The 131722-nt window shown below is 35.5% G+C and overlaps 2 protein-coding genes across 2 annotated transcripts; one reads left to right on the top strand and one right to left on the bottom strand.

Moving 5' to 3' along the window:
- Window positions 1-13488: 13488 nt before the first annotated feature.
- AVEN (apoptosis, caspase activation inhibitor) lies at window positions 13489-19320 on the top strand (the record flags this gene model as incomplete). Its single annotated transcript, XM_008935759.1, has 4 exons — window positions 13489-13575; window positions 16139-16234; window positions 17716-18076; window positions 19217-19320. Coding segments are annotated over 4 exons (648 nt in total), but the record flags the coding sequence as incomplete, so codon positions are not given.
- A 1241-nt stretch (window positions 19321-20561) lies between these two features.
- On the bottom strand, window positions 20562-131588 carry RYR3 (ryanodine receptor 3; the record flags this gene model as incomplete). The annotated part of the gene is made up of 68 exons (XM_008935761.1): window positions 20562-20657; window positions 21117-21168; window positions 22740-22840; window positions 22963-23027; window positions 24151-24307; window positions 26343-26477; window positions 27862-28008; window positions 29049-29109; window positions 29970-30097; window positions 30635-30677; window positions 33647-33777; window positions 34254-34451; window positions 35841-35927; window positions 36553-36721; window positions 37876-37931; window positions 40235-41559; window positions 41880-41961; window positions 43094-43198; window positions 43560-43688; window positions 44085-44173; window positions 44579-44659; window positions 45166-45183; window positions 45427-45500; window positions 47125-47201; window positions 47470-47549; window positions 47790-47889; window positions 48169-48222; window positions 48907-48958; window positions 49824-49933; window positions 51546-51642; window positions 55331-55443; window positions 56295-56426; window positions 57172-57231; window positions 57696-57866; window positions 60630-60644; window positions 65442-65534; window positions 65645-65732; window positions 67325-67565; window positions 67792-68112; window positions 69268-69398; window positions 74107-74188; window positions 75116-75354; window positions 78355-78415; window positions 78895-78944; window positions 80914-81035; window positions 81889-81956; window positions 82237-82352; window positions 86596-86719; window positions 86898-86973; window positions 87401-87463; window positions 89048-89197; window positions 90607-90696; window positions 92025-92103; window positions 92960-93123; window positions 95399-95539; window positions 96982-97072; window positions 98300-98520; window positions 99191-99360; window positions 102992-103112; window positions 104290-104398; window positions 104858-105038; window positions 109432-109567; window positions 112528-112631; window positions 113622-113751; window positions 117990-118104; window positions 119953-120226; window positions 128623-128760; window positions 131486-131588. Coding segments are annotated over 68 exons (8982 nt in total), but the record flags the coding sequence as incomplete, so codon positions are not given.
- Between the last annotated feature and the right edge of the window lie 134 nt (window positions 131589-131722).

Genomic DNA, 131722 nt, shown 5'->3' with positions numbered 1-131722 from the left:
CAGGAAGGTGTTATTTTATTGGTAGTAGGACTGGCAACAAATAGTAGTGTTAGATCTTAGCACTTGAGTGTAGATCTTTAGGTACTTTACAAAGAATGGTTAAAGTCTGTAAATGGGCTGTATTTTTTAAATGTGAGAACTGGCACTGTAGTACCATATATTGTTTCTGGATGACAGCAGAGAAGGTTTTTTCCCTTCCATCCTCTCCCCAGTACATTCCTTTCCAGTTGAGAAGATTGTTCCCATTTTTGGGTTGCCCTTCAGCTGTCTGAGAAAAATGCTTGGTAACTGAAGCCTGTGGAAAAAAATCCTTTGGGCCCAGAAAAAGAGAAGGTATCTCTGAGGTTGTATATTAGGTTATTAGTAGAGTCATGAGTGATCTTCTTGTCACCTAAAACTTTTATTAGACTCAGAATCTTTTCTAGTCTCTGAAGCTTAAAAACAAAACAAAGAAAGGTAGTTTTACAGACATTAATATCTAGGGAAAAATTGCTCACCAAAATCAGAAGAGCTATTAAACCCCCCCTGAATGTGTGTTTAGAGGAAAAGTCATTTTTCATCTGTAGAGAAATGTGTGAGAGCAGCATCTTGGTGAAAGTTTTTTTTCTCTTATGCTATGAAGAGTATTTTTCTTTTTACATATATATGCCCAAGGTTTGTAACTGTTAATCATCTTTTACTTCTTCTGAGCACATTTTTATTGTCTGCTAATTGTTATTCTCAGGTTGCTGAATGAGCTTTGGCTCTGTGTTACTGCGGGTTTGTGGGAAAGATGTGTTGTGAAACCTTCCTTACAGTGATTGCTGAAGGAATGAAAGAGTATTGATTAATTTGTGGAAGAAACTAATGATAATCCAAAGACATGTTATGAATCTCAGTGTAGCAAATACTGTGTTTTAAAATAAATTTTCATTAGATTAAGAACTAGAGAATCTGAGCTGCTTAGAAAAATTCTGCATGAATTATTTTTTCCAAGGAAGAATGCAGTTTCTGAAAAATTGGAATTTTTTTACAAAGTGCAGTGCCTTCATTGCTTAAATACTAACCTTTACTCAAGTTCTATACTGACTTGGTATGTACTACACAGTGACTTAACTGTTGACATGCTAAATGAGAATTAAAATTAAGATGTCCATTAAAGCAAGGCTGACTGAAAGCATTTCCTTAAGATTGTTAAATAAAATAAAAATATACTTGATAGAGACCTCACTGATGTTTTCTAAAATATTTTTTTAAAAATTAAAATTCCTGTATATAAAAGAAAAATGTCATATTTTCCTGTTTTGAAGTAGTGTTTTCTCACCATATTTAAGATAAAAACAAGCAATGAGAATAATATTTGATAGGTGCCTTGCATATTTCTGTGCACTGTGAAGTGTTTACCAAAGATCAGTGCCTTTTGAAACAGAGAGAGTGCTTAGTACTTCCTGCATGATTCACAGGTCATTTCCTGCTAAATTAAAGAATTAATCGATCAGTGCCTGATTATTATATTCCAAGTAGGCTAGAGAGACTTAAAGTACCATAATCATGGCCAGAAATCTGGAAGAATTGATTTAAACAAGATTAAAAGCTAAAATAAACCTAATAAACAGGGCTATAGATAACCATAGATATAGATTAGCCATAGATATAGATTAGGTATTAGAAAAAATTCTTCACTGAATATGGTGGTGAGACACTGAAACAGATTGCCCAGAGAAGCTGTGGATGCCTGGTCCCTCAAGGTGTTCAAGGCCGGGTTAGATGTGGCTTTGAGCAACCTGATCTAGTGGAAGGTGTCCCTGCCTGTGGCAGGGGGATTGGAAGTAATGTTCTTAGGGAGTGAAGTTGTGCAAGCTTTTTTTGTAAGTAGAACTAGATAATAGAAAAATCTACAAGTAAACAGGAACAGACAAATATGCCTAGTGAACGCTTATGATACAGATGATTTTTCATTTTACCCTTATTATCATTACCAGACATGTTACTACTTTCAGGATCTTAAAACCCAATTTTTGATATTGCTGTGATGCTATTTAATAGTATGCCAATACTGTGATGGAAAATAAATTCTCCAAATGAATATTTAAAAATGAACACTAGAGTGCACATTTCAATTCTGTGCTGTTTGAATACAGAAGAAAATTATATAAAAAATCAATACTTCAGCATTATTCAGACCTGCAAAACACTGTGTATCAGTGGTAAATACATAGCCCAGATGGTGTTTGCTATCCATAAAACTCTAATTCTCCCGTCTGTATCCCCTCTTCATGTTTTTTAATTTCTGGGAGAGCTGTGGTTCTTGTCACTGCCATGCAAGCAGAACTTGTGCAAAGGGCTACAGGCTGTGTTGCTGTGAGCTATTGTAAGCTATAGAACGTGGAATGCTGTGGTTTGTCCAGCACAAAGGAGCATGCACAGGTGTCAACACAGGGGATACTGCTGGATTCACTTGGGCAAACCCAAGCTTTATTTACTTACAATAAATTTGTTGGAAAAACCCTCAAGGTACCTGATACAAGAGAGAACAGAAGCTTGTATGTGGCTATAAGCTGCTTTTTAACGTGAAGCAAAGAATTGGAGGTAATAAGTAATTATTTTTCTCCTTTTCACTGTACAGAAGAACTCTTAGTTTCTCTTAGTATTTTTGCTTTGCAAATGGCAAAACTGCTATAGGAAAAAAAAAGCACATTTCTTGAAAACTAAATATGAGCTTCTAGCTCATGTATCCTTTTCCTTACAAATGCAAGCCAGACAGAGAACGCAGTGGCTTTCCAAGCCTTTGGTAAGACAAATCCAGTATGCTGCTGGCTTGTATTTTTTATCTGAAGCAAATGCTTACCAACCTGCTGTTAATTTTAAGTTGAAGTTGACAACTCTCTGATAAGCCTCTACACAGCGACTTGCAGAGGCCAATTGTGTGAGCTTCAGCAAGGCCAGTTGCTGGGACCTGCACTTGACCCACAACAGCCCCAGGCAATGCTACAGGCTTGGGGTAGAGTGGCTGGGAAGTTGCCGTGCAGAAAGGGACATGAGGGTACTACAACTGGCTGAATCATAGGATGTTTGGGTTGGAAGAGACCTCCAAAGGTGATCTAGTCCAACCCCCCTGCTATAAGCAGGGACATCTCCAACTAGATCAAGCTACTCGGAGCCTCAGTGTGCCCAAGTGGCCAAGAAGGACGACAGCATCCTGGCTTGTATCAAAAATAGTGAGTCCAGCAGGAGCAGGGGAGGAATTGTTCCCTTTTATTTGGCTCTGGTGAGGCCACAGCTTAAGTACTGTCTGCAGTTTTGGTCACCTCAATACAAGGAAGGCATCAAGCTGTTGGAACAGGTCCACAGAAGGGCATTGAAACTGGTGAAGGATCTAGAGCACAAGTCTTATGAAAAGTAGCTGAGGGAACTGGGACTATTTAGTCTGAAGATAAGCAGGCTGAGGGCAGATCTTATAGCTCTGTACACCTACCTGAAAAGAGGTTGCAGAGAGCTGGGTGTTGGTCTCTTCTCAGAAGTAACAAGTGATAGGACAAGAGGAAATCACCTCAAGTTTTGCCAGGGGGCATTTAAGTTGGATATTAGGAAAAAATTCTTCACTGGAAGGGTTGTCAAGTACTGGAACAGGCTGCCCAGGGAAGTGGTTGAATCATCATCACTGGACATGTTTAAAAGTCATGTAGTTTTGATGCTTAGGGACACAGTTTAGCAGTGGACTTGGTAGAGTTGGGTTAATGGTTATCTTGAAGGACTTTTCCCAACTTAAGTGATTCTATGACTCTGTAGGAAGTCTATAGGATTAAACTACGACCTTTGGAGACTTATGAGTAACTTGCTTATGCAAAGAAATAAATTCTGAGCTTTTGCATGCTCATAGAACAGGAGCTTTATTAGATTTACTCTTTACTAATTGTAATCCTTGTCATTTTATTAACGTATCAGAAGGAAATCCTCCTGTCTTGTTTTCTGTAGGTACTTCTCTTGTTTCACTAGATCACTAGATTAAACAACAACAACAAAAAACAAACAAACAAACAAACAAACAAACAAAAAAACCCAAAAAAAAAACCACCACCTTGGAAGCTTGTGTTAGCACTATGACTTGTCATATCTTCCAGGACACCTCATAAATGCAAGAAAGCCAAGCCTTGTACTCACTATATCAAACTGCTTTTTTAGGAGTATTTTTAGGTCTGCACCTTTATGTATAATTTATGAATACTTTTGAAAGATAGTCTCATAGACACAGCATACTGTACCACTTGGATGAATAGTGAATCCTGCTTTAGGGAAGAATGTTGCTAATTTTGATGTGATGATATTAAAAATATCCAGCAGCATAAGTAATACTTATTGATGCTACAATTCCATTCTTTGCTGTGTCCTATCAAATAGAGTAAGAAATGAAACTATAAGACTAAGAAAAATTTACAATAGCTTTATTCTAATAATGCAAGGCTTGCCTAATAAAGTGTGTACCATAATCAAAACTTAAGACTGGCTTTAAATGCTTAAAATGGAATCTTGAGTAGTCAGCTGTCAGTACTACTGTAAACTGTCATGACTCGTCTGCTGTAAAAATTGGAGGGAAGAGGGAGAGAAAAATTTTCTAGTGTTTGCGTGTCTTGTAAGATAGCAGACTTTTTTCTGTAGTTGTGCCAAGTTAGTGGCTATTATTGGAATAAAACTAGCAAGATGCTTAAAATACAGTCCATTTTAAGTTTGTTCATTTGTTTGCTCTAAGTTTACTGACTTTTTTTGAAGTAGAATTTTTTTTCAATGGAGGTGCAATGTGGAATAAAGGAGGCTTATTTTGTATACTCCTGCTGTTTGTGGATCAGTAAGGTATTTCATGCATTTTGAAGCTTTCAGACCAAATATTCTGACAGCCTACTTACCAGAAACAGTAGTTATCTGAGTGTAAATTTATGCAATGCAACTGCTCTTTGTTAAGCATGCCAGCTAGATATAAAGTTCTTTTAGATGGAAGGGCTCAAGAATAAATTTGATCTAATGAATTGTGAGACATTCTCACTTCCCAGATACAATAGAGCAATATAATTGCATGCATTGTTTACAAAGGAGGTAGAATGAACAGTAATCCAAATGAAGAATAATTAGGAGGAACTTTGTTTAAAGAGGACAAGGTAAAGTACATAGACCAGTGAGTGCCATTCTGTGACTTACCAAAATAAGTTAACATGCCAGATTCTGATGTTATTCTTTCTTGTATGACATGAAGTATCTAAATAACAGTAGAAGCTTTATTGCATTTCTGAAATACTTATGTTTTACTTAAACTTCAGTTGGGAAGAACTTTCAGTTCCTAACAGAACTGAGAAAGAGGCATCTACAAAAAAAAAAAAAGTGGTAGTTTAGTGGGCAGAGTACTCTGCCAAGTTTAGACCAGCAACTGAGATTTGAGTCTGAGCTTTCTAATAACAAGTAATCTAGCTAGCCTTTAGCAGAATTTGAAATCTCATTTCTTTTATACAGTAGAAGGTTCATTGTATTTTGATTTGGAAATATTGTTAAATTTGGTCTTTGTGTGTACTTTGGAAAAAATGAAAACTTCCTGAAAAAATGCAGAAGTTACATCATCCATTATGAATTTATTTTTTAGTTTCTTACAGTAGCAGAGCTCAGACATGTAGGATGTAGAATTATTTACAAGCTGTACTATCTAAGATATGAATGAAGGGTGCTGTTTCAGCTTTAACCTCATAGTTATTTGTCTCTTTTCTGTATAAAATGAAATTCTTCATCAAAGTTCTCATTTCTTCTTCAGAGTGGTTGTATGAGCCTAAGCTAAGGTACCATCTGCCCCAAGGTCTCAAATCAATATTTTTGCTTAATAGGTTCCACAGGAGTGCATCCTTCTCACCTTTCCTCCATCTGTGCAGGACAGCCAGGGGATCAGGCCCAGCCAGCATGGGCTCATAAAAGGCAAATCCTGCTTGACCAGTCCAATGCCCTTCTATGACCAGGTGACCTATCTCGTGAATGAGGGAAACGCTGGGGATGTTCTCTACTGGACTTCAGTAAGGCCTGGCCTTTGTCTTCTATAGCATTCTTCTAGAGTTTTGAGTACCACAGTCTAAGAAAGATATTGAGGGGATGGAGTGGGCCCAAAGAAGGGCAATAAAGCTGGTGAGGGGTCTGGTGAACACGTCTTACAAGGAGCAGCTGAGGGAACTGGGATTGTTTAGTCTGGAGAAGAGGAGGCAGAGGGGGCACCTTATTGCTCGCTGAAAGGGTGTTGTAGTGAGGTTTTTGTTGGTCTCTCCTGCCCAGCAACAAGCAATGGGATAAGAGGAAATGGGGTCAAGTTGTAGGGGGGAGTGTGGGGGGGTGTGTGCGTGTGTTTAAATTGCATATTAGGGAAACGTCTTTCCTGAAGGAGTGGTGAAGCATTAGAACAGGCTGCCCGGGGAGGGAGGTGCAGTCACCACCCCTGGAGGGGTTCAATAAGCATGTAGACGTGGCACTTCAGGAAATGGTTTAGTGGTCATGGTAGTTTTGGGGTGATGGTTTGACTTGATCTTGGAGGTCTTTTCCAGCCTTAATGGTTTTATGATCTTCTGATGCCCATTCACTGGGGCTGCCACGCAGCAGTTCCTGCCAATAGGCAAGGCCAGTGAGGGATCTTTATAGCTGACTGGCTTCCATTCTGCTTGAAGTTTGTTCTTCCTGTTTTGGATTTTCTTGTTTTCATTCTGTCTGTCTCCTCACTTACAAGCCAGAATTTGACAAGAGTCAAAAAAACCTTGTGCCAGCACATGCAAACAGATTCCTTTTTTGAGTCCTGCAGTTTGACATTATGCAAACTTTCCTCTGTGGGTGGGAGCCTTGCTGTTTCTTCAGTTCTTCCAGTGCTAGATTCATAGAAAGGATTTATGTTTTTCCTCATGATCCTAGAGGTCCTTTCCAAGCATAGTGATTCTATGATTCTGTGTCAGAATGATGCTACAGAAAAAAAAATAAAATCTTTGATCTGTAGTATTTGTGTGAAGTTATACAGCCATATTTCCCTTTTTTTTTTTCCTTTCTCCTGAATGATATTGCTCAAACCCCAGTGTGCTGTATGCTTTATCCTTTGTCTAGTCTAGCAAGGTGGTTGCAGTGACATTTAAGAATCACTAAGTATGTTATAAATTAGTGACCTGAAAAAAAAAATGATACTAGAAAATGTCATAAAGCATGAGGAAAAATGTAAATATTTAAGGTGACTAGCTTATACTTAATGAAAGATTTAAGCTTAACCTGTGGGGAAATCAGTAACTTCACACTTAAATATCATTTTATTGTTTATTCAGTAAAAAAGTGAATGGAGAAGATGGTATTTATGAATAACCACATCAGACTACTGTATTTGTGTGAAATTTTAAATACACTTTTTTTGTTCAGTGTCTTTTATTTGGCTATTTTACATTTTTTTCTGCATTTTAAGAGCTATAATAATTAAATACTTAATAAAAATACATATGAAAAATAGTGATACATTTAAGGAAATGTGGAAACGTTAATTAGAAAGCAGAGTCTGCTTGACAGTGTTTATATAATTTCCCCTATGGTAGTGTCGTCTGTTGTCTTCTGATACACCCTGCAAATGTAAAATATACATTGACTTGAAAGAACTCTTAGCTACAGACTAAAAATAAATTTTGGACTACATATTTTTAGTTGTTTTTTTTTTTCTGAACAGAAAAATAATTAAGAGAAAGGTAGAGCTTTACAAGTTTTTTTAAAAAAAAAAAAATAGCTATTTGCTTTAATTTAAGGTTGTTTCCATTAAGGTAGACCCAAGGTCCATCTGGAGACACCTGAGGTAAGGCACTTGAATGTGCCATATGATGTGCTGCTTTCCCAATTACTTTCTTGACCTGCAGCAGTTTGTCCCAGGGACTTCCTGAGTCAGATGTGGAGTCTGTGCATTTAAAAATACTTCACTTACATCCCTCCTTGAATCAGTTGTAACTTCAAGTAGAATCTGTACCATCTGATGGCGTGGAGTCCCACAGCCTAGCTTCAACTTAGAAAGATGTGCCACTTCTGATTTCTTTTGAGTGCATTCTCTGCTGGCTTCATGTGATGCCTCTAGGTCTTTTGTGAGAAGGTGGAATGAGCAGCGAGTCCCTGTCTGCCCTTTTTATGCGGCTTTCATGGTTTTTAGATCTCCCTTATGTTCCCTTGGTTCTCCTCCCTTGGCTTAGGTCACTAAACTGTTTCTCATAGCGGAACTGTTCCAGGCTAATGCTTTTCTAATGCTGTTTTATTTTTGGGGATTTGGTTTATGAAACCAAGACTGTGCAGAGTGTTTAAGATAATAATACATGACAGAGATGTAACAGTGTCCTCTGTGTTCATTATTGGTTTTTTATCAATTCATAAGAGTTTGTTTCTCGAGCACTGTGAGGTGCTGAGATTCTGATTCTGAATGGTGTTGGTCAGCTAGGAACTTACTTTGTATGTGAAGTTAGAAATGCACCATTTTGCATTTTTGGTATTGAGTTTCATCTGCCATTTTAAAATCTACTTCCTCGATCTTTTGAAGTTCTTACACCATTTTCCACAGCCTACCTTCATCTGCACTACCATGAGAAGCTTAGTATTGTCAGGAAACTTATTTCATTTTTCTCATCTGTTTTTATCTTCTTTTTTAATTGAATAAAGAGGTTAAACAAATGGGACCCCAGAGAACTGTAGTGATGATTTCTTTTAATGTGAAAACTGAGAATTTACTCTTTTTCTTCCTACTTTTAAGCAACTATTTATTCATACAAATCCTCCTCTTTTTGCTGCTCTGAAGTCTTGGGTGGGAAATGAAGTGGGATGTTGGTGAGAGCTTTTGGAAACACATGTAAATTACTTGAACTAGATCCGCTTCTGTGCATGATTGTTTGCTTCTTTCAAGCAGCAAATCCATTATCCAAATGTAATTTTTTTTTTTGTTATGTTTTCCTGTTTTGACTCTTGTTAACCCCAGGTTTAGTTTTTAATAAAAAAGAGTGTGTTGGTTGGCTGCTTTTAAACCATGTTCTTTGGCATTTATTGGTTTCGCTGTCATCCTCATTTGAAAAATTGGCATCTGACCTTGATTTCAATAGGCTGCAGTTCCTTTGTATGTTGAATTCATTCTGGTTTTGTGAATAGACACTCTTTGTTCCAGCAGCAGCACCAGTTTCCTTCTTACTCTTATCTGCAACATGTTTTAAATTTTGAGGGCATCATTTAGCCTTGATTAGATGATCCTGCTGTTTTGTCAAAGTCACATTTATTTTTGAAATTGTGACTAGTAGTACTGTGTAGTTGTGCCAGGGAATTAATTCAGGATATTCTTTTTTGAATCTGATTACAAATATGCTTTATAGTTCACAGTGCAGACTACAAATACCCTTGACATCAGTATGTTTGCAGAGAGCTCAAGAGCTTCTACTGCTAGCAGTAGAAGAATGTTGTTTAAAATACTTTCTTTGAGATATGTGTGCTGCTGGTAGCTAGAATTTTTATGCTGAACTGTTGCATAAGCTTTCAGGAGTTTGTAATACATGGGCTGTGCAACCTACTGGTGAGCAGCAGAACCAGGGAAAAATGTAGGTTTTGCTAAAGTATTTTGGGTGAAGTCACGTTGTTTGGAAATACCTGTCATCTTCTTGATAAAAGACAGACTTTGCAGTGACTTGCAATATTACTGATCTTAATAGTGTCTGTAGAAAACTGTTGGATGTTAAGTTCTTACAGGGTCTTTATCTGTTGTTTTTGTATCCTCACATTCTGAAATTTGCTATTAATCTATGCTCATGGTGTATTGCACCCTTAGTCATTGTAAAAAAAAATAGTTAAAGTTTGTACTCTACTGAAGAGGAGGAACTGAAAAAGCAGAAATAGAAATTAGTGGTGTTATTAGAACCACCATAAAAAGTCTTTGGAAGCTTTGTGTTTTCCAGAAGTCTGTTTCTCAGTATTATATGCTACATGTTTGTGGGAAAATTACTGTATCTGGATCATCCTGGTTAAGGATGTGTACAAAATTATTCATACAAAACCTTTGCAGATCATACATTTTATAGTGCTAGAAGACTATTTATTATGACTCTGTATATGCATAAATTTCCTTTTGTAGGAGAAAATAAGAAAACCATTAGAAGTCCTATAAAAGGAAATCTTCAATAGTATTTAGCCAAAGAGATTTTTATATAACATCAGCATTAATTGTAGATAGACAGTTAATGAGGGGGGTGTGTGTATATATATATATACACATAAAAAATTTTTACTATGCAGAAACATTATGTAGAGAGAAAAGACATCTTTTCAGTTCCAAAGCACCCAGTGTGTAGTTCTTTTTGTTTCCATACTGTTTTAAAAATCTTCTAGTTAAAGCAAGCTGTGGGAAGGATGTGTGGGGAGTTCTTCCTCATGCTTTTTGCTCCAATTTGAGAAAGATTCACTCACACCTAATTCATCACAAAAGATAGGTGAGCTTTTGTTTTCTCTTTGTGCTCACAAGTTAGCTCAAAGTTCATGGCTTAGTAGTTGCCCAATTTTTCTTTAATCTATAGATTTTTGCCTTCTCCCACACCTTCTTAGATGAAGTCTTACACTGTTCAAAGTGAAAGATAATGTTGCTTATTTTCCCCAAACTCCTCAAGAAAGTTGGACAGTATTATATGAACCATTTATGTTGGATAAGATTTCAAGCATCATTTATGCCTAAACTCTGCAATATACATTGTTTTTCTTGCAGAAAACTGCTAGATAGGAGGATCTGGTTCTTTTTTTCACCTTAAAAGTAATGTTTCCTCCTGCATTATTGCAACCCATGAAGCAGATAAGTGGGATGGGCAGGTAGCTTGTTTTGGTATTACACCTTTCTTAAATAGTAATGAACTGGATATCAGTATAGAGAGAAAGTGATCTTTTTTAAGTTAAACTTGCAAAATTGCTTAAAATCTGTTCTAAAGATGGAGTTTCTTTGTGTAGAGCCTTCTCAATTTAGTAATTTAGGAAGATCTTCCACTAGTGTAGTAGACAGAGAGTGCTTTTTGAGATCTTTTAGATCTCAGTGTAAATTTGCCAAATGTGGCTAAGTTGTATTTTTCTGCTGTGGTTTATTTGGTTCAGATGAATACTGCTGTCATTAATTTATTGTATTTTATTTAGCTTACTAAACAGACTTATAGGCAGAGGTTTGAATGCCCAATGTAAAAAATAGATGGGAGGTGAACAAAGATTGGAAAAAACAAATTAAGTTTATGAAAAGAATTGGTGCTGATTATGTTTTATGTCTTTTGTTTTTAATTAGAGAACTAAAATTAACAAAATCATGCCACTGATACATCGATTCTCTTGCCAAAAACCATTTCCCCTCAATTTTTTCAACTTTTAGACTCATAATTTCATAAATTGGAAAATATTTAATACAGATTACAGGCAAGATTTCTTTGACTCTGCTATTCAATGACTATTTCTATGAAGTGCTAATTGGACTAATAAGACTATGAAACATGTTCTCTTTAAATCAATCACTTTAGCTTTTAAATCTATTTAAGTGATAGGAAAGCATGGTGGTTTAGATCCACTGTTCTTTCATAATAAAGTTACATTTTAGACACTAAAGAGCATTAGGGCTTATTGTGACTCTTACCCAAGGCAGTGTGTGAGGTTTACCTGAAGGCATTATTAGCTACTCTGGTTTTGAACGCCAAGTGATATTTGTACGTGACATAAAAACTATTCACATGAAGAAAAGCGTTTTTTTTTTTTTTAATATTGGAAAGAACTCAGAGTCACTGCAAGAGTTTGAACAGCATTTATGGCATAAAAGTAAGTTATTTTCAGGGTACAGGAATTTGTGAAAAGATAATTGGTTAGACCAACATTCTCATTAACCTAATTTGCATTAAATGTGTGACTGTGAATTGTAGTTATTACTTTTCCATTTGAAATGTGGGCTTTGTTAACTTACTTAAAGACCTTAGTTAAATTAGAGTTTAAGTCATACCTTTTATAATTCATCAATACAATATCAAACTGAGGATCTGTTATTCCCAGCTTTGTGTGCGTGAGGAATCATAGACCAGTTCTTGATCCCAGTGGATTTTCCTGATAAAGTACGTTTGTTTAGCTGCTTTATACCTGGTCATTCTCAGATACTGGAAGAATTTGACTAATGGTTTCATTTTACTCCTTTATAACAGCAGAGGAAGATATTTCTCTGTGACACAGCACTAGAAAACTGAAGGAGTCTTGGGGATACTGGAAGAAAATACTTATTCCTTTGTTCTAATAGTATGAAAACTGTGAGGATGACTGGTTTTTTTTTTTCCAGTAAAAATTCTTTGCATATGTAACTAAATTGAGCCTTTAAAATATGAGATGTTAAAACTAATTAATTTGCACATTTTTGTATCCATTTTAAAATTATGAGATTGAAGAATGAATTTGTTTTTCTTTAATTTTCAGCATTAGTTATTACTTATTAGCAGTATTTTAGAAGATTTTGAAGCTGAGGGCATTATTTACTGTTGTGCTATGTGCAATGAAAAGGAAGGCACATTTGTCAGCAGGGAGTCACCTGAGGTGCTCAAGTGAAGTATTTGCATCTGCAGAGAGGTATATAAAGACAGGGTCTTATTTTTCCATTCTGCTGAGCATACCTTGTCATTATGCAACCTGGTGCTTGTGAATTATATGAACCAAGCATTTATAAAATGAGGCTTCTTAGATTGTAGTGTTTGGCACCGGTTGTTTTCAAAATAGTGATTTCTGGAGGCACAGAATGAAAACCAAAGCCTAGCTGATCAGCTACGGTTGTATGTCAGCCCAAGCCTCCCAACAGTAAGAGGAAGTTTCTCCTGTCCTGGAGGAATGTGGTAGGAGATTGGAAGTTCCTATAACTAACTTTGTATATGTAGCTTAATTGACACTGTGTAAGGTTTCTTTTCATTCAGTCCCTTATGTGTATAAGTTGGATTTTGGGGTTCAGTGACTTTTTTGATGACAGTGCTGGAGTAGGGACTAGTTCAAGGAAGTGAAAGTCTAGAGGATTTAGCTACTAGACAAGAAGTCTTTACTTGGCCTGTACAAACTGTTTTTTAAGACATTTATAATCCATTTTAAGAGAGATTTGCATGTTGATAAGAGGAGGTCTATCTGCAGTGCATTCAAAGCTGCACATAAAAAATACACTCTGTGAATACTGTTCATATTCCTAGTATGTTGTCCAAATTGGACTTCTCAGTGAAAATCTTCCTTTTGATATAGCACCTAGCACCTCATTCAGTTTTGAGTTTGTTGTGCCTTTTTCAGTACTGTCTGCAAATAAGAGATGAAAAGATCTTTCTGTAGTACTTTGGCTTAAGGAATTTTCATATTGTGAATGCAAGCAGAATTAAAATTAAATGCAAATTTGTTGAAGACGTGAAATTTTATTGATTGAGTTTACTTCTACAGGGTTAGGAACTTTGGAGAGTGATTGTTATTTTTAAAAAAAAAAAAACAATTTATTTATTTTCTGCAGGTGATTCCTTTACACAGTTCCAATTTGCTGATGAGAAAGAATGGGATAGAGAAAGCATATGCCATAAGCAGGTAATGGAATTGTCATTCAGATGAGATTTTATGTATAATTGCCTGGCACTGAACACCCAGGCAGCTGGGCTTTCAGCAACAAAAGGTTTACTACAACAATAGCACTCTTTATTCTCTATATTCTTATTAATTTGTCTCTGATGCTGGAGGATCCTGGGTCATGTCCTTTATTTTCCTTTTTCTTCTGAAGACTTGTCAAAGCAGCAGGTTAGGTTTTTAAGTAATGTTAGAAGAAAAGAACAAACAAATCCATCCTGTGAAGGGAAAATAAGGGACTGTTGCTTTGCTTTACTTACCAATTCAACCTTCCTTTATCAGCTGTATTCAAGAGAAAATAGTTTAGTGAAATTACTACAGCAAAATCTATTGGAGTATATTCATATATTTGACTATGAAGCTTGTTCTGGTTCTTTCAAATTAACAGTTCATATGCTCTGGCTGAACTTTGCCCCACAAATAACTATAAGACCAACTAGCTTAGATATTATTTGTATGTGGATTCTTTATACTGGAATAAAAAGGGGGCAAAGCAACAGGAGCCTGCTGTGTTCTACATCAGGCTACTAGAAAGTGTTTAATCTCTGCAGCTCTTGAAAATCATCCAAATTATTGCAAGATAAATGCTTTTCTCTTCCAGACATTTCTTAAAATTGCTGTGAAACTCTTTGGGTGTTTCTTGAAACATATATTTGTATTCAAATTTCTGAAGTTTGCTACTTATTTCCAGAAATATTGACAATAATTATTCCCTGGGAAGTGAAATTTAAAGGTACATTTATGTTGCAACATCAAATTAAAATGAGGAAATAAATCCAAGTGAGACATTTGTTTAAGCTGTCACATGTTTGTTCAGTGGGATGCAGTCTTTCAATGGCTGTGTATTTTTTTTCTTATCAGTTCCACTCCTTGTGTGCAGGATGTCCGTGTCCAGAATATTACTTTCTTCATAATTTCCTCATAGGCTTGTCATTATAGCATTTGATTTGAAGACCTTAATTAGTTTCTGAATAGCTAAAGCCATGGTAAACAGAGTGAAGTTGCACGTTGCCAGTGCATTTCACAGATATTCTTCTGGCTGCCAGAAGAATGAGACTTCACAGTTCTGGAGCTGGCCCCACACTCTCCCTCATTGTGAGGGTTGCTGTGGTGGGCACATTCTTCTGCCTCTGTCCCTACCAGACTGTAGTCACTCATCCTGTCCTATCTAAATCCATTGTTTCAAACTCTTTACTGTCTTTTGCTGTTCTTGTGCCAGTTTCAAATAGTTTACTGCACTAGTCAGCATTACCCTTCCATTGATTTCTTATTTTAGCCCAGAATCCTGGCCTGTGTAGTTTCACAGCAGTACCCGATTTTCCACATAATCTCTGGTCTTCAGCCTGTTATCTTCTTTGTTCCTGGCCCATCTTTCTTTTCCATAAAAGCTGGATACAGGTCTAATTTTCATCCTAGATCCACTTTGCCAAATTCTCTGCCGTTGCCTCTTAGCTCACCTGTTTCCAGTTCTTTGCCTATACGTTATGTACAAGTTTAGGGAATCATAAATGGAAGTGATTATGATGGAACAAAATAAAGCAAAAAAGGCATAAAAATAGATGCAGAATGACTGGGTATTTCCCATTTCCTGTTCCTTGAAGAAAGCAATGGCAAAGCATTTGTTTGAAATGTGGAATGGAAATGTAACAGTGGCATCAACAAAAACAAATTTTCAGTTTATTAAGAATATTATCAGTCATTGTTACAAAAAGTAGATCTGGATTTACTTTGTTGCATATTGATAAAAATGCAATAAAAATGTTTCAGAACAGAGTCTGCAATTTAAAAATCAAACAGTTAACAGTCATTTGGATTTTTCAGTGGCAGGTGGCAATTCCAGCAACAAACTATGCCTCTATTTTGAACAAATAACTACCTGCACCAGGTAAACTATAAACCAGTGTTTATAGTTTATTAAATCTTTGATCCCTTTGTTTCTTTTTTACTCAAACACCACTTTTATTGAAATCTGTACTTGGATAGTTAATTTCTTCTGTTATTTCTCCAGATTGTGTGTGCAACTATAGTTTGTTGCTTTTGTAAGCATCAAACCAGCATTTTAAAAGGTGGGGAAGTACAAAAAGTGCCATGTTGTTTAGGCACTAAAAACAGGAGAACTACACACAAGCTACATAGTTTGACTGCTTGGAAAACAGCAGCTCATTAAAGAATGGCGATTCCCACTGCATAGAAAGGTTCACAGATTAAAAAGTTATTTGGAAAAGCCTTTTATGACATTGTCAACTTGCAGAACTGTTGCCTGCTTTGGCTTTTCAGGGCGTTGCCTAAGGAAGATTTCATTTATATCTTCTTTTTAACCTTTAAGTGATTGTTTCCACTGTAGGTGTTTATGTGGTAGTTTGGCCAAACTGCTTTGTACGTGTGTAGTTTAAAACTATGAATCCCAGTATTTCATTAGATTGTTCATATTCCTTGAATGGTGGGAACGGGGAGATGTAATAGATTAAAGTCATTATTAGTTCATATTTTTTAATATAAGCATGCTGTGTGTTGAATTGTATTTCAGTTATCTGCATTTTCTGTTGACTGCCAGTCTTTGGTCCAGGCACTTCAGGAGCTGCCTCTACATCTAAGGCTGAATATAGCTGCTGAACTTGTGCAGGTAATGCTGTGAATTTTCACAAGAAAAAGCAAATATTTTAAGTGAAACAATCTATGCAAGAATAATTACTTTAAACTTGGTCTTCAAACATAAGTAGGATGTGTTTTATAAGTAAATACTTTTCTTGAGCCTGGCATGTCAAATGGCATGTAATGCAGAATTGTCTCTATCAGCACTTTTTATGCTTTGTTGACTTTAAACAAAGTGCTTTGATGTGCAGCACATTAGATCTGAAGCCAGGAATCGGAGTATTTGACGTGGAATGATTGCACTGGTTTTGTGTTTCCTTCAGTTAGCTGCTGTTAGAAGCTTGCACCAAAATTTTGAAAATGCTTTCACATTTTTTCCTCTTAATTATTTTGTGATATACTCCGTCTACATATTAACAAGAACAAATATGTTTATTCCATGAATCAAACTTACATCTGTGTTAGAACAGGTAAAACTGTCAATCAAGCAAGTGAAGAAAATGTCATTTATGCTCTGGTGGAAGAAAACCAAAACATCTCACAACAGAATATTGGGAAAAAATGTTTCTTCAAGCTGTGAAAAATAAAATATTTATGTAAGGGCAAAAGAATCAACAAGATGTAAATAGAAAACAACAATTCTTAAAAAAGAAAAAAAAAATAATCCAGCTGCTCCAGCAAGGGGAAAAAAAAACGTGACCCCCTGCAGAAAAAAAATTTACTTCTGTTTGGAGCTTCATGAAGTGCTTCTGTGTCTGACACAACTATGCTTTTCTAAGGGAAGCTGCAGATAATATTGCTTCCAAACACAATTTTCTTCTTAGGAATTCTAGTCATGATCTTTAACTTTAATCAGTTATAAAGTGTGTGTTAAAACATTTAATCTTTGCCGTGTCATTCTCAGTGGTGATGTGGTTATCACATATGCTGCAGTGCTCTTAGTGCCAGGACATCCTGAGAAAAGCAGAATCTGTGTTCCACGGTTAAATAATGAATTGCCAGTTCTCCTTTCACTGTTTGGTAATGTTTTATAATGTAGTTTCAGAAATACACAGCAATATACTGTAGCTTATCCAAATGATTTTCAGCAACCCATAGTATGGTTTGCTTTCAAGGCTGGAACTTTGGAGGGATGGCCTAACATGGGGTAATGTTTTCTAGCCAAATTCTGACTTCGGTCATTCCAAAATTCAGAGTATTGATGGGATTTCATTACAGAAGAATTTATTAAAAAGTAACTCTCCAGGAAGTATTTATGAAACAATGGAACTTGCTGATTTAGCATAAAACCTCATGTTCCATAGTAAGGGATAGAAGGAGTTTGTATTTTGTGGTTGCTTCTGTAAAATTATCATCAAGATAACTGTAGTTTACTTTTACTTCTGAATCCAGTTCTGCTGAACTTCACTGGGCCACCTTAAGTGATTAAATGTAGGAAGCATGAATTACAATCCAAATTAGAATAGTGAAAATGGAGATGATAATTAGACTGAAGTCCTTTCTTGTACTCAGGAGTCAACACCTGCAGAGCTCCCACAGATGAAATCTAAGATGACTGAAGACAGCAAGAGAAGAGGGCTTCTATTCCAACAGTCTCTGGCTCAAAGCAAAACAGGGTTGGCCTGCCTTACCACTGAGGGTTCTGTTGCTCCATCAGGCCTTGGAAGCAAAAATGGTCCTAGGGCAGGTGCAGCGGAACCATTTCAGAGAGCCCATCCACTATCAACGCAAGAGACTGACCATTTGGAGGAAGAACTCGATCTTCTCCTAAATCTAGATGCTCCCATTGATACAGAAAATAGACCTGACTCAGTGGCATTATCCTCCAACACATCAACTGAAAAAGATTTAAAAATGGCGTGTGAGGAAACTGGTAAGATTTCTCCCCAGCATGCCCTTATTTACTTTCCATTGCTCTCTATTTTAATGATGTTTTTGAACTCTTCATAGCTACTCACCAGTAGGCCTGTCATCATCTCTGTCACACTGCATTTCATTCATATGGGGGCTATGTTCTGACCCATTTGTTCCTTTTCAGTTTTAGCTCCCCACAGAACCAGTCAGGTCATTTTAAGCATTAAGAGATATTCCCCTGCTGAATAGCATCGGTCTTATGATTCAGCAAAATTTTAAATTAAAAAAAATTAATGTACCGCTAGAGAATTTCAGTGAGAGGAAGATAAAGTTTTTATTTAACGTTATCAGCCCTTAGTTCCTTGTGCTAATAGCATACAGCAGAATTGACAGCTCTTTCTGATGGTGTGTTATAAATGCTACTTTCAAACTTTAGTAGATTTTGTAAAATCAACTTTAGTATGGAAGCAAAACATAGACAAAAATTTTCATATTTTGGAAAAGTCAGCAAACCCTTCCTTTTGTGTGCATTCCTAGAAGTTATACTACTGGTTGTTAGCTTTGATGGAGATAGTTTGTCACTCCTGCCCAGTCCACAATCCTGTGAAAGAATATTTAGCATCTGACTTTGCGTAGGATTTTCTTGGGTGCAAGTTGCCACCATAAGCAATACATCAGCCTTGTTATTGGAGACAGTCCTGAAGTGCTCCGTCGTGTCGGTGATCCGGCATCCAGTGAAAATCCCTTCAGAAGGCAGTGCCAGCAGACTGGAATTATCCCATGCTGTAGCAACCACACAGGGCAATCTGCTGTTGGGGCCTCCTGCTCCTCTCCTGTGCTAAACTCTACAGCAGACAGGATTGTGAACAGCCACAGCAGGGAGGTCACTTACAGTCTGTCTTCTGCAGGCCCTGACCCCCGTGAATCAGATGGAAGCCACATTGCTCTGGGTGAGTTTATTACGCTGCCTCGTTTTGTTTTTTTTTTTTTTTTTTCTAATAGCTACTACTATATTTGGAATATGACTTGCTGTGCTTCAGGAAAGAGAGATTGTGTTTAAATAGATTCAGTTGTGTGTTAAAAAGAAAACTGGTCTGGTATGGAATTGTTTCCAGGTTTTCAAGTCTGTTCTTCACTTTTCTATACCTCTTAAACCTAGATATGCCTGAAGAGAAGAGTACAGCATCAGAGCAGCAGCCAAGTACATCTAAAACTGTTACTGAGGAAGAGCTTGAAGACTGGCTGGACAGCATGATTTCCTGAAGCTCAAGTTTTCTGTGCGGATTATTGAATATAGCAAAATTTAACTAGAAAGTGGAATCTTTCACTTTGTTCAGTATGCCAAAAGCTTGGTTTTGTTTATTGGCACCTAAAGTTCTGTGCAACCAAAACTCTCTTAGATGTGATTGAAAATTGTCTAAGACTAATATTCTTAAAGGTCTAAAGTTTGTGATGAAATAAATTAAGATTTTTCTGTGCTAAAGACGCAGGCTACAACACACCAAGAGAACAGTTGTTTCAGTTTGTATTTGCTCTATGTAGTCCTTAAAATAAAGCTATGAATGAACAATGAATACCTGTGGTTTTAGTCACTGTCCTCATGCCACATGCACATATTGTGGAAGAAGGAGAAAGAAAACAGACAGTGTTATATTTGGTTTATGATACTTTATTGCAGTGGGCACTTTTTATTAGAGGAAAGAAAAATATGCATAATCCTAATAGCTTCTACTTGCAGGTGACCATAGAGCAGTGTTTTATTTTGGCCTAAGGTTTAAATTGTTTTCATTTTGATACAGTGTATGTCTTTTAACAGCAGCAGCTAATAAGCTGTTATTGAAGGTAGTATATAAACAAACTTCAAGTGCAATTTCATACAGAAAGACAGAAAAGCAAATACAGTTGATGGATCTGTTCACCTAGAACACTAACATAAAAAGTTTGCATAGCTATGTCTACAGAGGTTTTAAGGCACTTAATGTTTCAAGGTTGACGTGTTTGAAAATGTTTTCTTTTTGACTGCTTAAAGCTTTTTAAGCTGTATCTTAATACATTCACTAGCAAATACTGGGGGGAAAAACTAGGCAGCAGTTAGTTAACGTTTTTTTTTCTGAGGCATGGACTCAGAAAATGGTTCAGTGGTTCAAGTTCTTAAATGTCAAATGTTGTGCAATTAAGACACCTTTTAGCCCTTTCAACTGTACTGCCAAACACTAGGTTTAATGCTGTGGTTAAAAAGTTGCTATCATTTCAGGCCATGGCTGAACTGGAAGGATTAAATTAATCTGGCATAGTGTTCTTTTTTCTAAATAAAAAATTCCAACAAAAGACCTGTTTCATATGTGGTAGTTACAAAAAGCCTATGAAATAGTAGTGTCAGATTTTAGGTATGTCTTGAAGTTTAACGTATTTAAAGCAAATATAAGCTGTGTAATTACTCCATGAAAAGAAAAGAAGGTTTCTTGTATAGTGGATCTCAACAGTTCATAATTTCTTTCGTGATGTTAGCCAAGTTGATCCTCATATTGTTTCCGGAAGCAGTCCCCTGCTGGGAAGAAGTCCCAACATCTTTCTTGGTACATCTTCCACACAAATGACTCCTGTAAATGATAAAAAGTATTTATTTTAACCTCTCAGTTAGTGCTCCAGATAAACTCAGTGATAACCAGGTACTGTGCCTATTCCTGTGGAGCAGGAAACTCAAAGACACGGAAACTCAAAGCTCATAAGAGTGTTTGTGAAAGTCTGGTTCTGCACTTCCCTTGATACAGCACTACTGAAAGTTAAGCCCTCTTAGAAATACTGTGGGCATTAATCAGTCTAGTTACATCAGAGCAAACCTGTACACAACCTGCATCTACAAGATGTGGTTTATTTTTCTTGGAAAAGGTACTTTTGTAGTGTTTGCATAACTGCTTCCTATTTGAGATAAGGTATAATTAAATCCTGTTTATTTCCTACATTAGTTCCACAGGGTGGTACACAGCTACAAGGCTGGAGAAGATAAAAAGGTGGAAAGATAATCTTACTTTTTTTTTTAATTTTTATTTTCTACTCACCTGGCCAGTATGCTCAGTTTCATCCTTGTTAATGAGATACATTAAAAAGAACCTGAAACAAGCAGATGAAGCAGGTATTAATGCAGAAAATGTAACATCTCTGCCTAACCTCGCCTAGACTGTGGCATGTGAGGGAGATTATGCCAACCAGCAAAGTAATGGTCCTGCGAGGCTTCTGAAGTGCTGCTGTTAAGGGAGAAAATTCTATCCTCCAGCACTTCTCCTGTGCAAGAGCCAACAGATGTACAATCTGTACAAGTAGAAAGATGTGGTTTAGCTTTTTCTTCATTTCACTGCTAGGAGCAATACCTGAAGTAGACATGTGCCAGCTCCTACTCACAGAGGTTCCAGTGTCTCACCTTGGAAGAAGTTACTATGGCTACTATGCAAGAAGTTAGAAGCGTGGCAAGTATTCTGCTGCACCAAGATTTCCAGGTACTCTTGCCACACAGCTCATATGCTGAGTCTGTCCATCACAGGTTCCTCTGGTGACTCAAACGTAGAGAGCCTGAACTACTGAGGAAGGCTGTAGGGTATTAACAATGGTCCAGTGGTGTGTTTGCATGGCTCTTGGTTAGCCACTTTGGATGCAGTGTGCTTTCATGTAAAGAAAGGAATAGATCCCGATTTTCTACCATTTGTCTAATTAAGGGGCATCTTGGTTAGATAGTTCATCATACATTCTAATATTAAGGAAATGGCCAGTTTTAATTTACTGCCAATTAAGTGATTCAGTATAGCAAGAAGAGCTCTGAGGTTGTAGACTGGTAGAAACTGGGTGTTAATGGCAATCTGCCTCACAGAGGTAACGTGCACTGACTCTGCAGTGTCAGCTGCTGTGTGGGGGGCGACGCAGCCTCCGTGCCAGGAGAGACTGGGGAAAAGTTCAGCTGCAGTATTCCAAAGCCACACTTCTGTAAGATACCACCAGTCCAGTCCCTGTGGCTCTGCTGGCACAACACTCATGTAACTGTCATTGTCATTCGAGTAATTAAAGCCACTATATTAACTTTTTAAATGTCCTTTTTGACCTGCTCTGTATTTACTAATGAAATTGGAAGATCACTCTCTTGGGAGTCTGGGCGATAGTATGAACACACTCAGCTCCTGATTTCTTCCAGGCTTTGGAAAGCTGCACTATCATGAAAGGATCAGACATATAGATGATTTTTTGTAGCTTAACTTTCACAAAACTTCCAGAAATGCTATTTTTGTGTGTGTGTGGTTGGGTTTTTTTTTTAGCTTGTTCATTTTGATGTTTTGGTTTGGGATTTCTTTTTTCTCAAATTAATGCTAATTTTCAGTGGTGTCATCAACATTACCAAGCTTCCAGAAGTCACAATCACAGCTTCCAAACTAAAGCAACTTACTACGCTGTTGTCCCCTATAATTACACATATCTGGGTTTTTTTCCAGAGGAATAAGGAGCTGGTGTGTCTTCACGGCTCACTCCACCAAGGGAGCTCATGGGTAAGGTGAGCACTTTAAAGATAACCAGCAGTGTGGAGCAGAGGAGGGGATGCCAGAAAGTAGTGCAGATATTCTTCAGTTCCACAGAGTTCTGCTTTAGGATTGTCAGGTCTCTTTATTGTAATTCCAATTATAATTGTAAAATATACTTACAGATAGTTTGCCAGGTTGTGTTCTTGCAGAGTGTGTGTTTCAAAGCCATGTGGGGTTGTGTCAAAATAATCATTGCCGATTCCACAAATAAAACATTTGGTCTGGAAACACAAGTTGTGGTTGCAAATGAATTTTAACTCAAAGACACTGTTTTAAATGATAATAGTCTAGATTATTAGACTATTATCTAATAAGAGAAATGAAATATGTAGTGTGCTTATACCTCCATATCTTCTCTCACTTGTTCTTGCTGGTCTCTTAATTCACCAAAAGCATCAATAATCAGACCTGTTTCAAATGGAAAGGTAGCAACACTTCAGTCCTTAGCAGTGTTCACATTTTGAGTAATGTCTGTCAGACACCCCTGCACTATCTTTGGTGTTTGGCATACTTACTTGCCTCCAGGGTGAACAGTTTGTTACACTCTATCAGTTTCCAGCCATCTAAACATGTTTACACCACACTCCTAAGCAGTAAGGATTTCTCTTAGAAGAACAATCTTGAGAGCGGCAAAACTTTTCTGTATGTATCTTTTGGTCAGTTTAAGCTTCCAGAATCTCATCTCTTTTGTTCCCACGAAAGGATTTAATTTTTGGTCTCCTTCTTGTGGAATTCCTGTATTCCAACTTTTGTTCAGCAAAGATGAGACTGCTCCCACAGGCCCCTGAGCATGTTTGTGATGTTGTCTCATATTGGAAACATTATTCCTTCGCTTCCAACGTATTAAGAACAGAGTTGGATCGTCCTAGGGACTGTGACATTTGTAACTTTTTCTCAGTACTAATGTATTGTTTCTTTCTTTACCAACAGATTGTCAAAAAAAGGTGTTTTTTCCTAACAGCCTTAGGTCACTTTATACAATGAGTGCTGAATACTGACAGTCGTTAAAGAGAGGCTGTTCTCTGTTAGCCACAACTGCAGACCAATCAAAATGGCAAATCATCCTCTAAAGAAAGGAGGCAATGGTTATGTGGCAATGGGGACTTTCTCCATGTCATTTCCCTTCCCGAGGGGAAAGTCTCCTTTCCCCAGCCAGCTGTGGTGGTTCCAAACTAAAGGTGTGAATAGTCTGTACAACAACGTTCTCCACGTTTAAAAGGTTGTTACAGGAAAAGCAGTGATCCTGCACAAGCTGTGTCAGTGCTGGTTGGTTGTCAAAGTATTCATGAACACTGTAATCCAAGCAAGTTATCTTTCTTGTGCTCTATCTTTCCGTAGTACTTGGGACAATGCTTTATTTATAAATTAAGTATAAAATCATTACTGTCAGAATTAGTGATTTTATCAGCCCAGAAGAAAGTCCTTATAGCAATACTGCTAAGTTTAACCTCGAACACAACTATGGTTTAAATGCGTTGTAGGACTTAAGTAAACTAATTCCAACAGTTTTTACTAAGGTAAGTGACAGTACCTTGAATAATGGCCAGCAGGATAACAATGACAAAGAAGAAAAACGTGATGTCAAAGACAATTCGGTACATTTCATAAGGGTCTCCAGCAGGATCCTCAATTTCATCTCCAATGCCACCACCAGCTCTTACACCCACATACATGTGGAACAGGTAACACTGAAAAAGAAACAGGGAAAATTCCAGCTGTATTTACAATGAATGATTCTGTTTTGGGTTTTTCTTTTTAAAAAATTATTCTGCTCTGCCAGTTCTCCTCACAAATTATAGTAACAGAGAACATGTGGTATCATTCTCCCTGTATCACACACACCCCACCAAAAATCTGTGACTGGCTTAACTAATGTGATTACATCTACAGGTATACTTACTGAGGGGGAACTGTCATCAGCTGTCGTCCTCTCCTCACTCCCTAAGTCTTACTTAGAGACTAAGACCACATGGGCAGCATTATTCTTGTGTTTGTTACTACAACATTCAATTATGTCCTACCCATTATATTAATTCTTAATGTTCTAGCTTGCTCTGAGCAAGCAGAGGACATCTTAAAATCTTGTAATGGAGCTTAGCAATGTTGGCAAATATTTCCAGAAAATAAATATTGACATATTCACAACAGGTAGATCTACCTGTGTTCAGGCGATTTCTGGATAATTTAATTTTGCAGTACTAAATGTCTGGGTTAGTATATTGTAAATTATTTATGATCTGGGAAATACAGCATGTGTTCATTTTAATGTGGAAGAAATCACTTTACAAAAATGCTGCTGTTTGCCATATTTTTTGAACATACAAATATTCATGGAAAAATATTTTAAAATCTGGACATTTAAGCTATGTTGGATTGGTTTCTTCTGCTGGAAGCCATATACTACTAATGCTCCTCCTCCATCAGTCTGCTACAGAACCTTGTAAACCCCCTTTAGCCACACAACTTGGGTTAAAAACAACGGAAATCTCCAAGGCCAGCCAGTGTTCTGAAATCACATTAGACTGCAATAATGGTGTTAAATAATCAGCATAAAACCTGGCAAATCTGGTCTTTCCCAAGCAAACACTAAACAGAACTATACATCCATTTTTGTAATACAACTTCACTTTGATGTAAGATGCTGGCAGTAGTTTAATCATGCTTAAAAATGTAACTTGGAATTGATTTAGCTCACTTGGTAGAGTGGTTCCAAGTGTAATGTAGTTTCATTATTCCAGTATGCCTGCATGTATTTTCCGAGCAGACTGTTGTATCCAGTTTGCAGAGGGACCAGTTAAATAATACTGCTTGGGCAATTTTGATCATTTCTATCATTTGCACATCTGACTTGCATTGAGTGCTTGAAAGAAAGTTCAAGGATGGGGGAAGACAATTTGTGAAGTTTATGACACACTTCTGTTCTGTGGTATTTTATTCATTCTGGCATATAATAAGGGGCAGAGAGTGACTGTTTCATGGGATAAATGAGCTGGCCACAAACTCAGAATAGCACATTTTTAGTACTTGGATTTAGGCTGTTTTCTGTATACAGTGAGAAGATAAACTCCTCATCATACCATAGTATGTATCATTAGAGTATCTTTAACTGACATAAATAAAATTATATGGCAACAGGTGAAAATCAGAAGGGAAATTAGTAGCATTAGATTACCACCTGTAATAAGTTTTAATTTCTCCCTTCTGTACTCACCCTAGATTTCCTCATAAATAAGTAATTAATGGTAAGCAGTTTGGAGCAGGCTTTTATAACTAGTGCTTATCACATTGTATACTTTATATAACCTAAGCAAGGAGGTGCCTGCACACTTGCAAATACTAGAACAACTTTGGTTTATTTGTGCTGTGACAATATAGCTGCTTTTTGCAGGGTTGAGCAATTTGTAATGAAATTACTTCCCTATATTTGAAGGGTTTGCTATCTTCAATAAAAGAGTTGCAGCAAATCGTACACCACAGATTTAGGAGAAAAATCCAGAATATCTTCCTATACTGGTGAGTGTCATCTATCTACTGTTGATTTTAGACCATAGGAGAATACAAAGGGAAATTAAAGACCATTCAATATTTTCAAAATTACATTTAGCAAGAAGAGACCCACAGATCTAACAACAAACACATCCCTCCTTACTTATCATCCTAGCTTAAGTATCCATTTGAAAATTCAGGATGAAATTTGAAGCATGCTAGTGACATTTTAGTTACCGTCATCATATCATCACACTTCATGTCTGGTTCATCTTCGTCTTCACTTTTGTTGTAGAATTTGCGGAAGAAGTTGAAGGCCACCACGGTGTAGAGGTACACCACGACAGCCAGGAGTCCTACCGTCAGCACAAGCTGTGTGTGGAGACACGACATGAAAGGAGGTTTCAGTTCCATGCTGCCAGCAGAGACGTGCTGGTTGCATAGAGATAGGTTTAGCAGAATTGGAATTGGCAGATGCAGCTCTGGGAGGAGTTACTGAAGGTTACATATTTTTAAAAGTGCTCTTTTAAAAGAAATGTAAGAGTATTGAGCAACGAGCTGATTGTCAGTTTATTGCTTTCTGCAGATCTGTAAGTATGCTCCCACCACGAACATTTCAACTGAAAAATCTGCAGCTGTCTTTCAGTATTTGTATCTCCTAACAAGGAAAGGAACAGGCTTAAAAAAACTACTCTTCACTTGTTCAGAATGTGTACTAAAAGCTGTGGTCTTGGGTTGGAAAATTCTGCAAATTACGCTCAGTTTTGCATACTACATTTAGAAAGCATCATAAAGAAAATATATTAATAATTACATTAAAAGTAGTATGACTTTGGTCATCCTAGAGGAAAATGAAGGGGATGAACCCAGAGATTTCATTTGTTTGAGCAATGATACTGAAAACATTCTCTTATATACTATTTTAGAAATTTCCTTTGCTGATAAGAGACGAAAATTCCATTAGTCAATTTTCTGCTGAAAGAAGGGTTAAGCAAACACAAAGGCTATATCAGAGTTAAGCAAAGGGGATATTCTAATGCCTCTTCCAAAACATTACATCTTTTAAAATGTTCTGACAACTTACTACGTTTGAGAAGGAATGGAATGTGTATGTTTGAAATTAACTTTTGGGGAAGTTCTGTTAGATTTCTTAAACATAAGTTAAAAAGCATGTTAGTGAAAAGGCTGTTTTTGTTGGCATGCTTGGGAGGAACACAGAGCCGTTAGAGATCAGAGAATGATGCCCTGTGTAAGTTTCAACAATTAGTTTTGGAAGTAGATGTTGTTAATCTGAGTTTTGCAAGACAAAGTGATGTAGAAATGCATGCGAGAGTACAGAACGCTTGCACTTCTGAGCACACTCTCAGTAGTTAAGTATTAAAATCTCAGTGCCCAGTTCATCATTACTGCTGTGGCTAAGGAGAGATTGTGAATTCTTAACAGCTGTCACCAATCAGTTCATCACTGAGCATAGAGAAGGAGCTGGTTAGGTCAAATTTCATATTGTATTTTTCTAAAATGATGCATTTTTATATTTTGTACAAAACTTCAGCTATGGGCACTCTGAGGGTATAGATTACTATAATTTCATAGGATTTAACAAGTATTAAGTGTGCTGCATAAGACACAGTGAGGTCTGTTTAATCCAGTCATGATCAAAATGAATTGCATTCCCATATTTCCTAGGTACCATAAGGTTTTTTCCAAGACTGTTACAAAACACATTCGTTTTCAAACCTTTGCATGTAGCACTAACCTGTTTGCCATTGTGAGTGACTGAAGACAGAATGGTTCGCAGCGTCTTGAAACCCATGGCAATATCCAGCAGATGAGCAGCGAAGAAGAAGTTGTTGTAGTGCCCAAGGATAGACATAGTTGTGTACCAAGCCAGGTATAAAAATGACTGCAGAGAAAGTGCAAAGCGGCAGAATGTTGGCAGGTGCTAATGTGCATACTGGATCTAGGCTGTAGCTTCCTTTCGGTCACCCAAGGGACAAAGTGATACTGTCCTGGTCTGATCTGAGTCACAGGTCTGAACGTTACACCTCTCTTTTACATGTTCAAAAAGACTGTCTTGCTGCCTATCTCTTATCTCCACTGTTCATTTCGGGAGTGTTTATTGCTTAGCTTTGCTAATGAGACCTCTATCTTTACATATTTGAATGCAGTCTTCAGCATCTATGTTATCACCATCAAAACCCCCTACCTTAAAACTGTTTTGGCTGGGGAGGTTGTTGCTTTAAATTTTAATACTGATTCTGGAGGACAGAAAATGCCCAGTATTACTCTTCAGACACTTCACATCTCAGACCACATCAGCTAGGACACCGGGAAAACCTACACTACATAATTCAGCTTATTCTTTCAACAAGCAGTGAACCTGAAGTCACTTTGCTCTGAAAGTTCACTGAAGAACAATGGTTCAGTGTGCTTTTAGTGCACAATGAATTTATACAACTTCACTCTCTTCACCTTGGCCTTCTTGCTTGTTTGGGAATGCTCAAGAGGATGCAAAAAGAAAGATTCACAAAAAAAGAAAAGGATTTTTAATACATGTGTGGTCCTTTCAAAGGAGAAGGTAAGAAAGAATTAGCCAACCATGTCAAACAGATGATTCAAGACTATAAAAGGATAACTTCCTGTGGACTGGGATTGATTTTAGAAAAGAGACCTTTCTACAAAATTAAATTAAGGCACCTTTAACTTCCAATGTGCCGGCACTTTATTAATGGTGAGGAGGTGCATATTGCCCTTTATAATCCAAAAGAAAATTCTAACATAAAGTAAAGCAATTTGTTACAACACAAGACAGAAAAACTTTAAAATGGCTCTCTATTGCACTATTATTTGTGTATGTTTGTTTAAAATAAAAGCAGATGGTGGAAGGCATACAATCATGTTTAGAGTAAATTGAAGCATATTTTTCTAGGCTGACATACTCACATTATCAGTGAAAACAACTCCAAGCTTCCAAATGTGGTATTTTGTATCAATGGAGCTTAACCTAGAAAATACAAAGTATTTTAACTGCATTAATGTAAAAATTAAGTATTGAATTCTGTAAATATAAACAACAAACTAGGTTTGGCACTTTACATTTGTTTGCTGAAGGTAGAGATATACATTAGCTGTTTATTTCTAAACCACTAAAACTAGTGGAACAATTTTAATGGGAGTGATACTGCCAGAGTTCCAGATATAATGAAAATTAAAATGTGTATTAAAAGTAATGAGATGTGGAACACAAATTGTTTGATTTCAAGAGTTAACTGTTCTGTCTAGTGTAAAATGTTGCCAGAACTACTGAGAGAAAAGGTAATGCCTTCTGCAATGTTTTAAATATTTTATTAGCAATTAGATGACATGTGAACAAAAACCCTTCTTCTTGTCTGCCTTAGGTATCAAGCAACCCAAACTCTTGTGGCAGGCTAAATCATTTGGGACTTGGATAATTTCAAAGTCTCATCTTCACTTGTGGGTTAAGTCAGGAAAACAGACACCTGGCATCTAGATGTTTATTATGAATACTTTTTCCATCCTATGGTTTGTAAACTAACTGTTCTAACACTTAAAGAACTTTTAAATGCAGCATTGATTATTGTTTAAAATAAGAGTGCCCAACTGTATCAGTTGGCATCAACTCCTTGATTTTTTCCTTACTTCTGTAACACAAATATAAGTATGTTGTAGACCAAACAAAAAGATTTTTTGTTTTACTTCCACACTAGGAAGGCTTCTCCATTTGAATTTTCCATGCCATGAAAAATAATTACATCACTACAGCTTCAGTACAAAGTCTGGTTTTCTCTTTGATGGTGAAGTTATGCCAACGTGTGATTTGTTTGTGAAGTTCAGCAGCTGTACCATGACACAAGAGATGCCTCTTCTGGTTCACTCTCTTCCACTGGACTAAAATCAAGGGCACTTTTGTCCAAACCCAAAAGCTCTGCTATGCGCTCTGCTCCATATAAGTCTCCATACTTGTTAATAACCTAAACATAGAAGAGAAGTTTTTGCTCAGAGAAAGACCTTGCTGACATTGTCAGAAACTTAAAAAAGGAAAAAAAAAAAAAGTCTTTCACAATTAACACCACTAGAACAATCAGAACTCCCAGGAAGAGAGGCAGGGGGAACATAAAAAGAGAAATAGAAGCATTAAAGGCTATTATCTGAAAGCTTATGTATAATTTGCCATCATTTAAGCTGGCATGTTTTTCTTTTTTTAGGGGTATGAGGGAGCTTTGTATCCTAAAGATGACATTGACTGTAAATTAGACTTGTGTGGCTGATTGACAGAACAAACTTCTTTGGAACGCCTGAGTCTAGGAAGGAAAGCACAACCTTCTGCCGTCCTCCCTCCTACACTGCAGCTGCCTGTTCACCCAGACATGTACCACAACAATGACTTTCATAAAACAAATTTCAGTTCTCAATTATTAGTTATTTATCTGTACAGAATTTTATATTACACATTAACTGAATAGTAGATTATTGCCATGATTAACATAATAGAAATATAAAACACCTACCTTCCGTTTTACAAATTTGTCCCAGTAGTTGTTAGGGAAGGACCTACATAGGTAAGGCAGAGATATTTCAAGTTATTGAACTTGTGAGTGGAAAGACAAAAACAACAAAAAGAAAATACTGTGTTCCTGATCACTGCAGATTCTGGTACAATTTCATTCCCTCACATAGAGCACCTCAAATTACGAGAACAATTTCACTTCACATGGACAACAGCTGTTTATTAATCACCGTTTGCTGCACTAATCAGCTTTTTTTTCCCCTGACACTTTTCTTTTTCACATCCACAAATACAATTTGCTACAAAAGGACAGCAGGCTGAATATTATCATCCAGCCAGCCTCTGTCACTGTAATATCATTCATCTCCTAAATAAATACTTTATTGCTCCTAGACATAAAATCATTATGGACAAGAACTTTCAGAGGAAGATAAGAGTCTTATAGCATAAATAATTTTTAAGTTCACTGGATTATATTTCAAATGGAAGCTGAACACTTGGGAATCGGGACAGTTTGATAGAATAAAATTAAAATTTAAAGAATATTTTTTAAAAACCCTGAAAATTGCAAAGATCATTTGGTAAAAAGTGAGGTTAGTGGTAATCTTTTTCCCAGGTCTGGCATGTTGTTAATGGATCTGATATCCAAGAACAAGACACCATAAAAAACATTTATAATTCTAAAACTGCAGGACAGTTCAGCTGAAGAGCGTTTTGCATCATCTGCCTCTAAGCAGCCATGCCAGTGCTGGTAATTACAAGAAAAGCTGTTGCATATGCAAAAGAGAAAGAAATGAAGCAGCAAAATCCTCAATACTGAAGAGGTGTCAGGGTATCTTTTATTGACAATCCCCTTCTTTTGAGAGTAGTGAGCAACTGTGATGCTTCAATAAGCAACCAGTGTTATCCAGGGGAGATCTTACAACAAGACACTGGGAAATACATCAGCTTTGACCTATGGGACAAAAACACAGTGTTCTCTCTTACCAGTGACATCTCCCTGATCTTCAACACGATCATAAAAAATACTGCCCTTGAACTGTCTTATGAACATCAGCACCCAGGAATTCCTCAGTCTGATGGTCTTACTGTATGTTATGCCCATTTTGAAGAATGCAAATTATCAGTAAACACTACAAAATTTAAAGTTTTTATATTGCCACTTTGCTGTATGTAACACTGAGTTGAGCAAATTGGAAGGTAAAAAAGAAAAATAACTGCTTAAGCTAAAGAACAGTATTGGTGAAGGAACATCAGAGGACTGGGAACGCTGGGATGTGAGGCAAACTTTGCAACTACCGTTAAGTGAGTGCTCAGGTTTTTCATTTTTTTCTGTACTGAAGTCCTGAATGAAATTATTGCAGATAAAGGCAAATGGTACCAGTGATTCAGATCATACATTCTGGAACATGCATTCCAGAATGCCTTTCCTTGATTTCTCAGCAAAAGTATGTCTCTAATGTAGTCAGTTTGTTTCTTATCTCTTTTACCACAAACATTTAATGGTGCTGCATTTATCAGGGTACCTCCATTTCCCTTTTTAGTTACTTTTTTTTTCACTTACAGAAAGCACATTTCAGTATATACATAGCACTTAGTACCCTGCAGCAGCAGTTGCCCTGATGGTAAAATACCTGCACTGAACCTCAAGAGTAAGTTCATATCAGAGGGAAGGATTAATCTGCTTAAATTAGACTCAACCTTTTATTCAACTTCAGGAGCTAGTGCAACATGCTGAGAACAGGGTGTACAGCATGTTGTTTGGGGTAAGCTGACAATATATCATTAACTCATGCTTGGTTTTGCTGAGGGTAAACTTACTGGATGCCTAGATAGCTTGCTATCAATAGGTAAAGAAAGGGGGAGGAAATTAAGCAAACTCTCCAGTTTTCCAATTACCTCCTGCTGGAACTTCAATAATTTGTGCTAGTCTGTATTTCTAACTGAAGTTATGGGAAATTCTTAAAACTCAGGTGTAAGAAAACAAAGCATTCAAGGATATTTTAGTAATTCCAATTTCAATGAAAGTACTAAATACTATTTCTAATGTACAGAAACTGAGTGTGACTGATAAGATAGATATTTTGGCTGTCTGGCAGTATATTATCACTCTGATGCATTTAGTTGTTTTTACTGGCTTGTTTTTTTCAATCACACACTTATGCCTACACGTACTAGCCACAACTACTTTATGACTTGTGGATAACTTTGCTTTTTTCCAGCTTTTGGTCACCACCCATAAATTATGATACTATTAGTGAAAGAGAGGAAACTAAGCCTAAGTGTACAACTACCAAAATATGATTCTAGTTGTTCTGAAAGAGTAAATTCTAAAACATAGCCTGTAAACAGGGCACTCTTTCAACAGAAGAGGGTTGACTTGCTTTGTTTCTCTGTATCACTCCTCCAGCCCGCTGCAGCTTACTGATATTTTTCTTTTTCTTGCCTACGCTCGTGTCATTCACTCACAAAACAGCAGGTGAGTCTTCTAGAATCAGTGTATGACTGCTACACTATTTGCTAATGCATGCAACTTGACAGTAGTTCCTGCTAGACCTACTCATTGCTGTTTTACACTAGATTTATTTCTCTTGTCATATAGGAATTTTTTTAACAAGAAATGGAAAAGAAAGGCAGGAGAATGCTGCTGTATGATATGCGTGTGAAGTCGAGTGACTGAAAAGGATGGAAGCTACCTTTTAAAACTTTCTCAGTAGTGACTAATATGTGAAAGGTCATGGAGAGAGCTTGCAAGGTAAGATGCACAATCCTTGCAAACCCTAGAAAAATGAAAAGGGGGTGGAACGTACATGTTATCATTATATTTCTTAAATAAAAATATAATGCAAGATTTCACATTAGAATCCACTACTGCAGCATCCAATATAAAGTGAAAAACACTTTTCTTTTAGATGAACTAGGTGGTAGGTGGACAGGGAAGGTTCTAGATGAGTGGTTTAATGAGCTGTATTATTTATAAACAGTTTACATCTAAACATAAAATTTTACATACGGAGTATTTATAACCAGGCGATCCCACTGTCCTTTAATATCATCTTCAGATGGCTGTTCAGTTATGTATAGTCCATCAAATTCCAGCTTTCTTGCTACCTCTTTTTCTCTCTTGAATACAACCAGAGGAACCTATGAAAATTAGGGTAGACATCTTTGTCATGGTCTGTATATTTTTAGAAACCATGATATCTACCTACAGTATTAAGTACTCCTTATAGTACTGTATAAGACCAGATATAACACTGGCACTTCCCACAAGCAGATCAAGGCCTAGTCAGTCTCTGAAGAATGGCCACCTTGGAAGTCAAGCCTCCCCCCCTCCCTCAGTTTACATTGCTGTGCCTGACATTACATGGTGTGGAATCCCTTGGGTCAGTTCAGGTTTCTTTTAACCACACGTCTAAACCACACACTGCTACAAGCAGAGTTAACTCCATCTCTGCCAGATTAAGTACATGAGGAAAACATCTACATATTGAATAGGGAGAATGTGTAAAAAGCTAGGTACAAATAAGGCATTCCAGTATGAGCTCCAAAAAATCATTCTGGGACATAGCCAACATTCTTTAACAAGTAACAGATTAGTAATAAGATGCAGAACTTGCCTTCAAGCAATAGTATCCAATCACACACACAAAAGAGATGATGGTATGAATAACTGCCAGTGCTCTGAGAGCAGGTGCCATGTAACCAGTACTTTCTTCTAAAACAAAAAACACCATGCCATCCTCCTCTTCCTCTTCATCAAAAGAGTTCCAGAGATTAGAGTCTTCCTCTACTTCGTCAAGTGGTTCTTCTGTCACCTGAAATTCAAGCACATTGAAAACATCAATAAACTTACAAGCTTTTCCTTTACTGTAACGATAAGTGACGTTTGCAAAGCCTGCTCCTAGGAAGATGATGAACAGTGATATTTTGACAGTTACATTTTGACAGAAGTCTCCAGATCATCTCATGTCACTGAAAAGAGAATCTAGAAGAAGCAAGTACAGGCATATAGAAGTTTAAAAATGCCTTTTTTAACAGTGCCATAGCAAACCCAAAAGAAATAACTACAATGTTTGCAAAATGCAAACGTTCTCTTGGAAGAACCAGGTGATGACAGGGTTATCTCATATGACTGAATTTTGACTTGTAATCTACAATGTTCCCGATTACTGGAGTCTAGAAAGAAACAAAGTTCTCAATGTTATCAACTTGAACATCGTCCATAAATTTTTATTTCATTACTTAGTGTAGAGCTTACAAATTAATGCAGTATTTAATCAGTGTTTTGTAAACACCCTAAGCCATAAAACTGGGGTATTTGTGAAACATAGTGCCCTGAATTCATCCATTGACTCTCAAAACCTGGGCTTTTACAAAAATGGCCTAAGTGCCCTTCTTTTGACAGCTTCATCTGAAAGCTGAAGCCCTGTTTAGCTCCCATGGACCCTTTCCTATCTACAAGGGCTGACCCACAAGACAAAGCAAGAGGGAGTGGGGACAAAAGGACTGGCATAGACAAAAGCAGACTTCTGCATATACCTTTGAAGTCTGCCTTCTCTACCCATATGGGCTGGAAAGAGAGGGGCAAGAAGGGAGCTTTGAATATCCCTGAAGGTCTTTCTGCTGGGATGGTGCACATATTCTACCCAGTTTTCAAGAGTCTTTTGCACGTTCACCTGCCCTGTTTCCAAGACAGTAACTGTTTTAGGAATTGCTTTTCAAGATATTTGAGATCATGATTCAGTTACTTCTAGACTGAATGTTCTGCCAGCTGCTTTTGTCTTCTTTGTGTTTGGTTGTAAACAAGAGAACTAAAAAGCATAATACCAGAGAATACACAAGATTCATCAGCTTATTGTGACTTGCACCCTGCATCTAGAAGGGGTAAATCAGAAGGGCCAGACTCCAAGGTAAAGCTAAACGAGGACTTTTCTTACAGACTTCAGATCTCTAAGGAAAGGAAAAAAAATTGAAATAAGTCTGTTTTCATTTGCTTTTGAGCAAAATAAGAACAGAGTAGGTTTAATAACACAAATTTTAGTTGCAAAATTCAATATATTACTTTAAATACTTCATATCTAAATACTTCAGTTAGTGTTTGAAGGGCTTGTAATAATGGCCTTATTAAACAAGTATTGAAACTATCATTAAATATTCCTCTGGAAGCAACCAAAAACCATTTAAAGAACAATGCATAATCTTACCTTGTAAAATAGAAGAATAAAGTTGATGGCAAATGCAACAAACAGAGCAAGAAACCTTAGGTTATAAAAGTTTCTTGCCAAGTAGTGCTGAAAGTAAAAAAAAAAAAAAAAAATAATATTAGAGGTGGCTAGCTCATACCAAGAAAAGAAAAGTAGGCAGTAAAGTTTCCAAGAAAGTAAATACATAATAGTGTTGTTTTCATACACGAGTTATAATAAGCAAAGATGTTTCTTGACAGCCTGTTCTCCCATCTCACAGTAAGCAGGATGAAAAACAGCGGGCTTAAAACTGCAAGAGGGAAGACAGGAATAGAATATAAAATAAAACTTTCTGGAAGGAAGTCTAGAAAAGAAATGCCAAAATACTGGAATAAACTACTTGAGAAGATTTCAGAAACTTTGTCATTTGATATTTCTAAAAACCAAGAGAAATCTTCTAGAACATAGAATTACAGATTCTAGAAGTTAGATTGTGGAAAATGGAGCTCATAACATTGTTCTGTTAGACCAAGATGGGAGAAATTACACACAGGAAGAGTTTATTTATATAACTATGAAGTATTACGAATATCACCAAAGACTGAATATAGCCAGTCATTTGAAAACTCATGCCAATGTTCCTTTTAGGATGACATTTCTCCCCTCAGTATCAAACAAGTGTTCTGTGTTACAAAAATAAAAAGTCAATGACTGGAAGTATTTAAAAACTTACGAGCATTTTTGTTTGATAAATCTCCACAGCTTTGAAGAAGTTAGCCATGACAGCCTCCGGTTTCTCAATTTTTTGTCCATGCCTTCGCTTCTTTTTCTTCACTTTTCCCTCTTCTAGCTGCTCAGATTGTACTTCCTTTGCTTTATCTTGTTTCTCACCATCTTCCATGCTAGAAGAAAGGTTGTCTAAACAAAAATACCTATCCAAACTCCTGTATTGTAAACACATTCATTTAGAAGGAATTCTCACTCCAAAAGTTTGGCTTTGAAAGTTTTGACACTGGGAGAAAAATGATTGTAAATAGAAGACTCCAGGTAGACAGTAAAGTCAGAGTAAAAACAGTCACCTTAGTTTCAAAGGACATACAAGGGTCAAGTTGATGAGCTGAGATTAAAAGGGTGAAAAGGCAAAAACCAAGCAGAAGTTACTGTGCCAGGTGTGAAGTGGATAATATTTGCCAAAACCAGAGGTGTACATATATAATCAATACAAGCAACATATAATCTTTAAGAGTTCACATATACTTTCTTGAGCCTGGGGGTGAAAAAGAGAAATAAAGCTTCTGGGATTTGGAGCACAGTGTCATAAAGTTAATAAATTTCAGTCAACACAATCACTGTGGTTACAGAGATCAATAACAAGGAAGTTTTCTTCAGAGGGTCACACCTTACTAAGTATGTGGGAGATGACAATCATGCCTCCTGCATCACTGAACTGCATTTATGAAAATTAAGTATCAAGACTACATGTAGTAATAGGGGAATTTAGTTACTGAAATGAAAAAGCAGCTGCATTTGCATATATGTAAAATAATAAGCATTGAGGTGGCTGAAAGTTTTAGGCATGAGGATAAAGAAATGCTATATGTGGTTCACTTTATCACACTACTACTGCAGGAGGAGTCATATGATGGGTGTCTAAAAATGTGTTTATTTTCCACCAAAAAAATGTTTCTGTTGCAGCCTCAGAGACATAGGCTATTTAAACTCAAGTTCTTAAGCTAAGGGCAATTTCAATATGCTGAGAAAGTATGAGGGGATAATTAAGTGTGGCAAACAAGAGAAGACAACAGGGAAAATAAGTTACATAAAAGAATAGAAGTAGAAAGAGATCATGCTTATGAAAAATAAGAGGTGAAAAAGCCTAAAATAAGAAAATAAGTGACACAGGAGATTCTGGGATAATTCACAGATTCACTGAAGCACTGGCGAGTATGCTACTAGTGCTTTGAATACTGAGCATTGCTTGAATTTTTTCTGGTCAAATTATCTAGTATTAGGAAGCAGCAAGGAATTAAACAAGAGTTGTGTAAAAATTACTTACTCAGCCTTCTCAGCTTCTGCTTTTTTTTCTCGTTCGGCTTTTGCAATTTCAGATATCTGCAAAAGATATTTTAACTGTCAAAATGTATCCATTCAAATAAAATTTTGGTAACTTTAGTTACTGTTTTCTAAGAAACAAAATAATTACCACGCTATATGTTTTGTACCACTTTGCACTTTCAAGGTGTTATATTTTTAATAACGGATAGCTCAGGCTAGACTTTGTGAAACTACAGAAATTCTCCAGACATTCTTTTTCAGCATAGTGTTATTAGTGCTGTAACCAGCCTGTCTGAACCACTTAAAGGAATTACACATGGTAATCAAACAGACCATGTGACAAGTTGAGGATTAAGGAAACTACATCCAGATCATACCCTAATACAAAAGTCACTCACAAAGATTCAGTTCAGTTACTGAATGTGTGGAAAATGAGTGTGTTTGCCTCATTCCAAACACGAAATAAGGCATAATGTATCAGATAGTGTCAAAAATCTATGTTATGTGGAATTGTCATATGTTCCAAAACCCAATTTCTTTGTTGATGAAATGATGAAAATTGAAACAGACAAATATTTAAGCAACTTTTATGTACCCTTATTTTTCTTCGAACTGTTTTATCTCCAGTGAGTTGATGGACTGATAAACCTTTACTAGCACCCCTCACAACCATCTAAGCGTGTGTTTACAACATTCCCTTGAGATAAGGAAACTCCCAATATACAGTTTTAAAAATAGCTAACTGCAGCAATGAAGCTAGGCCTGGGTTTCAAACACCTTTAGGTTCAGTGTTGCAAAGCCAAACTGATTTCAAATGCACTCTGAGTATCTAAGCCTCACTGGAAATCAAACAGATGCAGCCTGTGAAGTCCTACACTCACAAAGGAATCTAAAGTACCTAAATTTATTACCAAAACCTATCTTAACTATCTGTTTCAAAAACTGTCTGAACTCTACCCTCTTCTGAATTCTTTCAAAGTGCTTAGACACCAGTTCTCTGTTGGTGTATTCTCCTACACTTCTGGCTAAGACATAAGTACAGTTATCTAAACCTTTCCCCCAGTACTCCCATGGATGCCCCTCTCAGACACATACGCAGTGGAAGAATTTACTAAATCAGTTTTGCCTTGCTTATCTCACCTCTTATCTGCGGAACCCCAGCCAGTACCTTGGATGGAACCATGTGTAACTCTTTCACAAAGAACTTCTCTGTCCCCTAAGATCTCAAGCTGGTGGAGAGTAATTAAAAAATTGTTTGATGATATGTAGTTCTTCTAAGAGGTAGGATATCCATCCTCTTCATCCCTCTATGATATGCTCTCATTTGTCTCCTTTCCAAGCTGAAGAGCCTTAACCTACTTAATTCCATTCCACATCAAGCTTTGATATCTTTTTGAACAGAAAACCAGCATTTTTAAATACCAACCACAATACATTTATGCTGAGTGAGACAGGACTTTAAAATACTGTAATTTTTAAGTACACATATAAAAATGAATTAATAATTTTTTTAAAAAAAGAATAAATAGAAATATATAGTTTGATCTAAGCAATAAAATCTTGGAGAAAAACATAAGAATGAAGAGGAAATAATGAACTAAGAAGTTGTACAATGGAGGTTTACCTTGAAAATATCTGGAAAGTGTACCATAAAGAGATGCATTAATTATGAGAGGAAAGAGATATTTGAATAACAGGTAGAAACAGGTCTGAAGTGTAGAAAGAAGCATAATGCTTTCTGAATATGTCAAATGAATTTGGGTTTTGACATTCAGTTCAATCCATTTTTAAACAGAATGATAAATTATATTTAGCTCAGCTGAGTGGAACAAAATATATTATTCAAAAAACAGAATAAAGAATAATTATATAATAAACATTAAAGTAACAATTCAGGCAAAATTATTTCCAACAATAGGAAAAAAGGATATTTGATTGTGGGTGATCAATAAAGCATGTAGAATAAAGACAATAATGATAAACCATCATTAGGGAGAAAGTAGATTTTGTAAAAGTAATTGAAATACACTGTGAAAAAAATGGTGTATGCAGTATAAATAAAACTCTAAACCATGTAAAGCAAAAGCCGTGCCTGGAAAGCAATATTTATTTTGAATAAGGTCTAAATGAACAATTACAAGGATTTACTGCAGTGAAGTCTAAACACACTGGGGTGAATTTTTATGCCATGTAATCTTTCATGTTTGTTTTTAAAAGCGTTTAGAATATAAATATGTTCTCATCAAGAACATTTTTTCATCACTTAACTGGCAAATAATTCATTTACCAATATAAAATTCATTAATATATTTTTATTATCATTATTTTCTTCAAAGAAATACAAAACCTCTTTAACATACCTGCAAGTCTTTTTTCTTATGAACTGTGACTTCCAAAGACTCCTGGATTTCAGTACCAAGAATTTCTGCAATATCCCCAAGTCCAGCGTCATGACCATGTTTTGAGCCACCTTCTTTCTTTGTATGAATGCCAAAAATGTCTGAGATGATGTCAGCTTCTCCCTTTTCACCCTTCACAAACTGCACAAGTTCAGCTCTGATGCCATGCTCAGCACCTTCAGCTTTTTCTGCTTCCATCACATCATCATGGATTCCAAACTGTGTTGGGTCAGGCATGTCCCCTAATATTTTAGTAACCTTAATGTTTTTGGCTCCTTCAACCAGACCACCCCCAAATACAGTGCTCCAAAGGATCTGGAAAATCCCCCACACTATACTAAAGAACAGCTGGAACATCCCTACGAATAGGATCCAGAAAAAGGAGAAAAACACTTTGACCATCTCTTTTACTGTCATCTTTCTAACTTTCCTGTATTGTTTCCTTAGGTTCTTCGCAGTGACCATTTTTAAAAAGTGGGCAACATTCTTCTTCACTGCAAAACAGGCCATTGCAAAAGCTGAAGCAGATTCCAGTGACTTTTCTTCTTCCTCATCATCTCCAATATCCACTACATAACAAGGCTCTGCCTCTTCCTCTTCCTCAGGTCTGTCAGATGAATCCATTTCAGAGATCTGGGATGCTAATTGCATTTCAAAGATTGTGTCTTCACAGAAATTCACAAAGAGTTCCATTTTTTCTTGTTCCCCACCTTCATTTACAACATCAAATATGAACTGCCTTTTGGATTCCTTCACCTGTGGCTTCTCCCACTGCGTTCTACTGGATTCACTGATTTCAAAGTAAACTCTTTCTATTTTCTTAGCTCCACCCATTATTTCAATACGGCCAAGGTATGGTTCAAAATAATTAAGAACACTTTCTGCAGGTTCGAGTAAGCTCTGAAGGCGTGAATCATTAGGCATGTGCTCTGAAAGGTTTGTTAGCAATACTGCCACGTTAAATCCAATGTCTTTGGCTGGTTCATGGAATCTTTCAACAAAATCAACATAATTAAACATATCATTTTCATCCGCTTCAACACAGGACAGCAGGAATTCAATCTCTGACTGCATGTATTGTTTTTGAGCCTCCATTGATTTCTGGAATTCCTTCTTTGAAATGATGCCTTTACCATCTGGGTCATACTCTTTGAAGGCATCTGAGTTAGTCAGATCTTTTAACTTAAGGAACATGTCAAAGAACTTCAAAATCATTTCTACATTGCTAGATGATTCTACGAGCGTGTCTACCATTTGTTTTCCAATAGTTCCATTTACAACATTGCCTAAGTAGTGGGTAAAAAAAGGAAGTTAGTTGGTATTGCTACATTAAAAAAAAAAAAAAAAAAATTCATGCTGAGAATAGAACAAAAATGTTCTTAAATCTTTGTAATTTTTCTTTCAACATGCTTTTCTGTAGCAGTCCTCTTTTTCATGACTGTGTATATTCCAGAATAATTGTTCAATAAATATGAAAATAATTTTTTTCCTGGCATTACATAAAGGCAATTAAAAATACAGTTTAGAAAGATTAACATGAATATGGTATTTTACATTATGAAGCTGAAATAATCATATTTGACCATAAAAAAAAGACAACTCCAACCTTCAAGCAGTGACAAGAGCATCACTACCATATCCTTTAGCAGATCTAGCAGTTCTTTAAGCAATTCAATCTGTGCGGAGTCCTATTAAAAAAAAAAAAAAAAGGCTATTTTTTCTTTATATTTATCTGGAAAACTAAACACATTTGGAAAAAAACGGTATGCAGGATGGTCATTAAATATAGTTTACATTCTTCAGCAACATTTAATTGTCATTTTATTATGATTAATATCAGAAGTCTTGTAGAGCATGAGTATAAGTTACTACAGCAGAGGTGTTAAGATCATAAAGATAAGCTTTAATAAAGCATTAAGGAGTATGGAAGTGCAGATAAGGGACAGCAGAAACTCACAAAATTGATTCCTCCACAGATCTGGCAGTATGCATCTCAGATTCCATCCCTTCTCAGGAGATATTTAACGGCATAATGCATTACTCAAAGAGACCTAGAACTGTTTAACTACAGAACATGGCAAGTCTAAGGTGGATTTGTAACTAAGGACCTATAAGCTGTTAAGTATTCTCAAAATTCTGATATACTTCTGTAGGGTGGGAAGAAATCTTATGAGCAAGTCGGAAGGTAGCAAAGACTACACATAAGAGTGAGGGAATGACTCTGCACTGTTGCATTCAGTGCCTAGTAGCTTGATTGTACGGGTACATTAAGCAGAAGTTGCAAATGAAGATGGAAGCCTGAAACTATGAAGAGGGGTGGGAGCCCACAGTGCCCTGCACAGTAGAAGAAAAACTGCCTCTTGCCCTTCTGCTCAATGCCTGAGATAAATTAACTGGACAAGCTGACTGACTGTACATTCCCTCCCTCTTTGACTCTTTCTCAGCTTTTCTCTTGCCCTACTTAGCTTTTTAGATAGATAGCTTTTAGCACTGTACTTTTAATGGTGCTGTTGCTCTCACAGATCATCAGGTTTTGGCAACAGGGAGGAAGGAAGCAAATTGCCACTTTTATTATCAGAAAAGTATAATTGAGTTGGCAATAGTGAGTTTGATATTAGAAGGGGTGAATGGACAGTGGTGATTAATGCTAAAAGGAGTTATACATAGATTCCAGTCCTGAGATTCAGTCTTGCACCTCTACAACAGGCCCATAAACAACAAAGAAATATCAGCACATTAGCTGCTTTGCAGCTTTCAATGTGCACCTGGCTGTAGTTTATAAACACATGCAAAGAAGGATTACTTGACTGCTGAGATTACCTGTGAAAGTTTCATCTGCATATTGGCAAAGACATGAAGAAAGCCAACAACTGCATCCCACAGCCTGCTATGAGCCAGACTCTGCTGATTACCTATGCAAGGACCCTAAAAAAAAAAAAAAATCAGAAATAAAATATTTTTTCTTTATATAAAATAAAATAAACCAAAACAAATCAGACAATTTGCTTTCGTAAGATTTCTCCCGGAAAAAATACAAAAAGAAATGAAGTTTCCATGAAGCTCCATGCAAAAGCTTCCCGAGGTCTCTCTGGTACCTAGTGCATAAATATTGGATCGTATCACATTAAATATGCAACCATTCAAATGTTTTAGCATCAACTTTACACTGGGCTGGTGATACCATTTAACTTTATCAAAAATAAAGCCAAATTTATAACAGGACATGATCAGGCCATGCAATCATAGAGCTTCACGGTTAGTACTTTGAGCAAAACCTTTTATTTACCTGGATGTATTCAGTAAGGGAATTGAATATTTGTTTGGTGACAGCCAGAGCTTTAGAGAAGTTACGTTGCCCTGATTCATCAATGACATCCTTTCCTGAATAGTACCAATAAAAGTCACTGATTGATTCCTACAAAAAAAACAACAGTATTGTGTTTTCTAATTTTGGATTCTATATGCAGTATTTCCTGCCTGCATTTGTATCAACAAAAGCTGAATCATCAGCAGATGAAATTTAGTATTTCTCAGTCAATCTGTTTCTCATTTTTGTATTTTTATCTAACTATGCTCCCTGTAGAAGTGAACAATGAAACAAATTAACAAACATCTGGTTTCAAATAGAATTCTAAAAGTTCATCTACTTTAAAAGGAAAGAGATGAAATAAATTAAATCAAATCAGAAGTCTTTATTTTAGATATCTTTGATGAGAGGATTTTCACATTTGATTCCAGTAAGATGTGAATTTACAAAAGCAAAGGAAAGGCTAATATGTTATATTCCATTTTCTTCTGTTTTTTTCCTCACCTGAAGACGCAAGAGATAGTCAACTGTACTAATGATAATATTCACTGTTGTGGTGTTGCCCATCTGAGTACGTAGGTAATTTTGAAAATCTGAAATAAGAAGTGATTTGTACTTGGTTAGTATATCTAGGAATAAAAAAAATACAGGAGAATTGTTTACACGGAGAGTACAGTCTTTTTAAGTACCTTGTTGGGTACAGGTGCTTATGTGATGGAAATTGAACTACAGTAGATCACAACGTAAATACGCCTGAAGAATTGTTATCCACATGACTTGCAATAGGCTTTACTATTAATGATTGGCAGAAAAACTGAAATTACGTTAACACTTAAAATTTCAAATCGAAATCTGCAATTCAAATTGCTGACATGCCAGTTTCCCCTCAAAAAAACTAAATTAATTAGAGGGGAAACAACTCATTAGGATCAGTTCAATTCCACATTTAAGAACAGGCTCATCATGTGTTTTCCCCAAAATTAATTCAGTTCACTTACCATTGTTATGCCCTTCACAGAGCAGTTGTAAGAATCTAAATAGATCTCGAGTGAATTCATCATGCTGCAACACTTTTTCACCTTTAAGATACATAAATATGATGATTGTGTGACGACTGTTACGATTAAATATGCAGAACACATAATCTTACAGCAACCTTTAAAACTGGAATTCTAATAAAAAACAGTTTTATGAAAGCATTAAAGCAGTTTAAAAGAGACAGACTTATAATAATGAAAATAAAAACTGAGATAGAAAAAGCAAAGCCAAAATATTTAGCACTCCAATGCATCCATGGTTTAAAAACAAAAAAAAAGAAGTTAAAAAAAAAAAAAAGAGAAAGAAAGAGGAAGCAACAGGATACATATCTAATAAGTTAATGGTTAGTCATAGCTAAAATCATGCCTTAAATATGAATGACACTCCTTTAGTAAGCATCAAACTATTTATCCAAGCTGAACACACAACCTGCTGCAGACCATAAAGCTAAACCTAAAGATATCTGGGAAGATGCAATGAGAGATTACTCTGCATTTGCAACACATTTTTGCAACAATAGTATCAAAAACTGTAAACCCAAACATACCACGCTCACGAACGATGACTGTGGATCAAAAAAAAATAACAAGAATACAGGATAAGAATATTGGAAGTTACAATGTTTTTCTTAGAAATTATTGCTAAAGATTTTGTAAACATAAAGCATGTTCAGAAATCAAAGCCTAGAATTACATTATAATAAGTTTATCAACAGAAACCTCAAGTCTCAGTAAATAACAGACTGAGTTAAATAAGGAAGCAGGAATAATTTTTTAAGCACTGCTGGAATCAGTTTAATTCTACTTACGAGTTCCTTCTTCAGTAACCATTCCCAGGCCTTCTGCTTTATTTTGTCTTTCAAATGCATTCAAGTCAAGAACGCTTACATTGAAAAAAAAACAAACAAACAATCAAACAGGAAAAAGTATTGTAGTACACAATGGAAATGTTTTTTTTTCATCTAGGAAATCTCTGGAGGTCTTGAACAACTACCCTTGACCCACTGTGTCATGCATTGCCTCATATTTTATTTAATATGAATACGAAATAAAAGGGCTTGTAATGAAAATAAGGGTCTGAAAAGAAATGGGTCTCGGGTCAGGTCTCACCACTTACCTAGCTTCACTTCCAGTAACATCATTCATGGTTTCATATATAAATGAAAAGTGGACAAGGCACCTGAAATACTAGTCTTTATATTGACTTAAACCTGCCTGCCAAAAGGACATTAGTGCAGTTATTTCTCAGTCACACTGTTTTCCACTAAATTAATGCTGTTATTTAGCTTATTTTTTTTACTGAATATGTTATATATTATTTATTCGGAATCTCTGGTTCTATATTCAGGAGACATATATAGAAACAGAGATTCCATGTCTTCCACGGTCAAAATACACTGACACCTGAGTTTTCTTCTGCTGACTTTTCATATACCAGCACATGGAATAGAAGATGATTCTTCTCAGCACCCAGTCAGGATACTTTCATTCAAACAGTCCAAATGTAATTCTATTATTATTTGATTTTTTTCTTTTTTTTTTTTTTTTTTTTTTTGTTAAACAGCAATGTATTCATATATTCTACTGTCTAGCAACATCAGTAAAACAAACAATTTCCAAGCATCGTTTTCATTCTATTGTCAGTGTTGAAGACATTTTATCAAACCCTTTTTTAATGAAGTTCTGAACTATACACATAAACAATTGGTGGCATAATCACTGCAGGTCTTGTTTGAGCAAGTCCTTGCTAACGTGTTCTACATAAATGGAAAATTTATGAGATAGATGCTATTTAATGAGGCTGCAACTACTCAGTGATAATTTCTGCAGTGCAGGTCACCATTCCATCTACATTTTTTCCTGCCTTCATAGAGCTTCTGCACTTCTAATTCCCAGTCCAACCCTTCAGAATCCTTCTGTTGCTTTAAGATGCTGAGATAAAGATGCCTACTATAAGAGTAATTGGAAACGTCAAGAGTTTTCCACCTTCTTCAGGGGAGTCTGTCACCTTAACTATTTTGAACTTCTGCTTTACCAAGAGAACAGGTTACTGCAGTCTCACCAGCCACATGCCATTTCCAACAAATCCAATATATACACAGAGGATTCAGGTGAAAGGAGATTATGCAATTTGTCAGAGATGTGCAGAAACTGAAACCTTCATAAAGCCCCACTGACCTGTATGTCCTTCAGTGACTGGCTTTTTTCCCTCCTTAGAACGACCTAGATGGAAAACTTGAGGCTTCTGAGGCCAGTAGAGGAACCATTACATTTTACTCTTCTGCCTCTCCAAGCTAAGCCTTCAAAGGCATACAGTCTTTGCTTTATTGTCTCCTTTGGAAGAGTACTCTAAAAGATTCATGTACTATTCCTCTGATTCACAAAAGTGTTGCTCAAGAGTTCTACAGTCTGTGGCTCCTGTAATTTAAATCTGTCAAGTCCACCTGCACTTAGCAATAAGCCATCAACCTGAATAAACTTTATAATAATATTATTTGTGCTCTTACCTGCAGGACTGCATCAAGCCAGAGAGACTTTGAAAAAATCCGGCATCCTTTTTCTCCTTCAGGTAGTCTAGCATTTTCTAGAGGGTACACATTTGGGGTTGAGAGGGAGAGGGAAAAATCTGTATTAAAATTATATGAATTAACAGCTTATTTAATTACCACTGGAAATTGAAATCACTGGCAAACAATAATAACAATGTTACTACAAGAAATAACCTGATATTTCTTCACTCTATAGCTTAAAACTAAATGCACTAAAATAAAACCATGACAGAGTACTAAAATTCTCAAAATTACTTGTCTCCTTTATGCAGGCATGATTCACAGCAGTTAGAAAAGCATTACCTGTTGAACTATGGTATTCCCACCATTTAGAATAGCAATACCAAGTTTTAGTGTTTCAACAACCATGGGTCCTGTATGGCCTATCAAAAAAAAAAAAGGGGTACAGTCATTAAAACTTGCAATTATGAACTATTTAATCAGAAAAGTAGTCTGGAAATTTTACCTAGTATAGTTGTAATTGACATTTATTTTGCCTCATTTTATACAAGTTGTATAGGATATGTACATGTCACAGGTATAATGACATAATACAGTGTATCTGCGTATAGCATTGTACTTATGTATGTCATGGATAAATGTAACACTTCACAGACCATTACCTTTGCTTGCACTAATCATCTGAAGGACCATCTCAGCAGCTCCACGATCATGTAAACGAGCTTGCTGATAGAGAGTTCTCTGTTTTTCCATTTCTTTCTCCTGGGTTTGGGAACAACAATGAGAACAGAATACAGACAGACTGGAACTGATTCAGAAAAATAAGAAGATGAGAAATCTGAAGTTGCCAAAAGCCATCTGCCTCCATAATCCGTGGGTTGTTTGGTTCCAAATCTTCAGAGCACATCATCTTTCTTTTGTGTGACTAACACAGTAAGCCAGCACAACACACACGGTGCTACTCTTGCATTTATTCTAGTGGGTATATTTAAAATACTTGCAGATTAGGAAATGACAAAGTAATGTGATTTAAACTCTCACCTCAAATGTCTTTTCTTTTTCTTCTTCTTCCTCTTCTTCTTCTTCCTGACAGCTCTTTTTATGGCAGAAACAGAAATCACAAGATTTTGGTTATTATGAAACAATGTCTATTTTTACTATAGTATTTCTACAAAAATGACCAAAGAAATTTTTTCAAGCAATAATTAAATGCGTTAAGAAGCTTTAACATCCCCATAATATCTGTGCTTATCCAAACTAGGAAGCTGATATTCCTGAATGTATAAGTACTTCAGGGTACTCATCCAACTACATATACAACCTGTAACTGCAGGCTATGTGTTCTTGTGTTGTATCTATATTTATATCCATAATATTTATCTTCACAGTCAGACTCTCCTCACCGTGTGTCAGCTGTAATCAGTACGTTACAAAAGCTGATTGTCAACTTATTTTTGACAGCCTTAAAATATTAACTCCAAAATGCTTACTCAAAGAATAAACATGTTAAGTTTGCTCATTGGCTAATCCTGTACCAAACAAAGACCCAAATTATATCAACAGAACTGCACCTACTGGAATCTTATAGTATTACTTTAATGTAGAAAATTTCTCATTTTATATATAATTCTGAACAGCATCTGCTTCATTAGAAATATAAAAATTACTAGTATCTAGCAGTTCAAGTAAGAAATAGAAGGAAAAGATTTTTAAAGTACCTAAAATCAATGGGAAGAGTCTGAGTGGAGTGAGGGATGGAGCTTGAAATTAAATATTTACCTTTGCCATCATGGCAGAGTAGGCGATATATAAAGGATCATCTTCTAATTTGCTACAAAGAGTAAAAAATATTTTAAATTATTTTATGATGTAATACAAATATATCATACTCCTACTGATATTTAAATACCATTTTTATTAAAGGGATTTTAATTAAAGTAGATAGATACACATCTACTTGAAATGCTCGTATACTTAAAAATTTTATTATAAATATATTTCCTTATCTCAAACCAAGTCTCTGTAATTTTTTAATTAAACAATGTAGAGGTGTATTTGGACATCCCCATAGTCACGTTGGGTAAGGTGGGATCACTGGCTGTTGCTGGTGCAGAAAACTATTATGGAGATACAAGCTGAAAGAATTGTAACTATCAGATGATAAGAGGTAGTGATATGTAGTAAGATGATAACATTAGTAATATCGAAAAAGTATGTAAAGCACTGGAGTACTCTACTTGTACAAAATACATATTCTAATCAACAGTCTAAATTCAGACCAGAAACTGGCACTAGAAGAGATTCATGCTAATCATCAGTGAAGCCTTTTCTGACAGACTGAATAAAATGTAATGAGTGCCAACAAGAACACACATCTATTATCAGCAGAGACCAGGGAAGGTACTCTGAATGAACCAGCACTTCCTGCACACTTTCTATGAGAAATCATGCTCAATTATTTCTGTATTGGGTATTTACCAAGCTTTTAAAATGTCAAAAATAGTTAATATTTGTCTCAATATAAAGGTTATATGAAATTTTAATACATGAAAACTAATGAAACTGAGTGGCAAAAAAGTATTCGCTGTGCACAATGGTGAACTGCAGTTGTGTTAAATCTCTCTCCTGTAATGTTACCAGAAATTCAATTACTGTGTGCTTTCACTCAGTGTGCTTTTCAACACCTCTCTTTTTACCTTCTCTCTGTGAGAGCACTGCGACTAAAGTAGAGGATAATCTGATGAAGTGGATCAGGCTGTTTTTTCTCGGTCTCTTCCTCTTCTTCTTCCTCTTTTTTTGGAGGTGTCTGTCTCACAAATTATATCAGAATTAAAAAAAAAAAAAAGCTTCATGAGTAAGGAAAAAAAAAATGAGTAATTAAGCTTAAGAAAGGATTTCAGTAATTTTATTCTATCCAATTTGTATTAACTTCCTCTATTCATTTTATTCAGCAGCTTACAGCATAACCTGCAACATTATGTGCCTGTATGACTGAGGAGTGAAGAGTATCAGATTGTTATTAATATTTGATATTAATATTAAAGTTTCTTATTCACAAGGTATTGAGCATGTGACAGTGAAACTCTTAGGAAACCTTATTCAGCAGAAATTAGATGTTTCCAGTGGACCAGAAAGTCCCAGCAGAACTATTTAGCAGGAAAATTACTGGTAAATTGAATTTTTTGGAATAATATCACCAGATACATCCTGTTCAGACTACTGTTTGCTGCATTACTTACATATATTGTTTCTAGAGAACCTTGATTCCACAAATGTAAGGACTGCTCTTACTATCAACATGAAACATTTTTTGGCAATTTGAAATACAACGTAGCGAGTACTGGCAAAAGAACAGCATATCAACTTTACCTTACTTGTGTTATCACCCCTTTGTAGGGACTGTAATTATTGCAGAATTATTGTAATTATAGTAATAATTGTAATTAAAGAAGTTCAATTTACTTCTCAAGTAAATCTGAAAGAATTGTAACCACTGTTTTGATTAATGGCCTCATTCCTTCCTTTAGAAAGAAGCAACAAAGTCAAACAGAATGTGACCATATAATTGTCCAGAGTATGAGAAGAATACATTAGCTGTGATTCTGAAAAATCATATAACTTTCTACATGACAAGATCTTTAAAAAGCACAACATGACTCCATTTGCTAACACTGAAGCATCTCCTGATACATCTTCATGTGATCCATGAATATATATTTTAATTTTTATGTTGTTCAGATCCTATGGAGATAGGCCCTTTGGAAGTACTGTAGTACTTTGGAAGTACTACAGAGAGGGAAGAGAAAAAGCAGGAGGCTTTCTGAATCAATATTCAGTAACAAAATGCTGAAGTCTACAAATTGCTTTTATCAAGAACACACGTACAATTCCTTTTATCAAGAACACGTAAACTAAATTTTTGCTGAATATGGCTGCACATTTTTACTTCTCCTTATGATATATCACAAAAAACCAGCAAAAATAATTTGTATCAAAGCTGAAAATGTCAAAATTAAATATTATGCATCAACAAAAACTTTTAAAAGGGGAAAAGGATCAGCTGTGTCAAGCTTTAAAAAAACCCAACACAGTAAATAAAATATAGGAACATAGGAATTACCATAATGACAAAAATAGTCTTGACAGTTCATCTAATCCATTTCTCTTCCCAAGAATAAGTATCACATAATTTGTCTGAAGGCATAAACCACCTTAGTGCACTTCAGTGTGCATCACAGGGCGAATGCCTTTTTGACCACAGCAGAAAATGACCTTATGCCCTGAAGCATAAGGATTAGTATTTTATAAGTTTATGCATATGCATACAGCACATAAAAATTAAATATCGGTTATATAGATACATAAAATATACACTCAAGTGGGCACTGTAACATATGCCCAATTATGTCAGTACTTACAGCCAAATCCTGAACTAGTTTCTCCTCAAATGAATATTCCTCTGTTTCTATCCAATAGTTCTGATAGCCATGGAGGAAGAGGTTAATAGAACGGTGCCTGGGGGTTGTGAAAGTGAGATCAAGAGGGGTAACGGAACATCGTATAACAGCTCAGGTGGTTAATGGTTAGTAAGGATACGGATTTGTACAATTCTGATCCTCTGATTGGTCAGTGGAACAAAATGCAAAACATAACTAACATTCAGTGGCAAATCTGCATGTGCTTTCAAGCATTCTCACTGGGGGTTTTGAGGCACATATTTAGACAATACTTTTTGTTTTGAAGGCTTTGTGAGTGCTAATATACCTTATATGTGAAACTGCAGGACTGGAACCTTAAAGTGAGCATGGGGAAAATGCAGACTTGAACAGACCCAGAATGAGTGGGTGGATTTACACCTATGAGATGCAGTTTACTAGACTTAGGACATTGAGACAGCAGAAGTTAGCCATTTACACCAAAATAATTATCAAGTGCTTTCCAGCATGTTATCTGCAGACAACGAGTGCCATCTTCCACAGAGAGAAGCCTAGCCTTGCTTTCTTGTCTTTCTGTTCCAAATCAGGGCAGTATTAATATTCTTCAAAAAAGCTGGACTAGGAATACACAAAACCTGCTCTAGAAAATGATCAATTTTAGAAAACTCTTAAACATATTAACTAATACACAGTATTCATTCATTTAAACTTTCCACAAAAAAAATATAACTCACAGCAGTAAGACTATGCATAATAATGACCAAACCATTCCATCTTTACATTACCTTTGGGGGAAAATTTTGGGTTTAGGTGCACTACGTGAGGTTACAAAGCTTGTTCCACATAGCCTTTTCATTTACTTCTGTTCTGCACCACTAACAAAAGCTATACAAATGGCTGTATACACTTTGACGTCTTTAAATACACTGTGAACATGAATTATTATTATTTTTAAATAGAGTAACTATTGAGACAACCTTCTAGACACTCCTGCTGGCAATGCTGCCATTTTATTATCAAATTTCAAAAACTGACCAATCAGAATCCCCTCTGAAAATTGTACAAATTCATGTTTTATGGTAACATCAAATCATGGCTGGGAAGGAATAAGTGTGTGCGTAAATAAGCAAGAGGCTCTCCACAAGTTACATTACCGTTAACTTGAGTATAAGCCTGTCATACTGAGTTTTTTCATGTACTTTTTCCAGCCAAACACGTTGAAAGGTGCTCAGGAAGAAATTGCTAATTTTGTGTCTGAAGAAAAGCATATAGGTTTTCATTGAAGAAAGGCACAAGTTAAATTCAATAAAGTAGTCTGAAAGAATGTATTTGTAAACTGTGTATGAAAAATTGCCATGTAGAACTTTGCTGTATCTATGTGCATATACAGATGACAGACAATAACACTGCTTGTTTGTTGTTTTGGTTTTTTTTTTAACAAATTAATTTCCTGAAAACATCAAACATAAATACAAATATCTCAGAGAAAACATTTATCACATACGACACTTTTTCAAAGCCAAGCACATTCATTAAACAGTGAACACGAAGAATTAGTATTTCCTAAATTAACTGATGTTTTCTTCCTTGAAAAATAGAAGTATTTTAAAATACAGATATTTCGTTTGCATCTCCAGGCAATTCTTGGAAAAAGGAGTACTTGGAATATTTACAGTAGAAGTAATATTTCTATGATTTAACAAACACCTACACATCAGTAAACATTTCAATTCCTGAAATATCTTACTGGAATTCATAAAATCTAATACATATAAGAATGTATTTTGAAGAAAATCAGATTGAAGTATGAGATAAACATTAAATTACATTGAAAGCCACCTAAATTTCCAGAAAATTTTCAAAAGAAAGAACTTGTTATTCACTGAAGACAGTATTTTTAATGGGAAAAATGAAAGGTTATCACCATAATGTTTGCTTACTGTCTTTTAAATTAATTTGACTGTAGCACTGAATTTAGAACCAATGCTCACAATATAAAGCTGCAACCAAAGTGAGGAAATACACAAGATAAGGAGAGCTGCATTTGAAACTCTAGTTCAAAGGGATTTACACAGTTCCTAGAATTAATCACACCCCCTACCTGAAATAGTCCCCTTTGGGTTCAGAGATGTCTTAACAACACAATCAATTTAAATGATGGAGTGAGTTACAGGTGTGTAATAGTGTGAGAGTCTTATTTTCCTGTCAGAATCCTATAATTTATCTAGAAAGAATATGTGCTTATAAGCTAACAAATTTTACAACTTTGTTCTGCACATATCAGTTGAGTAATATAATTAGAAGTGCTCACTCATTTTGGGGGGTTAGACTTGATGACCTTTGAAGGTCCCTTGTAACACAAAACTTTCTATGATTGTAAGTCCAAAGTGGTTTTTTTATTCTTTCCTGTTTTAAAGTGCAGACACCACAAGTACTGGCTAAAATAGTTTTATGGCAGTTCGTTTTTAGCATCTACAAGGCAAAATAACTGGACAGCTTTTTATCACATTTATATTTAAATGAGAAGTAAACAACACCAAAAAAAAAATACCATAAAGTTTGAGAAGAACCAATTTCAAACTTTTTAACACATTTTTATTTTCTGAAAATCACAGATAATATAAGTGTTCTATTTCAAAGAGTATTAATTTGTATTTTCTTGAAAATGAAAACACAGATTCACAACCCATTTTGCTCCTTGGCAGGTGTTCCATCAACTTTGAAAAAAAAAAAAGTGTTTTTTTAAAGTTAAAAATAAGATGAACTATTTTTATTGAATGCTTCTATATACATATGTAACATTTAAAGAATTTGTGAATTCAGAATATGGTTGTAAAAAAAACAGTGCTCACAAAAATCTTATTCTGAAATGGGTGCTCTTCTTAACACTTTCTCTTGTTTTTCCAAACACAATTCTTGAAGATGAAATGGTTGATACTACCCAGTTTGTTCTTATCCTGTACTTAAACATTTGAATTTCTCAGATACTTTAAAGATTGCCTGGCTGTAGTGTGACAACTTAGATTAATTATTGTTGTCTATAACCATTATGTTTTGTAAAGGAAGGGCGTCTGGTTTTTTACAGTACAACTGGCTTTTTTTTTCGTCTTGTGCAAACGTAATATTCTTCCAGAATGTTAGTGGCACAGCTACAGACCTTTAGCCAAGATAAGGCATGTAGATTTGCTTTAATAAAGGCATTTAAAAATGCAATGCAACTCTTCTGTTAAATACTTTGCAAACGATCTTTGGACAAAAATATTGAATGTGAAAAAGTACAGAAGAAGGTGAGAAGCAAACTTAAAGATGTGCCTAAGCTGTAGCGGAATAAAAAGCAGATTTGCTGAGAAGGAACAGGGTAAAGGAAATTACCCCGATGCCACATGCAATAGGACAGGAATACAAACACAGGAGAAAAAAAGAGCAAAAAAAGGAACTAATCAGAGACAAAAAAAGGACAGAAACAGCAACATCTTCACAATTTTCACAGATAACTTGAAGAACTATGCAGTGTAACAGCTGACATAAATGAAGCATTTTGATTTGAAGCAATGTAATTCCTATGGTCTTTCCTGCCCATTATTTGTCATGAGACAAGTATTTTGCCACTGTGAGGAATTAGCTGATAATTAACAAACTATTTTTATCTTTTAAAGAAAATTACATAAGCCAAATAATCAGCAAACTCATGGGTATACACACAAGCAATATTTGCACTCAGAAATATAAATTAAAGTTACAAAAAAATAAACCTTTAAGCCATTTACCTTGGCAGGTTGTATAATGGTGCCATTCTGAAACATGCAACAACAGCCCTTTTGCGTTGCTTTGAGAGGAGTTTGTGCCAAACAGCTTTCTTGGATCTCAGTGGTTGTTCAACCTATGGGAAAATATCTTCTAGCACATATAGTGTAAACTCTTCACCTTTTATTCAAAATTTTCTTTTTAGCTACTGGTTAACGTAGTTAGCAAATTAGAAAAATGTTACAAACACTTCCCATCATATAAAAAAAAAGCTCTTTGGGGGTTTTATTTTTTTGTTGTTGTAGTTTTTGTTTTAAAATTAATAAGAAAACATACTGGGAGCCATATAAATAGTTCCTATCAGGTTACACAGAAGAGCTCAAGATGTCAGAGTACCACATGTATGGGACTCCAAAATAGTTATTTTGTTTGTTTCTAACTCTGCATATTCAATTGTTCATGTGAGTGAATTTCTGTATTATATAATTTGTGACAGAAAAGGATTAACTTTATGTGGGAAGAGTACAAATGTCTTGTTGTATTTAAATTGTATCATTTGAACAAAGAGCCGACTGATTCCTAAATTGCTACAGCATCCTCAGGCGTAGAAACAGGAGATGGGTTAAGACTAGTACATTAAAATAAGTGCACCTGCAAATATCTCAATATCTCTTCCTAAAATTACAGAGTTTTCAGCTACTGAATGGTAACTTTTGTATACTATATTTCTTGCAACTGTTCACAAAGTTTTGCAGAGGCAAATACATCCTGAGTTTTCCCTGAAGCTAACCTGAGACATGTCGACAGACTCCATTAAAATCTGCATATATATACAGCTGTACGTGCATGTGTGTGCACAGGCATGCACAAAAATAATTTTTATCTGGACACTTTGATAATGACAGTAACTAAAGCTGAAATAATCTCTATAAGAAAAAAACCCACGCTACTTTAAAACAAGCACAGTGTAGACATTCCACTCTTTACCTGTTCTAGATGATACAGAGCAGCTGATATCCTCTGCACGCGTTCCACGTTCCTCTCAGGGTCAGTGGGTTCATCACTCTTCAAAATGTCTTTGTACAGATTTAACTGCCACTTCACTGCTGGATCATCAGACTAAAAACCAATACATTTTGTAAGTAAGCAGCTGAGTAAGACACTGAATTTGACTACTAAACACTATTATTCTCATAGTACATTAAAAAAAGTTATAGATATTCCCGCTTCATCTGCTCCCTTTTAGTCAAAATTAACATCTGCTATATGCTCAGAAAAATGGCATTAGATTCTATTTATTTTTGGGTAACTGAACTCAATTCTTAAGCAAGGTTCTGTGTTTTTATTTCATGTAACCAAATAAAGCACCCTGGGATGCTGTATCCCATTAAATGCATTAAATGTAAGGAAGCACATTTAGTACTGAGACTGAGTTTAACTCTTGTGTTAAGATGACACAAGCTTTTCTTATTTTATCACAGTCACTTTAAATTGCATATATTCTTAGAAATACTATTTAATCATTAGTAGAAGTGAAATTCAAGAAGAAAAGCTGAAGTACTCTAAATTTTATTTTCTTCTTGGATTGAGAGGTTTCTGAGTAATTATAACTTTAAAACTGTATCAACATCTCTATTCTTTACACTTATCACATTCCACAGGATTTCCTGAAACTTGAAAATACCCACCAAAGCTACGTTTATTGTCATGAAAAAATTATGAAGAAAAATGGTAAAATGTCAATTTTATGATAGCTTTTCAATGTCTTTATTTTTTATGTATCATGATAAGCAAAACAATTGTGACTTCTGTGTTTTAAAAGTGCATATCAGAATTTTTAAGATAAGATTTTTTTTTGTATTACCTTTTCCTGCAAATGTAAGTTGTTACGTATATGTTCTTTGACTTCATCATCAGTGTCCCTCTGTAGAAAAGTAGAAGTATTTTTCAATTCAGATTATGATTCATCTCATAAGAACATGTACAAAATAAACCAGCTATTATTTTACATTGAAACATAACCTCTTTTGTTTTCCAAGTGCATAAGTTACCAGAAGGACCTGGGACAAAGGCTTTCTTTAATTTTGACCACAAGCCGAGGATTCAACTTTGAAGAGAATTAAAGCTCACAAATGGTATGTCAGTATTTAGTCCAAACAAATAAGCATATGCAAAAATGTACATTGGTTATAACTGGGAAAAGATGTGGAAATCATTGCAGCTGTCTATACACACCAATTTTTCTTGTGAAAGCACAACTAACAGCTGTATTTACAGTACATTGATATATTTATTTATATTGGCTGCTTAAATATCTATGCCTCAAAGATCAGCTTATAAAGTTCTGCTTATTCTGCATAAATTAAATATTCCAAAGTATACACTTACATGGCTGTATCTAGTCTTAGCCAAAGAGATGAGCTCTTGATCTCCAGGAGTACACATATTCAAACCAATAGGAAGCATCTTCTTAAGTGCAGCTACAATCAAGGAAGTCTGAATGGAGTACAAATCCCCTCTGCGTTTTGATTTCTTTCTCTCTTGATCTTGTCCTCCAGACTATAATTAAAAAAAAAAACAGAAAAGTAAATTACTCTAATTCTCTGATCATACACTTTTCCAACATGCTCTTCTCCTAGTGCTTCAAGGAAACTATGTTCCTGATGTAGTACAATTAATTAAAAATGCTACATTAGAGAAAGGGTGTCCAGTCTTGAGCAGGAAATGTGAAGGAACAGTTTTGATGTGTGCCAATGCACCAGAAATTGAAATTTAACAGTAGCATTTTAATAGCGGTAACATATTTTCTGGATCTTAACTCTGAAATCAGAAACAACCCTAAAATTAAAAGCTGAGCCAGTCTCAGGAGACACAATTAGTTCTCAGAGTTACAGAGACAAATTTAGGATGTTTACATTTTCATTAGAAATTTACATAAAGATAGTCATCCAGGGTCTGAATGTATGAATATTGTGTGATTTGTCTGAACTGAAAAAATACCAGTATCTAAAAGGCTTTGATTCAATGCAATAAAATGCTGATGAATTAGTGCCTCTGGGAAAGCACTGCCCTTTGGCTTTGGCTAATGTAAGTAACTCTGGGATGAAAAATTAAGCCTTTTGCATCTTTGGAAATCACAAGTGATAGGAAAACGAACACAAAGGAAACGAAGAAGTAAACAGCACCACAGAGTAACATCTTCCCTATCTTCTTGCAACAGACACTGTACAACAGTATTTTACACACAACTTTTCATTTATGAGACAGCAAACCAAAATCTTTAGAACAGACCCATATATTTAATGAACATAGGGTAAACAACAACAACAACAAAACAGCCCAGTTCTGAATTCTGTACCTAGATTAAACTCCTGCTACACTCAAGGGGAGTTTTGCCTAAGATAAGATTTCAGGACCAGGCCTCCAGGCTTATACAACACTACAAAACAGCAGATGCTTGCATTATCCCTCCACATCCTTTTCCCTCTGTCAATTAAGTTTTACTGATTACTGTTTTTATAATATATTGTGTAGCTACACATCAGGATACAGCAGAATCCATTGCATTTCATTATTTACCAATTATTAACACACTGTTATCACAGTAACCACCAGAAGTAAAAAAAAAGGCAGCCATATATACTCTACTGAGTGGTAAATTTTGGCAAATTCAGTCTTCTAGATGGTGAATCTCTGTGTACATAGCTGGTGTTGAGCATTTTGCAGGTCAGAGGGAACACAAAATGGATGTGGCTTCTTTTCTTAAGGAACTAACAATTGCAAGAGAGTACCTTGCCTCAAAGCTTTGCTTTTGGAAGTGCCTTAGAAATAGCAGTGATGTAATGGCTATAATAATGACATTATTTGTATTCTATATTGACAGCAGACAAACAATTCCCACAATGTATCACTGTATTCCAGTGGCGTCACTATGTATGTTAAATAGGGAATAAAAAAAAAACAAACAAAAAAACCACCCCATTAAAAAAAAAAAAGAAAAGAGGATAGATAGTGGTTTACTTTACTGCACCTTTATGCTTGTAGACATTTTACATATCCAATTTTCTTTTTAATTCCAGATTAATAACTAGGTATGAACAAAATAGGTGAATCTTAAAACCTGAACATTTTTCAAACATGAAAGGAGGGTCCATTCTGCCTTTGCCATGAAATTCTGCTGTCTGTGAATTCACAACTCCTGCTGATAAATGTGTAAGTAGAGTCACAGACGGAAACCTAAATGCCAATAAAATGATGTCTCTTTCAGTTCTAATATGCACGTATAGGAGTAAACACAGCACCTTCATTTCATATGTAAAGAGCATTAAATATATGGCATATTTTTGCCTAAATAATTAACTGTTCTAAAAGGACCTCAACAAGAAGAATGACAATCTGCTTGCTTAACACCACATAATGCTCTTACTTGTCTGAGGATTTAAACACACAAATTTTCATTTCAACAAACATATACAGAAAAAGAATTACAGATTCTCCAGTATATTTATAATAATTAAATGTACAGTCCAAAGAAGGAAATAATTTATTTATACTAAAAAAACCCAAACAACCAAATCAGCTAAAACTGGTTAACATGATGGAATTTTTTTTTTTTTTTTTTTTTTTTTAATTTCTAACCCTTCTTAAGCCTTTAATTCTCTGAGATTACCATGAGAGCATTCACTAAATCCTACTCTATATACCAGGGGAACTTTCACAATAGCAAAGCATGAAATTTGGTCTATTAGTTTAACACAACTGCTCACTTTTTAACTTATGCCTCCAACTTCATTGATTAAAAAGTCTTCACGGCATCATGTGTGCTTCTCAGCACACAAGGTGAAGGGAAAGATGTCAAATCTCACATCTTTAGTAAATGTAATTTTAATTTTGGAGAAAAAGGTAGGATTTGAACTCTGTATCTTATTTAAGTTTATTGCTTCTAAATATCATAAGCCAAATACGTGTTTCTGATGACTCTACTTAGGCATTGCTTTTATGCTTTTACACTTTTACAACCTCTGCTTCCATGTATGAGCAAAAAAAAAAAAAAGAAAATCAGAATGCGGAAAGATAGCAGAGGCAGAATGTATATCTAAAATAATTACAGAAGGTAACTTCACTAGACATTTTCACATTAAGAAACATGGGAGTGCCAAAGGGAATTTCAGCTATTTTGATCAAAAACTGACACTTTAACTCAGTAGGTGGAACCTGGACCTTCACTTTGTGACGCCACTGCTATGATCAATGGAAAGAATGCTTTGAGCCTGATCATCTCTAAATCTAAAACATAGACACATCATGCACTTTGACCTGTACCTTTACTTGCATGGCCTGTATGAAAGAAAAATAAAGGGAAAAAAAAGGTAAGTAAAAGAGATGAAGAGATGATATTTTTACAAGTTAGTAATAAACTTACTTAGCTTTATCAGGACAATAATAATATTCTAAATTTTTAGCTAAAACAGTAGACTGTAAGCATATAATCAAATGAGATCTTACTGAAATAATTTTTATTCAGCTTAATCCTCATTGGTGGTTAAGCTTCTGAATTTATCTCTTGCTATTCAGCACTACCATTTGTTGCTCCAGCACACAAGGCAGTACATAAGCACATCAATATACTAATTATTGCATCTTTTCCCAATATTATTAAATGGAGGAGGTTGTCTGGAACTCTGCACAGTCCAATAACATAAATACTATTTTCATCAAAATTGCTCTTCCTACCTCTTTTCCCCAGCAAAATATGGCTGAGAAAAGTCATGTTTAGAAATAGAGATCAAAGTAGCACTATGAAGATGCAACATTTAATTTACAGATGTATTTTTCCATTCTGTAGCTCATCAATGTTTTGAAGACAGCCTGAGAGAAAGCTTATGTTTGTATCTTAGCAGTACTCATGTTGAGAAGGCTATTATAAATTAACTGTAACTCGCATACATACACAGTTTTCTTTTTTCTGCATTTTGTGTTAATACCATAAATGCACTTAAATAAACATGTATTCCACAGTCAACACTATATTATAGTTGTGTCAGGCAGTCTTAAGAAGATAACAACAAACCACATAGTTATGGTAAAATGGAAAAAAAATTGACAGTTACTCAAAGGAATCCTTGATCAGGCATAGGAAAATACTATAGAAAACTGCTGGTTAAAAAACAAACAGAAGAACCATAAACATGGGCCTATCACGGGCCTTCTGTGATACCTAACAGTAACTTTGTTTTCTTGTGATATTTGAATTAGCCTCAAAATGCTGAAGCCAAGCTATTATTAAAAAGTCAATACAAGTCAAGAAAAATTGAAAGATTAAGAGTCTTCAATAATTTACTCAGACAAATATCAAATTTTAACTGTAAATTTCAATTATGTGAAATATGTAGATGCTGCACAGACATGGCTCAGCCAATACACTAAAGGTATGTAAAGACAACATGTTAATTGTATTTCATTTATCAGTGATGGCCATAAAAGTAACCCACTCGTAATTTACCACAGTATAGCTAAAGGAAATACATTCTATTCCATTGAAATAGTCTCAAAGAAGAGATCTAAAGTTCTTGCAGAAAATACTAACATGAAATCCTCTAATTATTGTATACTGGCAGACAATATGTATTACATAATACAAATAGGTACAAACCACAACGTTGTTTCATAATATAAACTTGGACTTTGTGACTGCCTCAGATTTCAATAATAGGCTGCCGAAATGCTTCTTAAAAATAGATACAAAAAACTAATGAGGGCCAGTCGAATAAAACTTCTGTAGGATACGCAAGTGTTTAGATACTGAGTTTTTATATTCAACCACACATTTATTTAGATTTCAGAATGTAAAGAAAAAAATTGCCCACAATTTTATTACACATTTATTATGTCCATGTGCAGGTACATGTTTAGTCTCTTACAGCAGTTAACTGTAAAACACAAAAGGACATCTTTGCATCTTAATCAAAATACTATTTTATCAACAAACCTATGAAGAGCTCAAAAATAACAGATTAGTGTAGCTGAATATGCTTAAATTCTCCATTTCAACACTTCAATTACAAATCTGTTATTTCAATGTAATCTAAGTTACCAGTCTCTCTCAGACTGGAAGTTCTCTAACTTACCATTCCCCTCCGAGCAATCTGCTGCCATTTTTTTAAAAAAGAAAAATTAAAAAACTTGCTCAGCTGTTAATACATTTATTTGATAAAATATTAACAAAGTTAATATGGTATTGTCAAAATAAGATGGGTATTTAAACAATTTCTTGATTGCAATGATGAATCATTTGTTACCACTACTATTAACTACTGATAAATAATGTAATCCTTATCTTTCATCATCTGCATAATTTTGTTTGTTTATGTCATGTAAAGGTATAGAACCTTCCATACATGACATATCACACATTACACACTAGCATTATAACAGCATTCTTCCTAAGATACAAGATACTAAGTGTCTGTTGTAAGACAGTGGCCTAAAGCAGTCTGAGATCAGCAAGGGGCCTTACTCCTTTAAGAGACCCCCAAACTATTCTAGTCTTGGGTCGGATATTAACAGCCAATGTTCATATTCCCAGTTATCTATACATTGTCATGCTTGATAAATACTGGATATGATCACTTCCACTAAAAATCATGTGAATAAAGAGGAACTCATGATAAAAAGTAAAGTGCTAATTATTCTGTTAGCATACTACTTCCTAAAATGACTTAATATTAAAGCGAGAAATTATAAAAACAGTGTTCTCTAATGCAATGTCCTCTACTGACTACTCTCTGAGGATATAAATAAGTAGCAAACCTTGTAAGAAAACTTTCAATTCAGTTATTTAGAAAATTTCTTGTTTATTCTAATCTATGCAATCTTTTAAAAACAAGAAAATTATTCAGATCTAAATGCGTGCTTTGCTATATATGCTGGCTTTAGAGCACTTACGTTTTATATCATGAAATGTTATCAATTTCCTGCTTAGAAACCATACATAAAATTCAAGTACACCACTTCTAAAAGATGTCTCATGCATTGAATCATGCTTTTAAATCATCAGGAAACAAACGCCTGTCTAAATGACCAGCTGTTCTGCAATCACTCCTGCTGATATGGTACCATATTAATAAAATATTAAGTCATGAACAATACAATCTTTTATGTCTTCCTATATTAGCAATAACCATGCACAGCATCCTTGAATGCTATGTTTAGATATTATCATGCTTACAAAAAAAATTGTGTAACTAAAAAAAAAATAATCTCCCTGTACTGTATACTCATACGAAGAAAAGTGCATTTACATATGCATCTACATCTCTGTTATGTATAAATATTTATACAAGTATTTCTATATGTCTGTATATTTAAATGTACACAAGAGGCATTTGAATGCGTAACCTCAAACCCAAACTCTTTCAGATTTGAGTCTTATAGATTCTTGATGAAATATTTCTACAAATGTTTCTGTATGTCTGTATACTTAAATACACACAACAGGCATTTGAAAGCATAACCTCAAGCCCAAACTCTTTCAAATTTGAGTCTTATAGATTCTTGATGAAATATTTCTACAAATATTTCTGTATAATGTCTGTGTATTTAAATACCCACAACAGGCATTTGAAAGCATAACCTCAAGCCCAAACTCTTTCAAATTTGAGTCATATAGATTCTTGATTTTAAGTTCCTGACATTTCATCCAAATTGGAGCAGTATGAAGGATACCAATTCTTTATATTGTGAAGATTTGTTTTGTCATTCCTGCCATGCCAGACTGACTAAAATATGACACTATTTACATAATATCCTATTATCAATACTGCAATGAGACACAATTTTGATTAAATATGAATCAGCTCATTCTAATCTATAATATATTTTTAAAAGGTACAGCTATTTCTTGGCTCCACAGGCTAATTCTACTGTGTAAATGTTGAAGTATACGTATTAAATTTGTCTGTACTGATTACTGTACGATAAAAGTACAGAGCTCTGTTCTTGTACAACTGATCATCAAATAGCCTGGACCGTACCCATTACTCATCATGCTACTGAGAATAATACAAACGTTTCAATTCTATCACAAAATTTCCAGGAGCTGCATCTTGAAAACAAGAAAAGACAGTAAAAGTTTCCTTTTATTCAAATATGGAATCTCTATATAGTTTGAATTGCTGTTCAGAGCCAGTCATGGACTAATGATCAACAGAAAGTCTGTTATTTTTGCTTGTAAACTCTCCAATATCAGCATTTGGCCTAACCAAGTTTCAGAACTTAAAAAAGTATAATAGAAAAGAAGCAAATGTTTTTTAAGAGAAATAAGAAAAATAATGGCACATTTTATTTCACTCTCTGGTGTCTAAAGTTGGACTTACAGGTTACAGCCAATCAAAACACAGGTAAATACGAACCAGTAAATCCCACCACTTCTCTGGATCACTTTCAGAATAGGATTACTCCAAACACATTACAAATATGAATAAAACAGTGTTGTTAGCTACATTTACAAATACTAATTTGTAATTTGACTTCAACTGGCTTTAGCTGAGTAAGCAATCTTCCTCAGCTAATGTCGAGGCAGATTTTTTTACCTTGACAACATGCATTTTCTCTATTATACAGGTAACAAATGTACTTTCCAGCCATCATGTTGGCATCTTGTCATATTGGAAATGAACAAAAGAGAAATTCATGTGGTCATTAATGAAAAGCCGCACGTGGCCCGGTAGGTGTACGAATAAAGAGGTACATGGAAGGTCAGCATTCTTCCATCAAGTCTGACACAACAACACCGTTTGACATTCACAAGGAAAACATCAGGCAGTCAGTGGTTCTTCACTTGCAATCAAAAACCTGGATTATATATTACAACACATATTCTCTGATATATTTAACTTTTTCATATCAAGATCTTAATTTTTGTCTTTGACTACTAAGCAGATATTTAATACATAACTTTAAGGTACATAGCCTGTATTTTGCATAGTAGCTGTCACATCTATCATCAAGAAACAAGAATATTTTTTGTTTCTTCTACCAGCACAGCAGCTGCAATCCAAGTAGATTTGTAGAGCCTTCTTACCACATACTAAACATATGCTGAAGATTTAACTGATTCATAATTTATTAACTTACTTTAGACATCTTGCTCTTGCTGTCTCCTGTTAAAAATGCCAAATTATTGATTTCATTCTGAATCACAAAATTTTGTTCTTCTCTTTTGAAATTCTAAAGATGAGGGGGAAAAAAAATCACCAGAAGTTTAATTCCTCTGCATGTACCACATTGATATACAAAGACAGAATGAAATGGAAGAAAAAGTATATATCTGTTCTTACATGTGATTTACACCACAGGATAAAAACTTCAGCTACCATTCGAAAGAGTTCATCAGAATCTGCATCTGGTTTCTTTAGCCAATTTGCTCTAGTTACAAAAACAAGAGAAATTTTAAATAAGACATTTTAAATAAGGCAACTGAGTATAAAAGTCTCTATTAAACAGGTTAGGTTACATTTCTATAGTTAATCTTGGAACTTAATGAGAGTCGCTTCAGTTTTCCATGACCATGGTTAGAGAGACCATTTTTCAAGGCAGTTTTATCCATGTCCAACAAAATTCCTAATTCTCGACTACTTATTTCTGCCTTCTCCTCCTCCCCATGATGCCAACACATATTTTATTTTTGTGCCTGTTCTGCAAACCAAACTAAGAACCAGACCTGGCTGTATTTTTCTGTTTCTTTTTTCTTTCTCATAATAGAACTTTGTTATCAAAATTTTGCGTTGATCCAAAAGAGAACACTGTGATGTGGAGAGGAGGAAGAATACAGGGACCTGAAGTACCTGTACAGAGCACAGGTACAGCTATCTTTAAAGCTGTACAGACTGACTTCTTCAATTGGTTTACTTTAGTAATCTAGGAACTTAACAGAACTTCAGTCTGGATCTGTCTCCACCAGGTTGCTCAGAAAACTTGGGCAAATGAACTAACAGATCCAGCCCTCCTATATGTCTCTATGCTAAAATGCATTAATATTACCATACATAAACTGGGCATCTGGCAAGAGACATGGGAAGCATTATAAGTTATGTTCATTAACTCTGTGTTCCAATCTAGTTTTGTTTTTTTGGTTTTTTTTGGGTTTTTTTTCACAGACCAGTTAAATCTGTGTTTTTTAAAAACAGGAAGTTTTTCCTTCGTGCCAAGGTCTGACATAGTGAAGCCACATGTTCATCTAGAAGAAGCAAGTCATTCTCAGTGTGAATTTCATTCTTGAGTATGCACACAATGAAAATGCTCCTAGGTAGCCCAATATGTACTAACAGCTAAAAGTCTCAGCAGGCAATGATTGTGTACAGAGGAACAATGTTGTTAACAACAGGATTAAGGTATTGTAGATACTGAGTTACTACAGACACTTCAGATACTCTTCTGAAGAGCATCTTGGGGTCATGTTCTGAGTCAAAGGAAAGTGAAAGTGTAGGCACAGAATAATCCTTCATTAAGTAGTTGAGAAGAAAAACGTCTGGTAATTCCAAAGGCAATACAATGGAAATAGAGTTTTTATTTCCATCTGAAAATAAAAACAAAACAAAACCAAACCCACAGATGATTAACACCTTTGTGGTATTACCTATAAATAGAATGATTCAATCCAGGTAAAATGTTTTTCATCCCTTCATTAACAATTAAGGCGTTTAGCCATTTTTTTTAATTTTTGAAAGGCATATTCATTTGTAATGTCGTTGGGGTGTGGTAGCATATATATATAACAAAGCTGGTCAGGATATGCATTCTCAATGATAATGCTGCAATTACAATACAATATAAGCCAAATGCATGTGAGAAAATGGTGTAAATTCAAGGTATATATTTCTGTAAATTAAGAATCCTAAAATAATGACAATCTGATTCTCAGCATAACATTAAATGCACTGTGTTCTTTCTGATTATCTGATCTTGGAACCTAGTACACTAACTAATAAATATGAGTTTAATTATTAGTTTTTATTTACCTGTTGTTGTCTACATAGCGTATCAACATTGGATAGAAGGCATAAAGGTCTCTACAAAGAACAGCAAACTCATCCAGAATGAGTAGCTCAGCTTCTTGGGTGTCAGTTTTACTATCTGCTTTAAGTTGCTCCTCTTCCACCACAATCTTTACAGCTTTCTTCTTCAATTTCTCCAGCGTTGGAATAAAGTGAGTTTTCAGCAGATCAGGCCTGGCTTTGCTGATGATGGGTTGAGCGTAAACTACATAAGAAGACAGACAATCCTATGGTTAATGCACAGTTGATGTTTTTCATTGTATTAATATGAACTCTGCAGTTCTAGAAAACAAAGATCATAGTGCTTCAGATATTTCTGGAGCATCATAAAATTATTAATAAAACTATGAATATAGGCTTGTAACAACTGTGTGTATTGGGAGATTAAAAGCCAATTACAGAGAATTACTCTTTAAAAATATTTACCATACCTGCAATTCTTTTCATCCAAGATGCTTCATCTATTCCCAGATTGTTGTTAATGATTTTTAGAATGTTTCCAAGAACGATGCTTAGATGCTCAGATGTTATCATTGTACAGCAAGACCCAGCACTCTGAGGAACACTCTCAGACCCTCTTTCCCACCAGTAGGATAAATAGTTGCATAGCATGGGTAAGATAACCTCAATTACATGAGGCATTTCAGTATATCTTGCTCCAGACTCTGCTAAATCATTAATTTCCTTTATTAGTCCATCCAAGTGAGGGATCTCTGGACACATCTCTTCTACTGTATCAGGCATACCTAAAACTGCAAGGAAGGGTAGAAAAGCAAAAGAATAATTAACAAAATATAAGGGAACATCTCCATTCATCTATTTTCAAACCCTAAACATACAACTAACGTTGACACTCAAGTGTTTTTTCTGTCACCATCTTGGGTGGACATAATTATTTTGAGGGACAGAGATCTACTCAAGAGAGTCCAGCGAAGGGCTATGAGGATGACCGGGGGACTGGAACGCCTGACTTATGAGGAGAGGCTGAGAGACCTGGGGCTTCTTAGTCTGGAGAAGAGAAGACTTAGGGGGGATCTAATTCATGTGTATAAATATATGCGGGCTGGGTGTCAGGAAGGAAAGGACAATCTCTTCTCACTTATGCCCTGCGATAGGACACGGGGTAATGGTCACAAACTGGAGCACAAGAAGTTCCACCTCAACATGAGGAAGAACTTCTTTACTGTAAGGCTTACAAAGCACTGGAACAGGCTCCCCAGGGAGGTTGTGGAGTCTCCTTCCTTGGAGACTTTTAAGACCCATCTGGATGTGTTCCTGTGTGACCTGCCCTAGGTTAGATGGTCCTGCTCTGGCAGGGGGGTTGGACTCAGTGATCTCTGGAGGTCCCTTCCAATGCCTGACATTCTGTGATTCTGTGATATAGTAAGATTCTGGAGTATACACAGGTCTCTCATCTCCTGGTTGATGTCTTTCTGATGATGCACATATAGCACTGAGGCAGACAAGAACTGCCTTGGATTTACTATAAAATGCCCTGCAGTTATCTGGTGAGCAGTCCAGCTATTAAAGTGCAGAACTGAGAGCTTATATCAATAAACTCTGGCCATTGTTTCCATAAAAATTTACAACTTCCATGTCAGTTTGCAAAAGACTAAGTCCACCTCAGGAAAAAGAAAACAAGCAGCCCAAAATTAGGGATACAATTAAAATTAAACTGTACCTAGTTCATGAACTCTGCAGATCTATCTCCCAAGAAAAATGTCACGAAAGAATTTCACTTGTCAGATGCTTCTATTAGAAACTGAAGGTTGTTTATTCAGAAATTAACAATCCATCATAATCTAATGCCAGACATTCTAGCAAAATTAGTTGGAGAGAAACAACACTTTTTTTATATCTATTTTTTTTTTTTTTTTTTTTTTTTTTTAGTAAAGACCAGTACTTACTTGCTCTTTCTCTTGCACTTTTTGTGTTGAAGACAGACAATGGGTTGTAATGATTGAGAGAAGGTTCAAGGAATGCCACTGGAATGGCTGCTGCAAGAGATGCTAAGCACTCACCAAGTGCAGGACGCTGCCTGTATATGAGAGACACTGAAAGTTACCTGAGAGGAAAAGATTTTCACTAGATTTTCAATGTCTAGCATGCATTATAATCAGCATTAACATTTACTGCTGATTTAGACTTTTTAATACGTTAGAAACTATTAGACAATTTCAAAAAATTCTATTTCTCATGTGAACAAAACTACTGGAAATTACAGTGGTATAGAAACAAAGTTTAATAAAACCAGCCTCCACCAAATATTGTATATCAGAGGTAAACTGCTCCACAGTACATCTGTGCAACTACAAACTATGGAAAATGTCAAATATGCACAAAGAATGGATTAGTAACTGCAAATTCTTATTATACCTTCAGTTTACTTAGGAAGCAAATTCATAAAATCAAAAGGAATCTGTTTTGGAAATCATACTCTTGTTCAAGATTTCACTTCTTTTCTCTGTGTGTGTATCTATATCTATATCTATATCATCTATATCTATATATCTATCTATATGTTTCTTCTGTTTTGCTCATTATACCACTTATAGTCACATGATGAGAAACACTACTGCTACTTATTGAAGATTGATTTCATGACTTTATGGCATTCTGTGTGGTGTGTTCTGAAAGGGGCAATTCTACATTCCCACACACAACCTTCCCACATTATTTGTCTGTTCTATGCTGACACTAAAACTCAGACAGCATCTTGATAAACTGGATGAAGGATTTGGTCCAGCAAAAAAAGCACCTCACCATAAAATCAAAACAAACCAAGCCAAACCAACAGCAACAAAACATGCTCAGCATTTGGCTACATAAACACTATTTGCCAGAAAAAAAGAAAGGGATGGAAATGTACAGGTGAAGGTGCAAGAGGAGCTGAAACAGGCCTTTTCTGCATAAGACCAGACTCGCATTGACTTAAAACTAAAGCTAGTGTACTCTTTTGAAGTCTTGAAGCACTGTTTGTACAAAATGCCTTACAGATTTTGTTATGCTTGACATACAGATTGGGTACAGATAGCACACACCTTTCACCTTTTGGTGAGCCCCATGGATTTTTTTTTGGAACAGACATGGACCTGTTGGAGCAGGTCCAGAGAAGGGCCACAACAAATGATCAGAGGGCTGGAACACTTCTGCTATGAGGCTGAGAGATTTGGGGTTTTTCAGTCTAGAGAAGGCTCTGAGGACTCCCTTCTCACAGCCTTTCAGTACTTAAACAGGGCTTGTAAGAAAGATTGGGACAAACATTTTAGCAGGGCCTGTTGCAACAGAACAAGGGATAATAGTTTAAAACAAGAAGAGGCTAGATTTAGACTAGATATAAGGAAGACATTTTTTACCACAGGGGTGATGAAACACTAGAAGAGATTATTTCACAGCCGTGCCGAGATGTGAAGAGTTATGCAACTAGATACCCTCCAACTTTGTTGCAGGAGGAACAAAAGAAATTGGCAAAAGCAATGGCCTTACAGAATTTAAAAACATTACAAAAAAGGATTTTTTTTTTACTTAGGTATTTCATGTAACGATTCATATATTACTCTATTTCAAGGGTGATTGCTCATTTGTTCTCTCTATGGAATTACTACAGTTTACTGTTTTACTGTTATCAAAGGAAATGCAGAAATCAATTATGACAAAATTAAAAAGAAACTGTGCTCCACCTATATATCTATGTATCCCTACATTATGGTTATCCATATAGTATACATTTTGCAACAGAATACATGATATATTACTATCACAGAGAGCAAACACAGAACATTTCATTAACATTTTTTTTAATACTGTTAGAATTCCTAGAGTACAGCCATGTTCTCTTCCAATTCAAATTGTAACAAAAGGTGTAATTATATATATAGGATATTTCGTAAAATTTTCTTAAGGAGGAATCTTTATTACATCTTTGCCTTCTGTTGGACCAAGAAGGAAAAACTTGGGGGGTGTGTTTGTGTATGTATAGGTACGCAAAAGCATAATAAAAAGCAGTTTGAAAAGACTGACATGAAATGCACTGAGGCTATTTAATCACATGCATGGTGTCATAATGCGCACTTGTCTTTCTGTATGAAAGGAGGATACCAAGAAGCCAAAAGAAGGGAAGGTGAACAATTATACAATGAGGCTATGAAAATTAAGTACGCAGATGTTCTTTATCATATAGAACTCCTAAATATGAGAAACCAAGGGAAAGCCTATAATTTTGCAGGATGGAAATTAGAAAAGACAAAAAGAATTTCAGACCAGATAGTCACTGACTTAAAAAGCAAATAACGTAAAATAAATCACTTGGGGAACTGAGTGGTTCAATAGAACTAGTGGAGTAAAAGGTACATAAAAGCCAAATTAACCTTTTAGAGAAAATATGTTAGGAAGAGAGCTAACTGGAAAAACTTATTCCAAAGAATGAGGAAGAACTGTCAGAGTCTGATGTACAAGCCTTGGAAGAAGTGGAAAAGCCCTGAAATTTAATCAAATCAATCTAGGCTTTGAAAAACCAAAGCAAGATAAACCACCACCAACTGATGGCAGTCATGAAGGAGCATTTCTTACTATACCATTGTTAGAATTTCTTCCATTTTTGGTAGTCGGCATTTTGAGAAGCCTCAAACAGGTCAAACTGAAGTCTTAAATTGAACAATCTGAATATGAACATATAGCTGAATACAGTAGTTAATTTTGCCATATTTAACTACTCTTGTTATGGATACAGCTATTTATTTATTTGTTCTAAAAATCCTTCAGAAATGTGTATCTAGAAACTAAAGAGGAAAAGACTAAGACACCATAAAGAGACATACAACTTCTGGGTACAGTGTACAAGAAGAGAGTTATCTATCCCAAACTTAGGACATACATTCCTGTTGCAGTGAATGAAAAGAGGTGAGTACCTGAGTATAGAATTCACAGTCAGAATGCCTGCAGCAATAATACTACACTTGACAGCAGAGCATTAGGGCTCAAAGTAGTGAGACTAATGCATTTTGCATCCAGTCCTCAACATCTATGAAGCACAGAGACATTTAAGGAAGAACAGCCCACAGAGAAATCAGAAACATTTTCAACATCCTTAACAAGCTAAACACAGAGGATAAAACCCTTGACAAAGGAAGCTTGTTACAACAAGGCAGCAGGAGCAATCCAACTTGGTATTATTTCTGAGCCCCAGCACCCAGGAGACTTGTAGAATCAGCTGAACTATTTCAGCCATGAAAAATGATATTCTCCTATAAAAAGTGAACTCTGACTCATGCTGTAATGGGAGTTAAAAACTTAATGTCCCTGTCAAAATTTACTAGGAGAAAAACTGTACTGTGATCCTAAATCTCAGCATCGTTTAACTTGTGTAACTGTTCAAGTCAGCTCAATCATTCACTTTTAAAGTTTTGCTGAAACATTGAGCAGTGTCTTTGAAATCCTACCTCCCACCTAGACACTGATATCTGCCTACAGCTTTAGTTTAAGAGCCTAAATGAGTCTAGAGAAATCCAAACTAAATGAAATCCACAGTAGGAAACCTCTCACACAGCTGTAGAAGACTAATTCACTTCTTTGGATATATCTCACCTGATAAATCTTCCCCTCTAAGAAGACAATTACAGTAGGAAAAGGTGAGCTGCTAACATCAGTGTTTAATGTTCAGTGCTTACATTTCTTGACAGTTGATTGGAGGCCTGTAATGTGAGCTCCTCTTATTGAAAGGCAACTTAAACACAATCATCTTTTATTTCCTGTGAGAAGACCTTGACTCCTAGTCGGAGCAGGGTTAAGGCTCTTCCTATTTTCCCTATCAGATCTGTGCCAAACAGTATTTGAGATTTGCAATCCAAGAAAGAAAGAGCATGGATTTGTAATTTAGAGGTGGATGTATAAAGGACTGAATGCATACATACGCAAGAATGAGCTTGTGCGCACAGGCACGTGCATGCAGTGGGAGGAAAGAGACAGTCTGTCCACCAGACCGATCTTCCATTTCTCATGGAAGAATTATTGAACCAACTCTGGAAGGAAGTGGAGACCAGCACCCCTCATACTAGGCAAAGTCTCTCTTAACCAGACTATGGAGTTGTATTTGCTCCAGTTTAGTCTCTCGGGCCCAGTGGATCTTAAACTTTTCACTGTACAAAAGATCATGAAAAGTGCCTAACCTAAAGCCTTCAGAAGTGTAAGAAAGGATTATGATTATCTTGGCTCTTGTCTTGTGACAGACACACCAACAGTTATGGTTCTCCTTTTCTCAAGTAGCACATGATAGATTTGAGTGGTTTCCTTTGTAAAGTTCAAGCCTGTCAAAATGTTCTACAATATGCTCAGGAATTTATGCTCAGTACAACTATTTTGAGAACTCTGTATAGATCTAGGTGAGAGACAGATACAGCCTACTTAGTACTCAGCCTACATGCCACCCCACCATGAAGTAGCTGAACTCTGGGAACCTTAATGGCAACCCATGGAAAAATATAACTTTCCCTATGGGAAAAACAAACTCCCTGCAGATACACTATCATATGCAGCATGAGTTGTCTGCTTTTATTTAGTTTGGGGTTGGCTTTTTTTTTGTGTGTGTGGAACTGAACTATAACATAGAAGCAACTACATTCCAGCTAAAGTGTATTTTAAACATGCTCACATTGTTTCAGATTTGACTTTCATTCAAGCTCCTTTATTACCTTAAGCAACACACTCCTAAAGAAGAGAAAATTTTACATGCTGAGTTTTTCATTCAATACCTTTCAACATAGATGTTCTTCCCAGTCCCAAGGGAGTAGAGGCTAGAAAGAATTCTGTAACATGAAATTTGTACATCACCAACTAGAGGAAAATAAGAAGTAGATTATCAGTATTTATTCAACTAAAGACTACTTTCCAAATATAAAATAGCTGGTTTTACACAATCTCATAAAGAATGTCTAAATCTTATAGCACATGTATCGCTGAACATTATAGGATGTCAATACTCCACACGTGTTATCTATCTTCAATTATTCTGATACCTGGTCTGACATCCACATTCATTCTAAAAACTAACAGACCATAGGACTTTCTAAGGCTAGCAAATACTTGCTAACAAGACATTGCAGGTTATCACACTTGCAGAGTACATTTTCAAGCTAAAACGGCATCAGTCTGTGTGTCTAACCACTAGGAACATGATCTAAAGGCTTCCCAACTTTTAAAACAAAGTCTTTTCATAGCTATCAATCTTTTAATTATCTTCTGCTTTGGAACTGTGATCACCCAAATATATACCAAAGTTTGGAACAGCATATTGCTGAATCTCAAAGAAGCATCTCAGTAATTTTAAACTAAATGGTGCTAAAAATAAGGAAAATTTAAATTAAGAGAACTAAAGCAGTTTTCAAATATAAGAAAAAAATCACAGGAAATTTACAATAATTTGTCTCCTTTAATCTAGAGAAATAAAAATATGTAATAAAAATAAGCATAGTTTGTATAGGAAACTAGTCTCATCCACTCAGTTGGTTAAAGGAGCACTTCAGGGGAAATTTTAATCTCTCTCCCTGTTTTGATAAATATTGTACAAAATTAACTTGAAACATACTATTATTTTTAGACATACACTAGAAATAAGGCACTGTACAGCTATATTTCAGCTTTAATGCTGGAAGTATATATGTTACTGAAAACAATTTCATCCTTTCAATTCATGCAGTCATTACTAAAAAGCATCTGCACTATGATAACATGGTAAACTTGCAAAATAAAATAAAGACTTACGAAGTAAATCAATTCCAAACTGATATTGTGAGATGTGTTCAAAAATTGATGTCAAGATTGGTAACAGTGCCACTGTAGTGTAATTGATATTCTGTGAAACACCCTTTATTTGTGTTCGTGAATGGGTGAATTTTCCAAGTTTAAGATTTTCTGAAGTTTTTTCCAGGTCTTCAGCTGCATTTTCAAAAAAGGCACGCAATCCAGCTTTAACAAGCTCAGATCCTGATTTCATAACAGTTCTGAAAAATAGTGAGGGGAAAAAATATTAATATTGCATTGATCTTTAGTAGTTGCATAAATATATATGTACGGTAGCTACATTCTATCAGTCTTTGAAGATCATAGAACTGGAGAATGTTAGGGGTTGGAAGGGACCTCTAGAGATCATAGAATCACAGAATGTCTGGGCTGGAAGGGACCTCCAAAGGTCATCTAGTCCAACCCCCCCACCATAAGCAGGGATATCTCCAACTAGATCAACCTACTCAGAGCTTCATCTAGCTTGATCTTGAGTGTCTCCAGGGATGAGGCCTCCACCACCTGTCTGGGTTGAAAACAGGAGATCTTTGATTGTGGGTGTTCTCTGATGCCTGCTCTCATTTCTGTTTTGGGGAGGGCAGACTCTGACACCATAAATCTGCCTCCTGTTCTGTCACCCTAATACTCCTTAACCTCTCAGCTTCCTCACTTAGCTGTGCCACCATGCTGAGGAGATCATCTAGTCCAACCCCTGCCAAAGCAGGATCACCTAGGGCAGGCTGCACAGGAATGCATCCAGGTAGGTTTTGAAAGTCTCCAGAGAAGAAGACTCCACAAGCTCTCCAGGCAGCTTCTTCTGGTGCTCTGTCACACTCTCAGTAAAGAAGTTTCTCTTCATGTTGAGGTGTAACTGCCTATGTTCTAGCTTATACCCATTATTCCTTGTCCTGTTACTAGGCACCACAGAAAGAGCCTGTCCCCCTCCTCTTGACACCCAGTTCTCAGATATTTATAGACATTAATAAGAATCTCTAAACCCTCTCTTCTCAAGGCTAAACAAGTCCAAGTTCTCTCAGTCTTTCTTCATAGGAAAGATGTTCAAGTCCCTTAATCTTCCTCGTAGTTGGACCCACTCCAGTAGATCCCTGTCCTTCTTGAACTGGGGAGCCCAAAACTGGTTACAGTATTCCAGGTGTGATCTCACCGTGGCAGAGTAGAAGGGAAGGAGAATCTCCCTAGATGTTCTGGACACTTTCTTAATGCACCCCAGGATACGATTTGCACTCTTGGCCACAAGGGCACACTGCTGTCCCATGGAGAACTCATTGCCTACTAGGACTCAAGGTCTTTCTCCATGGAGCTGCTTTCCAGCAGGTCAACCCCTAATCTGTACTGGTACCTGGTGATAACCCTCCCCGGATGCAGGACTCTACACTTGTCCTTATAGACCTTCACGAGGTTTACCTTTGCCCAGCTCACTAGCCTGTGTAGATCTCATTGGATAGCAGCATAGCCTTCAGGTGTGTCAGCCACCCCTCCCAGCTTGGTATCATCAGTGCATTTTCTGAGGGTACACTCTATCCCCTCATCCAGGTTGTTGATGAAGTCACCGCACAAAACTGGACTCGGTACTGATCCCTGGGGTACACCACTGGTCACAGGCCTCCAACTTGACTCTGTGCTGCTTATCACAACCCTCTGAACTCTGTTGTTGAGCCAGTTATCAATCCACCTCACAGTCCAATTGCCTATCCCACATTTCTTAAGTTTATTTATGAGGATGTTATGGGAGACAGAGTCAAAAGCCTTACTGAACTTGAGGTATATGACATCCACCGCTCTTTCTTCATCTATCCATCTATCCATTTGGTCGTGTCTTCATAGAAGGACACCAGATTAGTCAAGCAAGATTTCCCCTTAGTAAATTCTTGTTGGCTACTCCTGGTAACCTTCTTTTCTTTCATATGGTTAGAGATGGCCTCCAGAATGAGCTGCTTCATCACCATTCCAGGGATGGAGGTGAGGCTGAATGGTCTGTAGTTGCCTGAATCTTCCTTCTTGCCTCTTCTGAAGACTGGACAGATGTTTGCTTTCTTCCAGTCCGCAGGCACCTCTCCAATTCTCCATGATTTTTCAGAAATGATGGAGAACAGCCCAGCAACATCAGCCAGCTCTCTCAGCACATGCAGATGCATCCCATCGGGGGCCATGGATTTGTGCATTTTCAGTTGATCCAAGCGATCTCTAAGATGATCCTCACAGACCAGTGAGACCCAGCACATGTCAACCACTACCTGTTGGTGTGGCAGAGCCTCTGTTCCCTCACGTGCACTCCCCCCATGCCCTGCTGGCTGTCTTCCAAAGAGAGAAGGCTTCGTGCCAAGATACTCAGGTGTATCAGTGAACTTTACATTATGAACTGAGAAGGATTGTTACATTTACACAGCAGTACAAACAACAGTTAGCTTGGACTATTGCATACAAGAAAATAACAACAAAGAACTTGCTTCTTCAGTATCATCTTTCCAGTTTTTGTGATGTGCTTTCAAATAAAGTGGTGAGAAAGCTTTTCCATACAATATACACAAGAAAAATAACTCTTAATCCCTGAATTTTCAGGGGAGCCACAGTAACTAGATAGGTAAGCAGGCATCCTGACTTGCATATCTTCAAGGTACCCTAAATCTAGACAATGAAACTGCAATACCAGCATCAGCGTCCCATTCCTTAGTTTTTCTGTCATTATTCTCCAGCTCCCTAATGACGCTTTCTAGTGTTGTTATTCACAATGAGTTCATTGTCAGGCTGCCGTATATCTTAACTAGGCTGGAAGAGAGTTCAAATTAGAAAGCTATCCTGGCCTGTGTTTTAATCTGCATAAGGTTTTCAATGGTAAACAGTAAAAGTTAGCAAATGTAACTATGACCATATATTAATACATTTTGCATACGTCTAATACTAAATTTTCCAGTGTGCACTGAACTGTCTCAATATCTATAGGTATGAATATTTGCACTTCCTTGGAAAGGGTGACAAAAGTTTTCGGTGTTTCAATGACGGATATTGAACAGAAAAATGTAGATGAAAACCTTTAGAGGAAATCTGCTAACATGGAGGTCAATATAGGAATTATTAATATTGCTAATATCATTAATCACAAATAAGGTATGTAAAAAAAAAAAACCAAACAATCCAACTGCTCCTGTAAAGCTCTACAACACCTATGTATTTGGTAGTTGGTACAGGTGTTGCAAACTTACCTTGTGTCAAGAGACTGAGCTAAGATGTGCAGGCAGTTCACCATAGTAGCAGAATCACTACCTGGTTAGAAAAAAAGACACAATGAAAGCACAGTAATATAGAAAATGTAGGATCAAAAATGATCAAAAATCTCATTTTGGAGATGCACAGGTTAAACAAGACATAAGTCTCCCAGCTTAGGTCACTGGAGGGAGAGTTATGTCTGGTTCTAGAACTAAGTTTCATTAGTTAGAAGGCTCATTTTCATCACTTCACCCTGCAACATTTTGAACTTTTTATCTTGTAGCACTTATATGTTTTTATAATTTTCTTACCAATATCTGTGAAATAGGTATGTTATTTTTTCCTTACATCCCCCTAGCCGATTGAGAAACTAATCTATTGAATGCAACAGTTGGATGACAGAAATCAAAATAATTACCATGACTTTTGAAAATCTAAAAGTAACTGCAAAGGCATGAGATTTCAGGTAAGATAGAAGGAATAATTATACATTACTTGCATTTTTAACTTTAACAAGTTCTTTCTTAAAAACTTACCAAAAAGTGAAATCCTATGTCTAACAAGAGCTGCTAGTTTGCAGAACAGGCTAAAGTAGAAAAGAACAGAAAGAGCAAAACAAGACAAGACAAGACAAAGATTAAAGATTTATTTAGAATATGAGGTAGAGAGCAGTGGGGATATGAAAGAGAAAACACAACATATTTTCTGGAAAGTGTATTTTGAATCATATGTAATAACATCCAGTCAACTGCATTAAGCAGAGTAACTTGGAAGCTTCTGAATTTGCTCATTTTCTAAGCTTCACTATTTCAGAGATGACTAGAAATGTGACACTCTCTTTTGATTATAGTGGTTTATAACAATTGCATATTATATGGTTGAGTCATTCTTTATGTCTTTTATTTCTAAGAGAATTTTTTTGTAGGAACAAGAAAAACTGAGTAACTTGTAGTGTTTTACTTGGCATTCTGCAGGAGATGCATTACAAATCTTCATACTATTTAAAACAATTTCCAAAGATATCCTTTGTAAATAAATAAATCTGCGTTTAGCCACTGTTGATGATGAGATGAAATACATAAAGACTAGAAGAGCTTCTGGCAAGTATGTCAGAAACTTGTGTATCTAATCTATCTTCCAAAATAATATGATCATAAAGAAAAAAGAAAAATCATCAGTTCTCTAAAGATTAAAAGCACTAGGTCAATTTCTAAAACCAAATACAACTAGGCAGACTTGTTTATCATCTATGCTATACATAACAAATGAAATTAGGATGCAACAAAATTAAGGCAATATACCTAAGGAATTGGTATGCTCTGTTTACCAAGAGCTTGTCATTGTTATCTTCACAGTAGTAAGGAATTATACTATAAGGAATCTTATAATTCCTATAACATGATGGCTGATAGTCACTTTTCTCAATGAAGAATGGACAAAGAATTTCTTAATTTATAATAGTAGATACGCAGGCTAGACAACTAATTTCTTTCATGTACCTTTATAAAGGCTTTTTGTACAACCCTAGCAGACATCTTTCTGGCTTTATTACACCAACCTGACTGACCTTAGGTAAATAATGGGAGCATTCAGGGATAAAGCGTGAACTTGAAATTAATTGAAATTAAATGAATGCCTGATCTTATGTAACAATAAGTAAGTAACCTTTACTTTCAAATTTTATATCTACTCTTCCACTGGAAAAAGTAGTCAACTCTGGTGAAGATGACTTCTAGTGAGGGAAACCAAAAGAAATTTGAGAAACTGGTAGTTAAAATAAGAAAGCGTGAGAACAAAATACAGCCTGAAAGATGATGATAGAAAACAAAGTTGACTGGCAGCACACTTTTAAGGGGGAGAAAATAACTGGTAACAAAAATATTAGATGACAATCACAGTTAAAAACAAATTAGTTAACTTGATTATTAGCTATTAATTTTATTATGCCTTTTATTAAAAGGCAACTGTCTCTTTTTAACTGAGTTTTCTAGAATAATTTTGAGTCAAACGGCTGATTCCAACCACATCTAAAACACTACAGACATCTAAAAATTATTAAATTCCAGCAATTTCTGGGCAGGTGCAGAAGTAATTTTGTAGAGAAGAAAGAATCCACAATTACCCCTAAAAATCTGCATCATGGTATTTTCACATTTTTTTGGTATTTGAAAATTTAAATGTGAGACCATTTAAAGGACCCAACAGTAGGATAAGATTCAGCCAGAAACTGCCATCAACAAGGAAACACAAACCTATCAGAAACTAAGTTTTATTAGCTCCATTGATCACAAAATATGTTATTAATATTCTTGATGTTATCATCCACAACTGTAATATTAAAATATTATAATTAATACATATACTTAATAATTTAATAATAAATTTAAAAATAATTAAATGAGGAATTCTATACACTCATTGTAATTCTGATACAGAATAAATTATTCACTTTCTATCTGAGGAAACTGAACTTTTGAACTTTCTCTTTACTCTAAGAAGAGACCTTTAATTATCTATATAGAACCCTCCTGTGTATATCTTAGTTTTCTACTTACCTTGCTACCATTTCTTTTTCCTTATTTGATGCATACCCACTGCTACTAAGTGCTTTTGTTGGAGAAGACAGGAAGTAGAGGCAGTGATTTGTAAAGTACTGATCAACTAATGGTAAAAGAACCTAAAAAATACAGATACAAAATGCATTTTTCACAGAGCACAATGGTAAATGTAGCAGCAATGCTCTGATTGATCAAAGTTCATTCAAAGATTTTTAGAAGTTCTGTAATAGTTGTATTTTCTCACTTCAGACACAAAGTTATTTAAATTAAAACCTTAAGTTTTACAGTTTTAATAAAAAGTTGTGTAAACAATAAACACACTTATCTGTCTATTTTGGATCTAATATTGCAGGCTTCCTCTTCTCACATTCAACAGTGATAAATATCACTGAACAAGAGGAGCCTTCCTTTCCACTATCTAAATAACCATCCAGTAAAGATACAAAGGGAAAGGTCCTTTTTTTTAAGATCCTAAATTATATCTGAAATGTTCCTTACTTCAAATCTGATTATTGTAAATAATTCCTGTCAATATTGGTTGGTGGATATTATTCTTATTAGGTTTACAAATATGTATGACATTGACATGATAAGAATGCTTCTACCTGTTAATTAAATATACTGTTCACTTCAGTGATATATCAAGGCAAAAAAAATCAGAACTAATTTAAGTATAGTGAGAGTTTTTAATTTCATGAAAGAAATAAGTTGCCTCTTAATTTCTATGTTCCTTCTCATGTAGAAGCAAATATATTGAAATATTTTGAAATATTTGAATCCAGCAAATATATTGAAATATTTTCAAAGGTACTTTGAAATGTTTGTTAACATTATTTAATTGATTACTTACCATGGAAAAAAATGCAAAAGATATATATTTCTATTACTTGAAAAGCAGTCTAACATTACAAATTTCTATGTTCTGTATAATGAAATGTACATGTACATTACTTGAAATACTAAATCACTCACTTTGGCAAAGAATTTTATTTCTTGCTCGTGGGGAGACTTTTCAGTTTTTCCACTGGTTACAATGGCTTCTGCAAGCATACAATCAAGGCAGAAACAAATAAGAAGTTGTCTAAGTAACAACAGTTCTTTGATAAAGCCTTGCAAACTTAGTTTTGTTGAAATAGAAATGAATCGGCAAAAACATTTTAGCTAGTTACAGATGCCAAATAATTTAATCTGCAAATTAAAAGACAGAGTTTAAGTTTCTTAAATGCAATAAAAATAATGGTAACTACAAATTTAAACATATCCAAATATTTACATATCAACAATTTTTTTTTTTCCCCCAAAATAAAACCTCTGGCTTACCTAAATGCGCAATAAACTCTTGAGCTGAATCAACATATTTTAAAATTTTCTTCAGAAACTTAAAGGCAAATCTCTTTTCCATGGATGAAGCGTCCAGCTCCATGTCATTCAGACCCCTGTTTTACAAAATGTGAAGATAAATAGCTTTGATGACTGTAATAGTACGAATGATGACAAGATTAAGAAACATTCCATTCCTTATTAGGTTTTAATTATGGTAAATTCCCATAGGAGGGAGAATATTATCTTCCATAACACCTCTTATTTATCAGCTACATAGCAAAAAGTGTTAAATTTCTTAACTTCAGAGAGCTATCTTACTGCACAAACGAAGGCATGGTATATTTCAATCTAACAACGCAATGCTTTGGTCACTCAGTTTCTACTGCTGGCAGATTAAAGTGTCAAATACTTAGGAAGTCAGCAGTTAGAGATTTAGAAAATCAGTCTAAGTACTACATTTAATTTCATTATTCACTATTAAATTTCATTCTTGTCCTTGAATTCTTTGAAAGACAAGTCAAAATGACAAGCTACTAAATGAAAACATAAATGCAGGTAACAAACTATTACACTATTCAAAGTATTTGGAAAACTTCAACAGTATGTGATACTTTCTAAAGAAGCATGTATTATTTATTCTCTGAGATAAATTCATGACCTAAATTATGACTGATGCATGCAAGAATTTAAAGAGGAATAAAAGCATGTTTGGTTTGCTGTATCTAAATTTAGATTATGTTTGCCTACAAATGAAACCTACCTCACTGAAATTCTAAAATTCTTTAGGATCACAAAAAAAAAATAGGTTGGAAGGAACCTCTGAAAGTCATCTATTCCAAGTCTCATCTAAAGCATAGCCAAATCCAATGTCAGATCAGGTTGCTCAGAACCTTGTCCAAGTACTGAGCATTTTCAAGGACAGATATCTCATAACAACTCTGGATAGCCTACTATAATGGTTGACCACTGTCACAGTAAAATATTTTCACATATCTAACAGGCATTTCCCTTGTAGCAACTTGTTATTTTTGAGAAGATGGTGTTTGACCTCATTGTCTCTATAGCCTTGCGTTAAGCAGTTGAATACAGTGGTAGAATCATGTTGTAGTCTCCTGTTTTAATACTGAAAAAAATCTAGCCTCTCCTGAGGGCCTCTCCTGGCGTGACATGCATGCCAATGCAGCCACATGAAACATCTAAGTGGTCCCCCACTTGATTAACCCTTTTGCCAATGTCTTCCTTAGCACTGGTGAAAGAAAAACTGGACAACGTACTCCTGATACAGTCTCTTGATTGCAAAATGGCAAGGGAAAAAAAAGTCACCTCCATCAGCTTACAGACCACACTCACTGATACAGCCTAATATACAGTCACCCTCCATCATCACAAGGACATAGTCCTGATTCATGTTCCACTGGTAGAATTCAAAGTGATTTTCTGCATAGGTGCTGTCAGGCTCAATTTCCATATTCCTAGGTTATCTTAGGTTATTCCACCCTAGGTAGAGGGCTTTGCATTTACCTTTACTCAGCCTCACAAGAGTTCTGTTAGCTCATTTCTTTACCCCATCAGAGTTCTTCTGAAAGGCAGCCAAACTCTCCAATTTATTGCTAATGGTTCATTCCACAAAATTGTTAAGGATGCATTTGGTGTTTTCATCTAGGACATGAACAGTGATTTTTTTTCCTTTAGGAAGTCCTATAACTCTATCATTTTTAAAGTTATTCTGTGTTCAAATACTTAATGAATTAATGAATTAATGACTTGTAAAAACAAGTATTTCTCCTTTGTTTCCTTGAGTTTTTCTTGTATATTTGTTTAGTTTGCAGCTTCTTCATAGTCTCTTTATTCCAACATTAAGAGGGCTAAGCTGAATTTTATGAGATTTTCACTTGATAGATGGTGGCCTAACCAAACATTAAGGGAAACCTCTGGTCACCCATAATGGGTATTTGATTTGCTTCTATACAGACTCCTCAAATAAGGAGATGCAGAGACTACAGAGGGGCTGAACTGCATGTCAGAAGTAGGCAAGAAGTAAGGAACTCATAGTTGGTGGCACTGAGGCAAAAGCAAGAAAGGAACAAGAAAGCAAGAAAATTGCTGGACTCACTGTTGTGGTATGGAGGAAATGATCATTTGTCCTGAGATTCCTTAGCACTGGCATAGAAGTAAATCAGGGAAAATAAATGGAAGATTAGACTAAGGGTTGAAAAATAGCTATGAGGTGAATCCAAGGAAAAAAGTAATTCTGTGGGAGAAGGCTGATGTAGCAGAAACTTTAACAACAAAAACATGTAATACAGAAGTTTATGTTCTTGATCGTGTCAGAACATGGGTAAGAGGAGAGGAATGGTTATAGTTTGGGTAATAGAATCATGGAATGAAGGAATAAATTCCCATCCCATTTTGCACAAAACCATCAAAGGACTCTAACTTTCCATCTTAGAGTTCTATTGAAAAAAAAAATTTATCTATTTTTAGGACTCTAAAGAGTCCAAGTTTATGTATTTTTCTGATCTCCTATTAATAGATATATCACATGTGTAATCAAATGATTTGGTACATATTAACAGTTAAGTATGGTTTACAGACACCTCCTTCTGCCTCAATTTCACAGAGTATAATGCAAATAGTATATTTATCTATATTTTCAGTGAGATCACTGTAAATATTCTTTTTTTGTGCTTATAATAAGTCATGGTTGCTAAGAGATTCCATATACCTTCCTGAATATTGACAGACATTGGTAGTTCTGTTAAATAACAAAGGCAAAATCAAAAAAAACTTGTAAGTGCTTAAGAAAATACCACGTTGTTTCTAACGTATACTTGAGTAAGGCCTGAGAGATTTGTTTGTGTGTCATATAACACCCAAAAGTGCTTCAAAAGTGTTCTCAACAAAGAAAGAGGAGCAAAACCAAAAACAGAGACAGATGGTATATGTAAAGTAGACACACTGTGCTGCCCATACTTTTCTAATTATAAACAATTTTCATGTTTTAATGATCAGTCCAACATTTTTAAGAATGACATTCTGGAAATGTGATAATTGCAATCAGTACTTCAAGAAATTTTATATATACTTAAAATACGCACATTCATCTGAAGAAAACAGAGATGAGGACAATCTTGTTTTGCTGTGACACAGACAATTATTGCAAGCTCTTTGCCCATAACCCATTAAAAGTTTGAACAGGCTTTTTCAAGCTGACTTGCCCAATTAGTTAATACTGAAAACACTGTCTTCATAACCTGAACAGATGCAGCTGCAAAGAGTTATTAAAAACTATATTTGAGCAATTTCATTGTTTTTTCAGCAGACCATTTATTTGCAAGGATATAAACCTGCTTTCCTTCTTCAGTGGCTCTAAAACAATTATGGAGGATATAAAAATGTTTAGTGGCATACCTCCATTTTGGTTTCAGGCTGAAAGCCTAAATATGTGGCAGGAGGGAATTCTTCTCTGTAGTAACGCAGAAATGAAGATTTATAGCTGTCTTCTATTATCTTAAGAAATGTTATTAATTGTTGAAGCTAAAAAAGCTATCTTTTTCAGATCCTAATAATTTATATCAAATTCTGGGTGTATACTTTCACTAGTGGCAGAGACTTGAAAAGCAGAAAAAGAAAGTTCTGACTCTATGCCTGTCCAGAAAAAAAAATTTGACGAATACAGATTAGTTTAAAAAAATGCTTAATGCCAGCAAAATTGCAGTTTCCAATATGCTCAGGTTAAAAGATAAGAGTTATAGTAGAGGAACTCACAATTCCATCATATGAGGCCAAAAATACAGCATAATAAACTATTTTAATTTCATTGGCAGTGTAAGTCTCCAGAGGGCAGCTTACTTCCAGACACAGCAACTCAGAGTTGCTAATATACAACTAATATAGTCTGCACTTCTGCTGGAACAGAGTTAAGGATGAAATGGCCACAAAATAACCATTTTGTCTTACTGCTTCACAGAACTCAAACCAGCTTTTTTCTTAAAAAAATGGATTAGTAAGTACTCTTCCATAGATGTGTTTCAGTATCAGACCTCAGACTTATTTTCCCATGACCCTTATTGACACTGCTGGGTGCTAATTCAGAAATTTTGAATCATCTGTTTGCTAATTATGCTACTGTTGCATTTTTTATTTACAACGATCACATAGTTATTAAAACTGTTACTTGTCTATTCTGTTTCAGAAGGATCTTTCTGAACATAAAAATAACAAGGACTCGGATTTATAGGTGATATGCCAAATGACAATTATGGTAATAACTAACAGACTGCAGTGGGATAAGGACAATCATCATGGTATGTGCACTGAATGTCAGCAAGCATCTCAAAAAAAGGTGCAGCTTACCGAGATATGATTATACCATTGACTTGAAGGAATTTAAACAGCTCTTGTGCCTTTTCTCGGTCCCGTAATTTCTCCTTGGCTGTCAATGTGTCATAAGGTACCAATAAAGGATGACTACCTCCACCTTTAGAAAGTTGAAAGAACTGTAAGTTTTTCTACTCTAAGATTTACTTTGCTTCAAGTACAAAAAGTAACTGTTCAACTTTTATTGTCTCACATTGTCTTGTCTTGTTTTTGTTTCCTTGTTTCCCCTCCCTTATTTTCCTTGTCTTTTTTGGGTGACTGACAGTATTCTGGCTTACCTTTGCTTTCCAACTCCATTTTCTTCTTTTTGGCCCATATATTATGGTAGTTTTCTGCCATTACCTCAACCATTCCCTACATTACCATTAGAAAAAACAAGATGCGAAATTAGAATGTGACAATTAAAAATTCCATAATTCTGCAAAATTTTACAGTCTTGAGTGAAGTCTACACTCTTGTAAAGAAAGTTAAGTGTAATTTCCACATTCATCTGTTCTCTGAAGTCAGCACAGGCATAGGATGCGCATGTATCACATACTGTTTACAGTCCCTTCCCTAGCTTCATGGTAAATTTGCTAGGAACTCAGGAAGCACCAATGGGATAAACAGTTAAAATGTCTTCCTTAAGCATGTAAATAGTATGGCATGCACCTTTCTACAACAGCATATCGTAACTACAGTCACATACACCCATAAAACCTGACAAAATTTAAGTCATTAATAATAAAACCCACAACTCTATTTCCTTTCAGCACTACATATGTAAACTACAAACACAAACCTGAAGCTCCCTAGAGAGCACCACATTAGAGAGATCAAGTGGCATTGGGCTATATCCATTTCCCTGTGGGGAAAAAAGATCGTTATTTTCAGATAAAAGAATCAAATATTCAGCTACAACATCTCTGTTGTTGATCTAATTAGAGTAACACTATTCACATTTTTAAACTTTCTTGTAGAAACTGCGTCCACCTTTTGTGTGGCAATGTGCTGAAGTCACACAGGATGATTAACAGAATATATCTGCTGATGTGGAAATAAGGAAGTTGCTGCAGATATTTAGATCCCTCTATTTGCAACAGATTGCAAGCTGCTAATACAGCTATACTTTTCAGCCTAAGAGAGGAGACCAGTCATGATGCACACAAGATGTGTCCTCAAAATATGACAGAGCAGTGTGGCAACTGCCTGAATGAACTCCCATCAAGATATCACAACAAAAAGTTAAACTAGGTTATTGTCTCATGGAATTTACAGACTAAGGAAAAGGAGGAGTGTGATATATTTATGCAGCCTTCAAATGTTTCAAGTGTGAAAGCTCCAGTGCAACAAACCTACGTGGCACATGTTAAATGTGAATGGTCACATATGAATCAGTGATTTCAATCATGTACTGAAGTTAAGCATGTGCTAAAATCCTCTACCTGTTAACATCTTTATCATATATCATCTTGGGCAAGAAGGCCCAACTTCAGAACAGGTTCAACTGGCTGGAAGCAGAGATGCCAGAGACAGGAGGTCTCTCTGTAACGGAGTGAAATTTGCTGAAGAGGTAAGAAATGCTCAAATTTTTAACAGAGTCCTCAGGGACTCTTTTTGCATACCAAAAGTGGTACTGGGGAATGAACCCAACACAGACATAAGGTGCCCAAGGCTGATGCTTACAGGATCCATGCTGGTGCAAGCACGTATAAGGAATCAGCTCGTGACATATCTTTGCACACTCCCTGCAGAACCATTTAAGGGAGTAGGACTCTGGCCAATGCATTGCTCATTAGATCTCACTATATTTAAGCACAAATATGTGTTTAATACACCTCAAGGGGTACAATAAAGATTCCACAACAGGTGTCATAGTTTTAAACAGTATTCCCTATCCAACACACAGACATGTTGAGCAGCAGTCTCAACATGCTATTAGAAAAAATAAACTAAAAAAAAGTCTATATCATGGGAAAATGTTAGGTACTACAACATTGTGTGCAGATTTTGCCTGTGGATTTAACAAAAAGTATTAAATGTGCAATCTTATTTGTCAGTCATTGTTATGATCTTGGCAAAAGTCCATTTCAGGCTCTTCTGTTTGACCAAAACCGAAAATTACCAGCTTTATTTTTGTAGAAAATAAAAGGCTTTAAATACTCAGCTATGTACACTTTGAATGACTGTATGAAAATCCTCTTCAGGTCTGAGAAAATTGATATGGTCTCTGACAACCTTGTCATCTTAAAAGCTGTCTTTTTGGAGTCCTCTCCTTAGTGTTACTGCAGAGATGTTATAGTGATACAACTTGCAGCCTCAGAACTCTTAACATTAGAAGTTCCTTTTCATTAAAAAGAATGTGAAATTAACGTAACTTTGCATGATTTCTTTAAGTAAATTAACAAACAAGCCATTTACTTTCTAAATGTAACCATATCCACTTTACCTGGCTAGACTGAGATATGCTGCGGAGCTTTTCATTTTCACGCTGATGTATTGTTGCTTCTCCTCCTTCCTTGTTCCTTTCTAGGCTCCATCCCATGGCCAGCATGGTTTTCAGTGACTCTCTGGCAGGCCAACGATAAATTTCCTTTTCCTTTGAAGAAAATAGTGTAAAATTTCTCTGTGTTTAGCAAGTAGCAATAAGTCAATAAAAATGTTCTGTTCTTCTTTATAAATTGTCACACTATACAGAAGTAAACAAAATTTGTATATTTTTATCTGATGGCATGATATACTTTTTACATGAGAAAGAAGCTTTAAAATACTTACAAATTTTTTATTTTCTTGTTAGTGGCACTTACTGCTGGGTTATGTATTGCAAACTAAGAACACGCAGGTGAGCACTGGAGCAATAATATAGTTTGTATCTGGTAACTTACTGCTTCCTGCAGCCCAATATAATAAAATTTGATGGCACTTGAAATGCTATGAAATTAGATAGGTATGTACATTTGAATGGATCAGCACACAAGACATTTTTTTAGTCTTCCTTTTTTTATACCCTTTCATGGATAAAGAACATTACTGATGTCTACACGTCTTCATATAAATACACCCACTGATAAAAACAGAGGGAACAGCCTGTATGCCAACACTCCTTTGAAAAGGACATGTGTCATCAAAGGTCTGTAAAGCTGTAGCGAAGAAAATACTGGATATGTTGTATTAACACTCTCAAATCAACCTAATAAAACTATTTCAGTTGTTACAACAAATAAGAATTTTTATGACAGTTGCTTAACATGACAGTTTTTATGGAAAGACTTGATTTTTAGGTTCAAAAGTTTTAATCTGAAACAATTAAGAAAATTATCTTAGAACTGCTTCAGTAACAACTCAACCAACAATTCTTCAGCTCCTCTCCAAAGATTTCAAAGCAATTTACAAACTTTGATTTTTGTCATCTTCATGTTCTGAACAGGAAAAACATGGTAAAGATGGACAAATGTAACTGACTTGAGTCACCCAGTGAATCATTGCAAAAATATGTAACAGAATTAAAATTCAGTTCACTGTTCTGACAACTAGAACACATTAATGTCTAGTCAAGAAACTAAAATAAAAAATGCATTCAAAATAGTTTATGTGTTTTCCCTATTTTCAGCTGAGGCATATCCTATACCTTCTTTAAATTTTTCTACCATCTTTTTTTTTTTCCTCGACCATTACCAAGGCAAAATTGTAAGTGAAGTTTAACATATTTGACATCAAAAACCAAGGAGTTGCTGCCAGTCATTTCTTATCCAGGAAGGCCTGAAAACCCTTTTGCTTTTGATACTTTGAATACAAATTGGCCTAGGCCAATGAAGACTGGCTGATGGAAGAAAATTACACAAGAATCTCTGTAAGATTAACTGAACAACCACTTTAGCATATAGATATTGCTGTTCTTAACTGTAAGAACTCATTTGTCTCCCTTTTATAGCTATGTTTGAAATGGATTTTAAGAAGTACACAAATCAATCTAATTTGTATTAAAGCAGCTAAAATTTTCCCTATTACCTTTTCAGTTAAAGTTTTGAAAGGTCTTATTAACGGGTGAGTCTTCATATTTTCATCCAGTGAAACACCATATTTCCATCCACTATTAGTCTGAAAAAAACATAAATATACTGAAATGAGAACAACGTAGACGAGTAACAGCAAATTGGCAAATTTAGTTTGTCGTACTGAACCACTATTCTACTCCAAAAGCTACTCAGTGCCACAGAAACTTCTACTAAAAGGGCATGCACCCATCTGTGGATACAGCAGAACAAAACATAGCCCCAACAGGCTGGATGCTATCTGTAAGTAGTAGGTCTTTGCAACCATTTCTGAGCCTAGTATACATTAGCCCCTTTCAAATCGACTCTTCTGTTAAGATCCTACTGGCTAAGGTAGGATCCTACCAGCTTTTCTCTGGGGCTAAAAATGAGGAAAATGTAACATTAACAGATCAAGCACTAAAGAATGTAACTTTAATAAATCCTTTACAGTCTTAACTGAAATGTATGGTTTGAGGTTAATGTGTTTATTTACACATTCATCCCTATTAATTTGCATAAAGAGTGCCACATAAAAAAAGAATCTTTATTTTTATATAATTGTTCTATAAAATTCCTCTGAATTTATTATGATAATAAATTAATTAACCCCCTCTATTTTTTTCCTTGAATGAAAGAGGTTTAAAATGCATACCTAGGTTGAACAGTTGTCTAAAACTGCAACTCCATCAAACTTCATTTTGCTCAAATTCAACTCTAAAATTTATATTTATTAAAATCTATTTACAAAATTTTAACACTAAAAAGGCATATTAAATGTTTTGTTATAACATTAGAAAGATACAAAAAATGACTCAGTATATATTGTCTTGTTTTACTGCTGTTTTCAAGTCGTGAAACAGAAACAACAGTGACAGAGCAGTTGGAAAAATTATAGAAAATCAATACATAACAGCCTTCTAAAGCTAAAAATAAAGAAAAGCTGTAACTACATTTTCTGAAATAAAAAAAAAAAGGACATTAGACTTCTCAGGTACTCTTATATCACAGAACTGCTGCAGTAAAATTGAATCTCTGACTCCCAGATACAAAACGTCATTACCAGGCAAAACAAAGACCAAAATTTACATGTTCTCACTTAGGGAGAAAAAAAATATAATTCCATACCAAGTGCCCCCTTTTCATTCCACTCAAATTTTGTCCTTCCCCTCAAATTTTGTCCTAATAAATTCTGGTCACTTTGTATAACTGACAAATTTTAATGCATTTTCAGCAAAAGGTGTCTTCCATATATCCCTAAAGAAATATGCAGACATTAATGCATTCCAAACAAGGGCCTATCAGTTAAACTGTTCAGTTTTTCCTCCAATATTCACCCCAAGTATTATTTACTAGTCTTTTTCTGACAGTTGCCAATCTTAAAATAATTCCTACCTTATCAAAGGACCACTTATCATGGGAATGTTCAGCATACTTGCTGACAATATATTCCAACTTTTCAGGAAGTATAAAGCTGTGAACAAAGGGGAGTACGGTCACTCAATCATAAGTCACTGCAGTCTGATTTATTAAAAAAATATCAGGATAAAATAACACTGATCAAAATGCTTCACCTCCAGATGAAGGCAAGACATTTGGCTTTACAATTCCATTTTCTTTAGAAGAAATGTCACAAAACAAAGCAGAGCTACAATGGCATTTACAAGAAGTCTTGCAATACATTAACAACAGTTACATTTGTTAGCAACTGAAATCACAAGGAAAACCTGCTTCGCCATAACCTACAGATTTTTATTGGTAATGCTTAATACTGGACAGTATTAATATGGATGTTTCACAGTGCATAATGGTAGCACAAATTAAATCATCATACATAATCTGCTTATTTTGCTCTATCAGGTTTCTACAGATCAATTCTCAAAATAGTGAAGATTTTCTGAAAATCAGGCGGTAGGTCAATTGAATCAATTACCAGATTTTGATGATCTCGTACCATTTGTCCTAAGTACACTCTAAGTAATGACAGTATAAAGTGTATTACAGGTGTATAAATTCCAAACCTTTAAACTATTAAGTAACAGGGTATACAATGAGTATACAATTTACTATGCATTCTGCAGATATCATGTGGAAATATTTAACATCTGTACAGTGCTGAGAAGAGCATGTTTTATATCTCGTAAACGGGGTATGTTGAAATCAATTATTTGGCTGGAAGAAGCAAAAATCCCTACACTGCTTCTGAAACATACTAGTATCACTAAAAAGTCATTCACCAGTCAGCTCTCCCTACAGAGGAAAAAAATGTTAATACGGAATAGCATAGAAATATTTATGGAAAGGAAATTACTGTAATTTATAGGACTTACTTTGCAGTGTTAACAGGTTTGGGGTCAAAATTTCCTTCTGGATCCACTGAAGTCTGCTTTTCCAAAGTTGACCTGATACGTGTATCTAAATAATCAGGAGGCAAGGCACCGGCTATAGCACTTAGGCAAGGCAAAGCCATTCGAAAGAGCTCTGGATCATACTTCTGCAGGAGAGATAGGAACTGGTTGGAAAATGCAATAGAAAAACATGCAGAATGTTAGTGAAAACCAAGCAGCCACATCCACAGATATTAGAAAATGCAAACAAAGAGTAAAGCACATTTGAGAAATTAGACATAGAGCAAAATTATTCTCACATTTATATTTCTTGATATCAGCCTGATATATTTATAAGACTACTCAAATTAACCTGAGTATGGTGACACTTCCATCAGTATATATGATGCAAGTATGACTCTTAAGCTTTCTTTGGGCTGTTACTACCTAACACAGGAAGGGTCAAGGGCTGCTTGACTAGTTCTAGAAGTACGATCCTCTTCCTTTCCCTAACTGACTTCAGTCTAAATCATGCTGGTTAAAGGAAATTGCTTTCCTGTAGCAAAGTCAATTCATTATTTTTCAAAATTATCCTGCTGAGAGGTAAACTAGCACATTTACTCTTCTAAATAGTCATTTTAACTCTGGAGAGAACATAGAAATAGATGATATGTAAAAAATATAAGGTGTAATTACATTCAAAGAACCTATCCTTAGTAACTTGCTATGAAACACATTCAAGGTCAATGTTACACACGACTATAAAAAAACATGCTAGAGGAAGTAGCAGGAGACCACTGTAGGCAAAAGTTCTCCCTCCAACACTTAAACAACATTCTTAATATGCTTAGTAAAAAAATAAGAAAAAATTACTTCTTTATGAGTCCCCACTTTTAAAACAGGCACAATGATGAACACTACAGTGCAAGTGTTTGATGCTATTATAATGAATTAATTTTTTTTTTTTTTAATTCAGATAGCACTGGCATCTTTTTCATGTTATGATACAGGCCCCAATCAAGCATTTTCAAGAAAAAAATTTCATACTGTAAAAATATTTCTCTTACTACATTATTGGAAAGGGAGAGACTATATGCTGCTATAAATCTGAATGACAACTTAGTGCCAATAAAATGCTGAAGAACAATGTTAAGGTGCATTGAAAATACTTGCTGATAAAACTATATCCTTATATCACAGCAAGCAAGTGTCTACATTTTGAGGCTTTAACTTCCTCTAGTTTTGTTGTATGTTTTAGAATGTTGTAGTTTTGTTACAACACTCTTCAGTGTGTGAGACAAACATAAGAATTGAGATCACAGGGCAAATTACGTCCATTAAACAGCCAGAAGCCATGAAAATACCCAAGCTGTAAATATCTCAGTACAAAAGAGAGCAATAGAGAATACTGTAGCTCAGCAGATTTACACAGTTCTCCTTTCACTGGACTAACAAGCATTTCTAGGAAAATGAAAGGATAATTAGAGAGGGGCATGAATATTTTCAGAAATGTATCATCTTCACTCATCTGCAAAAAGCTAAGATGCACTAATTAGAAACATTCAGTCGTGTCAGGCCCTCCTGACACTCTTTGTACTTGTGGCATGAGTCAGGGAGATGTAAATGTCACTAAAATCAAATACAAATAAGGCTTAAAGAACAATTTTAGAATAATCCAAAGATCATGTTCATTTCCATATTATAAATCAGAATGCCTAGAGAATCAGTCATCTAAATCTGTTGATTAGAACTGGAACATAATTTCAGTGAGATTCAGTGAAAAACTTGTTACCGTCCCATAGCGAAAATTTTATTTTTGAGACCAATCATGTACAAAAAAAGGATTTACTGAGTAAGACATTCCTCCTATCAGAAGTGTAACTTTTTCTTAGAGAAAAAGTGAAAAAATCCCAAGATCATGCTATGGAACAGAAAAATGGAAAAACGTTTCTAAGAATGTTGCATTGTATTTCTTAAGCTGGACAATAACTAGAATATTAACAAAATACAAGTGTATGTTTGAAAACAGACAATGTAAATTTACTATGCATACCTCAAAAATTTGACAAGCATATGCATACATTTCTTTAAATTAGTTTTATGTCAGTAAGAAGTATTTTTAAAATTTTAGTAGAGCTAAGACAGGAGAGGAGACAATATTGACTTGTTAGTGTAGCAAGCTATCTGCCTCATTATTAGTGTAAGGCTATTTGGGTATATCAAGACAAAGTTTTGACATTTCATTAGTTTGGAGAGAATATTTCAAGATTCAGTATTCAATTTTTCACTAGAAAGTTACTAAATCAAAAACATTAATTGCAGTATCTCCCATATTAAGTAAAATAATTGTTAAAATAGGAACTTCCTGCACTCAGCACAGCAAATTATCATTGTACTGCATTTATAGACATTCCTTACTGTAATGTGAATTACAGTCATTACCTTATGAGACAGGGAATCAAATATTCCCCAGAAAAGTTTTTCAGTTAAATGTAATTCTTCTTCTGCTGCAATTCCATAGCTTCCCATTCCTGAAGGCAGACAATAATATTTCCAGCACTGCTCGTAGTGGTTTGTCAGAAGCTAGATTTTCAAGAAAATAAAAATGTATGTAAAACATTGGTATTTAACAAAATTACACACTGCTTAGTGAAGTCTGAAGTGCCGGTATCTGTTTAAGCAGTTACATGAGTTTTATTATTTATTTCTGTCCCTTCATTTCTAATGACTCATAAATATGGTCTTTTTTTTTGGGGGGGGTGGGAGGGGAGGGGGAACAGTAAAGCCCATGCTGTGGAAGTATGAAGCCTGTATTATACCCAACTGCTGCTATGGGATGTGAAGTGATGACAGAGAGTAGCAAAATTACAAGATTTCAGGATTGTCACTGTCTGAGTACAGATTAGTACTGAGTACATTACAAAATGGGTATAAAACAAGACATGATAGGTTGTGGTAAGAAGTTTTACAAATTCAAATTTATCTTATTTCTGTCATTTGTTGATGGCCTCAGTAGTATTCAAAACATTGCAAAAGGCACCTGACAGTACATTGTTTTAGCTGTGCTTGCTCATCTCTGGAAAAAAACTTTGGAAATAATTCTTGGACATAAGGCTGCAACACAGCAGTTAAAGAGTCAACGTATACGACTACTGGTGCACTTTCCATATAATTTCAAATTTGATTTCTTCTTTAGAACTAAAAATTCTAATCCTGTGGGAAATTCTAAACTTTCTTCTGGCATTAGAGTAGAATTTTGACATTTCAATTTTTCTGGCAATTTTGTTTAGGAAGGGAAAATAAAAATAATAAACAAATAAAAACCTTCCTCTTCATCACGATTTTCCTCAAAAATTATTGATGCTCCAGAACATATCTGTGAATCTGGTAGCTCTGCTTTACAGCCTCACAGAATTTCAATTCTACCATAAAAAGACCTGCAGACCTAAGATCAGACCCTTTTATACCAGTAGGAACAGCAGGCAAATCTGACAGAAAAAATATAAATAAAAGTTATCTGTCATCTCACAACTGTAATACTCTACTTATATAACAAGATGATGGATAAGACTTCAGCCAAAAGATTGCTCAAAAAAAAAAAAAAAGTGAATTCTGTCCCTTGAATCCTATTCTCTGTAGACATCATTAAAAATTTATTCCTGGACTATGCATCCTACCAAGAGTTATGGTTCATATAGCAGAAGAAGAAATATCAAGACAATGTTAACATTTCATTTGATACTTTCAAATACTCTTTTGCTGAAGCTGCGAAAAAGTCAACAGTTCATTGAACAAAATCACTTAATCAACTTACTATATACTTTTTGCATTAGGCAAGATTTCACCAAACCTTTGATCATTATACTCAGTTCAAAAGACTTTATAAAACAAAAACATTATTTTCAATTCAGAAATAATTTCACATTGCTTCCCACTGCTCCATTCTGGTTTTAAAAACATGACAATGACAGATTATTGTGAAGTAAGTTTTGCAGTGAATGCTTGTCAGAAAGTAAAACATTTACCTTGAGAGGCATTTTACAGTATTCATTGAGTAGAGGCACATCGAAAACGAGCCTTCTCAGCAGCTGTTGTAGCATAGAGGGACGTAAGTGGCTGTAATTGAAAAAATAGAAATTCTTAGTAAAATTCATATAGTCCAGTGCATATGAAATAAAAATTGAAAACAATTTGTATATTGAATTTCAAATCTCTAATTAAAATTATTTTGAAAACACAATGGTAGGTGCTTAAGGAATTTCAGTATGCTTCGTCTACAAATAGAAGGGTGTCGCACTGGACGATGTGTTACTTCTAGACTTTCTTAAGTGAACAGATAACATGTGTGGTTGTGCTATGTGACAGCAGAGGGAAAAGTGCTGAACTTTTTTCAGAATACACAGAGGGGACAATCTGAGTGAAAGAAACAGAATATTATCCCAACAGAATGGTTACACGGGATGGTGACACTAAAAAACAAAACACTCCTAACTGAAATTAGTTTATTATGATTATCCTTATAAGAAATAAATCTCAACTGGAAGACTGAATTCATTACCCAGCGTTTCTTTTCTAGCTGTTTAATTTCAGTGACCTGTAGACACAAAATCAATGTAAAAATGCTCCTTTCATATCTCTCTCTTAGTCATCACTTTTTCAGGATGAAGATTCCTGGTCTACTAAACCGTTCCAAAGGAGCAAATTTGTTTTATGTTTGTCCCTCTTGTTAGGCTTTTCTGAATCTTTTCCATTTCTCCTACAGCCTCCTTTTGGCAAGGGTCCAGTGCCATGCACAAACTGAAAAATGCACATTGCATTACTAATTTCACAGTCCACTGCACGGACAAGTAACACAACAGTTTATGACAAATAAAAGAATTATGATTCAGTTGGCAGATCTAGGTTTTCAATTCCTGATATAACTTCAGTGCTTAATTCGGTTTTAGGATATGGAAACTAATACAAACATGTTGATCCCTTAAATCCCCAACACAAATTCACTGTTAGGCTTGCCAGAATATTTTTTTGTAATTATTAGGTTATTTTGGTGTTTTGGTTTTTTTTGTTTGTTTTGGTTTTGGTTTTGTTTACAAAGAATCGGAATTTATCCTGTACAACATAAAGCTTGTACCAACATGATAGCTTGTATAATGCAGGACCCATAACAGAAAAATCAAGTCTGTTTTCTCTTAGGAAAAAAAGTAAATCCTGTAATACAGTCTGATCATTTACTTCATGCAAGAATACAATAATCTTGGTTCTTTATTATACACAAAGAAAGAGATTACTAAAACACATACACTGCACAAAAGAAATCAGTTTGTACATAGGTGTCATACATACTGGCAGATAGCAAGCAGGCATTCTTCAATCGTGTCTCTCTGTGCTTTTGTAAGGGAACGTCCCTTGGATAACCTGTATATTGTGTGAAGCATGGAGTCAACTAGGGAGGCATGATGCTCTGTTCCAGAAAAGAGGGGAGCACATCTTTTGAGCAATGGAAATACAGCTGAGCAAATATATCTATTTAGTGCGAGAGCTGCCTCTGTGGTACTCAGAGAAACCTGTATGAAGTAGTAAATAATTGTTAGTGTAATATGGGATAAGGATTACTAAGTATTAAGTCCATAAAACATAATAATCAAATACTCCTTAAGTCCCCTTAGCAGCTGGGTGCTAACATGACATTCCTAGTACACATGAAGACAAAATTGTTTTGTTTTTTCTTCAACTTGAGAAAATCCAAGTCATCCACTTATGTCCCATCTCCTGCCCCACTGCACTCTGAAGCAAGAGAAGCAAAAAAGAATATGCAGATTCTTTCTTTAAACAGGTTAGCAAAAGCCACAAAATATTAAGTAGCACTTTTAACCTCCATTTTTTCATACCTACACATATATGAATTTTCAGTGTAATTCTTGGAAGCACATATGAAATGAAAGTAATCATTGGGCTTATTACAGCATATCCAATGTACTTGCTAACTAATGTATGCCTGTATTAAAAGATTTTAAATTACATTTTTACTTCATAGGTTGTTACTGAATGCTTACAGATATAAATGCTATAAATTAATAGTAAATGAGTTATCACTATTTGTGTTTATAGTAAGCCTATACTACCTTTGCTATCTTTATAATTTTTGAAAAGGTTTTAACTTGAAATGCCCTTTCTTACACTTGCAGAGCCACTATATCCAACCACAGCACCTAAATCCCATAGCAAAATACTTACTGTATCCAAAGAGGCACAGGCTCTTAAATCTGGTAAAAATCCAACTTCCAGTAGGTGAAGGAGGAAGCTTTGGTCATTAATACCATAGACACGGTCCAAAAAAAGTACCATGGGTGCTTTATGATCAGGACAGAAATTTGCAGACATGTCTGGCTCATTTACTGTGCCATCTATACAAAAATATAATCCAATTTTTAGTAGTAGATAACTGATAAAACAAGAAAAACCAAAATAATGAAAGAGACTATAATTACATTTAATGTGCAAAATCACATATTCAATGAAAACTATATTCTTGTTCAGTTTTCTTCTTTTTCAGTGGAAAAGTACACTACATTTTCATTATTTCAAAAACCATACTATTTTGTAATTGATTAATCTTTCACTCTTAAGTGAAAGCTTAAGTATGAATGGTATTCTATTTATTTCATTACAGAGAATGTTTATATGTTAAAATGAAAAATAAATATTACTGCAGATTATTATTAATATACAGTGAACTGTGAAGTCAATGAAAGTTAAGAATTTTCTTTTTTTCTCGCATGTAAAACTAGAAAGAACATGGAATCCAAGGGGGAGACAAGAGTAAGACAGAGGTTAAATGTGTATCAGATAAAACATTTCTGACTGTAAAGAGGAATAGAAAATTCTTCTGAAACAAAGGACAACAGAAGTAGTAGAAAGAGGAAAAAGTTATTTTGCCCTATAAGAAAATTACAGGCTGGTAGTTTATAGTCCATGGAAATTGAAGAAGTTATTAGGAAACATGAAGATATGCTGTAAAAACCTCATCCTATGTTGAGTTTATGTGTTATAGAAAATTTCAGTTTCTATTATTACCTTGGAAGTTATTTTGTGGAAATAAATCCACCCTGGATAACCACACTTACTGCTTCTAGGAAAGAATCAACAGTTGTGTAACAAGCAAGGACACCATCATCAATACACCTCTAACTCTGATTCTGAATGATTTTTGAGTTGCGGAGTGAAGAGTGTGAAAACTCGAGTCTTCACTGACCTCCCTTTAACAAGTAGTGTTAAGAAGGTTGCTAATTCCACTGACAAAAACTCAATTTCAAACTCAATGATAGGTAAAGATACAGATACAGATAGGGAGCTTCACAGTTTGATGCAGAGGGAGCAGCAGGTCAATGCCACCCCCTGGGTTCATTTTTTCTATGTGTACACACAGTACACAATGTCTTGGTCTTTAGAGAGTAGTTTCATTCCCCAGAGGTGAGAATGGATGAATCAGAGTAGTAAGAGGAATGAGTCCTACAGCAGCACTGCAGCATAGCCTGAACTCCACAGTGGCCATCCTTGAGGTACTAAGCAAATGTTGGGGACAGAATGTATCTACCTGGAGAGAGAAGAGCCACTCCTTCACCCTATGTCTGTATATCCTATTGCACATAGGATTCTCCTGTGACAGACAGAGCCTCCAAGGATATGAAGCAGCAGGAAGTGGAAGTGGGAGGCTGCTGTACTAAGTACTAAGCTGGGTGGCTTCATGATGTGTAAGAGGATTCCATGATAACTTATCTATACCTTATGGGAGGACCTTGTGGGAGGCAGGCAGGGATCTCGAGTCTGTAAGGACAGGTGAGAGAGTGGTGCAGAGAACAGGGATTTAGATTGATTATAAAAGGGGGAATTATTTTGTGACAAGATGAACAAGTACAGAAATAGCTTGCACCTTAATAAAAAAGAAGTCAGGCTTCTAGGATTGAATGTTAGAGGTCAGAGTGGAACAATATACCTAGAAATTCGGGAAAACACAACAGGTGTGGAGGAGCACCTTCTTCAGATCAGGACAATCCCAAAGCAAATGTGTCTGGCTTTTACTTCCTCTGAAAAGGCCAGGAAAGAAATTATGGAGTTCCAAGAAACAAGAAAGGCAATTAAAATGCAACATGTATATGCAGCATTTTAATCAAACAGGGACAAACAGGATTCTATAGAGTCATCATTGACCTGGAGAAGGAAGCAAACAAAGGAACCCAGAAGTCTGTATACAGCACTAAATTCTTTTGTGTGGTTAAATTATTAACAAAACTGAGTGGGCAAAGTAGAGACAGATGCACTTCAGTGCAGACAACTCTAGGCTAATGCACCTGCATAAAAATAAGACATGCCTTCATGATGTGAAATGCTGGGGTTTGAACCCTGAGCCCCTGAATTAAGGTTGACATATGGATGATTCCCACAGCCCTTCATACAGAGGTGGTGAGTTTGCCTTATAGCTTCCCCTCAGGGTGCGGCCGGCCCTGCAGGGAGAGCCATAAGGGAAATGAGCCCCAGGGGTCCCGCATTGAGTTGACAAAGGTCAGGTGTCTGCTTGGGGATAAAAGCTGGGACCACTTGCAGGGAGTCAGGAGTGTCTGTCTGTGGAGTGCACTCCACAGAGCTTCCTGGTTCAGGGCAGACCTCCTGACTCTCCTGGAGCTGGGCCCTGGTCTGTTTAGGCCTTTGCAAACGCGGGCCGATTGGGTGAGAGTCGCCATGTGGACACCTTTTTCTTATGTGTTTGGCTTGGCTGTTTCCTGTGCCAACTGTGGGCAACCTCAGGTCTCTGTTTGTGCCACCTGTTGTGAGCCGAGTTGTGTCTTTTGTGGGATCGTTGGAGGTGGCGTCAATTGTATATCAGCTGGTTGACTTGTTTGTACCCCCAGAGGTCATAATGTTTTTGTTTGCAATATAGTCTGTGTATTGGATTCTCTTTCTGCTGGTACTATCATTTTTGTTGGGCCTGGTCATTGGCAAAACAAGATGCTAAGTTTGGAAGTGACATTCCAAAGAGATCCTGCGGTCATTACTGAAAATCTGTGAAACCATCAGCTCAATGTTTATCAGTGACCAAGCAAGTCAACAAGATACTGAAAACCATCAGAAAGGGGTATTTAGAATATGAAAGAGGGCATAATCTTGCTGCTATGCAGAACAGAAAATTAATGCATAAACCAAACTATTGTGTTCCCACATTGTCAGTAGAACCTGCTCATGTCTTGTGTACATCCCACAGCTGTTTTCTGTATCTCAGGACTGCAGAATAAAGATAGTGAAGGAACACAAAAAGGCAACTAAAATGACTCAGACAATGAAGCAGTTACGTTACGATGAGAGACTAAGAAGAGTTGAATTTCTTCAATCTGGAAAAATGAGGACTGAGATTTAGGAAATTATTAATGTAGATGACAAGGTGAACAAAGAACTGCAATACACCAAATGCCAAAATACTACAATTCATGGGTATTAATTAAAGATTAATTAATTTAAAAGTTTAAAAAGAATTGCCTCAAAATGATTCTTTATGTAGCAAATAGTGAAGTTCTGGAACTTATTCCAACAGGAGTTTTTGGGTACTGACTTTATTCCAAAGGGTTTTGTTACATTCTCAGACACCAGGTCCATATACAGATAATAACAGGCAGGGAGGCACACTCTCATCTTTCTGAACAAATGATTGAATGTTATGGAAGCACAAAGGGACTAAGTCCAAGCTTACACACTATACCTAAAGAAACAGAAACTCTTCAGACACTGCTGGAGGTGAAGTACTGGGATGCACAGCCCATTAGTGTGATCCTGTAAAGTATTTATGTTCTTGCACTCTCTGCTCCACAGGAGTAAGTATCTGTTCCACTGGAGCAGCTCTAATTGATACATATTTAATTAAAATCTGAAGAACAGGTCTCTGCTTGTACTCAGCTAAAAAAACTGCTCTATTTTACACCTGAATGCTTATGTGCCAAAAGATTTTTATAAAATGATGAGCTTGTCTAATAAAAGTATTAAAATTACCTTTGTTAACTGTTGACAGCTTTAGTGGTATACTTATAATCCCAACCAAATCTTCTGTTGGCACTAGAGATCGAAGGATTGACCTGATTCGAATAGCTTCTCCTTTTCCACTTTGAATAAGCTGTTAGAAAAAGTTTATCAATCAAGAAATTTAGTACTAAAGAATATAAGAAAAATTTCCTCAAAATACTGATTTTAATATGATTTTTTTTTCCAAACACTGGAAAGAAAAAAAAAAAGAACAGAAATGCAATTTATCCCAGCATTTCGAGTTGCTTATTTCAGTTGATCCCATTTCTGAATCTGTCCTAATTTTGATATATCAATAATTGCACAACTTTATAAATTCCCAATAACAAAATAACCCCAAATGAGTAAGATTATGAAAGATGTAATGAAACTGAAAATTTCCAAAAAAGTCATACTAATTACAGAACACAGTGCTTGGTTTTGAGCTTGCCTCTTTATACTATGAACAGATGCAAACCTGTCTGATTTATCTACAAATTCTTCTACTGTTTCTATGCAGTAAAAATTTCAAAGGGTATTAACAATGAGGTGGCCAATTTTTTTCAACTTCTAGCAGAAATTAGGTATTCATAACCTGTGTCTCTGAAAACATCTCGCTGTAACTTTCTTAACATGCAAATACTATCTCTGGAAACAGAGAGCTATGTACAGCTTTAAATCTAATAAGGTTAATAGCTTTGGTAACAGTAAATAGAGAGGCTCCAAGGCAAATATCTTGCTTCTTGTGTACTGAGATACATATTGCATTTTCAGTTGGATTTATAATACTAAAGAATTTTAAATACTGACAAGCGAGTGTCAGTCTAACAAACCCAAGCATGTGGCTTTACAGGCTTTAGAGACAAAACAGTTATGTTACATATTTTTCCGTGTATTGATTTGGTGTACATACTATATTTCACTAGTGCACAAAGTAGCCCTTCTTATAAAAATTATTTTTCTGGCTTTCTAGAGAAGAGTGAAGGGCCAGTTTCAGTAATTTGATTGGTAGCATAAATGTGCTAAACTAGTAATTCATCTTTGTTTTGATTCCACAGTCATATAAATATTATCAAAATTTTAGATAAATAAAAAAGGATAAGGAATCCAAAGACCATGATTCTTTATGAACAGCTTGCAGGGAACACATCTGCCTATACACTGAGAAATGCAATAAAGTCCACCTTCTGAAGGGAAGAACCCTTTGAATAGAGAACAGTTTAGTTAGACATGTATAGTTCTGTTTAAAAAAATCTACATTTTCTGAGGAAGTGACAAAATGAACTTACATGCATTTCCGGTGCACAGCGTCCAAGTAAATCTATAAGAGCTGAGTAAAATGACATGATTGCATTGCCCATGTGCACAATCTCCTCCTCCTCCTCCTCATCATCATCACTAAAAGGTAAACAATACCAATGAACATTTTTGCTAATGTAAGTTTATAGATCCTCTCTGGAGCTAGATCCATGATCTGTAGACTATTAATCAGCTATCCTAATTTCCTCTGGTCTGGATTACAGGAGTTTTATCCCTAGAATAAGCATGCAATTGAACAGCAATAACTGACTTCACATGAGCCTTCTGTCTTCCTCCTTCACTTTACCTTAGCTTCATTTCACCAGAGCTGCCTTCTTTGCATTGACCTTGAAGCTGTTTCTCTTCTGTAACTCTTATTCCACTTTTATCTAGCTTCTGCTTTATGAGTTCCATATGACAACTGCTTGTGGGTGTGAATCTTTACTGCTCTGTTTGTATAATGTCTTACACAACAGGACCTATTATCCACATACTGCAAGCATGATTAAACCAGCTATTAAATCGCCATTTGCCAAACAACCGTTCACATTTACTTACCCTTCTCTTTTATATGCCTGGGAGGGAAGGTCACGACTGGGATTCTCTGAGATCCTGATAGCTTCCTGCATAGCTGCCAGCAAACCATTTCCTCCTTCTCCTCTAAGGTCTGGTCCAAAGCACTCTGGCCGCCGAATAAGGAGCTTGACAACAACACTTGCATTCTCCTCAACACTTTCACCTGGAACCAAAAGGCACTATGCATACTTTCTCCCAGAAAGTGTCCTTAAGTCAGAAGACAACTGCATTTTCCTCTAAAGTTCACGAAACATAAAATAAATCCTCATCCTTATTTTTGAAAACAAAAATGGAACAAATTGACAGCATCAGCTTTATCAAAAATATATTGAGGTTTAAAAGTGACAGTGTTGATTTCTCTTGCAGAATTCTTACTTTAGAAGGTTCACTTCAGAAGGTTAATTTACTTTTTATGGCAAAGACTGCTCTCTCTGCTATAAAGGCTAATAGTCCCATGAAGCAAGAAGTGTGCCACTGGGGAGGGTGGGAAGGAAGTTTTGACACCAGCCAACCCCACCACTACCCTCTCACTCTCTTCCCTCTCCTGTGGGAGAGGGAAAAAATAGAATGATAGTATGACAACTCATGGATTGAGATAACAACTGTCTAGTAAAGAAAGCAAAGCAAAAAGCAATGCAAGCAAAGCAAAAAGACAAATTCATTCTGTGTGCTTCCCAGGCAGAAATTTAGCCAGTTCCTAGAAAGTAGGGCCTCAGCAAGCATAACGGTTGCCTGGGAAGATAAACACCATAACCACAAATGTCCCCCACCTTTTTCCCTGAGCTTTTGTTGCTGAATGCAATATCATGGTATGGAATGGCTCTTTGGTTGATCTGGGTCAGCTGTCCCAGCTGTGTCCCCTCCCAGCTGAACCTACTCAGTGGGGCCAGGGAAGGAAGGGAAGAGGCAGAATGGGAAAAAAAAGAGAAATCCTTCACACTGCACAAGAACTGCTCAGCAACAGTCAGAATATTGGTATGTTAACAACACTGTTTTAGCCATAAATGAAAAGCAAGAACTACATGGGTTCCTGTGAAGAAAGGCAACTCCATCCAAACCAGATCTAGAACAGGGCATGAAAGTAATTTGATATTTAATGGGCCAACTGAACCAAGGACTGTTGCTTAACATTATGTCCTTAGTATTTCATCAGTGGAAAATTAATCTCAGGGTTTAATCATCTCAACATGACTAAAGAATAACAAAGTGTGTTTAGGTTAAACATACCTAAAGTAAAACCTTCTGATTCCTTCTCCTGCATGTTTAAATATTCATCAAATCATCTGCTTGCTATTTAAAGCCTGAAATCGAATGCTTGATCTTTTCCATATAAAAAAATCACATTAAAATCAGTTTTGAAGATTGTGACTTGCCTGAAACAATCCCATTTATAACCAATTCATGAGGAAAAATGTATGTATGTGTATTTAAAGAGTGGGTTTAACTATTGCATAAATTCAGTACAGACAGATTGTGATCTAGATGCTTGCTGAATCAAAGTCATTAGGAAAAGGAACCTTCATATGCATGAACTCTTCATATGTAACTCACTGCTTCATGGACTGCAGTTAGTGGCATGTGGAAGCATGACAGGAATAATAATAAAGTCAAAAGGAATAACAATTAGGTCATTTATGATTAAATGCAACTTCAGAAATTCACAGTGGCTACCTTATAAGAGTACTGATAATCTGTAGGAAAATATAAAATTAATGGGACATGTAGGAAGAAAACCAATTACAGGAAAAGAAACAGTTCACAGTCACTGAATTTGTGACGTCAGTACCTCTGGTCACCACTATCTATATTTTTACATGCAAGCTGCATTACTAAACAAGTACAGAAACACAAATAACAAGTTTATAGTAAACTGAATGTTGCAGCCACCAAAACTGTAGGATTAGAAACTGGGCTTTAGCTAAGAGCAGCAGTAGTGCTACCAGGAAGTCAGTCAGCAGAAGGCAGTGGTAGGTGAGATAACTGGGACTGACTGGCTCTAGAAGGAGCAGTCAAACATTTAAAATATGTCCATCTTGTATTTTTCCCACTTAAGACACCAGTATGATCTTGATATGGAACATAGGATGAGAGCATATCGCCTCAAGTTGTGCCAGGAGAGGTTTAGAATGGAATTGGAGTCCTCATCCCTAAAAGATGTGTAGGTGAGGTGCTTAGGGATGTGGTTTAGTAGCAGAATGGCAGTGCAGTGTTAGTGGTTGGACTTAATGGTCTTAAAGATCTCTGCCAACCAAAATGGTTCTATACCCTAACTACTGACTTTGCACAGATTTTTCCTTTCCCTTCCCCTTTTCCTCTTCTCTCTATTCCTCCTTCCTTCCTTTCTTTCTTCCTTCCTTTCTCTCTTTCCCCATTTCTTTCTTTCTCTCTCTTTCCTTCCTTCTCTCTCTCTCTCTCTCACACTTTTTCTTTCTTTCTCCATTTCATTCCCCTTATTTTAACAGTGCAAGAGAAAAACAGGATTTTAAATCTTAAACTCAGTAATTTTGGTTTCATTACGTTAAAGCCTTCTAAGTGAAGACATAAAATATAGAGTTGGGTAAAATATAATCTCAACATATGTCTCTATAGATACAGAAATGATCATCAAAATGTGCACAACATTCAGCTACAGAGAGCAGATGCTCCTAAATATTTGCATGTTTCATGCATCTTTTCAGGAGGCAAATACAAACCCCCCCTTAAATATTTCAAGGGTCTGTTTGAGTCCATATTGCAGAATCAAATAGCAAATACAAATAAAATTACACAGTGCAATTAATTTTTAGTTTAATAAAAGCACTACAAATATTGTTTTGAGTGGCTCATTTCCAATACAATTTAGATCTAGATGTTAACAATTTTATCTGAATTTGGGAAGTTTTCAACACACAAGAATAGCTTTGTTAGGAGTGAAATTTTGAGTAAAAGGAAGTACATATCAGCAAAAGCCTCTTGCAGGTAGTTTTACTTTAAAATGTGCAGGAAAGAAACTTAATTTAAGCACAATGGTCAAATTAGTCTTTAAAGCTACTCTACTGAAGCCAATAAAGGTTGATCCAATATTACTTAGTCTATATTTTCAGTTTACAATTTCTTGTACACGGCATTTGCCACTAGAATCTTATTCTGACCTTCTCTGTATATATATATATATATTTCTTTTCTATTTACCTTTTGAAGTGATATTAAACTACTGAAAATAGCTTTTCTTATTTCAAGGATTCATTGGTCAGAATAAAAATTTATTCATAGGTTTACAAGTGTGTGCTTGTTGCTTTTATCTCAACAACTCAAGTATTTTAGTATCTTATATTTGTAATTGTCCTCTCAAGCAGAGAACATGGAGTAATTAGTAATCTGATCTTCCAAAGATCTCCAAAACTGTCATAATGAGAAGGTTCCAAATCCAACTATAAGTGTTCTTCAGGAGAAAAAAAAAGCAGTTGAAATAGCTGAAACCAAAACTTAATTCTACTGACTAGACACCCATCCAGCAAAGTTTATTCTTCACATTAAATAAACTATCAGAAGTAAGATCAAAGTTATCTCTATCTAATTATACAGAGGATTATTATTTATAAAATCAACAATGAAAAACACATACTTTATTAACTCAATGACTATTTGTTCTACATTTCTTACAGCACTTTATCAAGTCAGTTCAGCAGCTCAATAGCTACTGGTTTATCGACTAATGAACATACTTCAGGTATGGTCACTGAACTATTGTTTCCATTTCAGGTTATTATTTGCTAATTTCAGACCAACAGTATGTGAACAGAACACCTAAAATCTGAAAAATAAACTGCTTAAAATTATTTCCCTTCTGGCTGTCCCGAGCTGTCCAACAAGCTCCATGTTGGCAGACCAGACAGGTGGTGAACAGCCCAATGCTTAACCTCATCTAATCTCTAATCTAAATCAATACCCTGATGACAAAAAATCATATGAACTGTAGGACGCTTTTTGTTCAGTGGCACTTGAATAACCTAAGTTTGATTCTATCATATTTGTTTCATAAATTTCAAAAGGGAACAGATGCAAGTTTAAAATACCAAGGGAAAAGATTTTTTTTTTTAAGATATCAGATTTAAGGTGCACAGTCAGGATACTTTACAAACACTGATCCCTCAGAACTATATAAAGACATGACATATTGGAAATTTGCTTTTTGTAATACAAAATAGCTTAGTTACAAATCTCTAAATGTCCCAGTAGTATAGTGGACAAGAAAGGTCTAAAATCAGTGCTCACTGGTTATCTTTATGACCAGTGGTATATGTAAATACCACAGTTTATATACTGAAATAATTCCTTACATCATTTGCTACCTTAACACCTTATTAAATTATGCCATTTTCAAAAAGAGTAAAGAAAATATGTAACTATGAAATTTTCAAAAATTACAGTAAGTAGCATATAACCAATAATCTTTTAGCTGTATGGAGAACAGTATGCATTAACCTCTCTTCACCAACTAACATATTTTTATGGTTAGAAAAGCAATTTTAAGGAAACCTTTTGATAGTATTTGGATGCCAAGAAATTGCACTTACTGTTAACAAAAACTGCAAATCTTAAGAATGACAGGTAACGTTCACCCTCTATTGGATTCCACCCAATGTCTGGATATCCTTTAGCCAGCAATACTGGACAACTCTGCAGGCCACAACCTGCCAGGTAGGTAACAACCTACAATACAGAAACAAAATAAGTATGAAACAAAATAAAGCTGATCTTTTTTTTTTTTTTTCATAACAAGTTTTTTATATCTTAGGTGTTTAACCTGAGAAACTACCAACATAGCTCATTATTACATCAATCTTACTTTCTAATTCTTGCTTTTAATGATTATGAAACAAGTTAAGTACTCTTTAATTCTGATGACACAACAATACAACATGAACAAATGTGGAATGTGAAAAGTAGAATAAAATACTGTGGAATTCGGATCTTATTTCTACAGTACATAAACACAGTTAAAACAGTATTTATCAGCTTTAAAAATAACATCTATAACCATGCATGGCTAATTTGCTATAATAGCAAACGTTTATATACCAAATGTTTAGTTACTGTAATTCCAATTTTAATAAATATGCAAAAAATTACATTTTTCAAGCTGATAAATGTCACTGAACTGTTTGAAGAGCATGAAAACACAAGGATTATAATTTTTGGTAAGGTGCAAATTCCTAAAATAGCATTACTTGTCAAGAGGATTATCTTTAAAAAATCTTTCAGTATTCATGACAAATTTCAGCAATTACAGTAAACCAAATTTCTGAAACACAGAACCGTTTTTCAGTCATTTAAAAGGAAATTTGCAGATAGCTGTACAAACACACAGATTTTGTTCTTATTTAAAATACACAAAGGACAATATTATAGTACTTAAATATATTTTGCAATTGGTAATGAATATCAAGCACCTTTCATGAACCTGGAAAAAGGTATGCAAATAATCGTTTCTTACAATGAAAGGCAGCCAAAAATGGGTGGCAAAAGTGGAACAGGTTTTATCTGCAATTCCACCGTCCATGAGATCATACTTAGACATTATCTAATGCCCTAAGAGAGAAACCAGTTATGAATTCAGGAAGAAGAATTATGCCTCTGCTGATACAGTATACGAGTTGCCTCCAAAAGGTTGCAACAGAGGAAAAATGGGCTGATGTGAAAAACCGCGTTTATTACATTACACAGGAAGGAAGTTACTTGGTGCACTTGTTGGAATAAGTAAGCAACTCCTAACAGGACTCAACAGTTTCCTAGTATCCATTCAGAAGGTATAAGTGAATACACACTTGTAGGAGTCTAGAGATGCAGTTCATAAAGAATGTAAGAAAATGATAGAATAAATCTCTTTTCCATATCTTTTCATATTTTACAGTGCTACCATCAAACCCCTGTAATTTTAATCGATTCATTTACTAGAGTATGTCAGCATACTGTGGGATACTTTCTTGTGCAATCCTTTACCTTCCACACATTCATACATCTGTAATAAAAAAAGATCAAATTTGCAATGGCAGAAGTTCAAAAGTTAGGTTGTCTATATGTAAGTTATTTGCTCTGAACACAGGCTTTGTGGTGCAAACTTTAGTCACACAGAACCTTTGCATCATTCTGTGAGTAGGGTATGTATACCCCATTCATCAAACCGAGCTATACAGTGTGTTTTTTCTTGTTATTCAGTTCATAAATTTATTTACTGAATAACATCCACATATTGCACTAGGCAAAGCTATTGACTAACCAAAGTTAATATATTACAGCCAATACATTACCATTCTTACAGCTAAAATGACTGATGAAGTAGGAAAGCCCAGTCTGAGACACATACAGCTTGATTTTTCAGCATAAAATATTGTATGTGTTGCAGCTGATGTATTTTACTGTTTGAACATTCAGCACTTGTGTGGTGCCAAGTATTCCAAGGTAAGCAATCAGTAAATGAGGAACATGCAGTTAACAGCCAACAGTGAAATTCAGTTTAAGTGATTTCTGCTTCATTACATTCCATGAAAATATGAGACAGTCATTGGTGGCATTCCAGCCACTAGTGGTGTATCCCAAGGGCTGATACTGGGGCAAATACTTTTAAATATCTTTATTAAGCAAAGGGCAGAGTGCACTCTCAGCAATTTTGCAGCTGATATAAAATTGGTTATTGTTCTCAATGCTACCTTTCCCTAATTAGTGTACTCCTGTGCTCTCTCACCCTTCCCATTCATATTCTTGCTTCTGTCTTCTCCTGAAGCTATCCCCATCATACATCTATTTATTTCTATTTCCCAACTTTTCCTCTCCCACAGCATATGCTGATCACAAGCACCTCGAACAAGCAGTTCTACTCTCAGCACAGGATTCTCTCAATCTGCACAAAGGCTTTTTCTGTGCTAAGCTAGCATTTAGCTGCTTAACTGCTCCCCTTCAAATATACCAAAGCCTGTCTTTTTTTTTCTGTTCCCCAGTGCTGTGCTAGCAAATACCACTTCCTCTTCCAGCTTTCTTCCTCTTTTGACTGCATCCATCTTCCATCTCTTCACCTGTTTTCCTTCCTGGATTTACAAATAACTTTAATGACATTTTTTGTATCCTTTTATCCACCATTTTTAGTTCATCCTGCCTCTCCTAACATTTCCCTTTTTTTTTCCCTAACCATTGCCAATGACTGGAGTCCTGGATTCAGTTTCCTACTGCAACTACTCTTAAAATCCTCTTCCAACTTCCCTTCTTCAAATACTTGTCCTCAGCTTACACCTTGTTCCCCATCAATCTCTATGATTTTTTTAAGCCAAAAGACCTGTCCACTTTCTCCACATTTTCCTCTTAATTCTCCAGAGTTTCTTGATATGCCTTGCTCCTGTTTCATGCCTTTTTTTCTTGTCATCCTTTCTACCTGATAACAATAGTGAAAGGCTGCATAAGATAGAAATAAATCTCTTTTGCTGAGGTTCTCACTGAGTGTAAAGCAAAATCAGGGCAAATACTGCTCAGTCAGTCTTACCTTGAGACAGCACGTACCTAGAGCAAGTATTTCTGAAGAGACCATATCCAAAAATTAATATGATCAGACTTGCCCTTATCTGTTCTATCACAAGTACACTAGTCAATAAATAGGTAAATAGGTCAAGGTCATCACTCACCTTATCAAGATCTGGCTCCTCCAAAGCTAGTGCAAGCTCGTTGTTGTCCATTACAGATGCTGCTGCAACATCCAGCGGTGTTGAACCTCTCATTGAAGGAAATGCTGCAGAAGTTAATTTACAATAATTAAATTCAGTTTGCAGTAAATACAGTCATGCAGCAGAGGGCAGCAGGCACACTGGAAACCAGAACATAAATCTATTAATAGTATGCTGTATGGTTGTTCTTCAGCCAACAACACAGTTAACTGTTTGGAATAATGCTAAAATAAACACTGATTTATTTTTTTTTTTTTACTTGACATCCATATCTGTAAACATACTCAACCACACTGGTTTTAAATACAGGTGGAGAAATGAGTATTAACAGTGTAGCAAATCATAGGAATATTATACTATTTCTTTAGCAGAGCAGAATTTTAACTATGTAATTCTGCACAACCCTGTGAATTCCAGATTTAAAATATGCTTTTCTTTCAGTCTTATCCTGTTTTCTGTGTTTAATATGGGCAAAAGTAGGCATCGAAAAGCCACGATGAACAGCTGAAGCACTGTGAAATCACACACTATTCTACCTTGCTATACTTTATTAATATAGCCACATATCTAGTCAAAACAATTTTTCTTGTATTGCAAAATCTAATGCACGCCCTTTAAAAAACATACCTTCAGTATTCCAAAGGAAAAATACGAAAGTGGCCTAAACTTTAGAGGGAAGTGAAACCAGATGAAACAGGCAAGCACCATGAAGGGTTAAGAAGGGTTAATTTAATATTAGGTTTCCAATCACAACTCTTTTGAAAGGAAAAAAATATTAAAATATATGGATCTAATCCTAAATTTTTAAAGATATTTAAAAACACAGATTTAGACTATTCTGTTTCTAATACAATCCAAAGACGCATAAGGATGACAGGAAAATTGAAGAAAACCAAAAGAAAACCTCAAAGAGTTAGTGGTGAAACCACAAAGTGGTTTAAGCTTTAGAGAGCCTTCGTCACACGTTTCTACTTGCTATACTAATGAGAGGCTAGTTTTGAGACATCACTGTTCCTCATGGTCTTGCTTTTGGCTGCTCCAGCCCCATGGCGTACCGAGTCCAACACTGCTGTTCTCCAGCAGGTAGCTGAGGTGCTCAAACATTGCCTTTTGGTTCTGACGACTGATGCGGCAGAAGTAGCACAGGAAGCGACAACAGCTTGCCACCATCTTAGGAAAAGCGATCTGCTGAAGAAGAAAGTTGAGAAAGCAGTGAAATATGTAAATTACCAATCTGTTCCAGTTCTTCTTCCTGCACTCCTAACACGGAAAGTATAATGAAGTTACCGAGGTGATAAGCAGCTGACAGTTGCTTTGTTTCTAACTTAAGAAAGGACCCACATTTCCTTTTAACTTTTGTATTCATTAGGCCATTAAGTTTAAAATGAAGATAAATCATTTTGCAGAGGACTACTGGGGACATGTAAGGGGAAAAAAAATGGTGAAATAATGCTCATGAAAGCAATTTGCAGACTAGTAAATGCAGTCATACAAAACCACAATCTCAGGAACATTAGGATAACATGCTCAACCTCCATTATTATTATTAGCAGAATAAAGAATATTCAAGAAATATATTTATCCTCCTATATGTCATGTAAATACATACAGTCTTCATATAAAACTTTTCTACAGGACTCTTATATCATTCAATGCAAAGGCCTGATAACATAAACCAAAACAGTAAATAGCTTTTAAATGCTTTTAAAACCAAAACTAAACTAAAACCCCTTCAACACTTTTCTTGTTGCACATTACATGTGAGTATTTTTCTTTTTAAAACAAAACAATTTCATCTGTAGCACTCATGAAAGAATATTTTACAAGTTGTAATCAGTCATAATATCTTCTGAGATGAACAAGTTTTGCCATTCTCACATTTTACTGAAAGGAAGTGTAAGAACAAAATTTTAAAAAAAATTGGACAGACTTTGGATGCTTGTTTAAAGGTTTTTCTATCTGATTTACTAATTTTACCTTTATATAACACTTGAAAAAAAATGTCAAGTTCTGTTGCAGATGTATATCCTAAGGATAGTCACAAAATTAATGAGAAAATTCACTACCACCAAGAATTTATTTTTTTTTCTAATAATCTGACTAGCATCCTTGAGGCACAAGCAGAATAAGGTGTTATTTGTTTGTTTGTATTTCTTTTTTTTTTTCCTATAATACCCAAAGTGATATCCAAGCATTTTAATTACATGATGGTTTTTTTTTTCCTTCCTATGACATCCTGCCTACTTCACTTCATACCTTTCAACTGTAAATAATATTACTTTTGTGTTATTATAACAAACTCTAATAAATATTGCCTTTTTTACAACACAGCTGTAATTAATCCTGAGAAGTGCAACTTTTTCAGTTAATGAAACAACAATCTTGCAAAAAAACTCATTATGCAATTAAATCTATATGTCATATATTATCTTGTCAGGTTATCAGGTGCACTTCCTAAATTCTAGGACTTGATTAACTGTAGCTTTTGGCAGTTTTTTTGCTAATACGTGCAGCTCATTTGCCTATTTCAGTCATGAAAGAGCTATTATGTACAAGCATTGTTGTATAGGATTTCTGTTCTTCAATGTAGGGTAGATGAAAATGAATGAAAAACATTAATTTATTCATGAAAACATCAAACAAAGCTTCCATCCCCAATTTTACAGAGATTTTTTAAAAAATGTGTGACATAAATTTGCTTAGAAAATTACAATAGCAGCAATACTGTTAAAATTTGTCCTTTTAGAAAGTCTTCATTATTGACAGGAATACATATGAATATGCAATTCTGACTTTCAATCAGTATAAAATAACTCTGAAATAAAATTATTCAATTCTGACAGTCAAAGAGGGTGTTGTTCATGATTCCCTGAAAATGAATGAATAATCAAGACCAGAAATCAACATGACATTAACTTTCAAAAATTACAAGAGCTAAAGACATGGTTTTTAAAAATAACTATTTTCAGCATTAAGATACACACTCAGACCTAAGCAGGATGGGAGCTCTGAAAGCTTGCCCAAGTATGGCAAAAAATGGTGAGAAGTTTTACCTTCCCACCATTTCTTCAGAGATGTGAGAGCTGTTACACTCTCACTACATGTCTCAATCCAGCCTCATGATAAAATCACTTAATCCCAGAAGCTGGAGACCTAGTTTAAACCACCTGCTGCCACAATCTAGGAAAATGGCCAATCCCTAAACCAGAGCCTACGTTGCATAGTTGTTCATTCCATCTCTTAAAGCTCTTACCCTGGACAAAAAATTATGTCCAAGAAGCTGGAAAGAGGAAAGAGAAGGGAACATACTAACAATCTAGCCATGAGGAACTTGCTGAAGAGCAGGAAACGCAATATTCTAGTGCCTGATGCACCACTATATTTGAACTGTATGTAAGCAACACACTGGACAAACCCACAGAGAATTTCAAGTAGTATATACAGCCGTAACTGACCAAGGCATGCTCACTGGTTTTGGCCCTACTCCTTTTTATGTAGAAGAATGTCTTACCTGGCAGAGTGAAAGATCTGCAGCGTGCACAAACATGCACCTTCTCAGGCTACAGCCTGGGGGTTCCCCACTGCAATATCTAAAATCTGTGCTAATGGTGTGCAAAGCTCTTTGTTAATAAGCTTGGTTGTGTTATTTCATAACATGACATTACTCGTGTGACTCCCTAAGAAAATTATTGCTTCTGAATCATGAGTACCTGAAAGTTTCTACACTTAAGGAGAAAATGAGGCACTGCAGTCTGGATAGATTGAATTCCAAAACACACTATTCCTTTTCCAAACTTCTTCATAACATTTCTACTCCTATGCCAATTCCACTTCGGCAGGTGAGGTTTTGGATCCCTCCTGAGGTATCTAACTCTCCCCATGCATTCCATAAAGACAGAGACACAGTAGTAAATTTTGGGTGGGCAGACACAATAAATGCTGCAACACCAGGCTACCAAGTAATTTCCAGGTCTGCATTCCCTTTGAAGGATATAATAATAATTTCTGTAAATTATTTTTGTAGATCTGTGTTCCAAAAAATTTCCATGAAATCATTTTCAATAGAATTAGAAGGTACGTCAAGGTCAGAATTAGAAGGCACTGTGCAGTTGTTCCTGTTGTTTTGAGGTGGGTTTTTTTGGTCACCTTTGACTACATGTATATATATGAAAAACAGAGGGTTGTGACATCTATAAACTGGTGAAGTATTAATAATCCAATAATTAATAGTAGCTTGCCTTGAACTCAGATGTAAGCATATTAAAACAGAATAACTAAATCCAGTGAATGCTTTGTAACACTAGTTACGAGGCCTTCACTGGAAAATACTGTTAAAATGGTATAGCCAGACAAAATACATAAGTATTCTAGAGAACTATATGAGCTATGTGACCAAGGAGGCAAAGAAAGAGGGGCGTAGCTGCACATAGAAGGCATTCAATTAATGACAAGTTGTCAGTCAGAGACAAGATAAGCACAAGGTAGTAAAAAGGGCTGAAAATCATTCCAAATTCATAAGTGCAAATGTCCAGGCAAAAGAAAACAAGTAAAGCAGTACTGGGATAAGAGGAGTCACTGTGATGAGAGGGAGGCAACAGAATAAAAACATCAGGCATATGCAAAGAGGTGAAAGAAGGTAAGCGTGCTTCACTCCTGACTTTCTTCAGTCGCTTAAATTCCCAGTTAGGCTTCTCAAAATTCATGCCGCTCTGCCTTTAAACTAACACATATATACTGCCACAAAATCACAGAACACTTTGGATTGGAAGGGACCTCAGAGATCATCTAGTTACAAGCCTCCTGCCATGGGCAGGGACACCTTCCACTAGACCAGGTTGTACAAGGCCCCATCCAGTTTTGGACACATCCAGTGTTAAGGCATTTACAGCCTCCCTGGGCAACCTGTTCCAGTGTCTCACCACTCTCACAGTGAAGAATATTCAAGCACAGCACTAAGAAACAGGAAAATACAACACTGCAAGAAAATTATTGCTCAATTCAAGTATGTGAATTTAAGCATTCAGACTAACAGCATTCGTTGCTGTTAGTCTCTTATTACAAGTTATTGTTAATAACACTCTAAGGTGTATTTTCCTAGCAGATCTACACCTTCCACAAATGCAGCTACTGTACGTATTTAGTTTGAAACAAGAAGAAAACATTTAAAAGTCCTGTTAAAAGAGAAATGAAACACCTATAAGCTCTCACTCACTTTTTAAAAACCCCAAGTACTAGAATTCTGGGCTTCTACCTCTAGTACTACAGAAACTCTTCTATTTTTAACATTGAGCCATATTTCAGTTTGCACAAGAAAAATCAGTCTAGCATGATGAAGATCTATTTTTCTTTGGATATTTCTTAAGTATCCTAGTATATTTTCAAAAAGGTTCAGAATGCAAAACACACAATTATGCTGAAATTACCTGAGATTTGTCTCCTCCAAGCACATTCACCATCACATCCATAACAGTCTCATGCATGCCCAAGACTCTCATTAAGTTAGGATGCTGATAAAACACCTTGTTGTTCATTATATCCCTAAAAGGAAGAAAAGGCAACAAGGTATTTTTAAGAAATACTATTTTCATTTAAATCAATGATGCATTAACAGAGATTTCTGAAATATTAATTCACTTTCATAACATCATTTAAAATCCTTAGACTTCAGCATAATACAAGAACACCAAATACCTCAGATTTTAATATGTTGTCATTCTCTTTAATAGTCATAAATTCTATATAATAAGAATCTAAAATTTTAAATTATTTCAAAATGACATTTCTTCATCTTTAAATTGCTGTTACCATCTGTTCTGTTTAAAGGAAAAATATATTTTGTGATATCTAAGTGGAAAAAAAACCATATTCCCTTATGTTTAAAGTAGAGAATGGAGATCAAGAAATCTAAGTCCTGTCTTTCCTCTGCAGTAACACCTCTTAATTAATTTTCTCAGTTCACAAAGAAGAAGACAATAGACATAATATTCAAGGCTAGCTGTTAAATGTGTGTCATCAGTATTTCCAAAGTTAAGACCATCTGTCAGAAGATGTAAAATGGCATACAGTCCTCCCAGAAAGGAAAATTTAAACTTATTTATTTTGACTACTGTCCCTTCAACATAATATAGAACTTGCTGTATTTGTTTTGTAATCCAGAACACAATTTTTATGTGTTTCAATAGGGAATCCAGGGATATCTAACATTTTAGGTCAACCTGTTAAAAATGAATTGCAAATAACAGACATCATGCCTGCTTTAAAGACATACAGAAAACTGGGAATGGAAGATGACTCAATACAGCGCCTCTGGGAAGAGGGCTACACACACGATCAGTTCACCTTTTATCCCTCTTAGAATTTTCAGCAACTTTACAAACTCAGCATCAGGGACAAGTTAGGTAATACCATCACACACTACCTAATGAGTTACCATAACTTGCTTAATTCAACTTAAGAAATTAGTCTTCGCAATTTTTACAAAAACAGTACAGGTTCTACAGTGACATAGTAAGAATAACAGAAGTTCTTTGCAAATGTAAAGGAGATAAATTGTTCAATGTTCTTGATAAACGACAAATAAGTACAGTTCTTAGGTAATTGTGTTGTCATTTTTTCTTTTTAAAGACGCTATTTTAGTTGAAGTAATTAATTTTCTGTGAATTTTTTGTTCCTTCCAATATTAAATGGCGTTATCTGAAAATTATTCACATAAGAGGAGTAACAGACATGCAGGCATGCAGTATAATATCACTGCTTAAAAGAGGTAATTTCATAGCAAAGACAGAAAAAATATTCTCACATCAAGCATTACATAAAAGCAATTTCTTATAATTGTGATGTTATGAAGGCTAAAATAAGCAGTCTTCCTGTTCAAAAACTTTCAGTTGTCACTGATGATGACATAATAAACACTAAGCAATTTGAAATATTTCAGATCACAACACCACTTTTCTGGTTCTACCTAACTGCTTGCACAAACTTTTGGATTAAAAAGAAACTAGCAAGTTTATTCACTCTTGTTTGAAATATGTGCTGTAGTTTTGGGAGAGGTGTTATATTGACATCAATAAAGATATAAATTATCTGTTTTCTCCAGAGTTGCTAGAACGTTTGATGCAGCTTTAAGGATTACGCTTAACTATAGTAAATGGAGTCTATTTTGTTTAGGTGAGAATACCTTAGTTCACAGAAACTTTGAAATGTTTGATACTGCTAGAGAGATTAATTGGAACCATCTTGGAAACAACTGTGAAAATTAAAATTTCTGGTTCATATATGCATTTTAGTAGAGCAGCAATTTTCATCCAGGATCTAAAATGAAAGGATTTACTAATACAACAAAAAGTTTAACACAAACTTAAAAATAAAATTTTGTTAATTCCATACCCTAATCCATTTATCATTAGCAATTCTTCCTCTTTTCCCATCCTGACACTGAGAAGTGAGCGAATCTGGCCCAGTGCTGCAAGCAGATTAATGGTGTCCTTCACCGAGGCAGCACTAATGGTGTACGCCTTCCTCAGAGCCTGCAGCAGCTCCCCAATGCTGTCATACTGCCTGCGAAGGAGGGTGTACATAATCCGAACCAATTCTGGATCCTGAATCTGATCCTCCTGGGACCAGCGCACCATAGTCTGCGATATGAGTTCTTTCAGCGTAGCTAAAAAAATAAAATACATAAAACGTTACTTAGCTGTTACAACAACAACAAAAAAAAGGTCAAAACACCACATATCATAGTAAAATATTAAGTAATAGCAGACAGCGAGGCAGTTTTTAAAGAGCAAAAGAATGGAAGCAGACTGAACAGGATTTTTCAACTATTTTTTCCATTATTTCCAAAATAATTTTTAGATCTTTCAAGGTAAGTGTGATGTTCTTGAGAGATGGAAGACAAGAAACTTCCACTTAGCATTCCAGTCAATACGACCATTGTTAGTAATGAAGGCTTCTTAGTTGATCATGACTAAGAATCATCCTTGGAAGCTGAATGCAATATCTAAACATCAAACTTGATGATCATCAGCCTAGGTGTGGAATACAGAAACTGGTAATTAATTTTTTCGGTAAACAGTTTATTGGCAGACAAGTATGAGTTCAATTACAGCAGAAATATTCATGGATGTGAGTGATAAGATTAATTCATCTTTTTAAAATCAAGCATCAAATTCAGGGCCTAGCCAGGGTGGCTTGACTGGCTGTTGCTGCTCATTCACCTGATGAAAAGCTGGTTATTTTGTTGTTCAAAAAAGGGATCTACATTGTCTTCAAAAAGATGATCTGCTTGGAAACATCTCAGAATTGTGATGATGCAAACACATATCTCTATGGAATAGAGATGCAAACTGACTTAGAATAGAGGAATTTAATCTGTATTTCCCATCTGTTCAGGGAAAGTCACTGTCACTTGTGAATACACTTTCAAAACAAATTGTACGGTTTGGAACTACACAATGCATATTGCCTGAAGCAGTTCTGTTGTACACATTACATGCTCAGTGACCCTGAAAACAATTTTTCTGAGCCTAGAGTTTAGGAAATTTACCTGGAAACTAAACACACGTTCCAGTCCGTTGTTCCAAGAAATGTTCATTGTTCATATCAAGCAGAACACGAATAACCACCTTCCCTTTTAAAACAATGCAAGTTTCTTTCCTTTGTTTCCAGCAAAGCTACCTGTTGACTTTTCCAAAGTTCTTCCAATGGTAAGAACAGCTTCCTCACATTTCCAGCACAGAAGAGTTCATAGCTAGTGCATATCCACTTATTTTTGTGCCTACACATCCTTAGCCACATGTTATGAATGAAAACATGAAACAAGCTTTGTTCCAAAATACTGTATAACTTTCTTCAATCAAAAAATTTTCTTCTTTCAGGACAACAAGGCAATCTCCTCTTGATTCTTGCACTAAACCCTTCTCTCCTGGAATAATTAATAATTTCTCATAACTTTCCAACTCACAGAGTGTCACCAATTTCTGATTACATAAATATAATGCACTTTTGTCAGAAAGCCAATGATCTTATGAAAGAATATAATTACTTACTCTGGTTTTTTGATTACAGTGGATATAGCGTTAAAGACAGTTACCTAAAAAGGTCACCCAGCACTGCCAGGTCACCACTAAGTCATGTCCCCAAGGACCCCATCTAATCTTGAAAGGAATATTACTTTCAAAATAATGTGGTATTTTGGATTTTTTTTTCATGATGGAAAAATACCATATGATTTACTCCAAATAGGTATTTTCCACTTCTGCAACAAAGTTATTATTTTCACTGACTCAGTTATGAAGATGATTTTATATACTTGAGTAACTATCAGATATGTATACACATAACTAAAAGATTATTATTATTTTTAATACTAAGATAATATTCCACAACAAAAATATTCTCATGAAATGAAAACATGAAAAACAACTTGTTTTTCTGAAACAAGAGAGGTTTCCATATGTGAATACAACAAAATGGTCCTATGTATTTTAGAGTTTCTCTCTGAAGTTTTTAAAATGGTTCTCCATAAAAAGTGTTAATGTTTTGTTCAGCACATAGGTTTTAATAACTTTGAAAGTTTTGATTTTTTCTTCTGCTAAGTTTTCAAGTAGCAATTGCTACATGTTTATTTGCTTAGGCAGTATGGCAAATAGCCTTGGAGAAATCATGGATGCTTGCATGGATGAATTTTTGGTCAAAAGGTATGAAATGGCGTAGAACTAAATGGTAGTGGTCACAAAGAAGGAGAAACAGCGGTGAAGTTCTGCACAGATCCATACTGTATTGTATGATGTTAAGCACCTTCCTTCCTTAAAAGACCTGAGAAGGATATAAGCAGATGCAAGCAAGTTTGATCATACAAAGTTATGAAGGACAGCAAATATGACTGTAACTGAAGAAGCAGAACTTTGGGTAAAAATGAGCCATAAAATGGTGATGAAATGCACTTTAGTCACCATAAACAAAATGAGGTAGGAAAATATAGTCCTCGTTTATAATTAGAATGATGAGATGTTGGCAGAGATAAGATATGGCAGATAACTCCATGAAATTCACAGAATAGTTGAGGTTGGAATAGACCTCTGGAGAGGATCTGGTTCCAGTCCTTATACTGAAGCAGTGCCATCTAGAGACAGTTAGTTGTCTGGGACTGTGTCTAGAAAGTTTCTGAATTCACAAGCAGTCAAAAATATCAAATCAAAAGCCAGGATTTATTAAGAATGGAATGTTTAAAGCAGAGTACATTATCTTACTCCATAGTTCAGCCACACTGAACTTCACCAAACACAGGAAGAAGCAAACAGACATAGCCCATTCACAAGGCAGGAATAGCTAAGCCAAAAAGAAAGGTGTTTCTTCACATAGTAGATGATGGAACCCTGAAACTCCCTGTCAAAAATGTGGCAGATGTTAAAAATTCACATTTGCTCAAGTGAAGACTACACAAATATCTCAGAAAAATACAAGGGGGATAAAAAAAAAGATAAACCTATTTAGACTCGGGAAAACTCCAGAGCTGAAGGCAACTGGAGACTAGGAGAGCATTAAATTTTTAAGCATTGAATTTGATTGTTTTATTCTTACTGGTCCATAGATAACCATTTGTGGTCACTGTTTTAACTAAGGTATTGGATTGGATGGATCTGAACCATTACAGCCTGTCTTACACACCGTATTACTCCAAAACTCAAAAGTCTCCTTTGTGACAGTGATTTTTTTTCTATCCCCTCTGATCCTTTTTACCCTCTTTTGCCCTATACTGAAGCAGAAAAGCTGCTGTGTTTGTTGTACTTGAGGAAAAAGATCTTGCAGCTCAGCCAAAAGATGAGAATAGATGAGAAACAATCAAACACGATGACCCCAGCATGATCTCAATCATAGTCAGCAATAGTCTGATACTCTTTCTGACTGCTAATAAATCACAAATGTACTGTACTGCAACCAAATGTTCTTTAACTAAAATTTTAAAAACAAGCAACAACAAACGGAGCTAAGAGCCAGTGGAAAGTCTACCGTAAGTAACATCTAACAGGTTAATATTCTGTGGTTTCAGTATAAGTAGCACTCTTAGGAGATAACTCTCAAAAGACATAATCTATTATTCTTCATTTTAATGCCACAATTGCAACTTTTTTTTTTTCCCTTGAATGTGCAGTGGATATCAATAAAGACTTTATGATTTCACACAAACTTTCTCATATATCCAGTCTAAAATTACTCTGAAAGGTCCATGGTTCATTGTTTTAATGTGGGACCTGAACTAGGGCATTTTTTTTCAAGCCAGTAAATTCTATTTCCTGATTTCTAGGAAAGCTCTAGGACCAGTAATCTAGGACCAGTAACGAAGTGTATACCTTCAGAACATAAAGTCCTACGTGACAGATTTATTATAACTGCAGATACCCTCCCTAAGTTAGAGGCATATGAAGACCCACAATTGAGTAAGCCTGACAGCCATAGCTTCTATTCCCAAAATACATGAACAAGATCATTTATCTCCTTTCATTTCCACCTGTAGAAAAAGTAAACAGTATACCTATCACTCACTATCTTAAATAAAAAGTCCTTCCTTGCCATTTGTTGTGTGTAAGGGATACTATCCATTGTATCACACCAAAGTCCCTGGCTTGGGAAGGAGGGGAAGGGCAGGCCAGCAGATTAAGCTGTAACAGAAGATGGGAGCAATCTGGGTATTTGGTATGGTGACATCGATAACCAGATGAAATAGGTGCCAATGGTTTTCCAGCTTTTAAGCTTTAACAAGAAATTGCAATGCCTTAAACAATCTTTCAAGGTTGCATGATGAGTCCCACATATGCATGATTTATAAAAAGTATGACTTGACAGTTACAGAAGTCCTATCATCATAACTAACATTTATTGCCTCAGTGTGTTTAATCTCTGAGCTTGCTTTTAAAACCAAATTTTACTAATCTGTCATTAGCACTAGTTTACATTGTTGGCATCTCTCCTAAGATAAAAGTCCATTTGTGAATAGTTATGAATGCTTTCTTAGAGGAAAGGAAGATTTCTTTGCAGAAAATAGTTCCTTCTTATGAATACTCAGCCCCTGAGTATGACTAGATGCTCAAGGCCTTGTCAACAGGCACATGCCATGCACACTGTCCACACCCCCTCGACCCCAGTCATGTTAGAGGATTGGGGAACCTCAGGCACACATTTCCTTTCACTCTGAATTCCAGGTGCTAACAGATGAGTCACTGGGGAATAAAGCCCTTTTTCATGCAACATATGAGATTATTATAATATTTACTGTATTACAACACAATATCATGCTTAACAGACCAAAATATTCTTTCAGGGAAGGATAAGCCCTCTCCAGTGCTTTACAGTACATATATATCGTGTAAGAGGTGTCCTAAGTTATAAAATAACATTGCTGTCTAATCTTACACAACTCCTGATGAAATGATTAAATCTGAAATGAAATCAACTGTCCTGGGTCTGTACAAGGATCTCTTTGCAACCTGAGCAAATTGGAAATACAAGAGGAGCAATTACTGAAAGACTAACCTCAAGTCACTTCCATTATTTTGTATTTGATATTTGGATGATGTTACAGAAACCTGGAGCTGGCAAAAGCCAGTCTTGATTCACAAGGGCAATGAGAAACCTCAGCAAAAATTTATGTTCTAAAGGAAGATCTGGAGGAACTGGGGTTTCTGCTCTACTCATTCCTTACTGTCCATAATCACTATTAAAGATTTAAAACCCATAAACATATGAGAGCAAAGACAAGATTTCAGAGATTGACACTACACATGAACCTTACTGGGTGTAATACATAGTAGTGAAAGCCAAATGCGTTGCTCAAATAAGCTTAACAAAATGCTCATGCAGATGGTGGAGGAATTGCAAGCACAGAACCCATCTTGCCTGTTTAGACATGAACACTCCTGCTGTATTAGGGGATAGGGTAGGAGAATATACATGTGCAAGAATACTGCTCAGAATAAAATGTGATTTCAAATGTTTCAGGGTGCATGCACGTGCGTTCCTCTCTATATGTACCCTAGGAAGGGATTGTAGCAGGAAGGAATACGAACACTCAGTTTTTGTACCAGTTGTTCCCTGCCAGTAGCAGCATCAGTAACAATAAAAAATTTATCAGAGAAAGTAGAGCCAAAAGAACAATATACCTTCAAAATGCAACATGAAACATTACAGAGAGAAAATAATAATAGCAAATTGCTACTCAAGAATTTGAGATAACTTCAGGATGTAGGACTTTCCTGCCTTCCTTTACAAACAAGCTGTGCTTTCCTGTTAAGTAACAATGAGGTTAAACTCACCTCTGTAAAAAACATTACAGGAATGTATATGTAGTATTTTTTTATTTGAGTGCTTCCTTTAATTAAAAGTAGTATAAATTTGACACAATATTAATACAGGCAATAGACTATTTTCAGCTTTTAATTGGTAAAATGACTGCATGCAGCTACCAATTACTTAATGCACATGCATTATTTCTTATAGTGTTTAATGAACTAAATAATCTTCAAAGCATGATAAAGAAGTGACCGGTTGCTACAAATTACATTCCCCTGTGGTTATGAACATGCTTCGTTTCTCTGAAAATCCACCATTTCAGAGAATCAAATATGAGTTACATACAGTATAGTACTACCTACAAGCTTGGGCAGAATTTACAAGTTAAAATTGAATGCAGTAAAAAAAAAACAAAAACAAAAAAAACCAACCAAACGAACAAAAAAAGAAAAAAAAAAAAAAAACACACCAAACAAACAACAAATAATTCTTCTATTTCCTCTCTATAAAGGTATATAACAAAATGTATTATACCCTGTAAGTGTTCAAATGCTTGCTGGATAATGCTTCTGAATCTGGTTGTAAGATTTAGAAGAAAACTTGCTGAAACAAATTCTTAGTCTCTTCTTCTGCTTGCTTTATGCCATTAGGCATGGTAAAGTAAAAAGAAGATAGCTATGAAGTATGGCAAGCATATGGCATTTGCGTATAAATAATGTGTCACTTTAATTTACTCTTCTACAGAAAAGACACTTTCCCTCTTTTTATATCAGAAAAGCTATGAATTAGTGCTAAGTTTATCCATCATTCCTCTGTGTAGAATAACTTTGATTCAACTATATTTGTTTCTTATAAGAACTAACTTTAATTCAAGAGTAAAAACTTTCATTAACATCTGTCAAACTTTGCACAGCTTTCTCTTACCATAATGTGCAAAATTTGCATATATATATATATGTTATCAGCAGATACACATAGCATATGAATGAAGTCTAACCAGCCTCCAAAGTGCCTTGCAACATGTATCATCAAGTCTTTTTGAGAAGAAAGGTCATTAACCTGTCTGCTCAGCATCAACCAAGAGAAAGCTCGGACTGTTGGTCTAGAAAAGAGAAGGCTCATGGGCAATCTTGTCAATATATATAAATACCTGAAGGAAAGGTGTAAAGAAAACAGAAGCAGGCTGTTTTCAAAGCCCAGTGACAGGACAAGAGGCTACAGGCTCACCCTGGAACACAGGAGGGTCCACATGAACGGAAGGAAACACTTTTACTGTGAGGGTGAGTGAGCACTGGCACACGTTGACCAAGGAGGTTGTGGAGTTTCCGTCTTTTGAAGTACTCAAAAGCCATCTGAACATAGACCTGTACAACCTGCTCTAGGTGGCCCTGCTTGAGCAGAGGTGTTGGACTCCATGACCTCCAGAGGTCCCTTCCAGCCTCAGCCATTCTGTGGTTCTATGAATCACTGCCACAGGACATTACAGATCTGAAAACAGAGGAATAAGCACTCTCTATTGACTTACTCTTAAATACCATTAAACTAATTAACTTGAAATAAATTGTTGCATTGTTTCATAGTTACTCTCAGTTCTCTGTTGTGCTTACTCAGCTAGGGGAAAGACAGTTTTCAGTGATGTAATATACATTCTCCCATATGTATTGTTCTTAGGCCTGTGAATTTAATTTTATCTCATCTCATTAGTTTCAAAACATATACACAGACTTTTCAGGTGTTTTGGAATTAAATATTTCTTTTAAGAAATGTTAATAGCTTAATATTACTTAGCAAACACACAGGGATATCCCAGTCCTCCTCCTCTATAGTATTCTGCTGCAGAAAGGAACACTAAAAAAGAAATTCTGCTAAGTGGTGTTTGTTCTCATGTATATTTAAGCAACATGAAAGCTCACGGTAATGGGCAATGATGTTTATAAACTACAGAGAAAAGTTTTCAGGCAAGGTGATGATAACGAGACTATGTTTTCTGCCCTCTGATTTTAGAGATGCATGTTAAATGTCTATAAAAACATAGCAGAATAAAATATAGCAATAATAAAATCTGAACAATTTTGTTAAGCATTTATGAATGCAGAATTTGTACTTCAGAAAGTAAAGATTTTTTTTTATGTTTAGTCAGTCAAATAGATCAACTATTTATTTAAATTCAGAAAGGATATGATATGGATGTATATATGTACATGTGATGCTTGAGATAAATCAGAACAAGTTGTCAGTTTTTAATGAATGTATGTATTCGTCATCAAGTGAAATAAGCGAAAGCCATCCCTTTTTATACAAAAAAAACCCAAACTGTAATTTTTTTTCACATATATCTTGGTTCTAAGGTACATACAGCTTCTCACGCAGCGAAGAAAAAATAAATGGAGCTAAGCTGAAAGGAAGAAAGTTTTCACATTTGAAAGAAACCAAACATATAAATAGAAACTTCTCAAGTTTGGAATGCTTGAGTCCAAGATTATTGTGCTATAATTAACTTTTTACATTTCTTTATAAAGAACATACACATTTTCAACCTCAGAGTTAGTCATCTGGACCCGAAATCTCCCACTCATTTTAACTTCTCATTTAACAATGCATCAAAGTTTTTCAGTGTGTAGGATAATTATTCCAAGAGGCAGAAGGAACTTAAACAGGTAGGCTGCTTCTTCGGTCTCCTATAAAGCTCTATCAGAAAATACACTCGTGTTGACTGCGTACACCTTAACACATGCATCATGGAAGTATTTATGTAGAAATAAAACTTACTGGGAGATTTCTCTTCTTCCTCCTTAGGTTCTGCCTTTTCTGCTTTTGGTGGACCTTTTATTTTGTATATTAATGAACGGAGTTTGCCAGCCAAGGAGTAATCTTCCTCTTCCTCTTCCTCCTCTTCTAGAGGAATACCTTAGAAGACAACAAAACTGGTTAAAAACAAAGTATATTGAAGAAGTTAATTTTCAAAAGTTATTTAAACAATATCAAAATATCTACAGGAATTTTTTTTACCAAAATTTTTCATAGAAGAAAAAGAAATTTTTCTTTGACAAAAATGACAGCAGCTTTAACATGTTCACTAGAGTAGCACCTTTCAAGTTATGTTTATTTTAATACTTATACTTCTTATATTTAGCATCCTTTTTCAGTATTATGACCAAATAAGTGGTATTTTTTGAAGATTCTTCTATGGCAATTACTTGTGACTCATAGTTATACTTGATTAAATATATGAACCTTTGTTTCATATTACAGATTGTAAGCTGAAGAAAAAAATGGTTGTATCTCACAATATAGTACAATTTTTCAGTTGAGATATTTAGAAATCATAAACAAATATATTGACTGAATTTAAAACTATAAGAGAGCAGGTGTTCAGAGATTATACCAGTGAGAAATGTTTTTAGTGAAAACATATCTGATGAGAAGGGATGTCATTTTACAAGGTAGCTTAATACAGTTCAGTTCACTGCATTGCTTCACAACCATTCAAAGCATTCTTAAATGTTTCATTCCTCTGGGTGACGGTCAGATACCACATGTGTTATGTGCAGGAGCACAGAATATCTAAGCAGGTTCCCTTCAGACCAGGGGTAATTGTGCTGAGCTGAAATGTAGGCTTTTGCTGTTTGGATGCTGGTCAAAGTGAAACTGAGAAAAAGAAAAGTTTCCCAGACAGAATACTAAAAAGAGATAGAAGCTAGAGCAGAGGGTAAAGAATAAACTGCAGAGGCTAAAACTCATATTAAAAAAAAAAAAAAAAACAAAAACAAACAAACACTAAGAAAGGAAAAAAAAACCTGAAATGCGATAGGAGGTTGGAAAAATTTTGCTGCTGGCAGCTACCAAGGGTAATGAGTTACTGCTATGGCTAGGAGTGACTAAGAAGAAACAAATTCAGAAACAGTCGGAGAAAATTCAGAAACAGTCGGAGAAAACGTGAGAAGTCAAAGTTTAAATTGAGGTCTACATATGGAAGTTAAGGAATGGGAAAAATTACACTGCTGGGTAAAATGAAAAGTTAAGAATGAAAGAAGGCTATTCCTTCAGTTAGAGACTGGAAAAAGTAAGAACAGGAAACGTAGCCAAGACAGAGAGGAAAGAGAGAGCAGACAAGGATGTTTAAGAAAACAAGAAACTATCTGGCACTGAAAACCATCTAGGCCCTGGAAGCAAGAGACACTGGGAAGAGAACCCTGGAGAAACTGAAATGGACAGACAAGAAGAAATGCTGTGGGATGATGAATTTAAACAGTATTAGACTGGAGGAGATAGGTTCTGTGACTGCTCCAGATGGGGTCTCATTCACTGCTCCATATCATTTATTATTCATTCTGCATCCTCTTAGAGTTGCAAATCCATTCAGAAGCTGATCATCTCACGTCACTACTGGGTCATCACTTAATTCAAGTAGCAGAGGTCTGTGCACTGGGACAGATGGTTCCAACCCAGATAAGTGTCAATTTCATATTATGCAATAAAATCCGTTGTAAACTTGTTGGGGTTTTTTTTGTTTATAACCAAGAAATTAGATGCAAAACAATAATGTCAGGGGACTATTATTTTGCTGACAAAATTAACCACTCACAGTTAGGACATGGTAGGATTAAGACCGCCTGAGTAACTTTGAGACGATTTGTGTACATTCATTATGAAGCAGCCTTTAATTACTTGATTGCATACATATTTTTCCACTTAGACCGCAAAGTATACTTAGTATTAAAAAGCTGATTAAATATGCCAAGCATAACTCCTATTCATTTTATCTGCAGCTGTGATTGCTTAGCACTGATTTTAAGGACTAAGGACACAGATAATGAGGAGCATTTATCTGCAGCAACCACCTATGATAAATCTGTACAAAGTAATGAATATAGTTTTGTTTAGAATCCAGAGGATTATTAAATTATTTTAATGATGAGACTGTGCTTTCTGTTTTCAGTTCTCCCTCTCATTCAACATACACATTCAGTATGTAGTAAACAATAACTAAAGTACACCTCTAAAAAGGAAAAACCAACACAATCACTAGAGTTTCACCTCATGAAAAGATGAAGAGTGGTCAGAAGCTAACTCAATAATAATACCAGTAACAAACCCTTGAGGATACCCTAGAGGAAACTCAAATTCAATGACTGAGGCAAGTCAAGTTGCCATCTGTAGTGCAATAGTGTTTTACAATGGCAGACCATCACAGTTAAGTGTACACTACGAAACTAAGCTAAAGCAGCAGCAGCATTCCTCATTTAGTGATTTTGGTTACATTTTCTGCAGCTCAGCTTCACAGCAATAACATTCTTTCAATATCTTTTATTTGCTTGTACACATACACTTGCCTATATAAATCTTCTAATGTAATCCAACCTTGTTTGGATTATTTTTATTTTTTTCTAAGTCAGTCTAAAATTTATATGCAAACAGGATGGTATCAGATAATACTTAATAGCTATATAACAGTGAAATGTAACCATGCACAGATTTCCCATATTTTTGTAAATGGACCCAAGTACGTTAAGGAAGTCACCGTGTAGACAGTAATACACCTGACAAAAAACCTCATACAAGTACGCTTTTACCTGATCTGTCCTTTTTTTATGTGAAGTGTCAAAAAGCATTACAAAACCTTGCCACTCACCACAGTGAATTAGAAGATCATCATGAAATTCATATAGCTCCTCCCGAATCTCATCTGGACAGGGACAATCCTCTCCCAGTTGAAAATTCAGCAACATGTTAATCTTAAGGGAATTAAAACATAGTTAAAACACTGAAATAGTCTTTTTTACTTCCAGGAAACAGCTTTATAAGTAACTGTAGCTGTATTTTGATGTTAGTCCTATCTAAATGTCACAATCATAGAATCATAGAATCA

The sequence above is a fragment of the Merops nubicus genome, unplaced genomic scaffold (genome assembly GCF_000691845.1).
Source record: "Merops nubicus isolate BGI_N331 unplaced genomic scaffold, ASM69184v1 scaffold13832, whole genome shotgun sequence".
NCBI lineage: Eukaryota > Metazoa > Chordata > Aves > Coraciiformes > Meropidae > Merops > Merops nubicus.
The sequence above is the reverse complement of the archived record's forward strand: the minus strand, read 5'-3'. Positions and strand labels throughout refer to the sequence as shown.